Raw genomic sequence first — 144,179 nt, 5'->3', positions numbered from 1 at the left:
GGCTGTCTGTGGTTTTTTTGCACAACGACGACTGGCTCATTACCTTAACTGAGAATGAAGAGAGAGGACTAACATCAGGGTAATTTTCTTTGAGCTTATTTGCTCTTCATCTTTTATACATCAGCAGGTCCCCATGTCCCGCCCTTTTGATGGGGGTTACTTGGATTTATTTCAGGCACCTTTATGGTTAGGGGGAGGCGAGGCCAAATTCTCAGAGAATAAACCTTCCATAGGGGTCATATCTAATAAATGCAAAAAGCTTTAGACAACTCGCTAGCAGCAGCCACAGCAGAAACCTTCTAGTGACTCCTCTGGGTGGAAGGAGGGAGCAAGGCAACGTGCCCACAGTGAATTTTAATATATTCATCAGTGCCAGACAGCTTCTGATTAACAGCAGTTGTCTCTTTCACTGAAGCATGACGATCGGGGCCCATCCATCCTCTCTCTCTCTGTGTGCTGCCTTCCAAACAAACCTCACCAGTCACTTATTCTCCCATTAGTCCTTTATCAGACGGTGTTTAAACCGCCACTTGAAATCAGCCACGTTGAGCCTATTATTGGCATATCCACTCCTATTCCCAGTTCTCAGCTTCTCCAGTCGATGCACTTCTGTTACCATGTGTATTCTTCAGTGCCCTCAATGCCATCAGCCAATTCTCTCCGCACTGGCACGTAAATCCGTTAACACCTTGTTGTTCTCTCTCTCCCTCCCCTTTTGTTCAAGGCTCCGTTTTGCCTCTCGAGGGAGCAGGCAGCGCTGTGTGGGCAGACACCCCCAGCCGCAGAGGCCGAGCTCTCCAGGCAGAAGTACCTGGAGGCACGGCTCCATCCCAGCGCTGCTGCGGGTGAACGTCCGCAGACGCCGCTGCACCGCGTGTGCAAGGGAAGCGCCACCGGCTCTGCCTCTCAGGCTGTTTTGGAAGGGGCAGAGCAAAGGCTGTGGCTGCCTGGGCACGTTGAACACCCTTTAGTGAGGAAGGTCATTAATTTGGTATGAAATAACGTATAATCGGTCTACCGTGACAAGATATGTTTTGTATTAAGTGCAGCTGGCACCTTTATGTAATACAGAAGTTGTTTGTCTGAAAGGATGCTTTGGGGTTGGAATCGGTACAAAATTTTGAGAGGGTGGGAGGCAGGGTCTTCTCTATAAAGGTCCTGTGTTTTTGTAATGTTCTCTGTTACACATCAATACCCCTTCTCCTAATAGATACTAAAGTGTTTAAATAGCTATATGAACTGTACTTGAGCCACAGCTGAAACTTTGCCGTTTCTGAGGTTAAATTCAGTTGTCCCTCAGCAATAATATATGACAGTTCACAACAGGCAATGAAATATAATTTCAGTAGAATTGCAAGGAGGACTTTTACATTAAATGAAATGTACTGGAGTTGTGGTTAAATTGCAGGAAAGGCTTTTTACTTGTGAAGATTTGCCACAGACAAGGTTACCACAAAAAAAATATGAAGCGTTCAGAATTTCTCTCCTGTGCCGCCTCTGCTAGACAGTGTACCGAAGCCCTTGTTTCCTCTACATCTTGTTGATCAGCTAAATATTAGCTTAAAAGGAAGGATGTCATGTATGAATTACAACCTCTGTTTTCTTCAGCACATGGGTATTTTTAGAGGTCTCTGAGTCAATCATTCAGCTCTGTCCAACCTGAATGAATCATACTGGTGACACCCTTTGATGGAAGGATTCAATTCCTTTCTCTGCTGTAAACTCCCCATGATGGGAAAAAGAAGGGTTTGGGTGATTCGGCACACCGTTGTGCCCGTGGATGCGTTCTGCTGTACTGAAGGTCACGCTGCTTGTATGTGTTTAGCAACCTGTCTGAAGAGATGTCTTAAATTCTGGCTAAGACTCTAGAGACCATGCATAACTGTCTGCTCAGGAGGTATTATAAGAGTGAAAACATCTCAAGAACTTTAAGGCAGAGTTGTTTGTGCAGTTCACAGGATCGTTCAAAATATCTGTGTGGATCCGGACTGTCCTGGCAGGGTTAAGTTAAACCATCTATTTTAGTTATTGAGTTAGTTTAGTTTATCATTGCCGTGATAGATAGGGTAGCAAAATCTGTTTGGGTCACTTCCACGGTTTGCTGGGTACTGTACGGCTCCTAGGAGTGGTCAGTAACCACCCCTGTGTCAGTCCTTTGCCCTTGCAACTGGTTCACTCTGAAGACAGTGGAAAATTTGTCTATTCTGTTTTGGTTTTGTAGCCAGGGAAGAAGGTGCCTGCTATTTTATAAAGGTATGCAGAGCATATACTGGCGAGCTGCCAAGAGGAAAATTTCTGATTGCTGTAGAAGGACGGTGAGGCTGTGGATTGTAAAACACAGTGCTTCAGAGTCTATTTAGACTGTGGTATAAAAAACAAATTGTAAAATAATGCTTTAAGTCCATCACTTAGAAAAGTAGAGACTTGTTTAGAGTTGTTATAAATCAGGTTTTGTATTGCATAGGCTATTTCCAAGTTTAGGGTAGTGGTTTCCCTCTTGATGCAATAAACATTTTCATAGATAGTTCACTTGGGTCCTTCTTAGCTTTTGATCCTAAATCTTCCACCTCTTGCCTGCTATTTCCTGTAGTTGCCCATGGGCATCCTTCATACTATCCCTTTATGTATTTCTCCACTACTATCCTGATGCTTCGCTGATAAGATATCTTTATTTTTCTGTTTGAGAAGATGGGATTGTTGGCAAATGCAAGGACAACCCACAGATGCAAATACAGATGAACGTGCAGATAGCTAAATAACATCCAGGCAGATATGAATGCACAAATATTTGTCTTGTACACACAGCAAGTTCTTGAGGATTAAACTCTTGAACAATGGGGACATGTTAATAGTTCCAGTAGTGACAAAGTGCAAAGGACAAGATGTGAGAAGTTTATTTCCAAGAGAACTGAACAGCTCTGCATTTCTGATTGTAATTACTTGAACACTATAAATGAAATCTGATGGCCTGTGTAACATGTATTGCGAGAGAATAATGGCACAAAGTTGGAAAGGAGCCTGGTGTAGTCATCCTGAGAACTAGAAGTGACTAGAGGCATCCTTAACGCTTGGAGGACATTGTCCAGAATCTGATCAGATGCTGAATGGCATTAAGCATGATTATGACCTGCCTCTTAATAATTTATAGCTCTTGGACCATAATACCTATATTGCCTTGAAGCCTCAAAATTGCCTTTTTCATCTCCAAGACCATGGTGTTCGGTGTAGCATCCATAAAGAATGGGCCTCCAGCAGAAGCCTGTGCAGGGGACACAAGTACCGTTCTGCAGAGGAAATTTCCTCCAACTCTCACTGGAAACGTGGAAAGTTCTGCTATCAAAACTGTTTGGTTTTTTTTCAGCAGTACCTCCTGAAATATCTGGAAGGGGATTCATGATGATGGAGTCTTAATTTTCCTCTTCTGGCATGGGGCAAGAATCAGGTTATAATTCAGGAGGTTATGACCTTGTCCTTGAGCTCTTTGAATGAAATGGAAGAGAAGAACCCCTGAGGTGAATGCAAACATAAAGACCTTGTGGCAGGAGTAAGGAAAGCATGATTTGTCTGCTGGAACAACTGAATCAGGAGATGAGACAAAGATGTAAAAAGAAGTTGATGCCATGGGGATGGTTGAATCTAAAACACACATAAGGGAGAAATAGAAATCAACATTACACCAGATTTTTCATAAAATGAAAGTTTAATTTGTTGAGTCCTCATTATCAGTGAAGATAGAATAAATTAGCCACATTAAAATAGCTCCTCAAGGCCCTAGTTTAAATGCAGCTGTATTTTGCAGAAGACCAGGTAGCTGGAAAAGTGTGCTGAACCCTTTCTGTACAGGCTTGATTTAAGAATCAACAAATAGAGGTGGTGGAAAATGGCAGAAAGGTACATGACTCTTCATCTAAAACCGTACATGTCTTAACAACCAAAAGCTCTGCTAGAAATAGTCATTCTGAAATGAGAATGTACTTATTCGCATCAGGTATTTGCTAATGGGTATGCTAACATGTATCTCATGCAAATACTTGTTGATCTGATTCCTACTTAAATGCATGAATTTTGAAAGTATGACCAGTTTAAATAGACAATAGCAGGGACAGGAGATGAGGGAACAAAAATAAGGAAAGCTGCATGATGCTTTTCTGGCAGGTCTTTGTATACTGTAGCAAAAAGTAATTGTAAAAGCTTAATTTAAAATTGAGGAAGGAATCATATCCAACTATATGCTGGGGTGGATACTAAATGTCAAATCTCCAGGTAGTGCTATTGTATTAGGTTGTCATGTACTCGGACCAGTATGGGATTGACTATCACCACGTTTATTTTAGATTAAGAAGATCTTTTAAAAGCCATAAGCTTTCCCCCCACCCGAGTGCTGCTCATTTATGCATACCATTGTTGTGGGATCACTCAATTCTACAGATTGAGATGGAAAAAATTCCACACATTTCCTCATTCAACTTTCTCAAAGCATATGGAGGGAAGCTGTGGCAAGACCCAGACCACCAAATGAGAAGTCAAAAGGCAAAATACAAAAATCATATTTAGTTCTCAAATAGAAAATACTGAGAAACACTATTTCACAAAAATACTTAAAAATAAAATTGAAGCTTCACAAACATGAAAATATATTTCTTTAATTCACCTCGTGCTGCTTCTGTAGCTGTTGATGATTGCTCTTAAGCTGTTTTCCCCTATCTAAGGGAAAAATGTGTTTAAATTATTGACTAGAAACTTGTCTAAACTAAACTTGAGGTTTTGACATGAAGAATAAATTTATGGAGTTGGCTTTTTGTTCAAAAGCAATCACTTCATACTGCAAAAACTGGTAACAGCAGTCGCCAGCTGCACCTTTCAAGCCCCATCACAAGGAAGAGGGGAAAAAAGACAGTCTGCAGTAAATAGCAGCCAGCTATGTGGCTCGTCTTCTGGAAGGATGAAGCTTGAACTAGCTCTGCACTTCACAGGTTCCTGCAGACTGATTTTTGTAACCTGTAGGGTGGAGGATGCAATCTGAGAGAGGTGGAGCTGCTCCGCTGACTGGTGACAGCTGTGGGATTGAGGGACTGTCACTGGGGAGCAATGAAACATCCATCTCTTAAGAAGGGAACCCTGGGGGTATCAGAATTGGGAAAGAGGATGAGAGTTAAATGTGAGATGCTGTCAGCAAAAGTGCCTACAAATTTAACAAGGATTTGGTTTCTGTTTCCCAGAACAGCCATGCACCTACAGAAAAAAGCATCCTCAGAAAGTCTGAGTGCGACGCGGTCTTGCATGTCACGCAGAGTGCCACACTGTCCTTGGCACAGACCAAGCTTGATGTTGGCCTGATCTATGTACCAGAAAGCGCTTCCCTAGCCCGCAGCATTCTAAATAGCAGCATATCTATGTGCAGATTTACAGGCAGTGCAGCTGCTGGTTTCAAGATTCATGTATGCTTTTTCTCTCCCTCCCCACCTGCGAGTTTTATCTTCTAACAGCGTTCCCGTGAGCGCTGCCTTGCAACCCAATGACAAGATTACACTGAGGACTAACTGCACAAGTGGGAATGCCACCTTTATATTCTTCCTCTGCTTCCTAGGGCCAGCTGGGGATGTGTTCAGCCTCTGAGCTAATTAATTATGCTGGTTTGAAATAACCCTGCAGCCATTTATTACCGTTTGGTATATTCCTTCTTTGGGATGCAGGAGTGTGTCTGGAACTGGCATAATTGCCCATCTGTGGAGAAATGAGCTGATGTCTCTTTTAGAAAAGTTTTATGGCTCCTTTTCGCTAGGAGACATGACAAAGAGTCCTTGTGGGCAACGATCTGCCGTTTACTTGTCACATGGTAACGTGCTGATGGGAGATACCGGTGCATAACTAGGCACCGGTCCAACTCACATAAGAATGCAGATACGATGCAATCATTTTGTTATGTTATATTAAGTATTTTTAAATTATATTATGCTTATGAGAATAACATTAATATTTTAACTAAATAGAAAACAATTTATTAATTTCAAAAATATTTTCGAGATACGCAGATTTGAACTGTTGCATATCAGCTTTCTGTAACAAGCAATATTGGCTGATGCTATACTTCCAAGCGCCAGTAACCGCACAAGATGTTTGTTTGTTTGTTTGTTTTTAAATAGTCTGTTTGAGACAAAAGCTTCTCAGCTCTGCACTTCCATGGTAGTGGTTTCTTCTTTTATTCTGGAAATGTTTAGTATTTTCTTGTTGGCAGTAATGTCTCTCTATTGGAATAAAGTGCATCTTCCAGCATCTTCAGAGTGGTCACTCACTCTAGGATACTCTGAAATTATTTTCTACATGTTACAGAGCAGCTATGTGCAAAGCATTATCTGGCAGAGTAACATCTTCGCCAGCAGAGTGGGTGCTCTGAATGCCACCACCATTCCTTAGCAGTGAAAGATGCTCTGGTGTGGTAAGGCAAAACCAAGAGCCACTTCTTCAGCTCAGCTAACAAAACAAATGCATTTTTGTTTTCATGTGGATCTAAGGACATCTCTCTGACTGTGCACCTGCCTAGAAAATGTTAAAAATGATAGCTTTCAACTTAGCAGCTGTTTAATGTCTAGATATAACTGTAAGGTTTGAATTTTCTCAAGGTCAAGGGGCTGATAGAGGGGACTGGGTCAAAAAAAAGCTTGCTGTGTCCCTGATGAAGCTGCTCATGTTGTATGAGTTTCGGTTTGGTGATTGGTAAGCCAGAGCCGTGGCCCAGAGCTATAGAACCATTTAAGTGAATATGCAGAAATGTGTTACCTGATTTTTAAATGATCCGTTAAAGGTGATTGTTACTGGTTTTCATTATTAGATTCTAGTCTTTACTAATAACACCTACCATCGAATAATGATGATTTAAATTATAAAGATTACTTAAACCCTGGACAACCTGAACTCTGTTGAAGCAGCTTGGCATATTCAATACTGTACTCACCTGGTGTGACTGTAAGAATTGCCTGCAGCACAAGGGGTGATGCTCATAATACACCCTAAACTGTGAAGGGCTGATGTGCTTAGCTGAGCTATCAGGGAACTCACATTCAGCAAGCACTAGGAAGCAGACTGGGAGTGGGGAGCATGAAGAAATATGAAAACGTCTGTCATGGACTGTGTAAACTCACCTGGCCGTGGAGGATAGAGACACTTACCAGCTGCCTCACGTTATCCTGAGAGGAAAGTGTTGGCTTCAGAATTGCATTGCCCACTATAGTGTTTCCCAAAGATTGAAAGGCACTGAATGTAGAAGTAAGGTAGATGGTCTTCACAGAAGCTTTGCTACTGGGTGGAAGAAGACTGAGTTTTGATGGCTACTTGTGGTATCTTTTGGGACTGGCAGTCAAGGATCAAGCAAGACAGTTTTCGTGGCTTTCGGAGTGCTTGCACCTAACTGTTTCTTGGAAGGAGGTTTCAGGGTGACACAGGAAGCAGGGCTGAGGCAACGTTATCTCCTTTCCTGCTTAAGCCCCCTGTTTGTGAAGTAGTTCGGTTTGTCTCTGAAAGGCAGGAAGCAACACCTGCAAGGCAGCAAATGAAAACACTGTCACAGAAAAGGAATGTATTGCAGATGGGGGAGGGAGGATGTTGTCATCATGTTGATCGGAGCGTAAATGGCTCAGCATAAATATGGTCGTGCATTTCAATGTACTCTACAAGTGGGTATGTGCCACAAAAACATCTGAACTGACAAACCAGGTAGACCAGCCAGCCCAATTACTGCGCAGGGACTTCCTCAGCTAGAGGTGATGCTTTAGATGTGCTGATACTGAATGGATTCTTTCTCGTGAATGTGTTCAGTCACTTTTTGCATCTATGTAAACTTGTGGTGTTCCTAACATCCTTTGATGAGGAGTTCTGCAGTTCAACTATGCCTTACTTACAGAGCTACTATTTTGTTCATTTTTTTTTTTTTAATGTCACCTTTGTTTCTTTGCTTTTGTATTCAAATCATTCCCTATCCACTCTCTTACTATATCACCTGTGATTTTTAGAGGATTTGATGCCCATCTCTAACTTTCACAGTTCTGGTATATGATTCTGGGGATAGGTTTGGGGTGAGGAGACCAGGACATGATGCAGTATTCGAAATCTGGGCACACCGTAAATGAATACAGTTGCATAACGATGACCCACTTTGGTCTCTCTCCCTTTCCTAACTGGTCATGCCATTCCATTGCTTTTTGGCCACTGATGAGCAATGAACTGCCATTTTCATAGTTCTCTCACCATACTAAGACCTTGTTTCAAAGTAGTGATTACCACCTCAAAACTGATCACAGCATATATAAAGTTGCTGTTATCCCCCATGGGTGATGCTTTACCTACACTGTACCCCATCTGCCTTTTTATAACACTTCTGTTCAGTATTTTGGCAACTTTTTGTGGTCAATCTTTGTCTTTGATTAATTTAGGCTTCTCAGTAAAGTTTGTAATCACATGGCATGTTCTTTTTCTAAATAATTTCTGAATTTTGCAGCACAGATTCCTAAGCGACTTCATTGGTCACCTCCTTCTACTACAAACCCCTCTTTTTTCCTATCTTTTACCTGTTACATGATTATTTGGCGACCTTTATCCCATGGTAGGTTAATTTCTTTAAGAATCTTGGATGAAGATCTTGTTGACTGCCTTTGTATTTATAGAGAAGCAAGGCTTGAGATTCCCACAGAGAGTGACTGCTCCAGCTGTGCCATGCCACAACTGGGGAACAACTGGCTGCTATTAAGTAGTTCTTTAGAATAATTTAAGGGAAACTGTGATGAATATCAAATTGCAATCACTATAGCAAATTGCACATAAGCGTAAGTTGCTAAATCTAAGTTTCTTTTCTATTAATAGAACATCAACAATCAAAAAGAATACTTCAATCTTGTTAGTCTGGTGCTGGATCAGCCAAGGAAGACGATTTGGTATTGGAATTTGTAGGACAGTCCTTATGATGTATTTAAATGGGGAGAGGGGGTTGCTTGTCTGTAAATATTAACTGCTAATCTACTTTAACTGATCAGGAATATAGAGTTTACAAGGCGATAATCTTAATTTTACGCTTATTCTGTGAATTCAGAGTGGATTCTGCATTCTAAGGTCTTAAACTTGGAGGAATCTCATTTCCTCACTAATATGATCACTCTGTAATCAAAAAGTCTTGTTGAATCACGAACAGGATGATCAGAGGATAAAACTTGACCTGCTGCTAAATCATATGGTATTGTATTATATTACAACGATGTCATTTCCTCCCCCCTACACGCACAGTATCTGTTAAGCACTCATTTCTTAATACTAAGTGAACCCAGGTGGCATTGCGAGTGACCCAAGTCTCCTCCTTGGGATTCTCTGCTGATGCATATTAAGATCACTTAGATATTTATGTGGTGTGAAATGTGTGACTGGAATAAAACTGCAAGACAAACTGCCAGCCAGAGACACTGACCCCATGGGGGAAAAGTCAAATATATTAAATGAGATTAAAATTAATATTTATCCCCTTGTATATAAATTCGGACTTATCCTCATGCCAGTGTTATCAATAGAGAATTTTGTGCAATTTTGTTAAAGATAAGCAAGTTAATGTGTATTGTTGTCTGACAACAGAACAGTATATTGCAATAAACTTCCACATATTCAGTAATTTAGGACACTGAATCTTCTGGCTTGGCTAGATAAATTACTTGAAGGCCATCTCCTTGCCTAATAAAGGGAAATCATGTAAGTCTTGTCAGTTATGGTACAATTCAGCAAAGTCAGAAAGACTTGAAATGTATTCAGATGGCTGTACGGTCTAAAGAAGAGCCCTGTTTCCGAAAAGTTACCTACAAGTAGTAATATTGATGAAAGTGTAAACTTAAAAAATAAATAAATAGTGCAGCAGTGGGACACATCACTTTCCAACCTGCCTTGGCAATCCATAACAATATGGGAAACAGTGTGTTCAAGTAATTGTTACAGTTTCTCAAGATAAATCAATCTGGCAAAATTAAGTGCCGGTGACATGAAGGCAATAGGAGCAGTTTATCATGCCAGCACTCTTGGTTCTTTCTAAAACAAGGCACTGCAGAAAAAAAGGCTGTTTTCAGTGAATTCTGATGAAGTTGAGAATGACTTAGCACTCCCTGAGATTTTATTACTGAATAATAATAAAAAAAAAGATAAAACAGCTGTATTTAAGATAACTAAATTCTCATTGATTAGAGTGTCTTATTCTAGTGCTAAATGGTCTGTGTTTATAGAGAATGGAGATTTCTCTTCTTGTAACTTAGTTACAGTCAGGAAGACCCTGATGGCTTCATTACATTTGAGACAGGACAGCAGTGTGCAAAGCTTATGTCCAGGAGGACAATGAGGGTCTCTTTGTCAGGAGAGAATTGTAAATATAGTTTAGAAGATAGGAATCTCTTAGCAATTTTATCTAACTCTCAGTAGCTCAGGAAGAATGGTAATAAATAAATGAAACACAACTATAAAACATGAGTGGTAGAACACTTCGGAAAAACATGTTGGTTTTACATTTTGATTGCTGTTTTTTTAATACTTTATAAGTGTTGAAGTTGAATTTATAATCCAGTATCAGTATGCCACTGTCAAGATAGGGAAAACTCTTTATCCATTTGTGATGGCTTAAGATGTTCTCAGACAAGCTTTTTGACAGGATCAGCGGATGGTTCGATGCTAAAAGTTCTTGATCACCAAAACTATGAAAAAGTTTACTTGCAGTGGCAGCTGGCAAAAAAAGAGAAACTTTAACCTAATTCATCAATAGAATAGATGCTTTCCACAGGGCTGACAATTTAGTAACCACATGATAAAAGCCCTTTATGAATCACATTGCCTTAAATTTTATTAGCTGTTGAACCAGTATTGCTGTTATGGTGTTCTGATATAGTGCCTGATTAGCTGGGAAAGCATTTCCTCATGTATCTCCAAAGGAGGTCTAAATCAGCAAAGACCTCAGTATGAGAAAAAATAAGAATAAGCACTTAGATGATGTCAGTTCTTTGGGATTTTATGATCAGTGCTCTAGGAAGTGAGCTGAAGTGATCAAATTATTGCAAATTAATCTGCAGCTTCTAAACACAAGCCTCACATCTCTTCGTGATTCATCATCCTGTGATCTTGTGAAACAAAGAGAGCTAGTCTTGGTCAGACAACAGGGATGACAGCTGATTCAATTATTTATTTTTTTTTTAATTTTATTATTATATCAGAAAGAGAGCAATGAACCTGTCCAGAAATTTCAGGAAAAATGACTTCGTCGTAAAGTTTAGTGGCACCTGTGCCACGTGTTGGTAACTGGCTTAAAGACAGTAGGTCAGCTGAATCCCAGGAGAAGGTGAAAGTCATTGAGAGCTGGGTTTTTTCCCCTGAAAACATTCATGATAAGATTTGTATGCACCCACGAGATCACAGAATATGCTTTATATTATTTCCTAAAGAAAATATTTTCTGCTGCTCCTCTAGACAATAGCCTTGAAACATTTTTTGAGAAAATATTTCAATGTTAAATTCTGACTCATGAGATGAGAGAAAGATATCATGCTTCTCATGTTTGTTCTGTCCTTTGAGAAGGTAATTCCAAGGCCCTCACTGAGAGCATTTGTAAAATAGAACATTTCTTTGTCCATCCACAGTTAGCCCTGAATGTTAGCTGCCATTGCATATGTGGCTTGAGAGAAGTCTGGAAGCAGAACATCCAGAATTAATACAGAAAGTTTCTCGTAGATTTAACGAACCCCTTTATTACTGAAAAAAATGCAAAATACATTTTCTTGCTAATTAATATAACGTACTGTGGAGCGACATGGAAATTTTTTGTTCGTTATCTGGCTGCTCTTAATGCTATCAAATTATAAATGCTTTAATACATCATAATACAGGTGATTTACAGAAACATTTGGCATGAAAACAAATGCCCATCTTAGTTTGAAAATAATGAACTAAAATCAACCAGTAAAATTGATTTTACACAGACTCTTGCAAAGAAGTCATTCTGATGATGATATTGTGGTTCTTAATGGAGTGACTCTCATCAACGTACTAGGTCCCAACCAGAGTATGGAGGATTATGCATTAGCAATGAAGTAAAATGTCAAGATTCAGGATCCTGTTTGTTTATAAACTAAGCCAGAAGTATCAAAGCTCGAAGTAAAAGAAAATGTGTGTGTATGTGTATATATATACAAAATATCCTAAACAGTTCACAGTACCACAGATGCACAGAATGTATTTGAAGCGCGTATGCTGTGAAATCTAATGAGCAATCTTGCTGTTGCTGATGAAGATCTTGTCAAGACTGAACAATTTATTCTTTATCACTGTGGCCGTACCAGTGACAGCACAACTGTTAAAACCACCAAATTAGTTCTATTTTCCCATAAAAAGTAAAACAGTAGAAAACATTCCACCCACTCATCCCACATTGATACGGCATATTCACTGAGCAGCCCTAAAAGTTAGCTGCTGGCACCAAACAGTCTTAAATGTGATCATTAGCAAGCTCAGAGCCATGTGGAGAAGGAAAGGTAAAGAGAGATTTCCAGCCTGCATGGAAAACTCTCCCCAAATAAGAGTCATTGGAAGTTACTTGCATAAAAAGACTAAAGATCCGTATGTATATCCAGAGGCTGCCCCAAGGCATCATCGTGTCACACTGTGGTAGAAAACACAATGTGCAACTGGTGGGTATGCAGAGAAAGTGTGGTAAATTAAAAGTAGGAGCAAATGTACCTACTTGGTATACAAGGGATGTGTGCAAATTTTGTAGGACCTGTGTAAAAATTGAGTAAAATCCATTTTTCCTTCAACTGTGCAACAGAAGGTACCATCTGCAGATCCAAGAGCCATATAGCATATGGTAATTTTTTTTTTTCCCTTCTTTTCTTTAAATGGTAGGAAGAGTCTGTTAACGTGGCTCCCCTCCCTTATTAGTTTCTCTCAGTCATTTTTTTCATGACAGATCTCTGACAGCACGGCTATCCTAACAGGTACCAGTCGCTCGTCATGACTGACGTGCAGCAGACCCCAGTGCAAGGAGTTTCTCAGACCTTCCATCGGCAGCTCTGAGCCTGGTGCGTGCTATTTCAGTGTACGCACAACCGCAACAGCAAAACTGCATCTTCTGTGGTACACTTTGGTTGTGTTCATGGCATGCTCCTGCTACCGAAGCACAAAATGCAAATTTGTGCGTGACTTATAGCTCCATTCAAATTAGGGGCACTTTAGTAGTAAGAGAAAGAGGTTTGTATGGGGACATTGGTCATGTGAGAGATTCCACCAGGTGATCCAGAATTGCAGTTTCTTCTAATAGCTGCAATGTAATTCTGGGCTGCACGAGGGGATGTCATGTGAGTCCCTGCACCTGCGGTTTAGACCGTTTCCTTCTCGACTGCTGATTTACTTTAGCTTCTTGTTGTAGGCATATACTGCGCTGTTCTGCATGCACTGATAACCAGAGCCTCCTTTCAGGAAGTTAGATTTTTTTTTTTTGGTGATTGTCTCTATAAGCAATTTCTCCAGTAGCCTGATATGCCATATCCCATTAAAGATTACAAAGCAGAGTCAGCAAGCATGACAAGAAATTTAAAAAAAAAAAAAAAAAAGTTTAAATTTATCTCTTGATTTGAGAATGTGCAAGTGAAAAAAAAATTTGCCTTCAATAATTACATTGCTGAAAGAAATAGAGCTCAGAGATAATAGAAAGGCCAGTGTAGTAATTGCTTGTAGTACTAGGCGGTTGATACAGTGGGGAATTTAAAGGTAGACACATTGTGTCCTTTGACAATGACTGCATATGTTCTACCAGATACCCACCTGAGATAGGCTTTTAATTCTTCTCTCTTACCCTCTTTCTTCCACCACTTATACAAAGATGAGGCAATAATATCCCTCAACTAATGGAAAGACATGAAATGTCTGTACAAATCTATACATTTTGAAAAAGCTTTAAGCATCTTAAATTTTGGTTAGGTGTTTTTTCACTCAGGACCTTCACGCTACAGCTTCAGCAGAAAACACATCCAAAGGTCTTCCGGTTAGATTCCAATCCGTATACGCTAACTGATGCCTTCTGGCTTTGTCGCACTGGAACCTGGTGCGAAGCTGACGAGTGTAACCTCCAGAAAGCAGAGCTCCAGCTGGGAAATGTCGTAGGTGCAGATCCTTTTCTTCTCCAGTGTTTTGGGCGGCTCTCGTTCCTCACTGGACTCTAGTTCCCATGCTAGTGGTTTATCACCGTAATGTACATGCTGGCCTACGCACCCAAAACTCTCCCACAGATCTGATACCAGGAAATGCTGCTTTTATCGTGTGCTTTCACTTAACTCATCTCCTTCCTCTCTCCCGCTCCATCTTCCTCCTCCTCCCCCCGAACGCACATTTCCTCTGATATCAGAGAACAGCAGAGACAGTTAAGCAGGCAAATATGCTATCAGACAAGCTTCTGCCATTCCAAGAAGCTCTACAAACCTCCTGAAAGAAAAACAGATTGTGTGTGAAGGGCTGGCTGCAGCTTTTGTGGGGGACCCTCCTGAACTTTGTCTTCAAAAAGAGGTGGCAGCTGTCACCTTCTACGCGCAGGCCTGCTGTGAAAATACCAAGGTTATTAAAGATTAAATGCTTTAAAGTTGGGGTGCTAAATTCTTCTGTAGGTTTTCAAGGGACTGCGTAGCTTTCAAGAGCGCTGGTGGTGCTCGAATTCAGCATTTTTGACAAAGCTGAGGCAGGTGGGCTCCACAGTGTAATTGGTAACCCTGCTTTGTGTGCCCAGACCCCTGCCCCAGCTGTGTGTTCGGATGAGAACTAGTGTGCACGGTCCTTTTGTATGCTCAGGGTGTCCTCCGATCTCGACATCCAAGGGAGCAGATCGTGCAGGACAGCGCAGGTTGCAGCAGCCTCACCGCTGGGACGCAGCCCGAGACCCGCACTGCAGAGATGACCATGGCGCGCACACTGCGCCAGTGCTCTCAAAATCAGGGTCCATTTATTCCTGGTTTTGTATAAACATTTAAGCATCTAGTTTTAGGCTCCCAGGGCTGGAGTGGGGACGGAGAGGGGGCACTTGGAGGAGTTTAACTACCGCTCACTTTGTTTTCCTGCAAATCTTCTCAGAAAGAACAAAAGGTGTGTTTTAATCAGCGCACAAAGCTAGAAGTACTAGGGCTTGGTGCATTTGACTTGGGTGATTCAAAACTTGGATAGTAGCTGGGGGAATGGCAGGGTATTCTGCCATTCTTTCTGATGCCCTCTAATCCTGATGTTGTAGTGAGTTAAGACGCTCTGGCCCAGCTACCTGAAACAATTAGGTCGCTTTTCTTTTGCAGCAGCTCAGGGTATGCAATTCTAATCAGAGACTCAATGAAGCAAACCTGTATTAGACTTTAAATGATTGCTGAGCAACAATAGTACTAGGAGTTAAGTGACACTTTAAAATATCCCAAATTGAAAAATGGTACAGTTAAAAGCCTCATCTGAGATTTTTTTTTTTTTTCCTCTGGAATTATGGAAGACGGTTGTAAAGGATTTGAACAGAACTTTGTTGCTGCAAGGAACGGATGCCAGAAAAAGGAAGGCATTCAGAACAGACCTTTATTTTCTGACAATAGCTTGGGTTTGAAGTACTAGATGTATTAAATAGTTTTCTGTTAACTCCAACAGTAAAACTCAGTTATGAAACCACATAACGGAAATTTGAAAGGTATTGCATTTGTTGAAAGATGGAAAGTCTGGGAGGTCCTAGGATTGGTTGCAAATGGTTTGATGAGGCAAACCATGTTTTCGCCTACTTCTTGCTGTCTCCTGATGTCCTTCATGAAAAATTAGGCAGTAACAAAGTTTCAAGGCCAAGAAAAAGATAGCCACTAGGAAACCAAAAATAATGGTTAGAAAGAGAAGAATTTGCCAAACAGAAGTATGGCAGTCCATACAACAGCTTATGGACAATATACTTGAGATGTTGATTTTTATGTGGTTCCCTTTATGAGGGAAGGACCTAGACAGGCTTAAACGTATGTCTATGGAGCACTGGAGCAGAAACTGTTCTGTTACACTCTTTATATATGCAATAGATAGTCATAAAGTTAATGTCTCATTGCTAAGAAAAGATTGGGCATTCCTCTTCTAGACAATTCACAATGCTGTAAGAAAAGATAGCAGAGAGAACGTAAAAGGCAGAGTCCACACAAAAAAACCTCCACATACAAAGCTATTTATGTTGTGAAAAACAAAATAAGCCAAGACAATCCCTTGTATTTAGAACAACAGGCATGGTTCTTACAAATTCCATGGTTTGGCAGGAGTTTAATTTTGGCAAAGTGTACTCAGCATAAACAAAAAAATGTGAGAAGTACTATTATCTCTCTGGGACTCAGTGGACAGTGCTGCAGTGGAAGATTAGCAAGCTATCAGATTGAAGTGTGTTTGTTTTCAGTTAAAGGCAGATGCACAAGCCAGCAAAATGGGGCATTTGAAAACAACCATAGGCAGTGAAAGAAAAAAAAATAAAATTGTGTAGCAATTTTAGATATAGCAGTGAGCATACCCTTTTTAACAGAATGTGGGGTATGTAATAAAGCGGGAGAGAGGTGTATTTTGTGGTATCAGGAAAAAATATCTAATGATCTGAAGATATTCAGGCATTGGTCCTGCAAGCAATTTCCTCTTCTGGGACCAAGCAGCAAATAACTGAGGGAGAACATGAAGTTATTTCAAAGGGATGCAAGAACTACCACCAAAGAAGTATGTTTTGCCCCTCTCATTAGAAAAGGTCTTCAGGAGGAGCTGGGCAGACCCGCTGCTCTGCGAGCCGTGCAGCAAAGGGGTGTGCGAACAGAGCAGGTGCTCTCAGAGCCTCACCGAGCGCGGGCAGCAGGCTCGGGCGCAGTCGCCGCCAGCCTCCCGCGGCACGTGAAGCCTCAGATGCTATTTACAAGTACATTCACGTGCTCCCCACTTGTGAGAAACACAGGTTCATTTGTTTATCACAAGCTGGGAGTGTGAAAGTGCTTGCAAATAGCACTCTGCCACCTTGCCCACGCAGGGCCCTCCTTTCCCTGGGCAAGGACCTCACCAGCGTTGCCTCCTTCCCTCTAACCGCTACGTTGCCATCACCTCCTGCTTCCGCGCTGCTCCCCACGGGGGCCCTGAAGGCAGGCACCACGCTCAAACAGCCCTTGTAGCTGTCGCAGGTACAAACGCTAGCGGGGCTTCAGCGGAGACTCCCGGCTCAGAGGCTTCTGAACCGTTCAGAGTTGCCTGCCTCTGCCTCGACAAACAAAAATATAAACTCTCCGCATTGCAATATAGCTGAAGTTCTTCTGCAATACGCTTTCCGATAACGAAAAGGTCAAAATCATCGTCAATTTGTCTTTACTCACAAACAAGGAGGGAAGGCAAGGCTCCCCGGGTTGCTGAACTAAATAGCTTTCTGCCCGAATCAGCAACCTGACCATGCAAAGCTGTCTGATGGGCAGAGGGTTAGAAAACATAATAAAGAGGCTCCAGTTCTGAGGTAATAAGTTACAAATCAGTTTGTTCGCACCTCCTTGAGCTGAACAGAAGCATAGTCTTTGTAACCAAGTGGTTAATGTTGGAGATCGGTGGTGTGCACATCACAGGCGCTAAAAAAAACTGAATGTCCATGTGTTCAAGTTATTGACTGTAATCCACAGGAGTAGGAAAGGGTCATATATTTTTGCCTGAAAGATGAGCACCAGCTGAAACCAACCACAAAGTGTGGCTGGTATCATGATGGGCAAGAGAAGCCTGCCGTGACCTATCTATCTATGACCAGGAATAAAAGTTACTTTTTATGATACTCATATTATTTGAACATAAAGCTGGATGTCTGCTGGCATAAATTACTGTTTTTCCCACAGGTAATGAAATTAATCTTACCAACAGTATATACTACAAATGTTAGTTCCAGGATACATTTCCTCTTTGTTGATGTTTCTTGTTGTCTAGTTAGTACAGAGATAAAGGTTTGGTGACTTCTTGTCCAGTAATTTATTTAGTCTTTTCAAAACAACTCGAGAATTAACATTGAATTTGAAGGAATTAGTTTCTTCCATTTTCAGCCAGGATCATCCAAGAAATGAAAAATTCCTTTTCCACCCAAGAGGATCTAAACCTATTTTTCTTACTTACTGGACCCATAAGGAAATCCTGGATGTCAGGGAGAGGCTCTATGAGATTGGCACACAAATACATTTCAGAAATTTCCTGTTGTAGCTTTTCTGCTTTGCATGGGACAATTGAAATATTGAGACAAAAACTGGGGACAAATTGCTAGGCACTCCTCTGGGAAGTGGGATACCGGTGTTGTAGGTGTGAACACTTAAGTGTTTAATTCAAAGTGAGCAGCATTAATAGTGATAAAAGAGTTACATCACAATCTTCTTGAAGCAGGTAGTTAAAGAATTCTCTTTAAAAAAACAAAAAAGGCACCTTTTGATGATAGATTTAAAACTACTGCATCTGACATTTTTTGGCAAGCTACTGCTTCACGTGTGTTTGGTAAAGTTCATAGTCGTTCACTTTATTTTTGGTTAAAGATGCCTAAAACAAGGGAAAAAATATTTTGGTTTGGATTGAACATTTTTTAATTTTTATTTTTCTTAAATTGAAAAAACTTGGTTGGGATCAGACAAAGGAAAGTACTTTTGTTCTGTGTGCCAAAACAGCTGGGGGAAATTGTTCATAAAACCCTAATGCCCACATGGTGGGGAAAAAGAGAGGAGAACAGGATTTTTTCCATGTTCAGTGGTCTAAAGCCTCTGTGACTGTAAGATCCTTAAGCTAGCGGTGACTTGGCATGATCCATGGCGTCAAATATGCTTTAGGAGCCAGGCCTGTTCCGATGGCCTGCCATTTGTGTAGCAAAAATTCATTAAAGCAGGGACAGAGATCACAGAGACAAATCTCACTGGTATTTTATTTACCGTTCCAATTGCTTCCTCACACCCCACGCTGCATCAACCAGCTCATATCCAGAAGAGGCAGAGCTGTGCAGAGAAGATTGCACTGAAAAAAGCCGGGCTCTTCAGCCCTGAGACAGCTTTCCATGGATGCGGCGGTGCCGCTTCTGGATCCTAACAACTAGCTCGTCTGCGCAGAGCGGTGCTGGGCTCGGCGAATTTGCCCTGCCCTGGCAGCAGCTCAGGGCTCCCTGCATCGCGCTCGGGTGCGGATACCCAAACGCTCACAGGAAGTCGGCAGGCCAAATGAATGCTTTCTGCAGACCAGATCTGTACATTTAACAGATCCGTAAACACTAAACGAAGGCTTGGCTCAGTCTTCGCACTGTGAAGTATTTCCCAACAGTCATTTTAGACTTTTTTTTTTTTTCTTTTTTTGAAAAAAGACAAACAGGTTAGCAAAAGGGTTATCTGAGGAGAATCTTTCTCAGAGAAGCACAGCGCCGTAGATGTGATCTGAAAATGCATCTTTGGCCCCGACACTGAGGATGGAAGAGTTTGGCTGTTTAGACAAGTCTTTCTCAGTTCTGTCTCTCAAAGGTACCTGGAAATTATTCTAAATGCTTCATAGTGCAAGTTGCAGAGCAGCTCATTGCGCTTACAGTCAGGCAGTTAATGTTTAGAAATCACTTATTTTCTGTTTTCATTGCTGCACCTCAGAAGAAATATATTCTGTTTTATCTAAACAGAAATAGATCTGACTACTTTGCTTGCAAAAACTGCCTGTAATGTAGTTGAAGGGTTTCTTACTCGCCTTTTTTCATTTCCAAAATGAAGTAAAAAAGAATTAATTGCTTAGCTGCTACTCTGACATCAAGGAAAACTAACCCATAGAAATTGTTCTGACATAGCTTAGAAATGGGCTGGATGCCAGTGAGGGAACATAGAGAAGCTAAAAGCAATATAATTTTGCTTTATGCAGTTCTCTTATAGCTGTACTACTGCAGTACAGCTTGCTAGTTAGGACCTGAGTTTCTCAAACTTTTTTTTTTTCTTGCTCCTGAAGCCATGAGCAGCTTTGGTACATCTTGGACAAGGGACAATGAACTTGATACTTACCATCTTAAGAGAGTTCAGCGTGCTTAACGTCTCATGAGCTGGGAAAATGACTTAAGAACAAATTACATAATGAAGTCTCACAGATTGTCCCGACAAAGCCAAAATTTTTAACAAATCCCTGACAACTTTTAAAAGGACAGAACACCAGAGCATAACCATGTCAAGGCAGGGCAGCAGGTTCATTTACACTACAAGTTTCAGTAGCCAAATTTGGTTTAAGCCAGAGAGAGGTGAAGTTGCTCTAGACATCTCAGAGATGAAGAAAAAAAATCTTACTGTCACTGCCTACCTTGAAGAGAACAGCACTTAAGCTTCAAACTTGTCTACTCTTGGAGAAAGCTTGGAAGGCTAGGCCAGTGGTCTGACTATCATAATTTATCTGTGCTAAGTCTGAGCAGAATATTACAGGAAAAGCTGCAGGTCTGACTTGCTCTCACTGGCAGTGGGTAGAAATCCGATACTCAAACACAGAATTGCTTCTTTAGTGTACTGGTACGTGAAAAAAATTGGATCTATAAATGCAGCTGAGAGAACGACTTCTCACTGCAGCGCTATTCCAAAGCCCATGCTTTAAGTCTATTCCTCCCTTCAGAGAGATGCCTACTGGAAAACTCGGGGCTATTTTTACAGAGCAGTCACTGAAGATGCTGGGAAAAAAATTAGAAGCAGGGAAGTCTCCTCTTTAGACATAACTAATAAAAAAAAATGACATCCCTGTACCATGCCTATGGGCTGACACTGGTGCCCACAGTTTTTTTGGGGGGGAGGGCGGGGGGGTGCCAGGGCAGTTTAAAAGGAAGTAAAGTTCAAGTGCTTTGCTATGGCTCTTCTAGTATTAAGGGGAACCTGCATTCTGGAGCACTTTTTGGCCGCAGCTGGTGCCAGCGAAAAGCAAGAGTAAACTGCTAGATCCGTTTCAAAAGTTACTGCGGGGAAATATGATGGTCTCAGTTATAACGCGCCTTCTGTTTCATTAAAGAGGCTAGCCTCGAATTTTACTGCAACGCACTGCAGGTGGCCAAGCCTCCAGCATGGGAAATGTGAACAACAAAATTAGTTTTGTTTTCAAAGAAAAGGAAGATCGAGAAAACAAAATTAAGGTTTCTTAAGTTTCGTATTTCTGTAGTCATACCTCGCTCACAGTGTATCACAAGAGTCAATTAAATGCTGCAGGTTTTTTGGATGCACTCCTGATTCTCAATCATTCTCTCTTTGGGGTTTTAACTGTGGTTTAACTGCCGTAGCTTTATCTAGAGCTAAGCAGCTTGCACCAATTTCAGGTGGCTGCTGCTTATTAAAAATTGAACTATACCTTTTCTCTGTTCTTAAGGGATATAGCTGAGGTTCTGAGCAGCTCTGAAATTGAGTTTGTAAGTAGGAAATACGCATGGCATTTACTAGATTGCGCGAGTAAGACTAGCATTGAGGGCTGCTTTTGCAAAGCTAGAATGACTTTAACTGAGAGCACTACTAGTTTCCCACCATTTTGTCAGCAGGAAAAATTGGACTGAAAAAGAAGTAGTCTTGTTTGTAGTGATCTCGTTCCTAGAAATGAAATTAAGTACTTGCTGGTAAGCTGCAACTCAGGCAGCCACAGACAATTCCGCTGCTTATTAAGCTAATCAAAATTGTGCCACTTGCTCCCTTCCCCCACTTATGATTTGCCTGTTGCCTTCACACAAAACAAAATTAAACTCTTCAAAGACTGTTTTTTAAATTACGGCTCATAGCAAAATGAAGACCTTATAGGAGTCTCTAAGTGCTACCACAGTACAAGTAATTATTTAAAAAAAATGCATTTCCTCATCACTGGCCCTTTTTCTACAGTCCTTGCTCTCCTAATGTAATGGTTATCGTGAACAAACTGTATAGAAAAAAAGGTTTACTCAAGATCAGGGTAGGAAGTCAAGACTGTGCTGCTTTGGGCTAGGATAGAGTTAATTTTCTTCCTAGTAGCTAGTATGGGGCTGTGTTTTGGATTTACGCTGAAAACAGTGTTGATAACATAGAGATGTTTTAGTTGTTGCTGAGCAGTCCTTACACAGGGTCAGGGTCTAATCGAGATTATAGCTAAGTGAACGTGTATCTAGCAGTTAGATACAGAGCTGTTTGCTTTCTAGATGCTGATAATATAACTGGTAATATAGGAGACAGACGATATGTTGTTCAGTTAATACCAAGTGATGACAACATACAGAATTTGGGATGTATGAGAGGTAGCAGAAGTATAATTAATGCAAATGCTCTGTTATTGCTTTGCTTTTTTATTATTTTGTTAGATTATTTTTGTTGAATTTCTTCCTCTGGCTAGATTCTATTCTATGTTTTTCACACACATGGTGAAAGCAAGAATGCATATGTGATACAGTTAAATTGACAATAACTGAGATAAGCAACAATACAGAAAACAGAGTGGCATTTTCTTGCATTAAATTCACTGCATTTTAAGATAGGTGTTTGCTAAGACCATATTAAATTGCTTGTGTCCATTATTCCAAGGTCTGTGGGAGAGATCCTATATTCATAGTACAAGTCTGTCAAATTTATTTGAGGCTATCTAATATGATATAATGATTATTTCTCTCTTCAGGATAAATGCAAGGGGACTGCAGTCCTATGTATAGGTAAGCTTTTTCCATTCTTTTGGCTCTTCAACTGGTTTTTACTGCAGCAGCTTTTGTGGTGACCTATTGCATTAACAGGAGTAAAAATGAACCTTCTTGTCATTGCATTACCACCACCAGCCTCAGTTTTTTCACAGGCTTTTTAGAAAGAAATTTATGGCCTGCTTTATATGCACAAATAATAGTAACACATTCTCTATGTTTTTATAGTCAAAGGCAAGGGATACAATTCAACAGGATTTTATCTTCTGTATACATTTCCTATATGCATACCTAAACACAGTTTTACAGCTTGACTAAGTCTTCAGTTTCATGTCTTCAATTTCATGTCTTCATTATGAATGTAAAGAGTTAGTGAAATCTCATGGAATACATAAAATATCTAAATTCAATTCACTTTCTAATCACTGAGATTTCCTTCATCTGACTCCTCATTTTTCATCTCTAAGGAGACAAGCATTGCCATGAAAATAATCTCTTGGTTTCTTGATAGTTTGCTTGTTCCCACTACTGGTTCTTCTTTCACCCCATGCTTTATATTTACCATCCTAGCCCTCTGCTAGTGACATCAATGGTGACGTTACAGAGGACTCTCATTGGAGGTGCAGGAGACGAGACAGCAGGAGGAAGAGGTGGACTGTCCTCAAAAAAGCTGATTTTAGTCCCAGTGAAATAGAAGGAAGGAAAGCACAGAACATATTGGGGGGAAGTTGAACTGCTCCTACATAAAATGATATTTTAAGCTCATGTCAGCTGTTAGAAATCCATATACAGAAAACTCCGTTTCAGGGACTGCTTCTATTACACTAGCACTATGCAATATGGATCTGAAAAATATTAACAATAACTTTTTCTCAATAAACCTAAGAATTTTGCTTTCAGACTTCCTGGCCTGAAATCCCCTTTCATGTCAGTTGGCTCTGATCCCCATTTCTATTTTACTGCCCTGTCTTCCTCTCTCCCTATACCTATCTGCTTCCCAAAAAATTCCCCTGCTATACATCCTTCCCAAACCACTCTTCAGTACCTTTTGAAAATGCCCCTCTTGCAATGCTGAGTGTCTCTAGAAGCTGAGTTTGGTACTCTACTGTATTGTTCTCTATTTTTTAATATGTAATGTAATGATATGCTTCTGAACATGAAAAGCTGGAAAATGGAAGGATGAAGGATGCCTATGAACAAGCAAAGAGGCTAATAATCTGTATGCAACAGGGCTGATGTGGGACTTTAACATCATGGGGTAGCAATTGCAAGAACAAGGAGTTAACATCTGCAGATGCAAAGTGCATTTGCACTTGTGAACAGTTGCCTGAATCAAACTAAACCTCTTCTGAAATCCCTGTTCATACCATTTCTTCCTGGTGGACTGGACTTTACCCTTAAATATATGTCATAATATATGGTGTAGGACCTGTTTTGCTTTCTGTAGTAACACTTCATTAAGCAGTAACTTTCAAAACAGACTTATTTTAATAAACTTCAGGAAGTTGAAGATCCTGTGTTAACCAGGATATAAGCCCTGTTCAAGCTGTGCACATTTTGAACATCGTACTTTTGCTCTAGGCATCACTGACAGCATTGTGTTAACCACTGGTGGCCATTCATCTGCAGAGCTTCTGGCAAAACAGCATGATGATAAAGTGGCAGTGGAGGGGATCTGCTCATCTTCACTGAACACTATCCAGTCACGATGAAAAAGAAATGCAGACATGATAAATGGAAGAGTGAATGTTCATATACAAGCCACACTGATTGTTATGAGGATGATTTTTTTTCATTCATTTTTAAATTGGAGGAGGAGGAAGAAGGGTGAGGTGGTCACAAATTGCAACCTATTTGACTGATATTGGCGTGTAACGAACCTGCTGGCCCAAGTACCAGTATTTTCTAAATACTTGAGACAGCAGATGACTGCATGTGTAACCATGAGAAATTCAGATAATTAGAAGCAGATATTTAACACAAAAAATAATTAAATCTTTTTCTTTCCTCTGCAACAGGGGTTAGGGAAGAGTAGAATATTTCTCCCACTGCAGGTAGTAATATCACCAGTGCTTCTACTGCAACTAGAGCTGCTCCTCCTCTGTGTTACAGCAAGAAGACAGCACCCTTCAGTGAGCATTTCCAGGCTTCTATGATCACCTTTAAAATAGAGGCCCTGTTTAGTAGACCTGATGTACTAAAGGGCAACTTTCATGCTTAGACCAAACTTTGCTCTAAAAATAAAATAAAATCTTTGTACTGCATTTCCATATCTGTTATTGAAAAAACATGTTTTAGGAAGGGCTCTTTTATCCAGTTGACAGTTTTACTTCTGTTGATAGTGTTGCTAATACTTCGTATTTTATCATATCCTTTGTGTTAAAGCACTTAAGGATTAAATTAAATGACCTGCATGACACTATTGTGTAATAGACTATGAAAGGACTAGACACATCTGGAACAGGAGAAGGCACTGTGCAACCACACCCGCAGCATCCCAAGTACCTAAGGAAGGGAATCTAGCCCTTATTAGGAAATTCATACCTGAGAGCGGCCTTATATCTCTTAACTCTGTCCAAATGGTAGGCCAGGTCTTCATGTGAAATGAGTGAGTATTGCCCAAGTGAAATCAGTCAATTCATGTCTGTTTTCATAAGGTGAAATTCTAGTTGACTTCCCCTTGAAGTTGGTTTGATTTTTTGAGCAGAAATCAGAAAGTGATAACAGGCTTCTCTGCTTGCACACTGGCTGATAATCCACAAAACTACTATCCAAGCATGTAATATTTGAGATTTTTATCTCCCTTTACAGAAAAGGCTTTAAAACTATAGCAGGACACCAGTTGTTTAAATAGGTTGGGTTTATCAGTGTGCTGCTGAAAGCAGTTGAACAGGGAACGAAGGCTTTTTTTCTACACTAGAATAAAAATAATTTGCTTAAAGGAGGATGATGAGAAGAAATACAGTTGAAACAATGCTGAATAACATCCAAGTATGTCAGGACAAGGTCCCTTCCAACCCAAACCATTCTATGATTCTCTTCTGCTAACACCTGTTATTAGCAGAGGATATTTCTGTACTACAGTCATGACGAAAGGCATAAATTCTTAGAGCAGGTTAAAGTGATTCTGCTCTGATAACAGATTGACAGCCACCCTGGGCAGACAGGGTGTAACTGTGATTGACATATGACTGGAAGCAGTAACTGTGAGTGACATAAATGTGTACGATCTTATAGGATTGCAATGTGGGTGGGTTAACAGACATAGTGGAAAGCTGTTGCTTGATGATGCATAGGATGAAAGTTTGAACACAAAGCTCTTCAGGAAGCACCCTGAAATTCATACTTCTCTTGCCTTTGTTTATCTTTCTTCAAGACAATTATAACAACAATAAGGAAAGTAGACCAAAAAAAAGAGAATAGCCCACATCCATGTTTGCTCCTTTTTCTCACAACAAAGAAAGAGCATATCAGAGAAGTTCAAATCCTTTTACGCTGCTCAGAGCTGGAACAACTTTAAAGTCTTGGTAGTTTAATCATGCAAGCATCCAAAAGTTTGCCTGATGTTTGTTTTCCCCTCTCCTCTTAGACTTGAAATCGAGACAAGAATTGGGGGGGGGGGGGGGGAGGAATCCTTTCAGCTTTTCTGTGTTTTGGTTCACATTGAAAAGAAAATAGAGAACTTTGAAAAGAAAAATGACTGGAAAAATTGACGGACCATTCTTGAGTCTCTAAAACTATTTGTTTAGGTTCAATTCCAAATTAAGACAATGGCTGGCTATTTTGTTTTGTTTCTAAATGAGAATCAGGCTCCACTTGATAGACATATTCCAATAGCCATGCCTGATCATGTCAGGATCAGCTGGAAGAAAAAAAAGCCGAAGGAGACTGCAACTTTTCTGAAAGGCTAAAGAAGGTAAATTAACAATGTTTGGGATCTAAATAGCATTGTATTTTAACGTCTGTCTTCATGGAGAGCAGTTGTAGTTAAACCAGTCAAAAGAACTGATGCAATAACAAAGTGATGGATAGTAGATGGTTTTAACTGATATTTTTCCCAATGTCTAAATTTTTCATTTGCTGCATGTTTGTAGTTGCTTAACCCTCTAGATCTTAAATCCAAACTTCTGACCCTTCCCTCTGACCTGGTGACTCCTTACAAGCCAGGAAAAGGATTCTTACAGCTTTTTAAGTATGTAGAAGCTGCAAAGCCAGCTACAAGAGTTAACAATGAAGATCAATAGCAATGCTATTTCCCATGTGTTCAGAAGGACATCTTCCTGCAATTTCAGTTCTCCTTTCCAAGATCTTGTCAAGGAGTGAAACGGTTGTCAAGAGCTGTGGAGTGTACTGTCATCCATTAGGTAGCATTGCCTTCATTTAGACTGATGCATTTGGCAGCGATTGAGCTGCTTGAGTTCAATACTGTAGTTCATTTTGCTTAAACTTGTATATGTCTATTGAAAGTCTCTTTCTGCCTGGTCAATGTTTGCATTTCTGTCTTGTTCCAAAACTTTCCTTGCATTATTTCTTTTCTCCTGCCTGAAGCCTTCCTATTTGTCCGCTACGGCTTATCTCATCCTCTTCAGACTCGAGAAAACAAAGTCCAAGCTCACGTTCCTACATGTATCTGTGCCGCCTCTAAATCTAGGTGGTACACCCATGTCTGTTCTGAGGAGTCTGCTACCACTAAAACAACTATGAGCCTGTAAATGCTATTTCAGCTTATGTGGCAAAATAACCTTTTCTTCTGATCTAGTATTCCAGTTCAGCGTGGAGACCATCTTCAGTCAGAGTTACTAAGGAGATATATTAGAATTTACACAAAACACAAAGGTGAATGAGAGTGCTAGATTCATGTGAGAAAAATTTGAGCACTGGCCCTGATCAACAGAGAGATTCCCAAGCCATTTGCTTTTGAAGCTTCCAGCAAGAAAGCAAAGGCCTTTTCAAGACAGTAAGGAAAAGGGCTGATCTGCTTCAAAATTCAGCATCTGCATGGGTGATGTTAGAGGTCCTGCGCTACGTGGATGAAATGTATTGCTTCAAAACTTAATGTTTCAGCTTAAAGATTTGTTTTGCCCAAGCTTTTTTTTTTTTTTTTCCCCTTTCTCTCTCAACTTGTCTTCCGAGACCTGCATTGTGAGGTGAAGTGGGGGATTTTATGCTAAATCAATGAGCATCTCCAAGATATTTAAAAATGTGTGTTTCATGGCTTTGTATTGGTAGTTTAGGCAACATCATGATTTTGCTCATTCATGTTCTGCATTGCTTGTATATCACTTCTCCAGTGAAATATACTTCGGACTTCTTTTCATGCATTAAGCATCAAGAAAAATTTAAATCTGGTTACAGAACAGCTAATTAGGCACTCTTCCTGGTGCATATATTTAAAGATACAATGTTGTGTAAGCAGTTTGTCCAAAATGTCCTCTGTGTTATTTCTTGTTTTAATAATCTCTTCTCTTGCAACCTTTCCCACCATGATTTCTTTTTCTTCTCTAATCTTCCATCTCTTCCTTTATTCATCATTTTTAGTCCAATCCTAAATAGTCTGGAACGTCAGTCTCCAGTGACCCATGTTGCAATACAAAACTGTATACCTACTATCAAAAAGGGTCATTTACTCCCTCAGATTCCCAAGTCCCCCCCTTTAAAACTGACGAGGATGTGGTTTCCATCTCTGCTTCTAGGCCCTGCAGTCTTAACCACATATTCAAAAATCACTTAGTTGGATCCACGTTTGACTGATCCACCCGATTCAGGTCCAGTGTTCACCCATCCCCTTACCGTTGTGCCACAGCGTGGAAAATCTCCATGTTAGTCTATAGCAACTAAGACTATGTAGGAAGATGACTCGCGAGAAATCAATCCAGCTTACTAGAAAATTACCACATTGTTACTTTTCGCTGAATCTGCTAGAATTGTCACAACCCTCCTCCTTTCAGACCCTAAGTATCTTTATCTTCTCACTGTTCTTTGCCATTCTGTGACGGGGTCTAAATTAGTTATTAGTGCTTGCAAAAGACATCTTACAATTGTCTTGTATAGGTCTATGAAAACATCAGCTCAGTGTTGCACTGAGGTGAAAAAGGCAAAGGGAATGTTAAGAGTTACTGAGAAAAGAATAGAATAAGACAGAAAGCGTCATTGTACTACTGTAAAAATTCCTGGTACATTTTCAACCTTGATTATTGCAAAGAACTAGAAAGATTACAGAGAAGGGGAGCAAGTATGATTTAAGGTATACAGTCATTTATACAGGAGGAAGTACTAAATGGTTTCATTAGCTTCAAAAAAAAAAAAAAAAAAAAGCAGGAGATATTATGCAGATCTATAAAAGACCTGTGGAGCAGAGAAAGTGAATAGGAAATGACTACTTGTTACTTCTCGCAACAGAAGAACTAAAGGGCACCCAGTGAATTTATAAGCTATAATAAATTAGCTTTAATACAAACTGAAAGCAACACCTTTCCCCACAGTATATAATTGTGAAACTCAGCACTACAGGGTTTTGAGGAGGCCAAGAGCAGGAAGGTGTTCAAAAACAGACTGAACAAATTCAGAGGATAAATACATTTGTAGCTACTGCACATGATACTCTACATACACCCTTTATGTCAGTTTCTACAAGCTATTACATGACTTGAAGCTAGAAGGTTGTTTCGGGAAAAGATCACCCAGAATTTATCCTGCTTCTTGTAGTCCTTCCCAACGTAGTACTTATGTTCTCCTATTGCTGAACAGAGGATACTAAACTAGGGGAAGCTTTGGTCTGCTTTTGGACAATTATTCTTATATTCTCTGAATGATGTCATTTTGATAGTAAACACTATTGAAGTGTAGTGAATTATTTATCTCATGGAGATTGATCTTCATCTTCCTTGACACCATTTGATCTCACCAGACCAGACATGTTGGTCGTGAGCAAGGTAGGAGCTGCTGGTCCCAGGAAAAGTCTTGTCTGTGTGAAGTTTTGCGAAAAGATGGTTAGATTTCTAAAAAATAAAATGGAAAGAGAAGTTACACTGAGTAATTTGGGAGATGTCTTTCTAACTGGACTTTATTTCCTGCTGTGGTTATTTACATACATTTATTGAGCATAGCAGAGCTATTTTCCTTGCTCTGGTTTTGCCTTACAAAGCTCCAAAGTATAGAACTGTCACTCGTGCTTGCCAGCGATGAAACGTTGGTGTGAGGTAATTTAACTATAGGCAAGGTAGCTTAATTAACAGTTATGGTTTGTCTTTAATAGGCAGACTTAGGATACGCATTTTTGTTTTGTAGTAACTTTCAATTTTTCTTTTACGTCTTTCCTTTCCCACTGTAGCAGTAATTGTTCATGTGCTCTTCAGTGGTCGTATGATCACACGGCTCCACAGAGGGACAGGGAAGGCTCTGCTGAAAAAGTCAGTGTATTTGGGGCAGGACTTGGCAAACTAAATGGGAGCCCATTTTTCTAAAGGCTGATTTATGCCAACAGGGAGATCCTCATACAGTGTGAAGCAGCACTGTGCTGAGCCCAACAGAGCTACTTCATTTGATGGGGGTTAAAAATCCGGTCCCACGTGCACAACAATCTCTCCTTAAGCTGATGCAATGGTCACCACTGCGCCTAGGGAAGGTTTTGCCATCTCCTCCTCTCCCCTCTTTATGGCCTAGCAACCCTACAAATGCACTGTTTATCCCCTTGCTTTTTGTGAAGGTTATCCATGCTCACGTGGCAGGCCATGTTTGCGGCTGGGGGTCGCTGCTTGTGCGAGCTTTGATGCCACGGCCTTGGCGGCCCTGAAAGCACAGCAGCACTGCCTGCACCGCACCCCACTGCCTGCATCGGGGCCCCAGCACTCACCTGGTTTGTCTGGCTCAACCCAGGCTGCCATCTCACTGCTGGGAGCGTTCCCAAGCCTGGGTTTGCCTCCGTGTACCAAGAGCGTGCTTTCCTCCCCACAGCACAGCATATTGAGGAGGTGGGAGTTACTCTGAGTTGCGTTTCCCTGCCAGCAGTGGCTCATTGTGCTATATTGAACTGGTTCGCTTCTTACATACGGCAGTAGACTAAACTTGTAGCCATGATGCTGCTCCTGCTCAGTTTATCATTTTAAAAGACAGGGTCCACTTAACTACCACTTCAGTCCATTTCAAATCTGTGTTGCAGGTTAGCTGTGAGTCAGCTTTAGGTCTTCAGCTGCAAACGTAGATCAGCTGGCTGACAGGCAGTATGTCCCTTATCCTTAAAAGCACAGCTCTTCATGTGCAGCTTCACAGTACATTGCACTTGTACATTTGCAAGAAAGCTTATTTTGCTAGAATATTTCAGTTGTTCTTGTGACAGTAGCAGTCCTACCAAGGTGGTAGCAAAAAATTTTTCAGCCTAGGTGTTGTAGCCTCATAGTGAGAGCATTTTCTGCTGTTTCACTTGAAGGGTTTCCTTCCATGTTTTTAGTAAGGAGAAATAGATCTCAGCCCCATCAATGAAATTAATTATTTTTGGGTGTAACGGTGCCTATAAATCAAAGTGAGTCCCTCAGCTTTTCTGCTGTGCTCAGGGTCTCTCTCTTCCAATGCTAAACCTAAGATTTGTTCCTTCCGACATCCTAGGGAGCCCATCAGGGGTCTGAAGTGTAGACGTGAAAGGGATTCTCACAGGGAGATAGTTGGGTTCAGTTACACTATTGTAGGACCTGCTTTTTCCTTTATAGTGCACATGTGCTACATTTCTCAAAAAAGGCAGCAAACTGCTTTACATATACACGCTTGCAAACACTAACCTTAGATATTCCACTTAATATGCTCTGAATATTTTTTAACCTAGCTTCCTAAGAAATTGAGACTTAGGCAATCCTTAAGAGAAAGCAAAATCCCTGAAAGATTTCCCAGAAAAGCCAATGGCTTCATGAATCAGAAAATTTATTTTGAGGTAAGTGTAAGACAGAGAAGCTGGGCATTGTGGAGCTCCCTTTCTCAATGGCTGCAAGCACCATCCACCTGCTTGTGGGAGGATGAGAGCCTGGAGACAAGGGCTCTAGGTGTTTCCATATTCCTTGGGTAGATGTCCTTGCAGGAAGTCATGACACTCTCCAGCATGTGGGCAGAGAAGGCAGAAGACAGCAGTGTTATTGTGATCCCACTGTGTCCCTTGACCAACGCTGAGGCTGTAACAGACAGGACAATCAGCAAACAGAATAACCAGCCACCATCGCCCCAGGCAGCTCCTGCCACCCTCCCCAGGGCTCTCCCAGCCTCACACCAAGGCTGTCCATCCCACCTCTCCCTCACAGACAGGAGACACCTGCCCTTCACCCAACGTGTCACTGAGAACATGATGTTTTGGGCCAGGAGCTTGTATGGGGGGACACAGCCCTCGGCCAACTTGCGAGAAAGGGTGCTGAGCTGCCTCTGCCCAGGGCTCTGGGGACCTTCCGCCTCCCCGTGAGACCACGACACAGTGCGTGTATATATAGCTCGGGGCTAGCTTATTTGTCCTGTAGCACGTTGACAGCTCTCCAGCTGAGTGGCCAAGGAAGCAGAGCACAGCAATGTGACCTGGTTTGGTCACATGCCTTCATGGTTTCTGGAGAAGCAAGAGATTTACTGCCTCCCTGCTCCGTTCTGCCACCACCACAGGTAGCCCTTGCTGTCCCCTCCATCTCTGCCCTCCCTTCTCAGCCCTTGCTCACTTCTACCTCCTCACTCACCAGATTGGCCTGGTGCAGCCCTTTTTATAACCGTCCTGGACAGACACGTCAATGACTCCTCTGTTCCATGGGCACTGCCAATAATCTGTCTACTGTGACACAGCCATGACATCACCAGGGCTGGTTCCCAGAGTTAGTGTTGCATCACCATGACATGGCTATTATCTCCCACCATTCAAGCAAGAATAAACAATAAAATTTAATAATAACAATAATAATAACAGAAGATAATAATAGAAGATAATGCTTGGAAGGGCAATTAATTAGCTGTAGCAGCCATTTAAAGAACAGCAGCTCAGCAAAGGTTAAAACAGAGTTAAAAGCAGCAGGTCCTAGCTACTGCCCAATTTTATAGTTTGTGCAAAACTTGCTGCTGTGATTTGTGCGTGTGAAGGCTAAATTTTGGAAGAAAAATGCTTGTCAAGTTGACTGAAGGTAATACTTTACAGCTTTGGATTTAAAGACATGTTCAATGCCAAACCCTGCACCCAGGATTGGCTGACAGAGCTGAGGACACTTCACAATGAGCTGCAAGAGTTGCATCTTTCTTTCCCTGAAATGAACCAAAGATTTTGTGAGGGATAGTCCTGTGCTACACACTTCAGTTGGAAACAGGAATGAAATACATGGATCAGCTTCAATCTACTTGGCTCACTGCGGGCTGTTCCATCCCCTTTAACTGATAGGACCAGAGGCAATGGACACAAGCTGAAACACAGTAGGCTCCATCTGAATATCGGGAAACGCTTTTTTACTGTGTGGGTGATCGAGCACTGGCACAGGTTACCCAGAGAGGTTGTGGAGTCTCCCACCTTGGAGGTATTCAAAAGCCATCTGGACATGATCCTGGGCAATCAGCTCTAGGTGGCCCTGCTAGAGCACAGGTTTGGACCAGATGGTCTCCAGAGGTCCCTTCCAATCTCAACCATTCTGTGACAGAGGACCATATAATATTAAGGCTGATAATTCTTTTCCTGTCCTTGTGTCTTTACAATGTGTTGATAACAGTATTTCACACATGCTCTGAGCCCTACCAGGAAGGACTGCCAGGACACATTAGAATAGGCTGTTCTAGGCATGCTCCGCAATCACATCTGAAGTATGCTCGGGCTTCCTTCCAAGAACTTCTGCATTTGAGTCCAGCTGGAGCTCAGGAGCATTCTAACATGCAAGTAGGTTAGGCAACTGGGGAACGTGGCACAGGATGCCAAACCGGGTATGAAACGGCCTGGTAGTATTCAAACACCTAAAAAACTCTTTATGTTGCCTTACAGTAGTGTTCCTGTCAGTAAGAATTAGGCCCCTAATATCAGGAAGAATACCACCTAATGTCATTACTGTTAAAAAGTCAGCATTTCCCTGCTGCTATCATATTGTGAGAAATCACAGCAGTTGAGTATTTTTAGAACAGAAGTGCAAAATATCAGATATCATTGTGCAGTACTATGCCTGAATAACTATTACCTTTTCAGGGGAGTTAGTATCTTACAGTGATATTTAATTAGACAGTGAGTTGAAACAGTAAAGTGCTTTCTAAATGCTAAATATTAGTATTACAAAGCATGAAAAAGTAGGAAAAGGAAAGCCCTGCTTTCCTAAATTCCTGTGGGCTATGCATGGAAATCAGAATGGACTGAAGCAGATTTTATCTCAAACCATTAAAAAAAAAAAAGAGAGAGGTGCAAGCTTTGCCTGTGCTGACTGAGCAACCATAGAGATGAACTCTTTACAAAATCCCCTTTTGTAATCAGATTGCATGTCTTCCTTCAGCACTACAGGTCACGTACAAGCCCTTGCACAGCACGTGTGGGCATCGGTAATAAGATTTACTCTTTATCCATGCCAAGTTTCATCATCCACTGAGAAGGCAGCTTGCTGAGCAGAGGGAAGAGTTGGATCGTGGTGGATGCTGCTGATACTAATAAGAAATTTGGCAAGAATATGGTGGAATATTGCCATAATATAATAATGTTTTTAAAACAAAAATATACATCCTTTCCAAATCTCTTTGAAAAGCAGGGGGCACAATTTATAGGAAATTATTTGTATTCAAGAAGGTGGCAAACCAGTTGCAGCAGATCTTCACAGAGCCCACTGAAATAATCATCACAGGCAGGAAGGAATATGACAGAGATGAGGCTGCCCTCCATTTCTTCATAAGATGTCATAAAATATTTGGGGGCATATTCCTCCCCTCCTGAGTGCACAAAGAATTAGTTGCCTTGGCTGGAGAATATGTCCTCAGAGTCATACAGTGTAGAGTTATAACTGCTTACAATTTGTTTAAAAAGTGCTTCTCTGAGGACAGATAAAATCTTTCAGGTCTGGATTTTCTTCCTTTTTTTATTCCTCTTTTCTCCTGCTGCTCTGCAATTCAATTGCTGAAAATCTCATTTACCCAGCAGCTGAATTCAGATCCAGCCATGGTCTGTATTCTCTACCGTAAACTCTGAGGAATGAGTAGCTGCTTGATAATTTCATAGATTTTTTTTCTCTTTTTTCCAGTTTGCCAGTTTCAATGTAGGTCATACCAGTGCCCTTCCCTATTTCTGATATTAAAGGAAGAGCACAGGCATGTTTGCCTCACCTTGAAGACTACTGGTTCTTCAGTGCTTTGAAATCTGTCAGCACACTGTCATTATGCACATACCTTGAGTAATATGGATGGTATATTTATGTATAAAACAGCTTCCAAATAGAACTTTTTAACTACCAGGTGAAATATGTCTTATACTTGACAGATGTAAGACATTGTTAACCAGATACTAATTAACTACTTTAAAAACAATATTTTTGTGCAGGAACTAGCAGCCAGGTATCTAATGCAGCATTAAGGGGGTAAAGAATTTTGCCCTGGAATACCGACACGATTTTCTAGATATGTATTATTATGCATTTATTCACTATTAATCAATGTAGTCCTGCAAATTACACAGCATTTGACATTCTAGGGGGCTTCATTTCTGCTGACTGGTAGCCAGGTGCCAAACCAATTTATTCAACTAGCCTAATCCCCTGTCTATGTTGCTGAGTCAAATTGTGATATTTTTATTCATATTAGGTAGCACCTGATAGATTTAAACAGAATTACCCATGAGGTAAGACAGTATTAAAGGTGAGTGAGTACATGGCACAATTCAAAACAGGTGTCTCAGTGGGATCTCTCAGAGTGCAGTTTTACAATATGAAATAAAATGAACTCTACCCCAAGATACCACAATGTGCTAGTAAAAACTATCCTGAAGTATTCTGAGCTGCACATTGTTCTTTGCGGATCCAACAGACCAACAGAGGACCCAGAGAAAGCCTTAATGTTCAAACTGCAGAGTTTTCTCTCTAATGTAATTTCTAAATGGCAGTTTGTACATTTGTTGCAATAGGTGTTTGATTCTTGTTAGTGGAAGCCAGGCAAGAAGCTACCATGGCTCTTTGTATTTGGGAATATGGTAGACACTGGGCAAGACATGGTTAAGTCCGTTTTTACTGCATTTATACCAGAGGGAAAAGATGACAGATAAAATCACTACCTTCATTTCAGTTGTTTGGGTCCCACAACTCTGCCACTGAGATAACATCCTCATTTGGAGTATTTGACTGCTAACACCATCTGTTTGCTATTTGTTAGTTACTTTGAAGGTGGGAGAATAGAATGATGATTAAAAATAAATCTGTTAGATATCCATCAACTTTTCCCCTCTAAATACATCACTGTTACCTATAAAATAGGCCTCTGCTAACTTCACATTTTCAAAGAACTTGTCTTTCTTGGGCCACTGCTGCTTGCCTGGGTGCTGGAGAAAGCTGGTTTTGATGTGATATGGATGCTGCCTTGGAAAAATGTTCTGCTGAGAATTTTTTTATTATTATTATTGAGAGGGGGAGGGGGTGATACTTTTTACACAGGTGTTAAATTTCCTGGAGTTAATCAGGTAGAAAAATGCCTCTGAGGCATCATTCAGACCATTAACTGCAATGCCAGCTGCCAATGGCTGGAGTTGAATACTAACAGATTTTATAACTCTTTATGATAATTGACAAAGCCAGACAGATTCACAGTTCAGCGTAGCCCTCCTGTTCTTACCTGCTGCCTTCTGTGTTTATATCCCCAGTGTCTGAAACATGCTTCCTTTTTTAACAGGGGAGATGTGAATATAAGAAGCTGGGTTGTTTTGCTCATTTATGTGAAAATTATACAGATGAGTGAACAGCCAGCAAACCAGGATCAGCGTCCCCTCACCCACTTCTAGTTACTGCATTAAAAGGAACATTATTGCAGCATTATGTCAGACATGTGCCCCGTAACACATGGAGCAAAACAGGAGAGTAGGGAGCAGATGAAAAACTAATTTTTAAGATCACAATTTCCTGAGAGAAATCTTTATTCCTAAGACAAATGTGAAAAAATATAGAAGGAAAACAAAAAGATGTTGCTGTTATTTAGTGTATGTGTGTTACTTTGTTGGCTACTTCAAATTATGCTGTATGAAAGCTTTTAATAGTGGGGTTTTTTTCCATACAGACAGTGTCCTGAATCATAGTGTCTTTCCTAGAGAAGGTAGCAAGCCCTTGTAGACTTCATCGCAGAATCCAGTTCAGCAGAGAGGTGTATAGCAGTGTAGAGCATTCCCTAAACTGACAGAGGTTGTACGTGCACCCACTTTGGATTCTTACCTCCACATTTCACTTAAACAATTACAACCATGCCTTGTTAGTTCTCAGCTAGGAGTCTCCAAGCAGAACTTTGTTGAAATGGGTTATGACAATTTAGTATGCAGAATAGTTCGCTGAGTTTCTATTATACCAACATCCATAGAAGATGCTGACCTTGCAATCAACTATGGATGAGACATAAAACCCCAAATCTTCATTACTTGGAGTGGTTAATTATCCCCAATTACACTTAAAAGAATAGGAGGTTAATTTTAGTGTCCTGATCATATTACATTATACACAACTAAAAGCTCCTCCCTGCAGTTTCTATACAATATATGGTATTTCTCCCATACCTCCCATGGTGGGTGATACAATATGATCATGAAGGGACTATATAGCTAACTATTTAATAGCTTGTTTATCTGTCTGCTATGTGGTATCCCTGCAGCAGTCTTATTTCTTTGTTTGAAGTTTTTTATATACATGCATTTATAAGGCACTTGGGAATGTGAGGATAAAAAGCAGCAAATAAATATGTTTGGAAAGGATATGCTGCACTAAAACAGTAAAGGGTAAAGAGCTCCAAAAGGGAGAAGGGGAGACAATTGGCTCCACCTTAGAAAACTAATGTGAGAGCTGCTGAGTAAAAAAGAACAGTCATCCAGCTGGGATTTATTAAGTGGAAAGCTTTTTGAAAAAAAAAAAGCTGTAGAAGACCAGAAATCAAAGATCACTGTATATTTACTGGCTTTTTTGAAGCATCTGTTCTCTAATATCAGAGTATCTCACAAAGACTAATCAACTGATCTTCAAAATATCGTTATGAGTTTGAGATGTGTTAGCCTCATTTTACCATCGGAGGAATAAAGAGATGATTTGTCCAAGACTACACAGGAAATCTGTGACAGAAATAATAATGTAGGCCTGTATCCAGTGCAACGACTCAACCATAAAACCATCCAAACTTCTATCAGGGTAAGAAGGTAATAAGGGAGGGCTGTTGGTATAATTCATGGCCAAAGGAGGGAAGCTGATGAGAGACCACCTTCAGAACAGATGGATAGGGCTATATCATTCTGGTTACGGTGAAGAAAATCTACCTTTATTCTTGGGATCTGGTTAAAGGCATACAGAATGCTATAAAGGCATTTTCAGCTAACCCTTGCTGGGCATCTCTCATGGTGGGTCAGTTTAAAAAAGCCAGGACCCTTGTAATAAAATCTGACACTGTGTTTTGAGCTTTGTCCACACATGGTCATTTTATGAAAAGTTAGGCAATTTGTGTGCCAGTGAAGATAACACCTATGTTACAGGAGGTTAAAGCCTTTTAGGTTGATAAAATAGATATTATAGCTGACATACAAAAGGATAAAATGTCCTTTTTACTGCTCCAAGGGGAGTTTAAACTGGAATTTCTAATATTTAAAAACAACAACAAAAAATTATGTTATTTAATAAAATTTTCACACTTTGTGTTTTCCTTCAGCTTTTAACCATACATTGCTAAGATTGTATAACTAAAAGCATTATCTCTGTTAAAACTTTTTCTCATTATATTGCTGCCAGTGAGAATGTCTTTATAACCACTCAATCTGGTTAAGTGAGCTTTCTTAAGCTAGGACTTGCACATCCATATTGTAACTGCTGTAGAACACTGAAGAAAGCTGACGCAATTTTTATTAGCCATATTAACTGATTTGTAATAAAGGGTTCTCAGGCTTTCATCCAAATTTTCAAGGTACATCTACCAATTGCATCAACTTCTTCTAAGGAATCCAAGAGCTCAGAAAAGTAAGACTATTGTCACTATGCTTACTTTTTCTGTGCAGAAGACTGCAACTTAACTGTACAATCTTTAGGGCTCCACTGATCAAAAAAGTTTAAATTCACTGCCTTCTAGGACTTCTCAGTAAATAGAATAAAATTGCCCTTATTCAGCACATTTTCCATAGAGACAGTTGATCAAAGGAAGCTACAGGTAACTGAATTCAACAGTGCATGTATTTGGTCTACTTTTTATTTGCACTATAGTTTTTCACATAGTAATGGCAATGTAAAATGTTCTTAGAGTGGATGCAAATGCAGTGCAATTTACATACACTTTAAAGTGTCTCGTCATTGCCAGAGTTGTGTAAAAGGGTGTGATTTCATACATCCAATGATTGGCAGTTGTTGGAGTGGGCAATCTCACAATTTCCCTTCTCCTCTCCTCTTCCCCAACGTGGATTCCTGCCCACTTTTCCCTAGAGCTTCAACCATGAGATTAAGGGAGCTACACTGCAAAAAAAAAAAAAAAAAAAATTCATCCTTCTAAAAGTTATTAGGTTCTCCACCGGGGTTATACGAGTACAACTTCCTGCACAAGTGCATAGCTGGAGCTGAGAGGAAGGATTTGGATGATTCCCTTTGGAAATTTGAATATATATTTGGATTATTGCACATAGTCATAGCAATCATAATGAAAAAAACCAAAACTTCCTTTGCTCTGTTGTGAAGAGCTTACATAGGTGTATCTTTCAGCATCAGTTTGCTTTGAAAAGAAAAAGTTATGGGGCTATGAGTCAGAGATACATATTCTTTAAGGCATTGTGGAGTACACACTGGAGGCACCTTCATTCTTTAGTTTCTTAGTTTTGGTATGATTATTATTTTTCTCCAGTTAACTGTAAACAGAATTTAGTGGGGAAAAAAAATTAATCATATCAAAGATTCTGGTGATTCCCAAGCAAGTCTGTTTGAAGCTATCATTGCAATATGGAACTATTGGAATGAAAAAAAAGAAAAGGCAAAAAATCCCCAAAAACAAACAACAACAACCCCAAAAAAAGAACATAAGTTGTTAGGAATTTCTTTTATATCAGGATGATTTAATCTCCCATAGAGAATTCTTTTCTGAAGTATCTTCTCTTAGAAGCTACATAGTGTTCCAAATATTTCAGAAACAGATCAGTTAAAACTATTTGTCTGAAAATATTTACAATTTCTGGAAGAAGGAGAAGGCTACGGCTCCTGTCTGGTGAGAAGCAGAAAGCAAGCTTGAGAGATAGAAAGCAGAAAAGCTGCAGATTATAGTGGCTTTCTCTGTCTTGGTTTAAAAAAACCCAACTACTAGTAACATATAGCATTTTGAGTGTTAGCTGATTTGTTATCAGCCAACAAATAAATTGTGCTGAAACACTAGACTCTACTCCCATGGTGATTAGGTATTACAGTACATATGGTATGGAAACATTAAGCCGTGTTTGAAGACCTCACAACGCCTAAACACAGCATGCCTGCCAACTGTTGACCATACGCTATAGCTGACATAAACACGGAGTTGCCTCCTGCTATCCTGCACCTGGATTTGCTACACAGATAAATCTTAGATGCTATTGCAGAGGAAGGCCTAGCAAGGACTCTATATACTTTCTCTCCACAACAGCTGCAGCAAGTAGACCATACACCCCCACCAATAAAAACAGATATAATCTTCTGTCTGTTTGAAATGAGTCTGTCACATCATACGAGATTTGTTGTCACCCTGTCCAAAAATTGCAGCACTTCTGTTTTTTTTCTTGATGAAACGAGACAACATGATATCCTTTATGTTATACTGACTGCATCTAAAATGCAAAAATGTTTAGGACTGATGGGTCAGGGCAAAAGGTGCAGCAACAAACTAAAAGCTGTACACAGTGACTTTGGTTGGTTTGGACGGTATGTCAACTTGAATAGTCATGTCCTGTAACTTTGTATTCAATATCTGGCATTTAAGCCTTAGAAAAACAAGCCAAAAATTCTGACTAGATTTTTTTCTGATATTAAACACTGGTTTCTTTAGTGAAGTTTCCTACTGCGACTTCAGCTCAAATGAAATTTACAGCATTTTAGAGGATTATCTGAACAAAATTAACTCCTGGCAATATTAATTATTCACAAGTTTCCACTTTTTTCATTTTATAGTTTAAATGTTATGTACAATTATTTACTCATGAATAAATAGCCTTGATGGTTTGTAGATGTCTGTAATATCTGATATATGTAAAAGCTGTACAAAAATAACTGAAAATATGCTACCAGTGGGCAATCTCTCTTTGTTTTGTGGCACAGAGCCATTCTGACTTAGTTAACGCTAGCGTTCAGTCATCTTATCCCCATATTATTTCACAGTGAATACGATCTCACATTTTATTCTGAAAGTAGTGATCCACCTGGAAAGTGGAGGACTTTTCTGAATTCTGCCTAAACCACAAAGAATTAATTTCTCCTTTTACCTATATATCCTATACAGTTTGTGTGAATACCAGTAGTATCTAAATTACGCAAGACATCTGTGGCTGGGATGAAGCATAAAGCAAGCTGTATTACAAATCTACTGTAACCACTCTATTGATCTCTAACCACTTCTCCATAGCATTTTTAATCTACAGTTTCTACAGTATGCCTGTTCTTCTAGTATCGGTCTCTGCACTTTTCAGTCCCAATGCTATTGCACAATTTGAACAAGAATCCATTAAACTTATTACTTATTCCCCTATTGATGCTCTTTTCCTAGTTCTGCACAGGTACCTGAGTCCTGACCCAAAGCAATTCTTTGTTTTCCCGGTTGTGGGATCTCAATGCACTTTCTGTCAAGCTATTTTAAGATTAACCATCAGTAGACCCTGCTATTCCAGTTTTGAATAAAACTTTTGGGTCAAACCAAGTTGTACCAAATAGTGACTGAGAAAACAGACAAACAGACTGAAACAGAGAAATGTTTCCTAGATTTAAACACCCACAATAGAACACTATTTGTAACTACACAAGAGAGTACTATAATAGACCTATAACTTTATTTCTGAAGGCTTCCATTTTCCCCTTTTTCTAAAACCATTGACCTACAGTTTTTACTTTTTGCATTTTATGGATTTTTAACATTTAACAGATAGTACTTTTTTTTAGTATGGAAAGCATTTTCATTTTTTATCAACTAGAGTTTTAGCACATATATTCTTAAAATTTAAGCTTGAGCTGTTTAGGTTGAAGTTTGTCTGAACTGGGAAATTCTAGTAGAAGCTGAGAGAAATACAATGTTGGTGAACAGCATTTGATAGGAGCCCTCTTAGGGGACGGCATAGTATAGGAGGTACAACATCCAGTTATGTTTTAGTTATCTTGATGCCTATTTGTCATATTACTTCTTCTGATGCCATCAGGAACCAGAGGAAAGGTAAGATAAGGCACAATTTTCCTGGTTTGGGCATGCTGAGTAGGGACATTAACATGTGCTACAGAATGCCTCAAGAGACAGTTTGCAGACACTGAAAAACCTCTGGCTTCCTCGTCTTTTGGAATTATAAACCTGAAAATTCAGTATTAAGATACCCTTCTCTGTGTATTACTTTTTCTCTTTCATTCCTTGTCTCTATTGTTGACAATTTTTTCAAGCACTGTATCTGATAAAACCCTTAGTCTCCCTGTAGTGTCATGCTGATGAATTCTGGCCTGGGGTGACCTAAATAGACTGACCTGATGGACAAATGAATTGCAGCCGGTAGTTGAGGTGATTACTTCTGGTCATTGATGAGTACAGGGCTTTCAAATTGCTTTTCAGAGGGCTTTGGAAGTTGAGATATTTTACTTCACAAATGAGATGGAGTAATAATGCACGTATTGTCAGTTCTCAAAACTCACGTGAAGTGCAATAGTAGTTAAGACAGTGACACGCCTCTTAGAACTGAGTGACCAAATGTTAGTTGGTTTCCTGACTTGTCTGGAAACCACATTAAACCATATACTACTTTCAAGTTAAGCAGTGACGATATGGAAGCACATGCCATCTTTTGCTGCGAGAGGGAAAAAAAAGGCATTGAAATGCAAATGCTCATGGTACAGTTAGAGTTTTCCTTAGTCTAATCTTACAGCCCCCAGATTTTTGTACAAACATTAAGCAGTCTTGAATTTATCTCATCTATCAGAACAAAATCAAGCAAAATCATTATGCACAGCTGTACTATAGAAGTTTCACAATGCAATTATTTCACTGCACAGAACAGATGCATGCTGTTGGCACCTCAGAGCCAGTAGGAGCTGCATGGAGCTCATATCAGCAGGAATTCAGTTTCACATACATCAGTTGGGGACATGACTGTGCAATGTGACAGGCCCCGTCGCTACCAATAATTCATCTAATTTACTACGGCAAGGCGGATACTTGGTTGTGTCTGAAAGCCAACAGGTCAGTGGCTTCATCTAGCAGCTCATGCTGTTCCCAGCAGTGCTACGTTCCTACTAATAATTTAATCTTGTATTTGAAGTTCAGTTCCTAGCAGTTTACCTCCTCTTTCTCATTTTCTTTCACTTCTACTTAAAAATATAATGGTCCATTTCAGCAGAATTAACTGCAATTTCACGGATCACTACAGCAGGAATAAGTTTTATACATAATACTGTAATCCATCTATTTGTCCCCAGAATGCAAATTGACTTGATGAGCAATTCTGTGTCCTATGTAAATAACCCTTGTTCTAATAAATAGTGCTGTATTTTCAGTGAAAAAGGGGAAGGGAAAAGATGATTGTTTCTCTGGCTTTGACTTTCTGATAATTGTTCCAGTGTATTTAATTTAAATTTTAAAAAGTCTATCATATAGAAAATATAGAGAGCAGCTACCTTGATTTCTTTTTGAATGAAAACTCTGGTGCTCTGCTTATGCTTGATTCTTTCTTTTCCTTAGAAAAAGTAGTTTTAAAAATTTGGATTCTCATATAATATGCCAGATGACAATATCTAAAATACACAATTTCTCGATCTAGTAGATACCAGTTGTCATATGGGCAAGAATAGAACATTACTCTTGTTCTTCCATAAGTGTGTCAGTAATGTGCAAGAAGAAACAGTCTACAATAGGATAAACAGTATGAAGTTCACTTTCCATAGTCCCTCTTGTGTTCAGATTCTCTGCAGGGATTGACAGCAGGTGAAATAATTGATATGACCTGGATAATTGTTTTTGTAGTGTGGATACTTTTCTACTATGAATTGATTGGCATTTCAATTTCTTTTCACTATAAAGATATTAGTAATTATCAAGAACATCTTGCAGGTTCAGAGCTAAAAACAATGTCTAGGGATGATATTGAAAATAAAAATAACAGCTTTTATATGTTGTTACAGGTTTTCTAAACCACAAAGTTTCTCAACCAATTTGATTAATTATGAAATAGAAAAAGTTACTTAAATGTCAATGGTAAAGATGTTTTAGTGGTAAACATTGAGTCTTTACTTTAAATGTAAACTCCATTGGACTACTGACCTTAAGTTTATTAAGTTAGAGTAACTGAACTTCTCCAAGAGTAACAAACCTGTATTATCAAAACTACCAGGTAGTAGTTTTAAATAAAAAGAAGGAAATATTCTTCCATACTTTGTATTAAATAAATTGTGGCATTTATTGCCACAGAGTGCAGTTAAGGGCAAAAATATAAATGGACAAATTTACAGAAAATGACTGGCTCTTAAATATAATTATTCAAATACAATCTTTGGCTCAACAAGTCCCTAGATAGTTTCAGGGAACAATTTCTGGAAGGAATGTCAAGAGAAGGCTCACTTAGTTTCTTCCTGCCCATTTTCTGTAAATATATCTTACCGGCATTCTCAGCTAGAGGACACTCAGCCAGATGGGCTTTTTGCCTGACCCTGTACACTACTGTAGTACTCTTATGTGCATTATGGCATCTTTAGTATGATTTTTTGGCAAAATCACATTTGCTTCAAAACTAACTTGTTTCTACCTTTGGCATTTATCAGAACTGCAGAATGAGCAAACCTGCTGGCTGAAACTGCTTCAGCACTTGCTTCCTAACTGACATACACCTGGGGTACTGCTCAGTAACTTGTCAGGGCTATTACAGCACCAAGCAGCCATGTTAATCACCCTATTCTCATATTAGTACTCTTATAACTAGGAATTTGTATACACAGATTCAGTCTAACTGTCTTCTCCAGTGCAATTCCCTTCATTAATCTAGGAAAATATAGCTATGAGAGAGCAATATAAACCCCAATCTATTTTAATATGTATTTTAGAGCCAGGAAATATTAGTTTGTCTTGCTTATTTTCAAGCCACTAATTTTCAGAAATGCCAAATAGATGCTAATTTCTTTTCAATTTTCGGTATTTCAGCTCATTTGTCTTTATATTCAAAAACATTTCCACTGATATGTAAGCTTAAAGTCAGCAGTGAGGTAATTTTTCCTAAGTTGTTATTTGTAAAGTTGTTGGTAGTTTTAAGTATTTTTTTTTCAGAAAATAACACAGAAAAGTTGGTTTTCCTTCTCTCTTTCTGTTTTCTTTGTGCAGCTCTAATTACTTACTATCTTTCCTTGAGCAATTAGTTTAAATAATCCTCCCTCAACTTCCTAATTTTGATTGACAGTCCTTCTCAAGTCATCCTTGATTCCTTCCAGTGTTATCCATATAATGAAAATTCTTCAATGTCTCAGTGTTGAAGAAGCCCTGTTGACAATGGTGTCTGACTTTCTCTTGATCCATTATTGATAAAATAATCCAGCAGCAAGAGGCACTTACACACATGCCTCCGGTTCCTTCCGCAGACATTCACCCTGTGGCATACCATGTCCATAATCTCAGAAAGAGAAACTGCGCTGTATGTTAGTTCACTGCTCTCTTACATTAGTGAACTCGAGGGGATCGTTAGAGGTTGTTTCTCTGATTTTTACTTTGGCCTCAGAATAATTTTTCATAAAGTTCTTCATGTGCCTCCTGAGTGCTATAGGTAAAAAGTTATTTTGCATCTAGAGTCAGTAAGTGATGCCAGACATTTCTCGTGGTGTTTATTCTGTTCTCCAAATGAGAAAACTCAACACAGATCTGCAAATGTAACAGCTCAAAAATTATATCATTCACTTAAAATTCTGGAGAAAGAAGCAGAGACAGAAATAATTTAATTCTCCATTTCTCATCTGCATAAGGCAGCCAACACTGGGATTCCACGGTAGCAAAATTAAAGAACAGGAAGATAGAAGAGACTGCCTTCTGCAGTAACCTTTTGGTTCCATTCAACTGTCCCTAACCAAAAATACAGATCTAAACCATGACATACCCAAGGAGAAAATACAGAGAATATGCCTAGCCTCTCCTTTTGGAGAGACTACAGTTTGATACCAAACTAGAAGGAAAGTGCCTTGGTTCTACTCAATAATGTATGCCATAATAATTAAGTGCTTTGAAATGTATAGGTTGAAAACACCATATTCAGGTGTCGCACAATGAAAAGTCTACCAAGAACACAGAGAGCACTAGCAAGTAAAAGAATAAATGGATAATTTTATTTTCCAGTAAGCTTGTTTAAATGTAGCCTAACACCTTCTACTATTAAACCACAGCTTCAGTTCACTTATTGTGCTACCATAGCTAGCATTTTGAACACACCTCTAACAAGATCCAAATGCAAATGTCAGATCCAGTGAAAGTTACGTACAGCAAAAGGACTATATCTGCAACTAGGGAGAAGGGAAGGAAATGTCTCATGTCAATCTACTGCAACCTTTCTGTCTACGGAATTGTTGAAGGGCTCTAAACAAGAGCAGCGAGGTGAAGGAATTAAAACAAGAGCTTCCATTTGTCTGTGAATTGCTCTGCTAAACTGTAACAACAGTGTTTCTAGGCTGATCAGCTTGGATCTGTCAGCTCTCACAGCTGGTATACTCAATAGGAGGTGCATTTTAGTCAATGCAGTAATAGCATAAAAAGGGAATGCAGCTTCCAAATGATTTAAATTATGCTTGTGAATTGTCATTTCACAGCTTTATGAGATGTTCCTGTTCCCCTCCCTTCCTTTTATTAGTTAGCATCAGGCTGGGTAGATTTCTGTGCAATTCCCAGCTGAGTCACCAGAGAAAGGTCCGCCTTCATCATGTATCAATTTGATTTCAAGCGTGACAAACACCCAGCCTCAAGAAGAAAGACAATCTGTAATACACATTATGAGCACAAAAGGTAAAAAATATTAAAATTCATAATAAATGTTTGTTTTCCATCTGAGCCCCCTCCTCACAGCCCCACTTACGAGCATGCTTTTCCTGTCTGCTAGCTACCACTGAGGAATATTCCCCAATGCAACGATAGGCGTGAATTTCAAGCAAAAGATCAAAATGGTACCTTTTTAATTTTTTAAAGAATAGAGCTAATTAACCTTTTTATCAAACTATGCACATCTTCAAATGACTTAGATGGGAAATATATTGGTTTAATTAAGATTTCACAGGGAGAGACAGTTGCAAACACTTGGAACTGAGAAAAAGTGGGATCTTTATGAGGAGGGTGCTGTATGTTTTACAACTCCCTGTGTCTCTTTGTTGTTTGCACTTCAAATGGAGTCCATTTTTATCTGTCTCCTGCTGAGAGACACTGATTCATGTGTTTCAATGAAGCTATTAAATAGTTCAATCATGAGATTCCTCTTTTGCCTTTCTATGTTTCTGTGTGTGTCAGAGCTGCACTGTGACACTGGCTATATGGCAGCCAACATATGTTGATTTGCTCTGTTTTACAAGTCGATTAGATAATCCTTCTGCAATCATAACTTGCTTTAACAGAAAACTTAGTACCCATGTTTTCCTTAGCTTGGTCCCCACTTGGTTTAATTTTTGTAGGTCTAGGATTTTGATGAGGTGTGCTCTCAACAAGCAGAGCATGACATGCTTTCTTCTGTATTTATGTTTTTAGTAAATGGTGAAAAGTTCGAGAATAACAGCTTGAAGTTCTATAAACATACGAAAAGAACAACATGAACAATATTAGCACAGACTTCCTCCTCACTTCAGAAGCTCAGGAACATTTCAGACGTGTAAAAGGAATGTACTACGGTGACGTGGCATTACAAGTATTTTTGGGGCAATACCACACAAGACTTCTACATGGACAAATCATATACTTTTAATGCTCAGATGTAGTTATTTATCCAGTACTCTAAGACACTAAAAGGCTAGGATGTGCTCGGGATAAGATATGTCAATATGGTTGAATCATAACTAAAACAAGCTATTAGCCTAAAATGCTATGTCCTCCTCTGACAAAACAACCAACCAACCCAACAAAACAACAAAAATCCCCAACCCTGAAATGTAAAATTTGGTAGAAGTTCACATTTAAATAATACTCAAATTGAGCCATTGAGACTATACAAGGCCTGAAGCCTGGACATAGCCATGCATTAATTTCCCATCTTTTGCTTTTGTTTGTCAGTTAATGTCAGACAAATCATGTCATATGAATGAAGCTGAACACTGCTTAGGTCTTAGTTTAGTAGTCAAGACATCAGCATTTGATTCTTGGCATTCTGTGCCTCTGTTCTTGAGCGAACTCTTGTGTGATTAGTGCTACAATGCTGCATAGATAAAACTAATTTTTAGCTTGTTTCCAAGCTTGAAGTCTCTAAGACAAAACAAAAAATATTTTTGCTGAACAGTTGAGAGTATTTTGTCTTAGGCCAAATGGAAAGTTGTGTTTTGCCCAAAAATATTTTTTTAATGTTTTTACCTTTTTATTCAAAGTAAATTTTGAGATAAAGAGATGTTTTAAGCTGAAAAATCGGAACATTTCATATTGGAAGTATTTAAACCATTAAAAATGGCGAAGTAGTAATGTAATAGAAATTCATAAACCACATTAATCCTTCTCTGTAGCTTTTTGGACAAAAGATATGATTAATAATACTTGTTGTCAATATTAGACATTTCAACATTATCAATAAAATTTTGCCGATTTCTTTTTGTAACACCTGCACACTTTTGAGGGACACAGATTGAACCTGAGCAACCTGGCTGCTTGTTCTTCACTGCCAACAATAATTAGGAGTTAAAACATATTTTTTTTCAGCTGCTTTTGAGCAGCTTGTTGGAAAAAGCACAGATCATTTGGTCAGGCTCCGAACCACTCTCAAGAAAATGGAATCCCACCCAGATCCTCAAACTGGTACAAAGTCAAGAAAAGTGGCTTCAAGAAATCAGGGTGTGTGGATCTCACTGACTCAAGAACTTGATAATTTATAAATCTATTTCAGCTGCAGCAAATGGTCCTTTCCTGGCTTACCATCTACCAGACAGAATTTAGATTATGTTTTTAGGCTATGATTTTAAGTGGTCTTAAAGTTATGACTGCAGGGAGAAATTTCACTTGATGTCAATTCCTTTTTACTTTTCTCTGAAATGCCTGGTGCTAACTGCTGTGGGCACAGCACCAGACAGCCCGTAGGCCAGGCCAAGGGCCACGTTTCCTAAGGGAACTCTCTGCTCTCCAGCAGCAACCAGTTTCCCGATCGCCCATGTCCGCAGCTGGCCCCTTGCAGGAGGAAGGACTGGAGCTCTGAGGGCCGAGAAGATGAGAGGAAAACAGCCTTTTGGGAGGCCAAGCTCCAGCAGGGACAGGAGAAGCATGGATCAGGGGTAACTCTAGCCTCAGTGTAATTAGTGTGGGGGGTTAATTACCAATAGGGTTGACACAGATGAGGACACACAGTCAGGCTCATACCACCAGGACCAGCCGTCTTATTCCTCCTCCCCGTTTCCTCAGGGAGCCTGAACAGCCGTCACTGTTGGGTAACCTTTTCACTAGGAGATCCAAACTCCTGCCAATCACCTGCAAACACGCCCCTCTCCCCTTTATCTCCCAATCCCATCAGAATGCTATCAAACAGCCCTCCCTGCCCCCATAGGGGTCTTGCCTTCAGATGGGCATCAATCACTCCTCAAGCCCCACCCCTCCCTTGCTTCCAAGCATTCCTCATTCCTGAAGAGCTGCTGTCAATCAGCTTTTTAAGCCCACCGCTTCCTTTTATTACCCAATCAACTTTCTCACCAGCCCCTGCGTGGGGGACAGGAGACCCCTGCTATTTTCTGTAGGTGTGGCGGGAAGAGGAACTGACAGAGGTGTGAGAGGGATGGTTTACTGCTGTAACCCGGCAGTGTCTTTTCAGCCTTTATTCACCTGAGGAGAAAGCCTTAATTATAGTTTTATTTTTGTGGCATTTATGTGGTCCATAAATATTTTGCCATCTGAAAGAGCCATAGCACAGGTGTTGCCCACACAAATCATCGCGGCTTTGGGTAGATCAGTTGCCTGGTCCAGGCCAGCAGCCTCCTGTGAGACACCCTTGCTAGTGACTAAACTGAGGAGGCAAATGTGCCTTTTCTGTGTCCTTAATCAGATTTTCATACCTCTTCTCTCATAGCTTGAAGACAGCTTCCTGGTTCACACTAATCACAGAACGTGATGAAATCCAGAACTGTTCTTACATCAACTCCCTGTTAGCCTGTGCCTACACAGGCACAAGATGGTCTTTGTATTTGCCTGTGTTTGCTTCCAGAGATGGAAGCACATCTTCACATATGGGTACAGTGTGTATGCACATGTGGACTCTGTCATGTCAAACGGGGTGTGTGGCACGAGAGGAGCTCCACAAGTTCAAATGCTGATAGCTTGTGACCACCGCTGTCACCCCATATCAGAGAAGAGGGCACATTTTAGGAGACCTTTGATGGCTTGCTCCTGGGGATCACTACTTGTTTCCAAAGGAGCCAGTGCTTTTCAGACAGATTTATTAAATAACAGCGTTGAGCAAGTTATGGGGTGCCCCAGTGTATGACATGCAGCTGAGGCAGCAAACAGCTGTAGCATTCAGTGAAACTGCTCTAGAGCAGCTGTAACCCTTCCAGTAAGAGAGTAAAACCACACTAAGCTGAGTCCCACACCCAGCTCGGTAAGCTACGGTGCCTGTGAGTTCCTGCATGGTCTGTGGTTTGCACCCTGCCGGCTTGATTGGCTGTGCTTCACGAGGGAGAGACAAAGATGCAGTGGCGAAGACTTGCGTGTCCCGCATGGCTCCACAGACTTCAGCCCTTGCTAAGCACTTGCTCTGAAGACAGTAGGCGAGTTGATTATCTTGTTATGAGACTCGTGCCATTCCCCACTGCTTTGGCTCCACACAGATCCTGAAACAGCAGAGTGCATCCACCTGCCTCAAAGGTACAGATCTGCTCAGCTGCTTGCTTCTTTCACTATGAAGTTCTAAGGGTAGATGCATTGCCTAAATTAGCATCACATTTTCTGCAGAGTTAAACAAGTAAGGTCTTAGCTGCAAGGCTCAAGATTTAGTGTGTTTTCATTTCCACTGCAGGTGCATCAAGTTTTTCTCCTTGTCAGTGGGGGATCAGGACTGTGCTCAGAAGGAGCGTATTTATTGAAACAGTGCAAAGAAAATAATGAATGGGTAATTTTTATTTTTATTTTTTTCAGTCAGAAGCACAAAACAAAGAGATATTCAGATTTCCCCAAAGCTTTAAGGTTGCTCTGACAGACATCAGACTATTGTGTGTCTGAGACACCCAGTGTGATCATACCAACTGGGGCAAGATGGCTAAAAAGAAAAATGCTTCTGGCAACTGTAGATCTGGCATCATTGACCCTCCTTTTGGTGTCTGCAGTGGAATGTGGTGGGGTCTCAAGGGGCTAGGCATGAATGTCATTTCTCCTCAATTGCTTTTTAATGTTCTTATAAAGCTTTTTGATGCATTGTAAGCATAATATGCAGTATTGTTATGAGACATTTCTTTAGAATGGTGTGCTATAGAGCTGTATGGCAAGATCTGTGTGTGTTTCATGTGTGTTTATGTGTATAGAGAAAGCTCATAATGGTTGATTTGCCTTGCAGTTAAGCTGTGAGCAAAAGGGCATCAGTATCCAAGACATGATATAATAACACCCTATGAGCACAAAATTTTCTTAGAAAAAATAATAATCTAAACTCTTCACCACCACCAGCAGCAGAAGCTGTCACATCTATATTTGTCTGGAGAAAAAAGATTTTATCATGACTGAATTTTTAGTAAATGGGCATGGCAGGAGGAGCTGGGTTTTGGGATGAGAAAGAGTTGCCCACCAGTTATGTTTTGGCATAGAAGACTGTAGGTGATGCAGCTAGCAATGCCAGTCATCCACTTGTAAGTGGAGGGAGAGAGATGCCCATGCTTTAGCCTCTGCTCCCAGGTTTCTGAATAGGACATAAACCATGGCTATGATGTGACGGTGAAATGAGTTGGTGAAGAGACATGGAGAAAATATGTTCCCTTAATAGTGGCTCACTGAAAAATGCTGTTGGTGTCCCAGTGAAGCAATTCCCCTTACTTTCCTATGTAGTGACATTTACTTACGTTTCTTTGTTCCATCCAAACTTGACAATCCCACAGCTAAGAGATTAAACACAAAATAGCGCTGTGTGTCATCCCCATTTTTATCAAGAAAGCAGAATAAACTGGAGATGGATGGGTAGGCAATGTGAAATGTACACGCTAAACTTAACTTAGTGTAGTTTAGATGGGTTTTGAAGTTATTTTCATCTCTACCACTCCCTTCCGCACACATCTCCTAAAATTGTTAAGATTGGGGGATCTGCCTGGGCAAAACAAAAATTGGTCTTTCACAAGATATAATTTTGTATGATTCCCAGAGAATGAGGGCTTTGCTGCTCAAGTTAGCTGTCTGTCCCAATCTCTTACAACTTTTTACATAAATTTGCAGAAAGTATAGCGTGTCTGCAAGCTTGTCTGGTTTTTAGAAGTTATAGCCATTACTCTAATAAAAGACATCACTTTTGTCTTCAAACTATGTCTTCCTTTACATAATCACACAGAATTTCTTTTTTTCCCCCACTTTTACCTTCTACTCTTGCAACCATACACCAGTGCCCTCAGTTTTTGCTGATTCAAGGGCAACAGCAGTGAGGATGTAATGCCTTCTGTACAACGATATACTTTGCCTTCTCCATCAATTTGCAGCTTGACAGCAGCTTTCTGTGGCCACAAGCAGTATCTAGAAGTTCGGCAGGCAAAAGGTTGCTATTAAGCCACAGGTCTGGAACTACTGCTGTAAGCAGTCTCTTTTGGTTTATTTTTACTGCCCGACATAATGAAAATGATCTTAGTTCCCTTCACTATGTTTCTTCCCTTAACAGTATTTTCACTTAAAATTCTCCTGTTAGTGGAGCTGTAAGATATATACCATAAAATACACTCACTGGCAAGTTCAGTCTCTGATATTAGTCAGAAGGGCCTACCCACTGTGGCTGAGAAAATGCCATATGTTTTACCAGTAATGAAGTATTGCTATCAACACTTGATATGCCTATGTCTTTGGGGGTCATTTTAGTTCCTTTACTTTTTACAATATAATAAGACCCCATCTTCCTCTACCTTTCTCCCTTCTCTCCAGATTCTGGTCTTGGTTTAAGAGAAACATAGCTATTCTGTCTTCTTTCAGTTCCTCAAATTGCTATACACAATATAATGATTGTCACATACTTGATCAGAAGCTTAGGGCTGGCTGCAAGCCATATTCCAGTCAGCACAAATGGTATCCATAAATCCCTTGATATCTTTCAAAAATCTTTATTTTGCAGCTCCCTTGAAGGGGACGTCTTAGTTCAGCTTAGTTTTCCACCATTCCTTGTACGTTTGGGCAGCAGCAAAGGAACTATATTACCGTCAGGGGTTATATGGCAGTAACTTTGCCTTTCCTCTATAAGCCTTTCGTCTTAATGTCTACGCACATTTTTGCCTATTGATGGGCATTTTACCCATTTGCCCTTAAGACAGGTGTGTCTGAATGCTCTCACTTTATCACTATAATCAGGCCCAGGTACATGAATGTAATGACATTGAGATGACAGAGGCACTAAAGCCATACTAGCTTAACTAATTTGACAATCTGCAAAAATTAACTGGCCTCCTGAGAATCCAGCTTTATGGCTTTTGGTACCCTATTCCATTTAAATATCTCCACATATGGCCACACTGTACTTTTTAGATGTGTCCTACAGCAGAGAGGTGAAATGACTTGCCCAGAGATGCACAGCTGAGCTGGGCTTGGAAACTGGATTCTTGATCTTCTTTCTTCATCATTAGACAATGCTGCCTTGTTTCCGCAATTTATAGTGACAGTTTAATTTTAAATATGATTTCAAATAAGCACTTTTTTAAAAGAGGGAGGAAAGAGAGAGAGAGACTTGCACAAACATGATTAGAACTGGTAGTGATATTAACTAGGGTAACAAGTGTATGTACTATAGTCTTCATGCTTCAAGGTACAAACTGATTCCCATGATATAGCCATTCTAGTGGGTTGATGCTTTTATTCAGATGCTTCCGATGTGTGGTCACTACTGTCCCACAGCTGTTAAGCTTACCCAACTGGGTAATCCAGGTGAGAGGAAGGGCATCTTATTTTTCTGGGCTTTAGCCCAGAACGCTGTCTCTGAAGCATAATTGCTGTAAATACTGTTTCTAGAAGGATTTAAAATAGATGAGAAGAATGAAAAAAAGTGATTTTGGAAAGGTCTGAGTTCTTCCTGTAGCTTTACATTTTTTTAATTGTTCTGCTGATTAGAGAACCATGCTAAAGTACCATTTAAATAACATCTAAGCAGAGGAGACTAACCTTTGAGGAATAAGCTTGCTAAGAATGGACACATTATCCTGGCACTAAGATCACAGGTCAGTACTGCAAAATATTATGAGATCAAAGAAAATGACTGTGATGCCTAAATGAACAATATGCACCAATATATGATGAAACCCTTTTTTTCTCTCTCTCGAAGGTCCAAGATCCATCCTTCCTCCTCCCCAACTTTATAACCTTTTTTACATATGACTTTATCTTTTTGGAGCAGTGTACAGTACTAATTACATGCCATTCATTTCCCCAAGGCACTGCATGCCTCACGTTCTCTAGACTTTCCTTTCTAGATCCCCAGTATTTATTTATTATCTCATCATGACAAATCCACCAGTAACCCTTAGAGAACAAACTTGAACCCTCAGAGCTCTGGCATTCCTTTTTTATTTTTAAAATTAGCTACATAAATAACATCATGTTTCCAGGTCATAGCCACTCCAAGCTACAGCTGAGTTCTGGCACAGGAGAAATACTCCATAACTCTGCAATCTCAGGGATTATTTTAGGATGTGGACAAACTTCTAAAATTGTCTCCGTGCATGAATGTGCCCTGGTAACTGTTTTTCATGCAGAAGTGTATAGCATATAAAGATAGGATACTGGAGGCATTCTGTTTGTACATGGGATTTGCTGTGCTAGATCAGACTATCCATCTGTCTCCAGTATGTTACCCAAATAGTGGTCAAAACATAAAGATTCCGAGAAAGGTGACCGAACACTCTATCAACCAAATGTGCGGAGCTCTACACCGGGATAGAACAAACACTTTCTAACTTTAACGGGGTGATTAGTTTACAGTTTCAAGTTGTATTATCAAGTTCCAAGCTGTATTACCATTACACCAACAGAAATAATGTCATTGTTGAACCATTATGTGCTTGGATTCTCCTTTCTTGATAATCCTAATAGAGTAACACATCTCTGAGATTAAATCCATCAAAACAAACAAAAATTCTCCGTATTTACTCTATTTCAGAGAACTGAATCTAGTCTGAAAATACTTTCCTGTCTTGAACAGAAGGTGAATCTTAATTTACTGAAGTCATCAAGTGCTTCGACATTCTCAGTAGAAGAGAATGAATAGACATGCAATATTACATTGCTGAAAATTATATAGGCGTTGTCATAATCATGTCATTAACTTCAGCAGGGGCCATGTACGGCACTTGCATCCTTTGCCTACTGATTTGAAATAGCGTATATTACTATCTATCTCCTGTATCCCGAGTAATTACACCTGTACTACACGCCTAAATGGTTTAATGCTATCTTCTCCTTTTGCTGTAATGAGCCCATTCAATAATCAAAGCCTCTAAATGTTTGTGTTGTCAGATTAGCTTTAAATGATGTTCAAGAAAATATTTTTCCTTTCCCACAACATCACAACAAGGCAGTTCTCAGTGGGGCTGATACCACCGCTCAGAGTTTGAGTTTCATCATTCAGAGCAGCATCTGCTTCCCTCTGCTTCTAACAGAAGTGAAGCCAAGTGTCTCTGTTGAAAGATGGTGGAGGCTCTGCTGTCTATCGAGAACCCCAGTGTGAAATGATGAACATTTTGAAAGGGCCATTCTAGCTGTGCGCAGCTCAGGTATCTCGAAAGCACCATTTGCAGCATCAGCTAAAGGAATAAATTAAACACCGAGGTTTTTTCGAAGAGGAATTTTTTTATAAGAAGTATCATAGAGGTAAAAAAAAAAATCTTGGAAAAATCTTCATATGTTGTCAATGCAAGTTTTTTGTGATCTTTAAGGAGAATGAAAATCTGGATTAATCCATTATCGAAGCTATAGAAACAAAAGATCGAACCCAAAGTGTCAAGTTTCTTTAAGAACCCATATTTAAGAATAATTTTACTCAATAAATTAGTTAATAGGTTTGTATTGTAACTTCTCAGGAAATTTATTATGTGCCCTTACAGTTAGTGCTGTAATTCTTAATGTAATGCTGTGTTTCTCATACATAGCAGAACCACTGAATCCTTATTTTAAATGCAAAACTCAGATCAGCTGTAAGTACACAGACATGACAAGTACCTCCATAGTATATACTAATTAATTATATATTTTTTTAAACTGTTTTTCAACACTCTTCTGATTTGCTCCCCTTGACTGTTGAGGTCACTGTGGGAAATGGGGTTGAAGCAACCACAGGATGATGTCTGTAGAAATTAATCATTCATTAATAACTGCAACTGCAGAATGGGTTTAGAAATATTTTCTTAAATCTCCAGGGCTTCTGAGGGTCAGCTCTTTAAGCATCCTGAGCTCTATTATTAATTAGTTTTTACAACAAGTCTTCAACTGACTTTCAGACGCTGTTGACACCGGATGCTCTGCACTGAGAGAGGTTATGTCTTTGCTGCCAAAAATGACAAGTGCTTTAATATTCAAGTAGTTTACTCCAGGTATATTCCCCAGTGTAGAGTCTCAGGGAAGAGAAAGCACAGGTGATTTTATGGCAATGTGGCTAGCTGTGGTCAATACAATACACCTGTCTGCAAGGTACCTCAAACAGCTACAGCAAGGTAATAATTCCATTAGGAATTTACTATGTAGTAGCTGTCTTGATAAAAAAAACCACCAACAACAAAAAAAATCAGTTCTTGGGGTAAAGGCAAAGTCATAGCAGAAGAAAACCCAGGCCTCAGCAAGCTTTTATTATAAAGAGAAGATAATTGAAGAGTGGGAAGTAGAAGAGAGGAAAGATGAAGGGCTTGTTTGAATGAGGAGCTCTCCCATGTCGTACCAGGGCAGTTGTTTTATGACAGTTCTTCAAGTAGCGTTTGGTACTCCAGAATTAGAGTTCCTGTTTCTGGCCCGATTTCTATCTCTTTGGTAGTGCCTCAAAGCTGCCCACACCTGCTTTTACCTTTATTATTACTGTCTCACTGTAACAAATCATCAGGGCTATCACTCTCAACTGAAGGACTGCTTTCCTCTCCATGGCCAGCTAAAGAACTTTTACCATTCTTTGTATACCATAACTTCCAGAGACACTGGCAAAGGTAGCACACTTGTAGGCACTGCTTTGAGTCTTCTAAGTACTTTGTGATTTCAGCTGGTAATTTAGGGGAGATTTCTAAGGAAACCCTCAGCCCTTCAGGAGATGGTGTTAGTGACTCAAAAAGAATCACACCCTTTCCTCTGAGTCAATACTGAATGATATGCCCTAGCACATTTCTTACACAACTGTAGGCTGATTCCCTGTGGTCATCAATTATCCTTCAGCTAATTGCATAAGTCTAAAGGTGTTTGCCCTGATAGCCCAGGCAGATTTCAGTTTGCCTTCTGCATGTCTGACACTTGGATTTTAATTGGGCAGTTGTTGCTTCTGCTCCTAACCTGCTGTGCACTGCTGAAAAGCACTGGAGGATGGATTTCACCGTTAGGTGAAGGGATAGATAGAGAAAGCAGCTGCCAAACTGGAGGTTTCCTCCAGGGTAAAGCTGAGGTCAAAGGACACAGTTGTCATAGTTTAACATTCAGGCTTACCAGCTCAGCAAACCCATTCCAGAGGTGTCCAGAGAAGTGTTATTCTCAGTGAGACTGTGGCAAAAAAAGACTTCATAATAGGGCTTCTTAATTAAAGTGCTGGGTAGTTTTAGCAAGAGAAGCTAAAAGAGCAGCTGTAATCCTTTAAAACACACCAGGGAGAAACTGCAGCAGTGTGTGGCCTCTGCCCAGTGCTGCTGCAGTCCTCTCCTATGAAGCCTATCAGGATACCAGAAATACAAAGTGAGTCTGAATTTAATTCATGATTTGTGAAATGCGTTGGGAATCTCTTGGGGCGACCAGTGGTTATTTTCTTTGAATTTCTATGAATTACTGCTGTTTTGAACAGCTTCTGTTCAGTATGTTTAGTTTTACTTTTTTGTTTGAAATGTTTTTTTACCTTTTGAGCAGGCTGTTCTTTTGAAATGTTCTCCTGTTCAGTCCAAACAATCCTGGCATGACATTTTTTAAGGAGGTGGTTTTGAATGCATTAACTTCTGCTATGCAATCTCAGATGCCTAATTGACTTGAGCTTTAGAAGGGCTGAGCATCTACCTCTTCCCTTGACCAGCTACAGAGATGAGCAAAGTACAACCACTTTCAGGCAGAGCAACCAGGAAAATAGTATCCCAAAATTCAGTGAATCCTTTGGGGATATTTGGGGATTAGCTTCTTCAAGGGTGAGACCTGAACAGTTCCTACACTTTGCAGCTCTCAAAACTTTCTTTTGCAGACGTTCTAAGTTATGTAAAAGAGGAGTACCCTCTTGAAGGCTGTATGAGGTACATGACATACAGCATTTAGCCAAGCTTTTTGGGTTTTTTTCCATTCTGGAATTTTCTTGCTCTTTCCTCTTTTGCCTTTTTTCCTGAATTCTATCTACAAATAAACATTTTTTTTAAAGTTACATAATGAGAGTGTTAAGCACACAGAAGTCAGGAAGTAATGATTGTAATGCTAGCCTCATTTTAGTGTGTGTTTTGATAATATGCAGCTGTATAATTGGAGTCTAGCACTGAAATCATTATCATCTTATGAATTTTTTTTTTTTTACATTCTTGTAGGATGCATATTGAAAAGAAATCTCATATCATTTAATGCGGATCTTCTACCTAAATGATTTTCCATATGTCTTTGATCTAGACATGCACATAATTTATATCATTGCCTGAATGAGGCTGGTGTTCTATTAGAGTAGTCACTGTAGAAAAATCAGGTTACATTCTCATCGTGTATAATCTCTAAGTTAACCCTGCCGTGAGCAGGAGCTTGAACTGGATGATCTCCACAGATCCCTTTTAATCTAATTATTGTATGATTCTATAAACAGTTCTAACCCATTGGTTTTTAAGTTGCACCATATAGAAGAATACCATATGCTTCAAATAGTTTGCCTTATGAATAGGAAAGATGGTGAAGGGGTATGGAAAAGAGATCTAACACAGAAACACAATAACCAATACAATAGACTGTCAATATCTTACCAATTCCCTGATTTTATTTTTTTTCTTTCAACTGTTTTTCATGAGATGATTCTTAGATGACAACACTGCTGTCAGCAGTGTATTCTGGAGCATAACTGTAGGAACAACTGTGCATGATGTTTTGTTGTGTTATGGAAGAAATAGCATGTTGTCCTCCCCTCATAAACCATAATGTAGAGTGTAACAGCTGGCTTCTTTAAATGTGTACACACCCATTTCTCAGCCCAACAACAAAGGTGAGGTAAAACAATCGTGCTGTCATGGTTAAGTGAGCTGGTGGGACCAAAGCCAATTCTCAGGGAACTTGGGAACTTGTTTGTAGCTGTTGTAGATCATGTTGTGCCTCTGCCCTGATTACCTATGTGACAGTATCCTCAGCACATCAAGTTGCCTCCTCTGTGTATCTTCCCACTGCTATTGAAGACCTCATGGGTTATATAGACCTTTTGTGTGGAGTCTCCCCTCATTTCATCACCAGTTCCAATGGCTACTAGACCTTTATATACCTCGATAAGTGTGCCTTGGAGTGGACTCACTAATAAAAACTGCATTTCTGTCTCATTCCTTTTTATCATCTGTACAAAGCCAATACAAGCACAGTGGGTAAGTTGGAATTGCAATAATATGCCTGCAGTTGCCACCCAAAGAAATGTAAGAATACATTTTCTTTAAACTTTTTGAATCAGAATTGCACTCACTTCTTTAATAGGACAGAATCTGCGCAGATTAGGCCCAATGTTTAGGCTTTCAGATAATGAAGCATATGAGACTTAATAATATGAATACAAATGTCATGAATGTGCACTTTTGTTTCCATTAAAGCAATTTTACTTGGAGATTTAAGTACCACCATTCAGTGGTTTGTATGCAAACTGTGGCACTGAGCAAAAATGACTGAAACTGAGAGAGACAATGTCCATCCTATATTGTCTCACCAAGGTTAATTGAGTGTGGTATCAATAACTTGCAGAATAGAAGGGGGGGGGGAGGATCTGCAGTGCTTTATGCAGTAATAAAATCTTAATAATTTAAAGGACACAATAATTTGGACATTACAAGAAAAAAAAATAACAACGCAGATCTTGGCAGTGCTTTTTACCTATGCGACACACTGGAAGTCTGTTGCTCTGGATGCAAATACATTGTTAGCTCTGTGCAAAACCAAACCTGACTGTTCTTAGCTTGAGGCAAGATACCAGAGCTCTGCTTGCCCCACCCAACTGATATTTCATCTCCTCCAGAATTAGTTCGTGTGTGGCCCGCTGATTCCGTATTCACAGCAAGATTCTCCATCTTCTGTTTAAAGCACTGAGTCCTTGTGACATAGCTCAGAGTATCTCATGAAGTATCTTTTATGTTTGCCCCTTCAGCCTTGGAAAATAATTCCTGTGAGGCATTTCGCCAGGATCTTCATCTTCATACTGATAGCTATTTTGTTTCTTAAATGACAGCTAACTTAGTGTCTTTGTCCAGAATTTCAAACCCAAGTGCTTGAATTGAGGCTCCTAAGCCTCACAGGTGAGCATGTCCTTAAAAACGGCTTAATGCTTGAAGTTGCTAAATATGGATGGATCAAACAGACTGGAAGTATGACCAGGAGTGAAGAAGCATAATGTTACCAGATCAAACTTTAAGAGGTTGCCATGTGTTCTTTCCACGGAAATCTTTAAGTAGGTGTCTCATTGCTGATGATGTTTGACTAACGTATAAATTACAGCTTCAGCTGACACCTGCTCGTGCTTCTTGTCACCCACATGCACAAAACACACATACCTACCCTCCAGTTGTACACAAACCAGCTCATTCACAGTTGCTCGGATTTGTCTTTGCCAAAGAAAACACAACACTCACGTCACCTGAAGTATGCTCATGGGACCTCTGTTCCTCCTACTGCAAGTGAACATCATTCATTTATAATCAAATCCCTAGAGATACACATGTTCAAACATACTTTTGCTCAGATGTGTTCAGGCTTGCATGCAGAATGCCTACTCCTGTAGGAGGGTAGAAAAGGCACTTCATGTGATGCTGCGATCACCCAGCCAGCCATGCGTGTAATTCCACATTCTTACACACATGTAGTGTCTGCTGTTTTCCCCGTGTGTATTGTAGCAAATAATTTAAATCTTTTTCTTCCCATCCTGCTTAACATGCAAATGTGGATAGCACATCAAGATTAGAAATAAATGTAGCAGAATGACTTGTCAACCTGAAATGTCGAATGACTCATTCACACCCTTTGCGCAGTGTTCCCTTTTTGCCACATGCAATCTATTGAATAGTCTGAAGGCTGTACAGTTCCCTGCTGCAGAGCAGCAATCGATCACTTGCTCACTGAAGGAGTGGGACCATGATTATTTTTGCAGGATGTGCAGGGGTTACACAGTGAGGTTCCAGTTAGCCTCATTGCCACGAAGGTGCCCATGCTGTAGGAATGGGAAATGTAGGATGTCAGGACAGATCTACCTATAGGAACTTCATGTGTTTAATTAAATCTTAGTCTGCACATCAGTTCAGTAACCAATATCCTATATCAGGGTATGACCTGGGTATTTTTATTCCAGATGGAAACCTATTCCAATTTGATAAAACTTAATTCTGGATTAAGATAAACAAGACCAAGTTGTTCCTACTTCAGAATAAAAATGTCTACATGTTAAATCATTCAGGAACTGCCGCTGCACTTTAATTTCAAAGGTATCATAATCCAAGTGAACTAAAAAATGCATAGACAAACATGAAATATGTTCCACACTTCTACTTAAAATGGTACGATTGCTGTGCAGAGACAAACCCCAGGAATAGTAACAAGCTGGCATTCACATTTACCTTATAATGAGAAGAAAAGTTGGATTGACTGTTGGAGTTGCATCTTTAAATGTATGAATTCTTGTAATTGATTGCTTTTCAAACCCTTTCAGAAGCATTCCCAAATGCAGATGCACATGGGCTGACTTTATAGAAAAGCTGTTTTGTAGCACTTAGGCTTCATAAAAGGGGTTCTGTGTGGAAGTTGAGCCATGAAGATCCATTAAGCAGAAAAAACATAGTTAATATAACACAGAGACTCAGAAGGTAAATATGTGAGTGGTGACATTACGCAATGAAGGTACCACAGCACTGCTCGTTATACCACATGGCGGATACTGCTAGTAGCATTTCCATTTCTCTGTCCTTACTTAAATGTGAAGATTTGTATATAAAGTATATCAGATCATCTTCTCAGAAGAAAGATGGCTGAAGTTACGTATAACACATCCAAGATAAGAGGGCTCTGAGAACCTAATTATCAGATTTCCTATGTTAGTGTTTAGATTATCATAGCTAAATGTAAGTTGAACTAGACTTCTATATTTCATTCTTTCATAAAAACACAAGAGGAGAGGAAAAATAGATAAGGGAGAAGAAGTGAGTCAAACTTTTCAGTAAAAAAATAAAACTTGTGCAGTCAGATGCAATTTTGTACAAAAATAGATTTATGGTTAAAAGGACAAAGAAACATTACCTTTTCTTACTAACTGTAGTTCTGCTTTTGTGCAAAATCATATTTGTTGGCACACAATGTAATTTTAGTACTAGAGTTCCAGATTTTGCACAATTATCTGTGCTGCTAGGATTAATCTTGCACAAAAAATACAGGAAAATAACAGTTTCATCACTGATTTTGCTCTTCTTCCCATTTTGCACAAAATTTTATCAGCTGGCCTGATCAAAGAAACATGCAGTAGCTGATTTGAAATATAATATTATGTACCCAGCAGTATATACTAGCAGATTTTCATACCATTTTCTTCACATATCCCACTCAAATGTATTGCTATACAGTAGAGTCCAATATAAGATTAAAACCTATTTTTACCAGATGGGATTAATGCCTTAATGTAATGAATTCTCCAGGTTGTGCTATGCCCAGAAATAAAGAAATTATAGCCTTCTGTTGCATCTTTCATCTTTTATATATGAAAAGAGGGGTTTCTTAACTGCTGTGGAAATGACCCAAAGATATAAGGTAAACTTACTCCTACTATAGCACAAATATTTACAGGGTTTTTTTTCTAGATTTCCATTTCACGTTGCAAAATGCGTGATCACGCACAGACAAAGGGAATTTACCATTCACATGTACATCCAGTGTGTATTTATATGCTGACCTGCATGAACACCAGAATTGCTCAGCTCTTAGTTTACAGTACAAGAGCTCAGATTTACAGAACTGTACGTTTTTTGGACATCTCTCTCTGACGATCAAATCCAGAGATAATGTATCTTGAGTAATCTTTCCCATATTTAGATACTCAGATACAAGGAAAGCACCTTGGAATATCTGGATCTAATTGTAGGAGAGTTTTATTGTCATTGGTTGGTTGGTTGTTTTTAATCAAGTCTCATAGTACCAGATTCTTCATTCTGTTTTGACTCCTTTGTTTTGGAAGTGACTTTTGGAAAGTCCTTCCTGATAGGAAACATGTCTGGAATATAACATCACTCCTCATCCCAGTCTCTTGTATGATCAATTTTAGAAGTATAATTCTCTATGCATCTTGCTGCTAGCAGAATGGTTCCCTGGAGCTGTTCGCAGCTGGTGTGATTCAGAGAGGCTTTGAAGGTACTTGTAATTATAGTACAAAGACCAGTTTTAGGATAAGTTGTCCCAGGATTTCACAGAGTCCAAACATGGTCTGACGCCCCCTTGATCTCTTCAACTGCAATCTTTTACTACGAGTAGATCTTCTCAGAGGATAAAGATCACGAGGGCTACACCTGGATGAAAGCAGATGTATGTACACACGCATAGATCCCAGAACAAATTCAGAGGTGTGCATTCTTGCACTTGTTCTGATCTATGTCCACTTATCCTCCAATGAACCTCCAGTATTAGTGCAAATATGCTAGAGATACATGATATGTTGATATATTGATATAATGGTCTGTCGCAGCCCTAAATTCTGTGAATCCACAAAGCGCAAGCTCCACCTGTACACAAAAGCAGATCCCTTGCATACATATGTACGTGCACAGTGGGAACAGGATTGTTATTCTGATAACCACACACTTGCAGTACAACACATATCAGCCAGTGCTGAAGCTTACCAAGAAAAGATGAGAAAAATTGAGAGGCAGTTAGCTAGATAAGGTATGAGGAGATTTTAAAAAATATAGCATAGAAGGAAGTGGCTACATTTTTCATACTTTAGTTGTTTGTCTGGAGGGCTTGAGAAAGAGCTGCTTGACAATTGTGCAAAAAGAGACCGTTGGAAGCAACTTCCCATCAGGCGGCATTCCTCAAGTGTCTGCTCTTTAGGAGCAGTCAGGGAAAATTCATTCTGTGGGAAGCAGTTAATGGAGCGGCATTACCGACCCCTTATTGCTCTGTCTGATAGAGAGACAGCAGGTTCACTTTGGCAGCTCCAGAGCCCTGATCAGTTCAGATTAGGGGTGCATTGTCTGTCTGGCTTAATCAGCCATGTTTAGATATATTTGTCATGATTAGAGGGGTGTAGCACAGGGAGGGGGAAGAAATAAAGAGCAAGATTACTTTTCAAATGGAAGCTTAGCAAATCTCACTGAGTCACTGAGCGCTAGGTGCTCATCAAAGGAAGAGTTTAAATCCTGGAAAGGAATGTTTTGTTGAACACTCCAGCACTGGATTCAAATCACTGAAGAAGAGTCTCTTTCTTTTTCTCACTTCCTTTCTCCCTCTACCACTTGCATGCAGCAAAGAAGAAAATCAACAGCTTGTGCAGCCCATGTTGATTTTGGTTTGATAGGCATGCAGCCCCTGCTTAGATAATCTGTAGTTCAAATTCTAATAATGTGGTGACAAAATTAGCTATCATCATAATGGCCTAGATGTCTGACTCCTGTATTTTTGTCATGTTTATCTTTCAGGTACACACAGGGTACCATTGCAACAGCCTCTAGGACTTACTTTGCTATTTGTTAGTGTTCAGAAAGGATGATAATAAACAAATTGTAAAGACTGGGAAGAGGCTCCTTTTTCTGTCAGTAGCAGCATTTCTCTCTCTGTCTTCACCTGGCTGGTTTTTTGGATTTGAACACTGTAAAGAAGAATTAGGGATATGTATTAGGAAATCAGATGTGCCGAATTTGCTGATGGTGTAACTTGGTGTAGTTCATAGATGATGGTGGACATCAACTGATTAACTCTTAAGAGTCTCTGAAAGAGGTAGTGTTATCTCCCAAGAAAGCAGTAAGGAGGAGAAAGGTTTCTTAGATCTGTCTCAGTGCTGAGGGTGATCAGAAACTAGTCCTGCAGGGGGAAGGCTCCAGAGTAGAGGTCAGGCTGCAGGATCCATGGTTTCTTGCCCTGACTAACTGGCCCTCTTTAGCTCTTAGATGAGATGAATATAGGAAAGACTTGGAAAACATGCTGTTATGAGGATTATATTCTGTTCAATTTTTCCTGTGGTCTACAACCTTCTTTGGGCTTGCAGAGTCATCCAGATTACCCAGTGAAGGCACAAATTGCTGTGTGGTGAACAGAGGCCTCCTTGACAGTGAGATGGATCTTCTTTGGTCTCATCTGCCAATCCTTAAAAAGTAGTTTATGGGCCCAAGCTGAAAGCCTGTGACACAGAACACTACACAACACAGCAGGCATGCTTTGGCTATGTGTCCTCAGAGCAGCTGGTAACGCAGAAGCTGTAAGGCAGTTGCTTCTATCTGGAGTCTTGGGCAGCAGTGCAGCAGTTAAAGGAGAACTCTATGGAAATCCAGGAGGATTATTTGGTGGTAAAGTAAAAGAAGTAAAAACTTCCCTTTCTCTGTTGTAATTTGCTCCTTCCTCATCTGCTAATCCAGTCAGTTCTGTGACAGTTCAGTTCTTGTGATCTTGTAATTGCTGTCAAGGTGATAATCTGGGATGTCAGGAGCATGGCTCAGTATAATCACCCTACAAATGCAGAAGGTGGAAAACCTAATTGATTAGACACAAAAAGCTGCTAGTGAGACACTAATAATTCAGTAATCAGGAGTTATGGGGTGGGGAACGTAGAAGAGAAAGTTGGCAGGTTTGGAGGAATTTGAAGAAAATATTTAATATCATCAAGTTTGCCAGTACTTCTTTAGAATAGGACACTAGAGGATCATAGCAATATATTCCAAAAAAAAAAAATCTCTCAGAAGTGCAGAGATGCTCATCAGCTGGAATGGTAGGGAGTGTCTTTAGAGATGAATTAGAATGATGGAAAGGGTTGCATTAATCAAATAGCAAAGACTGTTGTTTGGGATTAAAGCCATACCTCCTTGCCATAAATGCTGCTACATTGATGGTACCAGGCAGTTAAAGTTGTACACTCTCCTAGTGCATGCACAACTGTAGAATTAGAACAGTACTCTTACAGTTAAAGTTTATTCCAGTAAGAGAAATGGCTTCACACCTTTAATTGAAATAGTTGTACCACATGTGCAAACACAGTAGGTTGTAGTCATACCAGCTAAACTGAATGTGGTTTATGAGGGTGATGGTGACAACACCAGCACTAGAATAGCAATAGCTGTGCAGCTGATGCTGTTGACTGAGCTGTTTGAAAATCCTAGGACATGATCAAACAGGACCGCTGCAGGTGCACAGCAAGGTGCAGAGCTTTCAAGACAATCTTTGCTAACAGGAAGCATAGCAAATTGGGACAGAGCTCCGCCCAGATCAGTTCATGGAGCTCTGCAGAGAAGCTTTTCTAGCGCTGCCACTCCTGTGCACTCAGTCCTGAAAAAAATAACTGCCCACTAATGACCTGTCACTGTGGACAGCCTGAGCAACTGTTTGCAGAAAGCAAAGTGTCGAGAGAGGATGAATTGCTGTATGTGGAGCATATCTGAATGTGGGGACAGGAATAGATGGGAAATCGGGAAAGACCAGACAGCTTCCATTCATAACTTTCCATTCATAACATAATTCATAGCTTTATGTGGATTTACAGCCCTGATGCTCCTGAATCCACAGATGCTGAGTTATTACTTACAACAAAATATAGCAATTGAAATCTGCCTTGTTTCCACACTTTGACTTCTGTTTCCCTTGTTGGCAATGTGACTTTCTGGAGGCAAACTAATTAAGAACATGGGGAAGTAGTTTACATTGACGACAAACAAAACCTAGCCACTTAAGCTTTCATATATTATCAACCCAAACAATTCAGAGTAGGCACAATATTTTATTAATTTGTTCTATTGGAAATAACCTTTTCTTTTCTTTTTCTTTTCTTTTTCTTTTCTTTTCCTTTTCTTTTCTTTTCTTTTCTTTTCTTTTCTTTTCTTTTCTTTTCTTTTCTTTTCTTTTCTTTTCTTTTCTTTTCTTTTCTTTTCTTTTCTTTTCTTTTCTTTTCTTTTCTTTTCTTTTCTTTTCTTTTCTTTTCTTTTCTTTTCTTTTCTTTTTTTCTTTTTCCTTTTCTTTTCTTTCTGGCTGCTCCCATGGTTCCCAGATAAAAACTAAAGTGGATAAAATGCCTTGGAAAAAGTTTTTCTCTCTTGAAAATTCCAGCCCAGCAAGAAATTACTAAAATTTTTGTGAGACAGTGTATTCTTAGGCAGTTTTCAGACATGTTTGCAGACACATCTATTTTGGGTCATTCACCTAAGTGTAAAAGCGGGTGTAAGTTCTATCTGCATCAAGCTTTTTAAATCCAGGTCTTTCCAGATTGTGTCATAGCCATGGTTCAGCTATCCCATCTGGATTGTGTCAGTAGTAGATGATAACATAAGGCTGCAGCAGGTAGTTGTGGAATAATCTGTCTGCCTGGGTTGGGCTTTATCCAGTTGTCTAATAGAGAGTGGCTAAAACATGGAAGCATGGAGCCTAACACCCATCCCATAAGGTTTGTTTCCTTAATTATGGCTGAAGTATCTGGATGTTTCTTCATATTTTTCAACGTAGCTGTGATGCATGTATTCCACATGGTCAAGAGGTTAACACGCTACCATAACTGTGACAGCAGAGGAGTACATAGAAATGGAAAAGAAAGAAAAGAGAATTATTTTCTATCTGATCCTATTTCCTATCTTTTCTTGTTGTTGGGGGCTTGCCACTATTGAGTGGGTTTTTTTATGGTATAGAAAGCCACATCTTTTATGGCTTGATGTTAAATAGATTTAACATTATCATGGAATAGTTCTGGATACCTAACAAGAATCCAGACAGTGTGTTGTGACATTGTCAGGCAGCAAGCATGAGTGACAGCTCACAGCAGCGCTCTTGCTGGGGGGGCCCATTAGATCACATCACGGTAGAAACAGAAAAAATAGGTCGTTCTAATGTGTAATGTAATGCAATCTGTCAGGCCATTCACAGAGCATGAGAATGAACATAGCTTAAACCCAAGAAGACTGTGAGGTTTGGTGTCCTACCTGCCTGTACAGAAGTTTATATGCCTCATGTGTACGGTGATAGTCATATGTAAAACTTTTCAAAACATGACAAGAGCTAACTGCTGTACTCTTCTTATGGCCTCCTGCTTTCTGCACCTGTATATTTTTTCAGCAAAATATATTGGGGATTATCCTCTTCAGAGGCAATTGTCATTGTTTCTACCCCTCACTGGTTTGAGTGCTTCATAATTTACAGCCTACCTCTGTTTTAATTAACAGGTATTCCATGGAGGTTATTGCCCTCTCAAAGGGTGGTTTGTGGGGGGACTGCCACTGCCTGCTGCTGGACCGACTGTCTTAGACTAGCATGTTGTTGTGTTTTTTGAGCAGTACGATGGCTCATGAGAAAGGATGAATCGGCTCAGGTTACAATTCCACACAGCCCATGATGCTGTGCCCAGCAACAGCAGTTTGGGGAAGGAGGGTAAGAACAGGGCAAGTACATGGCGAAGCTTCTTTCACTAGGGCCTCCCAGATCCCAACAGTCTTGAGAATGAGTTCCTAGTGCTTATGTTATGAGAAATTATGAATAAAAATTTCCTGTTTTCCTCTTCCATGATTCTCAGTATTTTCTACATTGCTTTTGCATTTATCCCTCTGTCAACTATTTTTCTAGGGTGAAGGATCCTAGTCTGTTTAATTTGGTCCTTCCTGGTTCAGGAACTTTCTATTCATTTGGTCATCCTTAATTACTTTCTCTCTACTATTTCTAATGCTACTGTCTTCGTTTTTGAGATGAAGGGGTGAGAACTAGCTGCCATATTCAAATTACAAATATTCAAACAGGTGCCCCAGGGATTTGTACAGTGACGTGATGTTGCTTTCTGTTTTGTTCTCTATCGCTTTCCTGACATTTCCTAACCTGCCTTTTTGACTTCCACTGAGCTGACTCTTTGATAGAACTATCCACAGCAACTCAAAAGTATCTTTCCCGAGTGGCAATTGCAATTTTCAGTTCATTGCTGTGTTCGTATAGTTACAGTTGTTTATTCCCATGCCCATTACTTTACAGTCATCAGCACTGAGATTCATCTTGCATTTCAACAGTATTTTGAAAACCATCTGCAAGTCTTTGTGATCAGATTTAATTTGTATTACCCCGAATTTTTTTTCTCATCTGTAAGCTTTGTCACTTCATTTTTTCCAGATCATTTATGAATATGTTGAACAGCTCATTCAAGTTGTTTCCTAACTTTTAATCAGTTGTTAATCCTCTATAGGACCTTCCCTCTTATTCTTTGAGAGCTTAGGAGGTTTTTAAAGAGTCTTTGGTGAGAGATTTCATCAAAAATTATTTAGAAATGCAAGTTTTATATCAAGTGATCACCCATATCCACATGCTTATCAGCTCCTTCAAAGGACTCCATCAGATTTGTGCAGTATGACTTCCCTCTACAAAAGCTATGTGAGGGGCAATGTCATTTCTCTCTTACGCCCCATAATTCTTTTCTTCATTATTGTTTCTACCAATTTCAGGCATACAGAAGTTAGACCTCCTGCCCCTTGCATCCCCTCAAAATGCTTTTCAAACATTGGCATTGTGTTTGCTGCTTTTTCTCCTAGTACTGAGGCTGGGTTAGGTCTTACATTGTGTGCCACAATTTAATTGCTCAGCCTTTATTATTTCATGTTCAGTTTGAACTTCAGTCAATATTTCTAAACTATCGAATCCTTGGATTTACTCTTGTTCATTTACTGATTTGTCCTAAAACCTTTTCTTCCAATTCTTCAGCTTGAGACAGTTCCCCTGACTCTTCTCTGCAAAGAAAACCCCAGTGTGGGAAACTCCTTACATCCCTACAGAAGATGCATGGATGCAGAGGATTCATTTAGCTTTTGTGCTTCATCCTTATCTTCTTTGAGCACTCTCTTTACATCTCAATCATCTGTCAGCCCTACAGACACTCTGGCAGGCTTCCTGCTTCAGTTGTCTTTGAAAATAATTTTATTACATGTTTTTATGTCTTCAGCTACTTGTTCCTCAAGATATGCTTTTCAACAGACCTATTATGGTTTCTCATTTAACTTACCAGATCTGTGCTCTTTTCTGTTTTCTTTATTTGGGTAGAACTTGCACTTTTTGAGGGACAGTACCCTCCTTTATTCAGCTGTTAAACTAGCCTGGGCTGAGGCAGCAGCAAAGGGCAGGTCCTTTTGAACTGACACCACCATTTTAAATATGCAGTGTACCAAATATTTCCAACATTAGAGACTGATAATTGTCCATGCCCTGCTCTGTCCTTTGATAGACACTATTCTGTGCCCCTGTCCCCCATGCCCACTCCTGACTGTCCTCATCCACACACGTGGACCTGTTACTGATGTGGCACACTGTCACTGCAGGGAGGAGCCTGATACAGGCTGAGCTCTCCTTCTCTTCCTTCTCTTAGATGGTAACACGCCTCTTGCTTTCTAGCAAAGTGCCAGAAGAGAGGAGAGCTGCTACAAGGTATGGGCGAGCGTGGCTCTGAGACTTGAGTGGGGGGAGCTGTGTGGGAAAGGTACTAAGGAGGAAAGAGGGGGTTTGGAAGGAAAGGTAAAGTACTGCGCAGTAGGGGAAGATCATGGGATCCCAGTGCCATCTTGTTCATCAGCTTCCACAACAGGGCAGTGCTTTTGCAGGACAAATCCCTGTGCCTCAGTCAAATCTGACCAGCTGGAAACTGATGGGGGGAGGTGGGCAAGTAGAAGGAGGTGTTCCTCCCTACCGTAGTTCTCTTCACCAGCCCTTCCAGCACAGCGAAGATTCATGATTTTATACTCTCACAATATTGCGCGGTATTGTGCTACTCTTTGGGGCTGCTGTTGCACACGCTTCCCATGGTATTGCACAGCTCTACTCCATCATGACTGGAAGCAGCACAGAAGACCCAGGTTCCCCAGGGAGATTAAGTGCCATCCTAGCCTGGGGCATTTCTTATGAAGTGCTGTTGGTTATAGAGTCCTGAAAGTTTATTTGTTCTGTGAATCCGATTCCTGGGAAGTTTATTTTGAGAACAGAGGCTCAGCCCAACTGCTATGCATTGCTCTGGATGGCAGGATAGTCAAGACTTAAATGCAACAGTGCTGAGTGTTTTAATGACTTCTTCTCCCTTATAAATGTTACCCTCTTATCACTGACAGTCAGTGGAGCTGCACCATTAACTCCGTAGCAAAAGGTTTGTGTTTTTGGAACAAAATATTCCCGCGCCACTTGTATGTGGCTTAGCTGGTGAAAACAACACTTTTATCTGTCACAGCTCTTCTAGATAACGGGTCCCTTCTCCATTGTTTCTGCTGAAATGTCATCTGGAGTTTCTGTACAGATGTTCAGGGTTGAATTTTGTCCGTGGTTGCTCATCAGTCCGATAGGTTGTTCTTGCGGAGCCGAACAAAGACACAGTAGCTTGCACTCTATAGCGCAGTGCAAAACCTCACTGGATGGAGCTGCAGGCTGGAGAAGTGCCTGCTGCAGGCATAAAAATAAAAAATTTTGTTCTTAGGGCTCCTTTAAGCGGGCACGTTGTTGCAACTATGCCCTCCTGTGATGTTAATATGTGAGATTGAGCAGGGCTGAGCCTGGGCAGTCCCTGAGTGGTAAACTCTTCATAGGTGGTGACCTTCCCTGGCATTGTTATTACTGAATTTTGACCCAACTTGGTGTAGGGTAATGGTGTTAAACTCTTTGGGATGCTGCTGTCAGACTATGTTGCTTGCTGACATGATTTAGGCCTTGGCTGTTTTCATCAACAGAGAGATTCTTGCTCAGGCAGTGGCATTCTGCCAAACTAAAATAGCTACCTAGTGCTCTCAAAGCCATGCTGCTTTTCTCTTCTTTTATGAATCTTCTGCTGCACCAGTCCCATAGAATTGCAGTAGCCTTATGCCCCTTGGATCCACCTCGTTACAATGGGGAACCACAGAGAAAATTCACCTCCATGCAGAGAGCCAGCACAAAATGGAGGGTACTGGTCAATTCACACTCAGAACTGAAAAATCTTCCTTTGAACATTGCATAGACTTCATGCTAAACTCTGTACAGAGGTGATTTGCACACAGAACATTATGCACAGTCTAAAATTGTCCTTGGTTACTCGAAAGCTTAAAGGAATTGCACCAGACAGTTAAAAGCAGAATCTGGCAGGCTCAGTCTGCAAAGCGTAGTGCTGTCCTTTGGGATAAAAGGTGCTTGAGAAATATAAGTTATGACAATAACAAAAACATTCCTGTCTCTCTCTGTCGTGGGGTGGTACTCAAAGTCACGCACATGCAGAGAGGGAAAGAATGGGCCCCTGGCGGGGGAGTTTTCATGAGGGCCCAGCACTGACCCATGTGGAGTGAGGATTCTCGAGTTACAGATGGAGGGAGGAACAGGATCAGAAAACCAGAACTGGTTTGAAGTTCAGGTGATGAAAAGTGGTAGGCTGGAGTTCAAAGACAGGATTATTGGCTAGTGTTGCTTTAGTAGTTGGTAGGGGAAGAGCTTAAGGCCACAGCATTACGGCATTGCTGATTTATCAACAGAGCCAACACTGTGTATGGTATTTGACTCACTTCTAAATCCAGCCGCTGGCAATGAAAAGCACATTTAATCCATGTGTTAGATTGTTTGAAGAGGTATCTGTCTCCTGGTCTCTCCCCGAGGTTGGGATTGCTGAAATTGAAAAGGAGGGGAGAGAGGAGATTTTAACCGTTTCACAAACCATTCTCCTTTTGAGGGGGTCACATCTCCAATAGCATCTTTAACGTTTGGAATTTGGAAAAATGCAAGGCTCTCTCCCCTCTTGTCCCCTGCAGAGAGAACCCCCAGTGTCTCTTGTGTGACTAAGGGGCAAAAATCAAAGACAGGATTTGTATTTAAACAGTTTATTGTTTTTAAGTGTGTTTTTTTTCTCAAGCTGGGATTAATGCTCTGCACTTAGGAGTTCCAGGATTCATCTGCACTGTTGGCTCTGATCTCTCCACAGCAGCCCACTGCTGCAAGATAAAACACTGAAAACCATCCCTTATTAAAGTAATTCTCCTTCAGTCTTTTTCTTCAGTTCTCTTCCATAAAAGAGTATGATTGTTTAACTAGTTCCCTTGGTGGTTAAGTGCCCTCTGATTTAATACCCATACGCTCTCTTAGCACACAAGGGGCTCACACTGGCTGTGAGAGGTTATAGACTGAAGCTCCAAGACTGTCAGTGCAAGAATAAAGGACAGTTCTCAGATCAGGCCTGAGTTGCATCTGCATCTGGAATAAGAGTGGGGCAATCAGAGGGTGAACCTAAGCTATATTTGCAAATCTGCAAAGGGTATCCAAAGTAAGAATTAAGACACATCAGTATGTTGACAGAGAGAGAAGAGAGTGAAAATGTTTTGACTAGCTGGAAAGCTGAAGACTGAGAATAAAGCACATTGGTAAAACATAGGGCGTTATAGTTCAGTATGGATATGTATTGACAAAACCCTACGGCAGCGAGCTGCAATAGCAGGCGTATGAGCTATGTACTCCAACCTACGTGGGAGACCCCAACACTGAAAAAACCCAGTTGCTGTAGGACAGGTTCATGCTGAACGAGCAGTGCTGTCTGTGGACTGCTAAAAAATTTGCCTTGGTGCTGCGTAGCTCACATCAGTCACATGAATACAAATTCACCTATAAGCAGCAAAAAAGAGGGTGCTAACAGAATCCAATAGGAAGCATGTGAAGATCTTTTTATAGTTAGAAATGAGATGTAACAAAGCTCAGAACTGATCTCCAGTGATGTTACAGCCCCTCTTGTGGATCGCTTTATCCAGGCATCTTTAGTCAAGTGCAAAGGGACCGTGCAAGCAGGAAATACTCGACTTAGCCGATAAATAACTGCTTTATATAGTTAACACACACAAAAGCTAGCTAGACCTTAATGAAATACTAGGCTAAGTATTAGCATACTCCTCACCTGTGTAAAGGCACCCAAAGAGTCTTTGCTGGTGAGGCAGGCATCAATCAGGAGGAAGTGTCGGCCTCCATGATTGCCACCTGCCACCAGCTAGGTCAGACTGATGGCACTGACAGCTCAACTCAGTGACCCCCATGATTCATGACTGGTCCTCAGCTAGACTGACTATCCCAGCTAAGTCTCTGCTGGTTTTGTTTTTCCTCTGAGATTTTATATCTTTTCATGTTGGTGTTTTTCCTCTTGAATCCCTGAGCTACTGCTGGCGCTGTCTCACCAGCCCTACCTCTGTCTATAATTTTTGCCCTGCAGACCTTCTCCCAGCTCATTCTCTCAATTTAATTCAAGTTGCGCTGTATCAGAGCTGGACCCTGGATCCTTGGTACACAGGTAGTTAAATCCCTGGGTTGTGTGTCAAAGCGGGAAGCTTTCAGCAGATACTGCAGATGATGGTTACAGTAGCCTGCTGATTTTAAAGTGGCATAATTTTGGACCTTGCTCAGTATCAGCGCTTTATATTTTGGGGATCTTGTCTAGTTCTAACAGGAGACAAGAAATAGCCCCCCCTAACTAGGGTTGTTCGTACAGTTTCTTTCTAGGGCTTTCTGGTTAAGAATGTTTTGGATCAGGCAAGTTGGCACTTCTCAAACTGTAAAGTCTGGGTGTTTTTCTGAGAGATAAAGTTCAGTAATGGAGCCTTTGGCTTCAGGATCGTTGTTCCCAGACAAACCTACCTTATTAACTGTAAAAGTTACTTCTGTATTGGAGCTATCTGATGGTCTTCACAAGCTGTGCTGCGAGAGCATCTACCAGCAATGCACTTGCTTAATGTGGCACTGCCTAGCTATTTCTTGTCTTGGCACTGGCAGCCTCACCGCTGGGCTGCAGGGTACACGAGCCAGCCATGGGAAATGAGTAACTCTCTTGATGATAGAAGTGGTCCTGCTGGGGTACATCTGAGTTACATGAGCAGGAAGTGGTGAAGAAGTGACACTCATGTGAAGAAGTGACACTTCCCCTGCCACATCTGCTCCCCTGATGAAAAGCGGGCTTTGGCTTGTAGGCTGGCTGGTAGATTTCAGGCTCCTAAGTTAGCAACACTGAGAGGTAGGGTAAATGCATGCCTTAAACTTGTCAGTGCTACAGTTCCATACTCTGCCTGCTCCAAAATAGGGAATACAGCCTTTCTGCAAACAGTTTTTCCTAGCTGAAAGTTGTGGTCGCCCATACTAAGCCATCACAGAGAAAAGTCTCTTTCAACCTTCAGTATTGTGGCCCTTGTCCAAGAAAAAATTGTATTTATTGCTGGCTGTTCATTTTGTCCGCAATTTGTCTCTCTTTTGAGAGAAGGAGTAAGTCACTGCAGAGGGCAAATGCATTCTTTTATTGCATGACAGAGTCACTTGCTTTATTGGGAACTGTGACAGAGTGGTGGTTGGTCTATACAGAATGTTTTTCCCTGCTACCAGCTTATTTTGGTGATGTGTGCAAGCTTCTCCGTGAGATTGCTGCAGAGAAGAGATCTGTTGGAATGAGCATACACAATGGGTTGTTTAAACTACTGACTTGAGCTAATTATAGCCTCTTGGCCATGCCATCTCTGGTACCTGCTCTCTTTCGATGTCTAGTAACTAGTATCTACCAACGGTTGGTGCATGCTCATCCATGTACAAATCACAGCATTGCCTGTAAGGTTTCTAGAGGACTCAGCAGTCCCAGCAGCTCAAAGATGTTGACAAGTATGTATTTATTCCAGCTTTGCTTTTCCACCAAGACACAGTATGGAGGCCATCGCCAAGTTTGATTTCAGTGCTTCAGGAGAGGATGAGTTGAGCTTCCAAGCAGGGGATATGCTGAAGGTAAGTGCAGCCCCAGGCTTGACTAAACAGCATTTCTGAGAGTGCTGCCAGATATTTCTGTGCTCCCACTTGCTTTGACAAAATAGATGAACACAGATATCTATAAACTGGGATACAAATGCAGAATACTCATCTCCCATAGGGCTTGCTGTATGTCAACCAACAATTCCTGCGTCGCTTGAGTCTGTGTCCGCTCCACTTGATTTTATGTCCTTAAACTATGAATTTAGTTGCCCTACAGTCCTCCAGTAGTCAGCAGGGAAAGAAAGTTAAGTATCTTTGCTGGGACAGAGATCCAGTTCTTTGGTAGACAGATTTTGAGGGTCCTGTCTGTTTTCATTGACTATATAGGTAGTCTAGGGTGACTACATTTAGGATGACTATGTTTAAAGGCAGGCAGGATGAGTGTGGTCCAGAGAGATTGCTGTTGGGTTTATTTCCAACTCTTAAACTGTCTAAAAGATAGTTACCATGCATTATAGAACTTATATCTAATTTTTCACAGTAAGTAATTACTGTTAGTTGCCACGGGGGTGTTGTTAGGCAATTGAAAATATAAAAGGAAAAGTCCATGAGACAGTGTTACACACATAATGAAAGAGTTTAAGAGGTCCTGGGCTAATAAGGTTATATACACCCTTGCAGGAATCTAGCAGTGCGGGAATGGCAAAAGTAGAGTTGATCATATACAATGGAGACCATGTGAGAATTTCTTTAAAGTTGATTTGCATGTGTTATGGTAGAACAGTTCTTGTTCTCCCACAGATGAAGTCACATGCTGCTCCACCCTAATTATTTATCCAGTTCTCAGCCTCCAGCGTAGCAGTTCTGTTTCAGTTGAAAATGCCTGAGTATAACTCCTCTCTAAGGCCTTAACTCCTCCACTGTCCAAAGGGATGTTGTACAAAATAGGATCTAAACCCTTGTTCAGTCAGGGAGCCTTCACTGTCTCCCTGTACAGTCCCAGCTATTCCAGTTAATATCCAGATACTGGGTCTCAGCCTTGCCTCTTCCATCACCACCATTGTTTATGTTACTGCACTTTGAATTCTTGAAGCTTAGGCAAAGCTGATGGTATCCAGAACTCATTAAGGTCAAAGACCAAGTTTTTCCAGACAGCTATAAGAAGTGTTTCGGAGAAATCACTGCCTCTCTTCAACATAGATGAAAAATCTCATTCCTAATTCTTTCTTAGCTCAAGAGTAGTCCCGAGGTCCCTACTGTCTTGTGATCTTTACCTGACATTTTCTTCCTCAGGAGAACATGGGTTTATCAAGTTGCTGGCTGGGGTGATGCTGTTGGCCAGATCGTTTTTCCTTCTGTTGCTCCATTTCCCTTCCTGTAAAATCATTATAAGCTAGAACTTCCTTTCAAAGTACATCGGAAGCTACTGATGAAAAGTGTCAAATAACACTACACATCAATATTATTATCATTAGTTATCACAGAGACTTTATTACCAGAAAAGTCAGACTGCCTCTTGCTTTAACATCCTTGAGGTAAACAAAATAACACCTTAGCTGCTCAAGCAGTAGTAACAGTAAATTAGCCTGAGTAACTTCTCTCCTTCTGGCATATGCACACATACCCCATCATGAGCCCCCTCCTGCTGCCTGCACAACCTGCTGGCTGTCTTTTCTGATTTATAAAGGAGATAAGATGAACAGTATTGATGTAGAGATTAGAAAACAGGAAACATGAGGCCCTCAACCAGCAGTGACAGGAGGAAATCCACCCTCTCACCCCCCCCACATCCTTCTCTGAGAGGATGACACACTGAGAGAAACCTGCCAGCCCTGCACCAAGAACCAGCAGGTGGGTCTTTCTGGAAGCCTTGCTGCCAACAGAGCAGGGCCTGAGCATAAGAAGGGAGCAGCTATCATCCCCTTTGGTTGGCCACAGCAGCAAAAAAGAGCCTTCATCCAGCACCCAGGGATGGGGGAAGCAGTGACTATACAAGCAGGGAACTCCACAGCTTTCTATTCCCCTACCTTTCTGTATCCAAATGCATTAAAAAGGCGTATGTGGCAGGCAAGGAAATGGAGAATTGGCCCCAGAGACAGTAACATCCTGTTGGCAACACCAAGCATTTAGAATGTGCGTCAGGCTCCCAAAAACATGAGATTGGCCTACAAAACAAGTATTATTATTGTTAACAATAGATTTTAAATTGTCTTTTCTACTTGCTTTCTCCTTTTAAAACTGTCATGGCTCATGCTTTCAGGCTTCTCTCCAAAATGAGAGAGAACAGAAACATGTTCTACTTCATGAAGTGGATTTCTGTCCCAGGAGTTGGAATGTCAAACAAAACACCGAAGACCGCAACACTTGCAGTAAAATCACAATGTGATTGCATCCCTGTCCTCTCTCCTCTAGCTTAGGGCTATATCAGGGGCCATCAGCCAGGGAGCAGTGAATTTGGGCAGTTCCTGGTCAGCAGTGCAGTCCCTGAGGACCATTACAGTCAATATTAATGTGAGCACACTTGAAGCTGCTCCAGTGTGTGCTGTGGGCTGGGTTCCTGCTATCCTACAATCTCTTAAGTGTATTAGTGGCTTTAAAATACTTTTTGCCTCCTCCTGTTATGTACCTTGGCAAAGCTCAGGGTAGCTGAAGACTTAACCCGCTAAATAATCTCTTGCGAAATGACATGTGAGAGCACATGGTAACATCTGTGTAGTCATAACGCACACACACACAGAGATACAGCTATATATCCCTCCATACCCATACATGTCAGAGGAGTTTTCACAGATTTTTTTTTTCCCTCCCTTATGACACTGAGATGTTCCAGTACCAACTATTAAAAGGAGCACAGAGAACTCCTTAAACCCCTATTAAGTCCTTCAGAGTTGAATTTCTCCATTTCACAGACAACAGAGACATGCAGACGACATCCCCAGCCACCTCGACAAGCATTCAGATGAAGGGATAAAGTTAACAAGCAATCCCTCTAATTCTGCTTGGCCTTTTTTATTGCTTTGTTTGCTCTGAAGTGGTCATCAGCCACTAACCTTGCTGCGTGGTGGGTGGGAAGTAGAGCATATGTGGAGTTCTATTCTTACAAGAAATTCTAGGTTTCTGCCAGAAGCTTGGTAACTTTTGCCTTTCTCAGGAGACACGTTTATTACATCCATCTCTCCATTGCAGGTTTTGAGCTCCCAGGAAGAATGGTACAAGGCTGAGCTCAGAAGTCAAGAGGGCTACGTTCCTAAGAACTTCATTGATTTTCACGTTCCCCCGTAAGTGTCACAGAAACTGTGTGCGCCACCATTGCACGTTTCCACAGAGTGCTGTCAAGAGCACGTGTGTGTGCGTGCACAAAGGAAGACTTAACAGAGGAAGCACTGGTTATAACATACTACAATTTAAGGCCAGCAAGGATTGCCATAATGCTGTACACAGTTCTGCCAGAGCACCTTATTTCTACCTGGAAGCATCCTCTGTTCTTTCAGAGCTGAATGGTTCTCAATGCTCTCTATCACTCCCAAGTGACTCCTTTGTTACTGTTGCTCAGAGGGATGTCACTGGGATGTGGCAGGAACTGCATTTAGATCTCGGACGGAAGGAGAATAGTCATGATGTGAAGTCTTGCCAACAGAAACAGGGGCTGAGCAGAAAAGGAAGAGCAAGAGATCTCTGAAAATGAATAATAAAAATGTAATTCCCCTCCACCCCCGACTCTTAACTACATGTTAAGTTACCCTTTTCCCCACCCTGCCATCCGCTTTCCCTCCCCCCCCTGCAAAGTGTGTGTGCCTTTCTCTCACTACACTAGAGGTCAGTGCGATGCTACATGAAATGTGACAGCTGGTGTTACTCATGGATTGACAGAGATGATAGACCAGACATGCCACCCTGCTCCCACACGCACACATACACACACCCCCCCTTCTCCACGTTTCGTGACTGCACACTCAAACATAGATCTGTCAGAGGACAATCATACCTTCATTTCTCTCTTCCCACTGAGTAGATGGCACTGCACTTTCAGAAAGGACTGATAGGTCTTTAAATCCATGTTTAAATGGGCTGTCCAACCCCGTGCTATAAATACAATGCATGACAACGCGTGGCATTTTTACAACCTTTTCCTTTCAGTTGGCAGAAAAGCTCCCTGAAGCCCCTCTAATTCTCCTCTTCTGAAAAAGTGCTGCAGCATTTCAGGAGAGAACAGGCAGAGCATGCACCAAGCCCAGTACTGCTAGCTGTAACACACTGGTTCTCTGAGCAGGCAAACTGGAAGTGTACACTGATTTTGTGGGTACAAATAAGTGCCACTGTCCCCTTTGGAGATGGCACTTACAAGCCTTTTTGGACATAAGCCAGCCTGCTTGGCTGAGCTGAAGGACATTATTAGTTTGCTGTACAAATATGGGCTTGTACTTTTGTGCCTCAGGGGGACAAGATCTCCCAGTCGGTTGTTCTTGTTTGCTCTTTCACAGGGCTGTGGCATCATGCAGGGACACTAGCAGCTTCTTTTTTCACACACATTTTTCTCATGATGCTTTCTCTGTGCAAGAGCTATGAAGAAATATTTCCACTTTGATGCTTTTCTAAGAGTAGCAGGTCTGCACTTTGAAGCAATTCAGGCCAGATGTTAGAACCAGATGTAGGAAAGAAAGCCATCTCCTATTTTTGATGGCTGTTTTTCCCCATCTTTGTCTTGTCAAGTCATCACTGAGACCGGTTGTCAATGCTGATTTAAGTCTGATTTCCCTTTGCTAATGATACATAAGTAAACTGTGAGGATAGTAAGACTCAAAAGTGGAAATGACAGAGCTTATGAAACTATCAGTCCTTAATTTTAATGCAATACAGGCAATTAAGCATTACGTAAAAGCAGAATACTGCAGATTGTATATCTTATTAGCTGTGGAGTGGACACATATGAGTGTACATGACGATTTTTTTCTCTACTGAAAAATTCCTATTCACACTGTATTATTTTATTATTTATGGTGACTTTCTCATTATTAGTCCGGTGCCTTATACTATTGTTTTTTATGCCTGGATAAATTTACATAAGTGTGTTTATATATTCTGTGTTTCTTCAATTTTGTGGTATTATAACTCTTGCAGGAACCAATTTGTTAGTATTAAAACTTTCATAGCTTGCTTCTGCTAAAAATTTATGTTTCCGCCCTTGCAATATATCCATCACAGTCCAGTAATTTTCAATCAGTTTACCAAAAGCAATTTGATGTATATGGCTGAGAATTATGTGTATATATATGTATACATACACATTTGTAATTTAAAATTTCCTTGACTAACACCTTTACTGTACTGTGCCTGTAATTACAGTTTCAGCTGAGTGTTGCTTCTTAGCAGGCCAAAGCTTACATTGTTCTCTTTGCATCTACGTGCTTTTACTGCTCAAAGAAAATGGTCTGCACCCATCAAAACCGTGTACCTTAGCATGTACATGGCCACTGGGAGCAGTCATGTGGGCTCCTCTGATCCTTTTGTTTTGTCTTTCCTCCACCCTGCTTATTCACATTCTCCCTATCCTCAACTTTTTTGTTCCTTACCTTAACTCAACTTCCTTATTCATGTGTTCATGATTTTTTCCCACTTCACAGCTGGTTTGATGAGAGGATATCCCGTCACGAAGCAGAGAACATCCTCATGAGCAAAGGAGTTGGCTCCTTCATCGTCCGAGCGAGTCAGAACTCTCACGGTGACTTCTCCATCTCTGTCAGGTATCTGCTTCTCACAGCATTTTCCTGCTTCTTTTCCTGTTTAATGGTGTCCCTAACCTCCTCTTGACAGGATTCCTAATGTGACATAGTCTCTTGAGAAGTTTGCATGCTGCCAGTCACTGGCAGTGCTGCTGTGTTGTGAATGAGAATAAATTAGGCATCTGATTCCCAAATGTTTCTGCCTCTTTTCAAGTGACACAGTGAATGCCCCATTCCAAAGCTGCATCCCTTGGTGACCTGCTTCTCTGACAGAGCTACAGCAAAGCAGAGTGGTACATGGGACGTCTCCACAGTGCAAAACATGTGCCTTCCATTTGTTTTATTTCCCTGACAGCTCTGGTTACTGAATCCAAGAATTCCACTACTACTCATTAAGAGATGATTATTACATTGTTAACTTATTTCCCACAGGTCACTAAACAGCCATTGGACAGGAATGGCTTTTAGTTGCTTGCAGCCCAGCTGCATTTCAGCAACTTATTGTAGCCCATCCTTTCTCAGAGCATTTGCTTCAAAGCAGAACTCTTAAATGGTGATTGCTTTCCCAATTTTGAGTCAAACAGTTGATAAACAATTTTAAATTAGAGTAGTGGTTAGCAATGTCTTTTTCAAGCAGTGTACTTTCTGATTCTGAGGGAGCTCAAAAAGTATCTGGGAGGAATTCAGGAAAACATTATGGCTACATCTATACCAATAAACTAAGTAAAGTCAGGCTCTTTCTCTGGCCCCAAGGTCAAACAATGTGGCAGAGCTCAGGTCCATATGGCCAAACACTCTTCACCCCACAGAACAGAACCGCTGTATTCAAGCAACTCACTGCAAACAGTTCCTGGTCCACTCTGTCCCCCTAACCGTGGCCCAGCACTATCTAGGGGAGGGCTTTTTGGTTTAGACCAAACCCATGCTAAAACTTTAACAGCTTGTGTGACTGTAGCACCCCAGGATAGCACTCAGTCCCTGCCTGATCCACATTTAGTTTATTTGTGCAGATGTAGCCTCTGAGACCAGTGTTTTGAGTTCCTGGAGTTGCACAGAGCAAGAAGGGGGGTACCAAAACCAGATCACATCCGGTGCAAAGAGGAATTGTTCAAATCAGACAAGCGGTAACAGGAGGGGAGTCGTAGGGGGGAAGCAGAGGCAGAAGGCTGAGTCTGTTAATTTGGCTTGTAACAGCAACTAATAATTCCTTTTTTTAATTATTTTGGGTAGGGAGAATGACCAGTGGTAACGATATTACACTAGATACTACACAATTATAAAACTCAGTGTATGGCTTCATGTGACTATGTCTGCAAGTAGTGGTGATGCCTGTGAAAAGGTATAGTCAATGCAGTCACTCTTACAGTCAACGCAGACTGGATGTTAACAGGAACCTGCAGAGGCTAGTGGGTAAACTACAACTGCATTTTTGTTTGTCATACAAAGTACAGAATAAAGTTATTAGCTATTTGTGGCCCTGGAAGTTCTTCTGTCCTCTATTTCAAAGGAGAGGCTTTAAAACCCTGCACTTTATTCTGATAGTGCTTTGTGACTGGGCAGCCCTGCAGCACTCCATGTTTGTAAGTTGATGAGTCTTTTGAAATATAGAGCCACATCTAGGTTCAGTACATACAAGGACTGCCATTGCTTTACTTTCCAGAAGTCTAGATTTGGCCAAGCAAGAAGCTTTCATACCCTTCTGGAATATACTTTTTCAAAAAAGATAAAAGTGTGATCTGGTTGATGATGTCTTACTTTTCCAATTGGATCCAGGCATGAAGATGATGTGCAACACTTCAAAGTGATGAGGGATTCAAAGGGTAACTATTACTTGTGGACAGAGAAATTCCACTCGCTAAACAAGCTGGTGGACTACTACAAGACAACTTCCATCTCCAGGCAGAAGCAGATCTTCCTGAGGGACAACAGCCGAGATGAGAAGGTAAACACAACTCCTTAGGAGTTTCTCAGTAAGAAACCTTTCTGTGGAAGGAATTCAGCCCATAAGAATATCTCAGGGTAGGGGGGACGGTCTGTCCTTGGAAACCCAGTCACATCACTACAGTGGTGGGTCCTGCAACATAGATTTTTAGTGGATTTAGTGGTATGTACTGTTATATAATGGAGCAGAATTTTCTGATTCTGTTTCAGATGATAGCAATAGGCAGTACTGTAAATCTGCACAGAGGTGCTTTGCTAAAGCTGTCCTAAGGCCCCAGAGCTGAAATTCTAAGATGCCTTACACATCCAATGGAAGCAGGACTTACCTTATTGAAATGCCTAGATTTCATAAGGGCAGGTACACCGCTGACTGGTAGGTTGTGTCTGAGAAGAATTTGAGTCTGGTTTCCCAGTGTCCTTGAACATACTCAGAGTGCAGCTGTTATTACAGTTGAAAGTTTGTCTGCTCAGAAGAATCATCCATCTTCTGTTACTGAGCAGACACAGTAAGGAGTATGGAGGAACCAAGGGCAGAACCTGGAGCAGTGTCTGGTAGGAACCGAAAAGTACTGCTGAGAAGAACATAGCAGGTATGGGAACAAGCTGTGCATTCAGGGAAGATGTAGTAGATGTTTGAAAAGGCAGGGAAATCCTAGTCCAATGAATGCCTGATTTTGTGCCGGGGGAACAAGCAAATGACATAATAGAGGCTGCTATGTGCTGCACACACAGTACTGGGAGAGAACATGCCTGGTAACTGCAGTAACCAAAGTCCTGCTTTACTGGGAAACGAATTCTGGTTTTAAATTACCAGGATGTGCAGGTAGAGGCAAAGCAGAAAGTACGTGACTTGCTCATGGCAGCAGTAAAGTTTTATAGGCTGCATGTGGGTCATTCTTGCTGCCTCTAAAAGAGATGATTTATTTTTCAGTCTGAAGAAGGGGCTTGTGTCGTTGTCTCCTTCTAGACCACTTACGCAGAGCTTTAAAAATGCACTAGTACGGTATAAAATAGAGGCTTTGGGACCTATGAGAGAGAGAACACAGCGAAGAATTGTTTGGGGAAGGAGAAAGGAAAACTGTATGCATGTATATCAGTAAAACAACCTGTTTGGGCTGACTATGAGCAGGAAGGGGAAGAGAACAGCATTTGCTCCAAGATGCAGACAGGCAAATGAAAGAACAGGAGTCAAGTTTGCTTTGGCAAACACTCTATATATTTGTTATGGTGATGGGCTCAGCAGGGTATGTTTAGCACTCATCACAGTGGGGTTTCTGTTCACAATTCAAATTTCTAGATGCTACAGCCATATGATAGAATGATAGTAATATAGAGATTTCAATGCAGAAACAAATGAAATCTAAGGGCAGTATTTCAAAAAAGAGCTTGGCTCCCGTGCTGGTCCTCACATCAGTGGCCACATTCTCAGCACAGCACCTCCCATTACTACCCACTGTTCAGATGGGGAATGGCTATGACAAAGATCTAAAATACAGGATTCCTGATTTGTCTTTCTGATCAGAGTGGCAGGAGATTTCCTTTGGAAGAGCCTCCAAGGTAAAGGGTAGAGGTAGCAATCAGTGTGCAACGATTGCTAAGCTTCAGTCAAGGATGACCTCGCTTTTGTGATCTTTCTTGCATCAGGAGAGGCGTGTTGGGAGCCTGGAACGGATGAGCCGGGAAGGATTCCACCTGGGTGGAGCAGCTGGAGAAGATCATTCTTCTGTAGCCAAGAGATACGTAGAGCATCCTACCCCCATACTGCAGCAGCAACAGGTACTACCAGGAACGAGGGGCTGGGACATCAAGTCCAGGCACATGAAACATTAGCCTTAATTGCTTGGTAGTGAATGAACAGTCACTTTTTGTCAAAAATCTGCCACCCTGAACCTGCTTTAGGAGGTAGAGTCAGTTAGGTCTTCATATGGGAGTAGCAGCGATAATGGTGTTGCCCTGGGGAGCTCTTTTGATGTGTAATAAATATGTGGGCTTTTATTTAGTTCTGTGATCCTTGACTGATTGACAAGCCAGCAAAAAATAGAAGTCAAAGTACAGTGGCCCTTGCACTGGGAACCTGGGAGTTCTCCTAGGGAGTTTTTGGTGCTCCATCCCAAAAACTGGAAAACAAGGAATGTGTCATGTTCTTGGTTTGCTTAGGAAAGGACATAAAGTCTCATCTAGCGAGAGCACAGAAAAACACTCCCAAATCTTGCATGCGCGCGCACACACATATATGGCTTCAGGAACTCCTCTCTAGTCTGTAGGACAAATGAAACCTTGTTGCGTGTTCGTTTTTCTGAATGTCTACTGACATTCAGCACCACAAAACATAACACAGGGATGAAAAATGACTATGGTATCCCTAGGAGACTTTGGTTTTCTTCAGAACATTCCTACTCCTTCCTACTCTGGGCCCTCTCTGCACTCTTTCATCATGTTGCATCCCTGATATGTGACTTTTTTTTACTCCTTTGCTTGCATAGGAATGGAGAGGACAACAGCAGTACCTGGTGCTATCTTCAGAGTTCTTCCTGATTAATTTGGGTGGGAGATAGTTTTCCTGGTGTTGGCTCGTCTCTAGCTAGACAGTGTACCATCATCCAAGAAGAGGACTTGCCCTGCTACGGGAAGAAATCCAAAGCCATGTGTCTTAAGGCATGAGAGCTCCCGTATAGCAAGGCCAGGGACAATCCTGAAAAGGCTGTTCTCTCATCAACCAGTGTTGCTTGTCAGTGGACTGCTGATGGAATAATACAGCTTCTGACAAAGATGAGGGCCTGCACTCTTTGGAGCACAGTCTATGCATGAGTCACATTTGATATGGAGCAGAAACATTCATAGGAGTAAAGCATCCATGTAGTAAATCTTGCAGCTGCAAAGCCAGATTGAGTTCACTCACTTTCTGGCAGGGACAGGTGAGATGCAAATTGTGCTCCAGTCTCAGGCAGCCTCAGCAACCTTTTAGGTTGACAAAGACACGAGACCAAGGGAGCTTTTGGAAGAGTAAGGTGCGAGAAAGGAAGCAGCAAGAGGGCAAGGATGAAAGCTATTTACAAGCAACAGCAAGCACAAGCTGTTGTTCTTCCTCCCCTCTGTTGACGCAGCTGATCAGACCCTGTGTCACTGAAGCACTGCTGCAACCTGAGCTAACATGATAACAGATTCTGTCACACCGTTATAAAAAAAAGCTTAGTGCATGCACTAAGGGCCTGGAGGGATGAAGACACTCAGCACCTCTCAGCTATGCAGACAAAAGAGAACTTGCCTCCTAGATATTGCCTAGTTCCTTTCTCCGTCTGTCTGGGCTGATTTGTGTTGATATGACTTCAGATGTGTGGTCATATGGCTTCTTTTCTTTGAACCTGATTTTGTCTCTTTCCTTTTTGGCCAGTTGGGCTACTGGATCCTCAGGCTTGCTCCCTGCCCTTTACGGCATGGAGCAGCCCAAAGAAAAAGTAGCGAGTCCTCCTGATATACAGTCAGCTGCATCAGCATTGTTGCCATTCCACCAGCATATGGGACAGAGCAAGAGCAAGGAGTGGGCAGGAGTGGGGCATAATAACTCCAGATTGACAAAAGTCCCCTTGGCAAGCATGGCTTTTCACCTGTGAGTTAGATCAGACTTAGTTTTTCTCCAAAAGTCCCAGAGGCCAAAAAAGCCCCTCATTGATGACTTTTCCAAGCAGCTGTGGAACACAGCTGAGGACAGTTGACTTTCAACTTCTAAGAAGAAAAATAAAAAATAGAACAGCCTAAGGTGACCGCTTCCATGAGGGGCATTGCTTGCAGGACTTCAGCACAGGGACTGTATTGGAAGCAGACATCTAAGATGATTTACATGAGGGTTGAACCCTGACTCCCTGGCCACCAATAACTCTCAAAGCCCCTCATTTATTCATCTCAGCATGTTCATGACACTTCTCTTGCTATTGTCTTTGTAGGATAGATATGGTGGTAGTCTGGACAGGAAAGATGGGCTACATGGACTAAGGGATCACAGCCAAGGAAGTGCAGCGGCTATGCAACGGAGACATACAGACCCACTGCACCAGCAGACACCGGTAGGTGATGTACCTGGAAGTCCCCATCTGCCCAACTCACGGGGTCCCTTAGCAATGGCCAAGCAGTCTGGGCAATGTCACCTGCACAGAGGTTGCATGAGGAACAGTGTATTAAGCCCATTGGGACATATCTTAGAAGATGTTTCTGAATCTCAAGGCTCTATCCCAGCCACTTGAATCTGCTTCTGGGGTACTCTGAGGGTAGGACTACAGTGTTATATGAGCATAGTTCTAGGACTGTTCTCAAGGCCAGTCTTAGTTAACATGTAGACTTAGTAGAAGAGGGAACTTAACGTGAGCTCAACACAATAGGCATCTGGGGTATTGTGAATGAGCCCAAGCTCACCCGTGGATTCGGATCAAGCATGGGTCCTGTCCAGCAGAAGACGTTTCTGAAAACCTATTGATCTTTCCTAGAAGGGCTTCATGTCCACCGATGCAAGGGACTAGCAAGTATCTTTCCCACCACAGCCAGGCCTTCCTAAGCAGAGTAGCTAGATGTACAGTACTCATTTTTAACCCCTATGGAGAGTTGCCTCATGATACTATGCCATTCTACAGTGCTCCTTCTGTCTTGCAATGCACTTGCAGTCACACTGTCTCTTCCACTACCTTTTGCTTCAATCCTGAGGAGGCCTGTCATCACTCAGTTCTACTTGTCTGAACCTGGCACATCCTCTCAGACCTACTGTGCCATTAAAGTGGGACTCACCTACCTGTCACCTTTATCTGTCAGAGCCTCTTAGCACTGTGTTTGTGGGCAGGATCCCAGATATATCTCCGCAGACATCTCAGACTGCTCCCCTACCTGGATCCATACCTGGCAATTGGCCTTAAGTAACCACCTGCTCTGCAAATTCCCACTGTGTGAATGCCTGCATAGAGCACAGTGTCTTTCTCTGCTTCAGCCCGTGATTCCAGTGCCAACTCCAAAGTATTTCTCCTTCAGCTCTTAGGAGTGTGATCAAAGGCACACTCTTCCTTGAGGAAATGTACAGCTCAGCCCAGAACCACCACAGAACCTACATCCAAGGAGAGAAGGGAAACACAGTAGAACTTTCTCAAGTGTAAGAGAAAGAGAACAGATTGGATTAGGAAATTGGGAAGAAACTGGGAAACAGGAACATGTCTCTTTTGGGCAAAAGCACCAAATCTTTATTATAATCCAGCTCAAAATACAATCGCTTTTATCCCTCAGAGGCTGTGGCAATGAATAACAACATGTCCTTGCCTGCCACACCCCATCAGTGATCTAGAAGCCACCAAATCCAATTATAGGAAGGTCTGTATGTCCAGCCAAATAACTAGGAGCCATGTCTAAGCAGGAACCTGAATGGAAGATTTAGCAAAAGTTAGTCTGTCTTCACACAGATCTCTCCATCTGTGCCTGCAAAATATACCTCCTGAATTGTACATGCCCCATTGTGTAGGTGCCAACAATTTCCCAGAAAAGAAGCCCATGTTATGTCCTTTAAAATCTGATTTCCAGTCAAAATGGGAGATTGACTGCAAACTCTCTTATAATGAAGTTCTCATAAGAAAAAAATCTGACCATAGTGCTCATTAAAGCACAAACCCAAAATAAACTGATATAGCTAAACAGTTCCTAAATCCTTTTGATCTCAGGGGCCTGACCTTAGAGAAAGTCCAAAGAAGATTTAAGACCCTCCCCTATGTCCCAGAACTGTCTGAAAGAGCAAGGATCACTCTTTACAACATTCACTAGACTCATCTGTGTGCTGGCTCTCTTGATGTCTTGATCCCTCACAGTCCTCTGCTGGCCAAAGACACATTTCTATATGCCTACCAACACCAGCCCACCTCCCTAGAGCCATTCGCTTATGTGTACAGCCTAGCAAGAACTCAGGCAGGAGCTCTTCTCTGTATTCCTGTAATTGCCTTCAAACATGCCTACCATGGCTTACAGAGCGGGGGAGACAGTCGTGTGAACACTATTTCATAAGGACCTGCTCTCAGTCTGACTTTTCACCTTTTGATGCAAATACCCATGAATATACTGAGGCTGCCGAGAACCCAAGCACCATTCCTTGGGTGTCCCAGTAAATTGGCCACTCCTTCCTGGCATCTTGGCCACTTCCTGGTTTAATTGCAAGATGGACTCAATTTCAGCATTGCTTGTCCTCTCTTAATGAACATATGTGCTGGGGCGTAAGAGGCGTGAGACGAGGAGGATTTTTAAGAGTTGCGGCTCATTGTTCCCTGCCTGTCTCTATCTCCTTTCCAGCGAACGCTATGGGTCCGTGCCTTGTATGACTTCGATGCTGTGGAGCATGACGAGCTGGGCTTCCGCAGCGGAGACATCTTAGAGGTCCTGGACAGCTCCAACCCATCATGGTGGAAAGGACGTCTGCGTGGGGAACTGGGTCTCTTCCCTGCTAACTATGTCACACCAGTGCCCCTGTGAGGGCAGAGTATGCCCCAGAGGGCCATACCAGAGCTGCTCTTCTGACATGACAGGGACAGAGAGGGAGTGCATCTTCCCTTGCCCCCAGGACATACAATGTTTTTGGTTTTGTCTTAATTTATTGGCAGTTGATCTTTTGAAATGTTGGTATGAAAAGGGAACCCTTTGAAGAGGATAGGACATTTTTCCCATATTTTTCACATCCATCAAGGGGAGGGAGCAAAAATCCTGGACTGTTCATTGAGACCTTGCTGGATCCTCCCTGCCCTGTCACTCCTTTGGCTAAGTATTGATAACTTCCTGCAATTAGGTTTTTTCTGTGGAAATGCACCTCGGACAAGTCAGGCTTCAGTATTCAGGTAGCCCTACACCTTCCTGTTGGATCTGGCAGCACTCATAGGCTCTTCAGGCTCCACTTCACTGTTCTTTCAGAAGCAGAGGAACACCCAGGTGAATTAAATGATCATTGAAATTAAACATTAATCCTTCAGGTAGAGAAGGAAAGTGAGGGAGCCTTAGGCTGAGGTGCAAGGCAACCTTGACTTTTCTAAATAGTTTGTGGGTTACCCCTCTAGTACTTTCTGTGGGTATGGACTGTATGGATATACCAGATGAAGGGAAAGGATCCTGTAAGCTTTTGTACCACTTTTAAGCAAACCACTGGTGAAGGCATGGGAGGGTGAGAAGCGACTTTCTTTGCTTCTTCGGATAGTCCTGCTCTTCTTTCTGCACCCCATAACAACAACTTGTCCCATTTTCAAGCTGCTCTCTGAGATACCTACATTTCTGTTAGACATCCTGGTTACAGCAGGTTAGGCCCTTCAGCTAAATTAATACCCACTGGATCAGATAACAATGAATAAATATCCCTCACTGGTTCCTTTTGTAAAACTGAATTGGGGAGGGGTTGGAGGGAAGAGGTTTTTCTGGTTTGGTGGCAGAAGTTCTTTCCCTGAGAACGTGGAGTGTTCAGGATCAATGTGTACACAACTATGACTTGGTAGTGGAACGCCTCATCCAACAGGTTAAACTGTTACTTTACAGTATGCAGAGAATAAAATCGTGGCCATTAAATAGTCTGTTCTCTGTTCCAGTTTCTTTTGGATGAAGTAAGGTAAATGAATAGATTTTCAAATCATTGATGAGTGAATGCCCAGATGTGATACAAATATACTGCAAATGCACTTTAAAAATTATCCGAACCCTGTGAAAGAGATGCTGCTGCATAACCGCTGCTCAGACAAGTTGATATTAAACAAGCTGCCTGAATTTTTCAGAACGTGTGGGACCTCGGCAGTCAGCAAGGAAGTGAGGATTTATCATTCCTGGAAAGAAAGAAAAGGCAAGCGAAAAACTCTAAAAACAAATCAGACCCAGCAAGAAAAATTTTCTTATCTTTTGTTAGTCCCAGTGGGAGAAAAATAATCCAGGAAACAGGTTCTTGGTAAAGTCCAATTCAATGCAGCTGGCCTAAATAAAGCTGCCAGCTAGACAGAGTATTAGCAGAAAGAACCCATTGTCAAATTTTTGAGAGAACTCCACCAAAAGCGGATTATTAATGGGTGAAGTAAAATGAGAATAATTAACAAGGCATATAAGCTCTAAATAGAATAGAAAACTTTGAAAGACATGTTAAGAACTTATCTCCATTGGCTACCAGGGTGGTTCAGGAAACTGAGAGATACCACATGACCTCCTGGGCTGCACTTGGCCCTGTTCTCTTGCAGGAGCTCTGTTCTGGGCCTTTAGCATCTCCTTTTGAAGTGAAGTCCATGAGGCTTCTTCTGGAACAAGCTACCTTATTATTGGGTTGGTGTGAGGGTGTAGCCTCAGTGACTCCATAGTTTGAAGAGTGTTTTGTTGTGATTTGCTCTTTTTTAACTTTTTTTTTTTTTTTTGGCTAAGGTAATATCAAATTTGGAAGAGAGAGAGTTAATATTCAGTGAGAGAGAGGATTAAGACCAGGGGAAGATGGAAGCAAAGAAACCACAGACCAGAAAATGCAGAGGAGGGATATGAATGATGAATCTTTCATATTCAGGTCTGGCTGAAACAGAAGAAATGGTTTGTTCACCCATATTCCCACCATGTCAAATCATCTTTCAATTAATTCTTTTTTTTTTTTTATTAGTTACATTTAAAATTAGAAGCAATGTCTCCTTTTCCTTTCCTCAGCAATCTAAAGACCCTCTTGGTAGTGAAGACGTAGTTGCACAAAATTAATTGAAGATAATGCACTTAGCAGTTTGATAGCTCTTCACACATTTGAAACCCCTTTACAGAGATTAACTAATTAAGCAAGTCTAAGTAGTACATTGTAAGTACCCCCATGTTAACTCATGATTCGTTTGAGGAAGAGGTAAATTTACACGTGATTTTTTTAATTGATGTTTAAGGAATTAATACTTAAGGTAATAAGCATTAAAGGACTGCACACTAATTATGGGCAACATACCAGAACCACAGTAAAATGATGATTTCCCATTATGAGCAGCACCTAATGACACCGAAATTGCTAGGAGGCAAAGGTATCGTGGCATCTGTGATAACTATACTACTGCCATGTCTTGCACTGCCTTGTGCAGCTAGCCAAGGTTTGGTCTGCAAGACCCAGTCTCGCTTGCCTCTGCTTTTTGTCCTTGCCAGCTCCCCAGAGTAGAGGCAGTGCTACCTGCATTTACTGCACATGCCAACAGCTGGGAGGCACAGGCGTCAGACTACATTTTTGTACCCTCCCACAGTAGAAGTTGTTTTCCTCCCAGCAAAACAACAGCCCAGAAAAGAACCATGGCCCTTCCCAAGGCAATGGAGTCTCTGGATACAAGGAGAGGTGTGGGCAAAGGGGGGAGTTTTGCTGGGGTAGAAGGTACTGTAGCCACAAGATGGAGGCGTTTGCCATGCCTCGTGCCATTTTCTGCTGTAGTCTGCCCATTAAATGATCTCTCATGTAGATCAAGTCACTTAATAAGGAAAAAGAGAGAGACACTCCTCTCCTCCACCCACATACCCTGCCAACCTTCCTGCTCCTTCTTCCAACAAGTTTTAATTGTAACACAATCCTTGCTAATATTGTGGTGCTTCACTTCAAGCCCGTGCTTTACCTGACATTTGTCAATGTTTCCTAAAGAAATAACCTTCCAGAACACATTCTGAGAGAGCCCACTGTGAAACCAAAATGGGAAGGAATAAACAGGAATCCAGAGAAGTATTTTGTTTGGTATTTTTCTTAAGACAGACAGACAGTTCATGAGAAAAGAGATTGTAAACAGAGATAAAAGCAGGAAAACTATGTGGGAAAGCAAACATTATTATAACAAATGAAACAGAGGAAGCTGGACTGCACATGGAAAAATAAGTTTGATGAGCACAGCTGAGCCTACATTCTGCTGCAGATCCATATTTTGTTTATAAATGTCTGTGTGATTAATAAGGCTGAGAGAAAAACAGTAAATGGAAATCTCCTTTCATGCAAAAGCTGTGCAGGCGGTTTTCTGTGCCACAAAATAGAGATGTCTCTGTCTTGGCATACATGCTTACTATAATGGCTGCACTCACTGGAGCGCACTGCAGAAACAATGGGAACAGGGCTGGTTCCCCTCTGACTACTGACAGCATAAGAGCACAAGGGAGACGATCCTCAGTGCTGTCACACAGGCAGCACCTGATCAGGCTGCCAGGCCAGTCCCCCTGTACCAGGGATATATCAAGTTCCTCGGTTGTTGTTTTGTTGTGTTTTGGTTTTTTTAATTGAAAGTAGTTCTCAATTTCAGTGGGCTGTGCAGAAAATTTGGAGCTTTTCACAACAGGCACCTGTTCACCATCTTTTGTATTCAGCAGCACCCCTCATCCTTCCTCCCCAATGGGATCATGATGCTGCAGGCTCTTGGAAGGCCATTTTGTCTTCAGTCTGTGTGGAGAGCAACCAAGGATGGCAGAAGCAAAAGATCCAGCAGCCAGGATCACATGTTCAGGAGAAATCAGCCTTGCACAGCAATGCGGTATCAGCTGGGATATTTTGCACTGCAGGAGCAATGCCCCAGCAGCTGTAGTCCAGCAGTAAGGTGAAGGATGAGCTCTACCCTGAATGGGGAAGCAGTAGGTCTTTAATTATATCAATGCCACATCATAGGGACAGCAACGATGTCTGGTGGGACAGAGATGTGGCCATCTGGGCTGTGTTCAGACTCTTGCTCTGCTTCTGCAGCTCTCTGCCAAGGAGCCTGGGTTACACCAGACTAGGCGTGAGAGGTATTTGGCAATGCCGTTCCTGCCAATGCTGCCCGCCCCTGCCCAAAGCGGCCAAGAAGCCTACCCGCACCTCCCTGCAGCTGCAGCCCATCACGTCGCTGTCCTTGGATGCACTAGAAAGCCCATCGCCCAGCTTTTTTTGCCTCTGTGCTGATATAAGAAAGTCCTCTGCAGACATCTCATTTCAAATACTTGTTCAAAGCAATTGGCTTAGCTGCTTTTATATGAAACCCTATAGAGATCAGTTGAAACCATTAGCGTTCCCTAGATGATCCAGGCAGTAACATTTACTGGTTAAAACATACGCATTGAGTAAAGAGCTTCTGACACCCAGCCACTCCTTGCTGCTGAAAGCTTTGCGTTTCGGTGGGGAACCATGAACTGAGTGTTTGATAAAGCCTTTAATAGCACTGAGGAAGAGGGCAGAGCATTGCCAATTTCTCCAATTTTTAGAGGCAGCTTTCATGTGACCCAATTCAGGAGCCTTAATTTGCATCAAACGCAAAAAAAAGTTTCTTACATAAGCAAAACTGACTAGAAAACAGCGGAGGACTTATCTGCAAGCTACAGGACAGCAGGGGAGCAGGCAAGTGAGTAGGAAAAAAGTTCACTGACCTTTGTGCAGAGGGAAAATTCAAAGCACATTGTCTGCTGTCATTGTGCAAGTGAGAGCCGCTTGGCGGATGTCCAGCCTGCTAACATGAAAATGCAAAATTTCACAAATGGCAGGCATGCAGGGATCCTTGTAGACATGCAGAAACAAAATTAGCTTGGGCAACAAAGGGAGGAAGACGAAACAAACAAATTAAAAGATCTCTAGATATCTTGCGGCTTCTCCCCACTAGTCCAAGCAGGCTCATTTCCACCAGGATTTATGAAGGATATAGCCATGGCAAGTTTGTTTGTCACAAATAAAAATGAAAGCAAATCTGTGGCAAAAGCTGCAGTTTAGGACATGAGTCTATTAAGGTGCACTTAAAGCTCTAAAATGGTGACAGTGTCCTGATATCATGACTGCAGTTCAATTCCGTTTGCATTGTATCTTTTATGCCTGTACTGAGTCTGTCTGACTCAGACTGTAGCTTCCTTGTGGTACTGGCCAGTCCCTCTGTCTTGTCAAATTCCAAGAATGGTGCTATTGCAGCGCCAACAGATAAACAGCAGGAACCAGTCCACAATGACCTTTCTCATGACTGAATGTTTTCTGCAAGGTGCAGCATGCCAACAGTTTGTTTCCAAAATGCTGAATTAGGAGACTGCATCAGCCCTTTTTTTTTTTTTGTCTCATCAAAATTTGGGGGGGGGGGGAAATCAACTACAAGTTTGCTACCAGCACTAAGGAGAAGGGGAAACTGCCCTTTGATCTGCCCCTTCTAGAATCGTTTCCATCAGAGCTGAATGCATGTGTACCACCAACAGCTCATTCTGAACTAGCAGCTTTTTACACTCACTTGATGGAGGTGACAATAAGAGGGGTATGTATGTGGCAGCAGAGAACCACCTCTCTGCAGTTGTATATCTGTACATCTGAGCTTGCCATTGTGATGGCAGCTATTTGCCTGTTATCAGATGCAGATGATCTGCTAATAACAATGGCCATGATTCCATCAGAGCAGGTGAGTCAATCTAACAGCTCACTGCTACCCTGCAGAAAACGATTCACTTGTTTTTTGCCGAGTTGACAAGTTTGAGTCAGCTCATCGAGGACAGCGTAAGGAGGCCCAGAGCCAGCGCAGGGTGAGCAGTGGGAATGCACAGCCAGGAGGGGAAAGGGGAAGACAAAACCTCCCAGTTCTGGCAGCAGGAGATATTAGATCACCTCATCCTGGGCTGCAGACTCAGCAAAATGCAAACTTACTTGGCTTTGAGGTTGCTATAATGCCTTTACATGAGTAGGGAATCCTTTCTTTAAAGCTTGTTTGGGAGAGCGGGGTAGGGGTGAGAAAGGGAGAAAGAACTGAGATCTGCTACAAATAGTGCATCCTATATCCCCTCTGTGGAAGCTCACAGAAAGTCTCTTCGTTTAAACAGCAAAGCTGTAAGAGTTTGTTATTTGTTTAACTAAATTAAAGCAGGAAGAAACTAATTCCGAACATGGTCACAACAGTAAAACTCTCAGTCATTCAAGCTATTATCAACATTACCTCTGAGAGGAATAGACCATGCACAACAGTTTTCAGGAGAAAAAAAAATAATAGCAAGAGGCACCTTGCTACCCTATGAAATAGCTAAATTAGTGCCACTTGTTGCTGATGCTTTCTTTCTGGGTGGGGTGCAGCTATCAGTCGTGTTTATCAGGTTGGAGAGCACACCAGTGCTTACAAGTTTCAATCTTCAGCATCAGCTGACCAAAATGATAGCTGCATATTCTCATTTAAAATGTGCATAACTTGAAGAGCACAGACATTTCACAAGCACTTACACAGCAGAATGCACTCTGGAACACCAGGTGTAAACATCCTGAATTTAGGACTCAAAAAAATAAGAGGTGAGGCTTCAAGATACACAAATGGGTGGTTTGCACTAATTTTAGACAAATTCTGACTGAAAATAAAGCATGCGTATTTAAGAGAAGGTTCATAACCACTTGAACGGTGTAACAAGCTTGTTGTGATCTCTACCGCAGAGTCTCCAGCTCAAGGCTGGCAAGAGGGCTGGATACAAGATTTATGAGGTGAAAGACTCTGCCTTTGGTCACGGGAAGCTGGAGAACGTGGTCACGACTGTCCCTTCAGTCTTCTGACGCCTTTGGCTCTGTCGGTGAATTGAAGGCCAACCACTATAATGAGAGATACCATTACTAACAAAAGACTGGTGGTGTTTATAGTCCTTACAATAAACATTTAAATATGAAGCCTATTTTTCTGAAGTGCTGGCTTTCCTGGATCTAGAGAAAGCTGTCTCTGAACAGCAGGCTCTTTTAGCCTGAATGTGCAGCTGTGGCACACACAGGCTTGAGTGTGACTCTGGGAGGAAGGGGGACACCTGAGAAGACATCTGAGCAGGCAGTGGGACGGAGCTTTGGCTGAGTAAGTCACTGTTGTATGTTTTGAGTCTATGGAGCTATTCTGAGTTTTACCAGCTGAGGTTCTACCTCATTATTCCAGAAAGAGATTGTAATTTAATTTGATAAGATCTTCATGTAGGGAGCCAAAGGGTGTGGGTAGTGATTTACTGCTCTTTGAAATTATAATTTTCATTTATCTATTTAAAAAATCTTTATACTTAACTCTGTAAGACAGTCTAATATGGTCAAAGCCTCATGGTTTTCTTTTCTCATGACTCAAAGCTGACCACAGCTCCAAAGCTCTTCTCAAAATACTTTTCATATTATGCTTTATTGTTTCTACCTTCCTTATTTCTGTGGCCTCCAGTTTATTGAAAAAGCTGCTACAAAAGTGGAGGTTTTTTTCCCCAACCATGTCTGTACAGGGAAAATGTGTCACTTAGGAAAAACAGCTGGTTAACTTAGAGCTAGTTTAGCTCAGTAAATAACTCAAGCTGGTGACTGTGGCATGACTGTTTCACAGTACGTGGTCAAGCCAAGCGTCCTGCATGGATGCACGCAATCCACACAATGGAAGTGGAGGACACCGTGTTTGGTGGAGGCCCGTCCAGTGTAGAATAACAGACCTTACAGGGGAGTCAGTGAAGAATGACTGTATTGTAAATGTACATAAATGACTATCCCATGTAAAGGAGAGCTAACATTTTGAGGAATACAGTGCCCAAGGAGGCTGAAGTGTAGTGTATACAAGACACATGTTGTGTTCAGAGAGCATTAACCAAGACTGACTAAACCATTTTTAATGCAGCTGTCTTTTGTTCATGCAAAATTCATATTTATGTTGAGCATCCTGTTACTTAGAGCGTGGGTGCAAAACTCTTTCTAATAGGATGTGTACTGCTAGTATAGACAAGGCTTGGCTGGCTCAGCACTGCAATCACATCAACCTCCTATTTGCATCCCGCCACTGTCTCCCTTTGCATTCCCACATTAGCTGGAAGCTCTTGTCTTCATCATCATAGCTTCTAATTCCTTCGTCCTTCATCCCCAGCTCAAATGCTTCATTATGGTCCTGGAATTCATTCTACAGTGTTCCTAAAGTTCACCGGCCCCATCACGTTCTCTCTCAAGGATGTATAGATTTGCTTTCCATTTCATTACACCTATCATGGACATTAGCGTGCTGCTTTTTTTTTTTGTGTGTGTGTGTGTGCGTGTATGGTGTTTTTAAGGTTTGCTAGTATTATTTTAATATTTATTCTTACTACTCCTAAGTTGCTGTAAGCACTTGGGAATGTTGAATCCAGACCAAGATCAAGGCCCTCTAGTACTGGCACTATGGCTGTGCCCCAGAGCTCTTGGCTTCCAGCCAGTGGTAAGAGGTGGGTACAGGCAAGCAGACAGGATTAGCACAAGGAAGCAATGAGGTAGGATAGATCACTGTGATGGCCAAAGCAGCAGGTATTTTTGACTCATCGGAACATTTCAGTGCATGTTATATGAGTTAAGTATTTCCCTCCCTGACTTGAAATCCCTTTTAACACTTGTTTGTGCTACAGGACCCTCAGCAGCACCACTATCCAAGTAGTAACTCCGCTGTCAGTGCTCCCCGGTGCTTCTCCCCTCCCCTCTTGCAGCTTCGCTCCCAGTGAAGCCATGGGGTTTCCCCACATCCAGTGGATGGGGAAATCAGGTGCTCTGCTGGTAGTCTGATCCTCTACCTATGGATAAAGAGCACCAAGGAAAGGAGAGTCCTTAAAGCAAAGACCACCTATCTATGTAGGACCACAATTTTTACCTGGAACAATCATTTTGCCTCTCCTTGTCAACTTGTGGTTTGTAAGACAGGGCTGGCCTTCCGTCCCCGTCTGCACAGCACACAGGCACTTGGGTCATGAACGAGTCTGGAAGTTTGGGTCACTCCTGTGGTATGAATGATTGATTGTAATTAATAAGGAATGAAGCTGAGAGGACCCCTGTGATGCGGGAATCCGGAGTCAGCAGGTTTGGCAGAACTCTGAAGTTTCAGCCTTGGCATCAATGTCTGTGTTTTAGGAAGCAGCAGCCTGTGCTGGCTCAGTGGCAGAGCTCAAACAGCAATTAGAAATAAAAAAAGTAACATGTGCCAACTAAGGGAAAGAAAAAAAAAAAAAGAGACCACAATTGTTCTGAAACAGAAATTATGAAATATAGAAAACTGACATGGAAAACCAAATGCATCGAGGACATAACCCTGGCTGGAAAAGCTAAAAAACAGTAAAGGATTTTAAGAAAATCTGGAATAGGAAGAATTCAAGCAATGACACAGTCTTAACATTTTTATTGGTACAGAGAAGACATGGGGCCTTGTGTCAGTTTTTATGGAACAAGCAATGTATAGTCATCTTGGCAAGCTCTGTCCTATAGCTTTGTCCCCAGTCCCACTCAAAACACAAGAGGTGAAAGGAAGACAATATTGAAATCATTTGCCTGGACACACCTGTGCTGAGAGAGGATGCGACAGATTCAGAAAATAAGACAGGACAGACAAAGGGGGAAAAGGATAGTTTTCATTGAACCATGACTCCCAAGTCCATGAGAGTCTCAGCGTCATGCTGAATGGAGGACAATGAAATGGAAAGTCACAAAGGCCCAAATCCTTACAGAGGTCTTTATTTTCACATCATATTTCTTTATATTAATGGCATCTAATGCCCACTAGTTGCAGCGGAGCTCCTCTGCATAAGTAGGAATTCAATGCCTAACTACACTTGAGGGTCTGACCCTCCAAAACGGAACCCGACAGACCCTACAGAGTCCCTGGAGCCTCTGCGGTGCAAGGGCTGCTGCGAGGGAGTACCACGTGGGACGGGAACGGAGCATCCTGCCCTGCGGTGGAGGGGAGTTGCTGCACACAGGATACTCTGGCAGAGGCCACTGACATCCTGGATCAAAGTTAATTACTCATGTCTTCATTTTCATTCTCCGGCTTTCCCACTAATGTTTCTTCCATATTTCTATGGTTTGGTGTGTGCAGCTGCCTGCAGTCCAGAAGGTCTATTATCTTCCCATCCTGACATCTTGATAGGCAGTAGAACGAGTTGGATAGAGCACTAAGAGGTAATTAGCATTCAAATAGGTCAGGAGCTCACTTGGGGGTTGTGCATGACTGGGTTTTCCCAACTTCTTGTCAGAAACAAGTGTTGATAGAGTGAGGGCGGTCACCAGTGGTGAAACTGCAAATATGAAATGAAACCTCGGTGGTGCTTCAGGAAAAGTACATGGGGGCAAGGAGTTGTTCACCTTGCACATTTGCCCATCTGCAGGAAAGGGAGGTCATGAAATGCTGCCCCGAAACTAGAGAGCATGCTCCAGAGAGCTCGTTGTTTGCTTCCTGCACCTCTCCTCTGCTGTCCAGGGCAATTTCGTGTTTCTTTTTGGTGGATGTAATGTGTCGAGTGCCTCTCTCCTGTCCTACAGCAAGCTTGCTAATCCCTTATTTTTGGCGTACGCTAATATATATGTAGAGTACTGTGTGTATGTGTGCATTTGTAGAAGTTATAGTTAGTACCTGTTTAGATTTGTGGGTATGTGTGCTTGTTAGGAGTTTCATAATTTCTCCTGGAGTTTCCTTATGTGTAAAATGTAGATAATAACACGTAATTACCTATCTTGCAGGGCTGTTGTAAGGACAAATTAACCAATGCTTGTGTGGGTGTTTGCAGATGAAAAGCATGATATTAAGACTAAATATAATGATTGAATGTTACAGAAGAGAGTTTGTATTTATTATGGTGATTGAATATAAGATGAGAGTGCTTTGTGGGTGTTTATTTCTTGTGCAGTACCAAGTGTTTGTGGAAGGTGGGAAATTGAGGGAGCTGAGTTTGGGGTAGGTGTCAAAGAGATGGTTAATCTTTAACCTTACAGCCTACTGACTTTCTTCTTCTCTCAACTAAAGCTGATGCTGAAGAAGGAACGAGAGAACAGGAATGAAAACAGGGCCAAGCTATAGAGGAAGGGAATGAAAATAAAATACAATTGAAGATCATGATTTCAAAGAACAAAAACATAAAAACTGAATGGGAAAACAAAAGCTGGGGGAAACAAGGACAAGGGAGAGAAAAGGATTCATGGTGTTACATTATCTCAGTACATGGAATTACGAGAAAGTAAACACCAATTTAAAAGAGGCCTCAGAAACAATTGATGGAAAGCATGTGCAGGGAAAGAAGAGTGGAATGGAAAGGAAGCAAGAGATGTGCTTAATTATTTTTTGTTTTCGTTTCATTAAGAGTAATGGCATCATTCTTTTATTTCCTATGCATTGTTGAGAGGCACTTCTTTGCAAACCTTAAAGATGGCGTCAAGTATTTCAGATGCTTTTTCCATGTGTTCCATGGGCAGGCTGGTGAGAGTTAAGGTGTGGATGATTTTGTCAGCCTGAGAATAGCCCTGTCTGGTTTCATTTGGCTTTCACGCTGTCTCTGGAGAATTAATGGAACAAATTCGTTTCCATCGACTCCAGTGAAGCTGTACCAGGAGTGAATCAGACCCATTCTCCCTGCTAAATGCAGCTGTTGCCCTGTGAAACCCTGATCCAAAGTCTATTTCAGGTTAAACCTGGAATGTTTTGTGATTAAACACACCAAAAAATAAAAACAAAGCTAAATTGTTATGATCTCTCAGTGAGTATGGTGTGTTGGTGTGCAAGCTGCCTGAAGGAGCAGCAAGGGGAGGTGGACCATGAGGAGGAGTAAGGGGTAAATAACCACTGCGTTGCAGAGTTCAGGGAGAATGCCTTTCTTTGAAAATTGTCCTGGGTTGGAATGAAAATCATCGGCAAGCATCCTTGCAGGGTCCTGTGGCCTGTTTGTCTTTGCTGCCACTTGTTCGCCCACTCTCATCCCCACCCTCCCTTCTCAAACGTCTCTCCAAATCCAGGATGGCTCCAGTTCTTCACCGGGTCCTTGTTTCACATCTCTCCCTTGCACCCCAAAACTTATTTTGGGCTGACTCACCCTCACCTCAACTCACTGACCTAAACTAATCCTTTGTGTAATCCAACTGACTAAAATTGACGTAAATGGAGTTACATCAGAGCTGAAATTAGCCCAGTCTGACTAAAATAGCACCTGCCTTTTCTACCGAACCATTGCTTGTCTCTTCCCCACCTCCACCCACATATCAAGATTTTAACATTTCGTTCTCTTCATTGCTCTTTCTCTTATCCTCCTGCCATGAGCAAGCTGCGTTCTTGGTGGCCGGTGTTGCCCCCTTCTGTCCAGCATCCTGTTCTCCTTCATCCCCACAGCACGGGCTGTCGGTCCCTGTTACCAGACGTGCCTTGCTTGTGTCCAAGTCTATGCAGCAGCTTTTGATCTTCCATTGGATTTTGTTGTCCTTCATGACAGAGTTGCACTGGCTGAGTTTAGACCATGGTTGCAGTGGGCACTTCTCATGCCTGTAGTAATGACAGTCTTACTCCAAAGCATTTGCAAGTCAGAGTGTCAAGACGTACAAAGCAGAGGAAGGAAGTGAGGTGAAGGTGAAGTGACTTGCCAAAGGTGGCAAGTGTAGCAGGACAATGGCAGAGCCATGGATGTCAGACTTAAAACTCCTCTTCCTTTTCCATGACTATCTTTATGCCATGGATACATAGCATTTCTCATAATCTCTTGCAATCCCTATCTTTGGGCCCTCACTCTTGTGCAGTGGTTAAACATCTCTCTCACTTTCTTTTTCATCCTCTCTGGCTTTCTGACTTCTTTCAGCTTGCCTTTGGAGCCTGTTCATGTTGACTAGGCTTTCTTCCCCCCTCTTACAAAAACCCTGGCTGTTTGCAGCACACTCCTCTCTGGTTGAGCCGTACTTTATGTTTGGCAGCGTACTTCACCATTCACATCTGGGTATCTCTTTGGGGCAAGGATTTATTCTGTAATTACCCTAGCTTATTTATTATCGTGGCGTATATATCTGCAGTGTTATGCAAACTGTAAAGGCTTCTAGTTCTAAAGGTCACCATGGGCGTACCTTGTGTTTACCTTCCAAATGCAGATGAGCTCAGAACAAAAGGGACCGGCAGGCCACTGAGTAGATGAAGGCAGGGAATCACCCTGATCTAATTAATTTGCCAGGGCAGTGTTCATAAAAGTAGGTTACCTAGTGCTGCAGACAAACAACCCAAACCAAACTCGCCCTCTTCCAGCTGACTGAATGAATTCCCCAGCATTGCTGTATATAGCTGCATGTCCTAGACACCCAGAGCAGGAGCCTATCCGTTTCCCATCCCAAATGTCAGGCCTACCCATTCTCCCATGCTGGGACTCACACACGGTGCTACTTTTTCTCCTGTGGGTATCGTGACTGCTTCTCATTCTGCAATGTTGAGTGTCAGCCAGAGCTTCCTGGAGGTGATGGACAGAGGCTGTGACGTTGCTTTGCCATGGTGGATTTGGCCCCACACTCAAAAGAGCCTTGCTGCAGCTTCAGATGAAGCCTAGCTGGAAAGTCGTTGTGCTACCTGGTGACCAAGGCCACCAGTACATCCCTCACGTTGCTTCTCACAGTGTTACCCCAAGCATTGGCATGAGTGATATTTGAGCTGTAATTTGCTATTCACATTGGTCTGCAGTGTTGAAAGAGGATCAAAAGGCAATTACCTTACATGAGGGGATTAAATGACCCCACTATGTCGTATACGCAACTTGCAGGAAGAGTAGAAGGATAAATTAAATGTTTGTGAGAAATGCAAAATGCTAAGCAATTAGTTGCAGTCCTTCCCAAGATCATCCGCTGTCTAATTGCATTTCCTGCCTTACTGTGGCTTAGGTCAATTGTCAGCATGGGGGGGGGGGGGGGGGGGGGGGGGGGGGGGGGGGGGGGGGGGAATCCAATCATTGCTTCCTCTACTAATTGGCAGCCTCAACAAAGTGGAAGTAGAGCCATGAAGACTGGACTCTCTCATCCTGCTTGTCAGAGCCGAGATACTCTGGTGGGGATCTACCACAGGCTGCACTTTTCCTCAGGGGATGCAGCTGCTTCTCCAACAGAAGAAAATAAATACGGGAGGGTGGGGAAGAAGGTGTCGGGGTCTGACAAGCAGAAACATGTTACTGAGCCAGCCTTGCTGGATGAGTACAAGGAAAAAATGCCCATGGTCACTCTCAAGGGAAGAGTTTTAAAAGATCCCACAAAAGGATGGCAGGGTAAATAGAAAAGAGCAGGTGAGGAGGATAGGCTAAACACAAGGAGAGATCTATGGATTCTCCATCATCAGGAGAAGAGGGGAAAAAGGCACATGGGTAAACTCAGAGCCATGGCTTATTTCTGCGGCAGCTCCTCCTCCCTCTCCCTTCCTCCTATGTGTTTTGCATGAGGGTGCAGCATGGTAACCTACTGCAGCCTCAAAATAAATAGTAGTGGGGGGCAATCTGTCTGAAAAATACCCCTCAGGAGAAAAGAATCTCTTAAATATGACAATCAAAGTGTTCAGATATTAACAGATAAGAATGGTTTATGAATCCGGATTAGCTCAGAATCCATTTGATTATTTTTAAACCTCTAAGACTGAAAGCTCTAAACCTCCGTAAGAGAAATGCCACTTATTTTAAAATGAGCAGCGAGATCTTGATTAATTGAGTTGCAAAAGAAATGGGTCTAAAAACAGGCACTGAAGGAACATAAGTGCATTATGCATTTGGGTTTTGCTTTTGGAAAAATTCAAAACCAGATCATTCTTCCAATGCTGATCTGAAAATACGCTATTCTAAGCCTGAATTCAGTTGTCCGAGGACCCAGGGAGGGACAGCCTGAGTCACTGTCCCTGTGACTCTGCCTCAGGACCAAGACCATGCTTCAGGCTGGCTGGCTTAGAAGCTTTTCCCTACTGTAGCCCCAGGAAGGAGTGTCTCCTGTATCAAAACATAGGCACTATGCTAGTTTCTCCTTGTGTAGCTTTGGGGTGGCCAGAGTGCACCCCTACTTGGAGCAATGGGATAAGTGGTGCTGAAGGGTGATTTGTCCACAGAAAGAGCAGCCTGAACAGTGGCAGGGGATGTTACCTGCTATGTTTTTATGGCCTTAGTTCTGGATTTGTAAGGCAAAAAATTAAACAGCAGATTTCAAGCATAACATCCTGTAAAGTTTTGCTTTCACACCTACAACACGTCTCTTTGGAAACAGCCTTTCAGAAGGGAGGTCTGGTTGGCTCCTTGTATTTGTTTTTTCTGACTCACAGGAGTCAGTTGCACCCACTTCATCTGCCTTCACTGTGGCATTGCTGGACACAAACACCGGTGAGGGAAAGGCAGGGATCATCTGGAGCTAGTGGTGCTTCTGATAAGGTCTTGAGCAGCTGGCTTCTCCTTTACATTGCCTCTCTGGATATTTTTAAGCTAAATACACACCAGAGGCCAATGTATGCTGATCAGTAACGGGCATCTTCCAAAAACAATAAACACACTTCTAGCACATCTTAAAATCTACCTGTATCTTTCTTTACATTCATGAATCACAAATCTCCTTGTTCCATCTCCAGATCTAAGCCTACACTTAAGCCTTCTGCATCTCCTCTCAGAGGGTTCCCTTTTTCTTTCCTATGCTGCTCCCTTCACACTGTTTTGCATTTATTATGGTGACCAAACTGCTTTCTACCTGTTCATTTTTGTAGTTTAGAGCCCACTTCTATCTTCTCCTCATAACCAAGCTTCACAGTTCTATTCTTTGTCCCCCCGTATAAAAAACAGGGGTTCCTTTTCTGCCATGGCTTTTTTTAGCCATCTTCCAGGATGCTTAAAACTCTGTGTGCGCCAGAACGTCATCTCGGCTTCCCACTGCTCTCCTTTCCTCCAGGGATTATGCAGCTTTTCAAATTATTTTGTTCACTCTCGGACGTATCACGTCTCTTGCATTCCCTCCACTGACTCCCTCTTGTCCACCACATAGCACAGGGATGTCTCGTCCCTGTCATCAGCACATAACTCCATCGCCCACCTCATCTTGCCACACTGGCTGGTGGCCTGTTCCACCATATCGTGATTGTCCCATTAATTGCTTCCTGCCAGTCTGCTCCCCATCCCTCCCGCCTCTCCCTGGGACGCCCACCCCAGCCTTCCCTCTGTGCTCCACTCCTCCCCCCCTAAGCATTTTCTTCTCCAAAGAGTCAGTAGCAATGCACACGGACAGGTGGCCAGTACACAGGTAAGATCACCACGCTGTAGACTTGTTGCTGCCTTAACTTTTCAGTACCCTCATTCCTGGTGTTCCTTTGTCTATAAAGCACACTGTGATTTGAGAGCTATGTAATTATAGCTGCAATTAAGCATCCTATTCAGAGACTGCATTGCTTATTCCTCACTGTTTTCTTTAGCGAGAGCTTCCATTCAGGGTTTGGCTCATGTGCAAAGGGACTCTACAGCTGTCTTTTTTTCTCCCCGCCTTGCAGGAGAAACCAAAGTAAATGTCGGTAATGTTGGTTTGGGTTTTTTATTTTCTAAGATCTTCCCTGTAGCAGTTCTGGGAAGTAGAGCAGTATTTTCCTCATTTTACAGATAGGGAACTGAGGCACAGCAGACTACTTGGCCAAGGTCGTGCAGGGTAGCTCAGGTGATTTCTGAATTGCAACCAATTTTAAGTCCTTGCTTACATGGGCGTTGAAAGATTAAGCAAGAGACCTGGGTCAGCACTGTTTCTTACAGGAAACTGCCTCAAACTGTTGCCCTGTGAATGGGAGCAGCCGGGGAAAACAGCTAAAGGCCTTTCTGTGCGTGCTCAGTCAGCGAATACTTTGCTGCAAGAAATGAGCCCGCAAACGCAGTTGTTCCTTTCTGCTCTCTTCAGAGGACTCTCTTACCTATTTACTCTCACATGGAAACAACAGCTGAAAAACTGAGTGGGAGGCCAGAAGCACTTGACTCAGTTGCGGCAATTCTCCAATTCAGCAGCTAGGTTTTCTCCCTGAGGCAGTGTAATATGACAGAAAGGAAGCATCTGAAAGCATTTCTTCATCCTCTGGATTGCAGCCTGTCACTGCTGCTGCAGCAGTGACACACCTACCTTCCACCGCCTGCAGCTCTTTGGGTTGCTGGAGGGAGAACGGTGAAGGCAAACGCTTCTTCCTCTCCACCCTGAAATCACCTTGTTTCAGGCTTTTTAGCTCTACCAATACTTGACGTGACTAATGCACCCATTCCTGCACTGGGTTGGCAGCCCTCGCAAATGAAATTTCAGACTCGGGACGAGCAGAGCGCGGCTTGTGACGCACGTAGCAGTCTTCCCACAAACTCCTGGATCCTGGCTGCAGAGAAGAGAGTTGAGAAGATGCAATCTCCACCAAGCCTTTGCGAGTTTTTCTGTGGTGCCAGCCGGCACAGGGAGGGAGTGTAGTGTTTAATAACAATCCTGGCACAGGCACCTATTTATTTACCCTTCCATTTCAGATGGCAAAGCCCCATCACCTCAGGCTAAGCTGCAGCTGGGACTCTGAGAAGTGGAAAACATTCTCTTGTATCCTCCAGCACTTAAGCCATCCTGTTTTCTTTGCAAAACTCATTTTTAACCAGTTGCTGCTTTTGTGGAGAAAAAAACCAACCAAACAAACGTACAAGAAAGAAATGTAGTATGGTTGATCACAGACATTTGGGTAAATCATGTTGTTCTGTTTTTGGACGATACCTCTCCTTAAAAAAACGCTTCTACCACTATCACAAAATTATCCTTTCTTTTTAATACCTTCCCCTGTTTTCGCTCCTATTTTGCATGTAGATGCTGACTGCTCTTGGGAGAAATTAGATGTAAAGAAAAGGTGAGGGGGAAGGCATCGGAATTTTATTCCTAGAGAGCTGAGCACCCAAAGGTTTATAACAAGAGCTTGTAGCAGTTTATGTCACAACAAAAACACTGCTGGGAAATTTATCAAAGAATATATCATGAGGTGGGCTATTTAGGGACTGAAATTACACAGGAAGCACTGGCAAGAGAGATGTATGCTCAGGACAAGCGCAGTTAAAATTAATGTAAATATAAGGTGTCGTATCTTTATCTAGTACACAACCTGCACTGCCTTGCAAAGGAAAGTGAAGCAATTAGGCCCAAGTAACCAGAATACATGTGGGAGCTGTATGAAGGCAGAAGATTTAACACACTGTAATGGGGTTGGGGGAGGGTTACAATAAGAGGTAATATTTCCTGATAGGTTAATTTACATCCTTTGGAAAATGTTTTGGAACTAGACCAGAAAAGTAAGCAAGACGTTAACCAGGACTTGGCTGGGACGACACCTAAATAGAGGCAAAAAGCAAAGAGACCCAACCGTGCCCAGGCACACGCAGCCCCTCCAGCAAGTAATCCCCAGGAACAAAATAAATCAAAGGACTGACAGTGTAGTTCTGGAGCTGCCTCAGCCCAATTCAAAAGCAGGTTTCCCTTTTCTTCTTCCTCTTAAGCCAGCGCTAAGGGCAGAGAGGAAAACCTGAGCTGAAACAATAATGGCTCACTCTCTTCTAGAGTGAAAACTGCAGTTCAGCCCTTGATCTCAGAGGGGCAGGACCAGGCACAAGTTTTTCCCCCCACCCTGCCCGCCACGTTTCTTCTCCTCCAGTCCCGAAGGATTGGGTTACCTCTGTGATTGTTTGCACGGCCCTTTTTACCAGTCTTTGAGGTGAGGCTGTCAGGACAACAACCCGAGGGTCAGGCTATATGAAAAGGCACTGAATCATCAGACCTTATAAAACTCCATATAGGAAATATGCTTGGTTGGAACATATTGCTGTGAGAATGGGGAGGGGGTCAGGAGGGACACATGCATGCATTGGGAAAGGGTGTCTCTCGGCTTTGGCGCAGCTCCTTGCCCCTATTTATCGTATCAACACACAGACAACGCTTTGTCTTTTAGAGTGAGAGACGGGGGCTAAACATTTCATCACAACAAACTGAAAAATCTCTGCTGTTTTTACTTGGATGTGGGAATTGTTTGGTTGCTTTTAAATATAAAACATATATTTGTAGACCTTCTGTTGCTTTCATGTGGGAGCCTTAGCTGAACACAAAGGATTACATTGTGCAGCTACAAATGAATAGAGCACCTAGGATTAAAGAGATTTTATTTAGCCACACATGAAATAACAGAGCTGATGGCAGCCTCTGGTACAGAAAAAATAAAACCAACCCAACAAGTAGTTTAGTGAGCACTGGAACTAACAAAGCCACATCTCCTGTGTATTTGTACAGTGTAGTTGATTGACGAGGGTGTCTAAGATGGCATAAACTTCATTTGAAGCTTTTCATACAGATCAGGCACTTATTAGATTTCAGATATTCCATAAAAGTGAAAACACCAATAAGGTGTGAACCCATGTTGTAACTTTCCCTGTCAGGGACTGTGATAGGGTCTCTTTTTGCTGTCAGGCCATTTATTTTCACAAAATCTGTAGGGATGTAATTTTGCTTCTGCCAAACTTGTTCGAAATCAGCCAGTGGGTTCAAAAGTTATTAGAGAGATGGACAGACAGGCAGACAGACGCAGACATCATGACCACGTAAGCCTCATTTCCATCGGACATCAGGCTAAAAGAACCTGTATTGAAATTAATTTTTAAAGGGGACCTGATAGGCAGAGAAGTAGACCTCTGCAAAGTGCAATTTCATTTTAAGTGAATTTTATGCTAGGAAAAGCTATTGATGACAGTCTGGAAGATTAAAAGTCTCCCTTCTACCTAAAGGAGAGGAACAGCACAGGATGAGCTCCACCTCATAGTTGGATTTTTAAGCTAACTCACTTGGAGCACAGGTGATCACTTATAAGGAAGAGACAAAGAGCAGCTGAAGCAGCTCTGTCTCTACAGCTTTTTGTGCATGTGAGCACTTAGGGCTAATGACGCATGTAAAGCACTGCAACTGCCTCTGAATGTTGGTATTTCACCACTGCCTTGCCTTTATCCCCATTTCCTTGCTCATCTCTGCCAGCTCCATCCCTGGGCTGCAAGGGGAAGCACTGCTTTTTATCCTTTGTGTACGCACTGCAAACCGCAGTGGGGCCTTAATCTTCATTAGGGCCCCCAGCAACTATTGCGTACCACGCAAAAATAATAATTTAACATTACAGCCCCTAGTCTCTCAGCTGAGACGTGTGTGTTGAGCCGGGGGTGTTTGTTCATGCTCCCATTCAGAGACTGGGAGCAGGGCGGTTTTATTCCCAGCTCTGACACCAGCCTGCTGGGCGGCCCCGGGCAAATCGCACTGGCATCTTCCCATCTGTAAACAGGATACCCACCTCCTGCTTTTTGGGAGTCGCTGAGCTGCTGCTCTATAAGTGGATTTGGAGAGGGCCAGCTAGCAGCCAGCTGCAGCTGATGGACCAAGGCTTGTGGCCACCGTGGTGCTCTGCCAGTGTCCCTGGCCACACTCGTGTCCCCCCTTTCCCCATGAGCACCCCTCAGGTGGCTGCTGTGTTGGAAAAAGGGGGGAAAAGCCCCTTAAACAGACTTTCGCATTTGCACCCCAAAATCTGCCCGTAGCCCAGGCCGGGCTCTCCTCCAAGCGCTGTGGTCAGGGACCCTGGCCCTGGCCATGCTGAGGGGACGGCCACCCCTGTCCCCTGGGGGCCAGGGACGCGTGTGAGTCTGGGAGAAGAGCAGAAGAGAGGGGACAGCCGTGTCCCCAGGGATCCAGGGGAGCGTGAGGGGCCGGCGTAGGGCGGTGCGGCCGCTCCACCCGTCGGGGCGGGCTCGGGCAGGCCAGGTGAGGCGGGCCCGGCTCTGCCTTTCCCTCCTTCCGCAGCCTCCCGGCCGGCCGGCGCTGCGGGTGCCGGCAGCATGGCGGAGTCCCAGGTGCTCCTGCTGGACGAGTCGCATGTCAACGAGAAGGTAACGGAGGCCCAGCCCCGCTTCTACTACAGCGAGGAGCAGCGCCGGGCCCTGGAGGCGCTGGTGACCCGGGGCGAGGCGGCCTACCGGGAGGCGCTGAGGAAGGAGCAGCTCCGTGACTTTCTCTCCAGCCGGGAGCTGCAGGCCCTGCGGGGCAGCTGGCGGGGATACGACGACCCCCGGGAGGGCGGCAAGGTGGCACGGGGTCCCGGCGGTGAGACCCTCTCGCTGGCCTATTGGCCCGAGTGCTCGGACACGGAGGTGCCCCCGCTGGACTTGGGCTGGACCGATAAGACATTCTACCGGGGCATCAGCCGGGTGGCCCTCTTCACGCACCCCCGCAAGGAGGAGAGCGCGCCCCACCTGAAGGAGGTGGTGCGGGAGATGATCCAGCAGGCGCAGAAGGTAGGGCCCAGCCGCCACATGAAGCGGGCGCCCTCGATGGGCCACCCCTGCCCGCCTTCACGCCTGGGCAGAGGGCCTGGCTGGGGGGCCCGTGGGGTGGAAGGGGGGGCAAGAGCTTGCTGCGGCCAGGCTTTGCTCGCTGGCTCCCTCCGAACCGGGAGGAGCGTGTTGGCCCTCTGGTTGGTCATCATCCATCAGGCAGGGCTTTCCCTGCAGTTAGTTACCGGTCGTGTTATGTTTTGCCAAAGCTGACGCCCAGGATGCGGTTGAACCCCTGCACCCCTTCTCCCCCCAAATTGGGGTTTTATACCTGTGTTTTGCTTTTTGTGATTCACTGGCTCAGGGGAAGACAGGTTGTGATGCTGTGCCAGCCACCTGTACGTGCAGGTATCCCTAGTTAAACATGGGGCAGAGAGTTTGTTTATGGGGTGGTGGTTTTGGGGTTTATTTTTTGTGGTCTCAACAACATCCAGCCTGGACTGCAAGCAGCCGGAGTCCAGACAATATGCAGCTGCTCCTCTTGTTTACCTTTGGCTGGAAAGGACTGTTAGTGGTGACAGGGCACCTCTGGCAAGAAAACAAACCAGCCATGACGCTACAAGAGCTTTGTTGAATAGGTGGGGGGCAATGATGAGTTTTTTCTAGGCTGGATGAAGTTTCCAGGGAAGACCACTCAGGAAATGATCCTCTTCAGAGCTGACATCCCCTCTGGGGAAAGGGCATAACAGCATAAGACACTTCATTCCTGCTCTTAGTTTTACTGCTGTTTTTTCTGCTTTCTAATTCAGCAGTCATTTCCTCCTCCACCCACTCCCCTCTCCCAGCACACACTATACGCACAACCTTTGCAGACTTGTTAAAACGAAATCTGCTGGGAAACACAGAAAACTTGCCAGAGAGGCATTAATCCAGCGGGTGATCTCCTCAGCTCCCTGCTCACAGAAATACGTGCACACCCCATAATCCTGCTCAGCAACTGGTGTGATCAGTCGTTCAGAAGAGCCAGAAGCTGTAAAATGTTTACCCTCCAATTTAGTGCAACTTGCCATCCTCTTTCCGCTGCTGCAAATGCCTCCACTGACTGTGTAAGGACTGGGAAACTTTGTTCTTTTCGATAGCTGTGCCTGGCACCTAAAAGTAATTAATACCTTTGTAGATTTTTTTTTTTAACTGACTGGACGAACTGTGCCCCTCCCAGCTCAAAGGTGGTTTCATGTTTAACAGCCATTTAAGTGTTTAATGGTCCTTTTCGTAGATAATTCTGCCTACTGTGTTCAGCTGAGCTGGCCCTGGCAAAAAAAATCTCCAGGTAGCTGCTTTTCATTCAGCAGATGAGAGTAGGTTCTGGTTGTTTTGGGTTATTTTTGGGGTGAGGGGTCTAAACAGATACGAGTAATATGTGGCACATGGCTGTGGGTGGCTTATCATCAGTGTTTTACAAACATATGCTAATTAAGCTCCCTTGCCGCAATGAGATTGGCAAGTTAGTGCTTGCCAATCTGTAAATACCTATGAAGAGCTAGGAACACCTATGGGCCCTGTAGATAAGTTGTTATCCATAGAATAGGCAGAGGAATGGGGAAAACCTCTTGCAGGGGTAGACATTCATGCTCTGACTTGCCGTATTTGGGAACGCTCCTAGGTAATATTGATAGATCACCAGCTGTGGCAGGGGTTTGAGAAGACTGCCATAAACCCCGCGCACGTTTTGCTGGCTTGGAAGTGCCACCTGCAAGGCAGCTCATCTGCTTTTCGTACAGGACTGCAGTTTTCTTGGGTTTAATCCACAGTCTTGTAAAGAAGCCTGAACTCACCCAGGGCCCCAAAGCCTGGAGGGAACCATCCCTTCATATTGCAAGGCCAGTACTAACAACTAATGGTCTGTCCAGGACATGGAGTAATCTCTGCAGTTGTTGGACTCATTGCAAATGGAGATGGAAAGAAAACAAATCACACTTCTGCTATCTGTTCTTGATCCATTCCCTATGTGGATGTTCTTACTTCAAATGAGTATTATCTGGCATCCTTGCTCCTAAATAACTACATCCATACCACAGTGTGTGGAGGGGAGAGGGAGCATAACAGGCCTGAATTAATGCATGAACTCTTTGTGCTTTTAATTATAATCTACCTGTGTATGAAGTTGTTCAGGAATAAAGTGGCACAAGTTCACCATATTTTAATTTTCAGAGGTTCTAATAACATTCCCTGCAACTCGCTGCTTTGTGCAGGGAAGTAAGAACCCAGGCAGGACCTGAAATCCGGTTCTGCTGAGCAGGAGTTATCAAGGGACTTACTACTAGTTTATAATGTAGCTCCACCATAGTTCACCTGTATCAGGAACCTACATGTTAATGATGAGCATAAACACAATGTCAGCTCTTTTTTTCCTTTTCTAACAAAGAAAAGCTTGTGTAAGCACTGTTGACAGAAGGAGCCTGATGGAGCAGATGTGTTGGTTGTTGTTGGCCGTACAAGCAGAGACTCAGCAAACACAGTAGGGGACATTTACTGTGGCATCACTTTCCCAAAAGCAATTTATTCAAGGGCATTTTTTTAAAGGAAAAAGGTCTCTGGTGAGAACTATTTCCCCTTCTGTAGAGGACTCCTGCAAACTGAGCTGCACCTCTTCCAAACTTCAAGTGAAGAAAATCCTACTGTTGGATCCAGTCTTCAACTCCATTCACACCTGTATGTGCCATCCCCAGCACAGCTTGGCTTGTCGCTGTGACCCCAGTGCCTGGGAAATTAAAATTCAGGCAACTCTATTCCTAGCATACTGTCAGCGTGAGAGCTCTGACCCGGCAAGTTGATGTTTCCCAGTGGGACTAGGAAAACAGTAGTTTCCTTCATTCATAGCCTTTCGAATGTTGGGGAGAATAACTCTCTCAGGCAGAAAAGTGAATTGATATTTCTAATGGTGTAAAAGATACAGAAAGGGAGAGAAAGACAAAACATGTAAGATCAGCATTAAAGTTGCCCATAACCTTCTTGGTTTTGTTGTTACTCATCCTATGAATGTTCAGGCTTGTCTGTCACGTCAGTGCAACCTTTTGTTTTTATGTAAAATCTGTGCCTGGAAAGAGGGATTAGTTTTATACCAGAAAAAATGTACATGTGAAGAAAGGGAACAATCATTTTTGCCTCCAAATCTTGAAAAAAAAAAAAAATCACACACAGAGTCTCTCTCTCTCTCTCTCTCTCTCCCCCCCTCTCCCTCCCCAGTCCCTTCCTGACAAATATGAGGTGTATATGTTTGAGTTCCATAAGACATTCCTCATGAAGCCAGCCCTGAGAGCAGGCTTCTCACAGGGAGTTGGGGAAAAAAGGGAAAAAAAAAATAATTCTTGTTGTCTGCATTACACACCATGGCTGAGGATTAAGGCCCTGATTCCTCTGCATATTCGTTCTTCCGTTACCTTCTGATTAAGTTAGAGCTGTGTTTTTCGCTCTTCTTTTTCAATCTATTTTCAGTGGTGGTCTTTGTTTAAGTGGATCTTCATGGAGGCGATGAAAGTTTCACAACACAGAGGAAAACTAGGTGTTTGGCTTTGGCATTCCTCAGGCTGCTGAAATAAGCCATCTTCCCCTAGAAGAAGGAGAACTCTCCAAGACATTTATTAAGCTCCTTCCAAAGTGCAGCAGGAGCCAAGCCAGAAAATGACAAGATTATTGGTAGTGCTCGGGCATGTACATCCCTGTACTTTTGTCTCCCCTGTATCCTCTTCCATATTTTGGTATCAGTGCTGTCCTTTATTTTGCACCAGTGTGATGGGAATCCCTTTCAGTTCCTAATATTTTATTCAGTTGTCTGTCTACTGTCTTCTTGTTTCCAGATTATTGCAGTGGTCATGGATGTATTTACAGACCGGGACATATTCCGCGATATTGTTGATGCAGCATATAAACGCTGGATCCCAGTCTATATAATCCTAGATGAGGAGGGTGTGAAGCTCTTCTTGGAAATGTGCAGATGCCTTGACCTCAGTGACTTGCAAATACGGGTAAGATATTCAGTACTCAGCCATTATCTCCTGCAGGTCAGTGGCCATTTTTAGTTGTAATGGATCTTGGAACTCATTTGGACAGGCAAACACATGTCTTCCTCCCTATGAGTCACATCACAGCACTTAGACAGGGGTTGATGGAACATAGAGGGATGAGAGAGTGGCTTGCTAATACAGAAAGAAAGAAGGAAAAGATTTGGGTTTTTTGTCTTTCACCTGAGACAGGGATCTATGTAGTTTCTTGGCTCTTGTGACCTAAAAATTCCTGTTTGGGAAGAAAATTGTCTGAGGAAATTCCTGTGGGTCTCCTATGCAAGGATTCAAAGTGGAGTCCAGAGTATCTCTTGGAGTTGTTGTCTGCATGGATCCCAGTTCTAGGACACATACAGTCTGTGAAACCAGTACTCTTCTATCCAGCAGTGATCACCTGGGAGTGAACGAGCTTGTAGTCCTCCTTTGCCTGAGAACATAGGGATTGAGGAGCATAGCTGCTCCCCAGTTCCATATCAGAATATGCCTTCATATAGTGCATGCAGCACAGTAGTCAGCCCAGCTTGGCTGGCAGAAGCAGCCTCAGTAGGATCTCATTCCATTACATACAGACTGAAATCCTTTGTGTGTTTACAGTTAGTATTGTATTCCTTGCTTTTTTCATGGTTTTTAATCACTGTCACTACTACAGACTTGTTCCGAATAGAGAAAAAGTTGCTAGGTTGGAAACAACCTATGGGATGCCAGACTCGCCCCTTTTGTGATCCAACTGTTCTTCTGAGCAGCGGGGATAAAAAAAGTGCCTTTTTGCCTGGAGGAAGGGCAGAGCTTCCATAAACACTCGATTAATGGTTTAAGAAAAAACAAAACCCACACAACCAAAACTAAAAAAGCTCTGATAGTTATAGAGGCTCATATTAACCATTTTAGGAGAACCATCTTAAATCTGGATGAAAATGACTTGCATATATCTGAACAGTGCTCCCGTGAACTATCACTCTGCTCTGACTTTCTGGACTTCATCAAAAAAAGACATCCAGCCGAGCAGCTTTCTCATCTTTCTCCAAAACAGAGATGGAAGTATCTTTCCTCTGGTGTCTTTGAAAGCAAGACACAGACGACATCATAATAGACCCACTTCAAGCTTCAGGGGTATTCTGTGGCCTAGGCTCGAGTCTCTTTGGTACAAAAGTGTGAAATCACAGCAGTAGTTCCATTTGTTCCGGTGCCTGTTTCCCAGTACTTTTCTCACCGTGTCATCATGTGCAGGAACGATGCCTTCAGTACTGCGTATTTTAACTCCTGGGTAGAGTGAATGAAAAGATGCCCTGGCATTTTAGAGAAAGTTGCAATGCTATTAGAGGTGTGAGTTCCTTTTTGTCTGCCTTCTCTGTCTTTAAACAGTAAGCAGTCCCCTTCTGCTCTTCCTCTTACCTCTTTCTCCATAGGTATCTACACAGACTTTGCACTCCAAAACCAATCATCATAGTGACGTGCTACAGCAGTGACTAGGTCCTGCAGCATAAACACTAGTTGCGTTACCCTTTCCAAAGAAGCAGAGTTTGAACCGATGCCATCAAAAGCAGAGAAAACTCTTCTGTGCCCTTTCTGTGCTTCCCTTCTCTCACAGCAGCCCTTGCTATGTTTTTCATTAGACTCCTTCAGCAAAAAAAAAAAGTGCAAATACAAGCTGAGCTGAAGGAGAAGAGTCCACTGAGAAGAACTTTTTAACATCCTTTGACCTAGCTGTTCACTCTTCTGCAGAGCTCCAGCCCACAGAGTGCTGTCCTTCATTTTTTCCCAGCTATCTCATGCTGTATCTTAAATTCCCCTTAAGGTGGTTGTATTCCTTTTCCAGTATGGCTAAGGCTTTAGTTAATCTTGTTAAGGGCAATGCAGTTTGTTCCTGTCTATGGTACTATGGAAGGACTGGGAAGAGTCTTCCTGTAAGGGGAAACAGGTCATTTACCTCTCAAGGAAGATGGCCTCTTAGTATCCTGCCCAAGACTGCCTTGGATGTATCTATGGTACTGCTTGGGTCAGAATGGCAGAAATCATCGTATAGTGATTCTCCTAACACCAGGCTTTAGGTACCCAAGGAATCTCAAGCAAGGTTAAGGCTTCCCCTTGAGGACTCTCCCCACTCCCACCTCATTGATGTAATGTGTCGAGGGTTGTTTTGAAAAGCAAGAAGGCAAGCTGGGCCTCCGGGCTTGTTCAGGCAGAATCATTTTGTCCCACATTGCTTGATCACAGAGGGGAATTGCTGAGTGGCGTGGTTTAACCCAGAAGGCAGCTGAAACAACCACACGGCCGTTTGCTCACACACACCCTGCCTCTGTGGGATGGGGGAGAGAATTGAAAAGAAAAAAGGTAAAACTCATGGGTTGAGATAAAGACAGTTTAATAGGACAGAAAAGGAAGAGAACGATAATAATAATAATGATAAAATAATATACAAAACAAGTGATGCACAGCACAATTGCTCACCACCCAGAATTCATGCTCAGCTAGTTCGGGAGCTGTGTGCCTCCTGGCCAACTCTCCCAGTTGTTTACTGAGCATGACGTCATATGGTATGGAATATCCCTCTGGCCAGTCTGGGTCAGCTGTCCTGGCTGTGCCCCCTCCCAGCTTCTTGGGGGCTCCCCACCTTCTCATTGGCAGGGCGGTAGGAGAAGCTGAAAAGTCCTTGACTGCTTGGCAACAACTAAAACATCAGTGTGTTATCAACATTATTCTCATCCTAAATCCAAAACACAGGGCTATACCAGCTGCTAGGAAGAAAATTTAACTCTCTGCCAGCCAAAACCAGGACACTGAGGAAGAACAAGAAACTCTAGTGTAGTTAACTTTATCATTCACGCATTTCTTCTTAGAGATATGTCTTTCTCCTGACTTCTGCTTTGATGTCTGAGTTTTTTCTACAAAGTTTCAGCAACAGGGAACACATTCTCTCCTTACACTGTCTTTTTGTGTAACCCTTTTGCTTTCTTCTAAAAGTGGGCCACAGTTTGTCAACAAAGGAATTGCATTTTTCCTTCTTCCTCTTCTTCCCACCTTTCCTTTGGAATGCTTGTGCAAGATTTACAGGATGGCTTTTTCTCAGAAAGTTGCAGCAATGTGGGGTGTAACTTAAGGTTTAGAGGCACGTTCTGATCCCAAGGAAAGAGAGATGACACACTACCATGGGCTGTCATTGCTGCAGGGTCAGGATGCTTATTCTGTCTTTCATAATCACCAGATGCTCAGATTGCTCTGTGATTCCTGCCCTTTTGTTTCCATTGCCTTGTTCATCCAATGCAGAGTGAATACTTCAACAGTCCTAATACAGCGAGATTTACTGTTAACACTGGATTTTGCCCTTTGTCTACATACAGTGCTGGGCGTTTTTGCAAAATTCCTGGCTATTGTATTGCTTTGAGATGGCAAGGTATCATGATCTGCTGACAGTCTTGGAGGAGGGAAACTGCTGTAGGAAGACAAGACAGTACCTCATTCTGCAAAGACAGAAAGTTCTTTACTGACTCCAAGCATGAAATGAGAAAATCGCAATTTTTGTCTGAAGGCCAGAGATCACTAGAAATGCATTTAAATTCAATCAACACATTCATCCTGGGATGTTAGTAAGAGCATGTCTTGTGTGTATGAGTCATATGGCTTCCTGAGTCGACATGACATGGTTTGCCAGACTTCTGTTATGTTTGACACAAGAGTGTTCTTCAGATATCACGATGAATCAAAGTTCTCATAGACAGAAAATTCATAGCCTTGCAAAAAGTTCTCTTTTTGTTGACCGGAGGGTGAGTGTTCTCACCAGTTTTTAGATGCGTTCTCTTTCTCCACATGCTTCTGCTAACCAAGACCCCAGTAACAGACACTCCTGCTCAAAGACTGGGAGTTCACCTAGAGCTCCAAGCAAGCCCAGGGAATGAGTTACCTGCAGGAAGTTCACCTTCATGTTAATTTTTACATTAATTTTCCCTAACATGTAAGGAGTTCCTCCCCTCACTCCAGGAATTCTTAAAAGTTTCTGCCTAAGAAATTTTTGGAATTTCATTTCAGTATTTCATATCTTTCCTCATCAATTCCTAACTCAAGTGAGAGGGAAGCTGAATGTAATGTGATGCAGTGCTGCTGGTTTTTTAATTATCTGTTAGACAATTCTTCTGGGCTGCTTGTGCCCTTTTGAAAATGGGGGCTTACAAGGCTCTCTTTTTGCAGAGACCCAAATAAATAATACCTCGTACTGACCTTGGCAGGCCAGGTCCAGCTAGCTGCATTCCGTCCTATTCTACTTGATTACCTGCAAGTTTTACTATTTTGTCAACAAGCATGCCTTTTCCAAAACTGTTCAGGGCAAACACATAGGATATGTCCACAGTATTTCCCAGCATTTCTTGGTGGCTGCTTCCAGATTGTAGCTGCTTTTGTGTCCCTGTGTAATATGAGCACCAACCACCCATCTCTCTGACCTGGAGGTCTGATCACCAGAAATTAGAATCTTGCAGACCATGAGTAAGAAAAATTCCTTTACTATTGTTACAGTGGTCCTGTCCCCATGAATCTCCTGTCTCTCTTCCTCTCTCCCCGTTCTGTGGTACTTCCATCTAGGATTTTAGAGTGGGAAATAACAGGCATCTGAGGCCTCCCCCTCAGCTCTGTGCTCAGGTGAAGCATAGTACAAGAAAACAAAGGGCAGGAGCTACCCCAACAGATTCTCTTGACTGAAGGGATCTGATTTTTCCAGGGACAACAGAAAGGGGCTCTCCACATTTTGAGAAACACAGTCAATATAAGGGACTGTTGTGTCACTGTCATCTGTCAGCTACTGCTTTTGTCTGTTGCCTGTCCTTAATCTCTTTTACATCTGTTAGTTTATAGAGGTCGTTCATGCTGTCTGTCCCAACTTGAAATAAAGATATCCCTGCTTGCTTTGCAACATTTATATCAACGGTTGTTCTAAGAGGGAAGGTACACACAGGATTCCCTGGTGGAAGTACTTACAACGCTTCCCTTTAGGGTCCGTCTCGTGTATCCCCCCCTGCTCAACCCCAGCTTGTGAGCACTACTGCCCAGGTCTGTCAAATGACAACTTAGTATCAGTCACAACACAACCTATTACTGACTTTCTAAACTGGGTCTAATTTAACTTCCTGTGGATTCAGGCTAAGGTTTAAAAGTGCATCACAATAAAGCAAGAAAAACTGATTTCTTCACTGTTTGTATTCGGATGCTCTGTCAGGCTTGAGAGTTACCAGTCGGTATTAAGTTGCTGCCAGGGAGATGTTAGTCACTGCTTGTGATGAGGAGTGGTGCGAGCCTGTGTAAAGGAAATGTGGAAATTTAATGCAGACTGCAGCTTCCATAAGCCAGGATATGACAAACCTTAGGCAGGCTTCTCTAAGGATACAGATCTGGAGGGGTCATTTTTATCCAGTGAACTAACTGGTCCTCTTCTCAAAATATTTGTTATTACTGTAACACTAGTGCCCCAAAAAATGGCTACAATCGCACCTCATTTATATTTGTCTTTCCTCTTTTGTTGTTGTATAGTCTTCAGTACATGAATTCAGGCTTGTTTCTCCTCTGTACAGCTTGATATATCAGTCTACAAATGCTCCAAGATCCTTCAAGGCAGAAAACATTATACAAATAACCTGTTAAGTGACTCGATGTTTATATGACTTTGTGCTTGTTTTCTGCAATTCAAGATGTATTTATGCACTCCTGTGCCTACTTTGTTCAAGGAGGTTTATGTGTTCAGCTGTTTGGTTCTGTCCCCTCTGTGCCTTTCTAAGCGTTATGTGTAGCTCAGTTACTGCAGAAATTCAAATGTGCTTTCTTTCCACCAAAAGAAGGTGATACAACATACAAACACAATAAAATCCACACTTGTTACATGCTAAGAAACTTTCTGCTCACAGAGGCTGATATTTCTTGATTCACAAAGGTACGTGACATGTCAGAGCTGTTGATGGATTTGAAGAACAGAGGTCCTTCTTGACACTTGCAGTCAATATTCCATGATTTGGCAAATCCCACATCCAGCTTTAGTCAGCCGGGAAAAAAATATTTCAGGTGATCAGCCAGCCAACTACAAATGTTGTTCTAAATACTGGAAAGGGCACCCTTTCTCCTGAGCTCTACCCAACCTGCATTCAGCATCCCACACATGTGACTCACTGCTAGGCCTCGGGCAAGTCACTTCATCTTTTTCTCTCTCAGGCTCCTCGTCTTTAAAACAGGGTAATAATACTTTCAGCAGTGTTGGGAGCATTAATTAGCTAATGCCCACACAGGACTCCAGACGGATCAAGCAATAGATGAATGCAAAATAGTAGTATCATCAGTTACTGTTAGTCAGAATTTGTACTGCCACTGCTGTATTTTAGTGGGGAAAATAGGAGCAGATTCAAAAGGTAAGAGTTATAGTCAGAAAACTTTTTTTTTTTTTTAGATAAATCTGCATTCTTATAATCACTCGTTCCTGCATGCAGATTTTTATAGCCTATCAATATTTAAGCTGTCAGTGAGGTTTATAATAATAGGACTTAGCTCTTTGTGGGATCTGAGGCTGTGCGAGCATTAGCCAAATCCTCATGATTCTCCTGCTCTGCAGATGGGGGAAGAATGAGGCAAAGGTGAATTGACTTTCCCAGAACATCACAGGGAGTGGTTTTAGGACTGTGATTACCCTTGGGACTATCTGACTCCCAACCCTGCATTTATTACTCCAGACCTTTTAGCTTTCATTGTTAAAAGAATTCTTACAGAAACAGATGGTGGAATGAAGCAAATGGTCTAAATTTGTGTGTCAGAGTGACAAGATAATTTGCTCTAAACTTACACTGACAATCAGTGGTTTTGGGGGAGGGGGTGTTTCATGTTAGACAGTTTGGCAGTTCAGCCTCATGCAGCCAGGACCCATGAGCAGAATAACACTCAGTCCAGTGTGCAGATATATTCCCTGGAAGTGTTCAAGGCCAGGTTGGATGGGGCTTTGGGCAACCTGGTCTAGTGGAGGGTGTCCCTGCCCATGGCAGGGGGTTGGAACTAGATGATCTTTAAGGTTTCTTCCAACCCAAACCATTCTGTGATTCTTATAGTAAGGGCAGGCACACATCTGTTGTTGAAAATCATGTAACCTTAAATCTGTGTTATCTCTGTGTCTGGTAGTGCATTGGTTCATTACTTGTAGGTTTGCTGGCCAAAGAGTGTGAGACAGGAAGTTTGGTGAGAGGTATTACCTGTTTCTAACTACTTCCATTCATTTAATGAAAAGTTTTTCCTTCATCTTCTTCAGAAATAATTCTTTGCTGATATATTCAGGACATCAGTACAGACACTTATCCTACTCTTTTTGTTCAAAAAAAGTTCTGTCTTTTTCCATTCTCCATCGAACAGTCAGAAATCTGGGTGGACACTGTAACTATTTGTGGTCCTTAGCAAAATTATAAAGGTCAGAGTTCTCTTTTTGTTGTAACAGACAGGAAACATCTATCTTTTGAGCCATAGAATTGTTTCCTCCTCTCTTCTGTAATAATTAAATTGTCCAATCTTCTAATTTGCCCAGTTTTGTCCAGCCATGTGTTGTTGGGAATCGGAACACAAGCACAAAAAGAACCTAATATAGACCTGTCTCATACATTACTCTCCAAGTAATTGTGCCCTTTGCACTGCACAGGTGTTGCAAAGTTCCTTGGTTTTGTGGTCCTGCTAACGTAGTTTGGAGAAGAGCTCACGAGTGCCGTGGAACAGGGATCAGGATTCAGAGAATGCTGACGTGACTCAGAGCTTCCTCTGATTCATTCCCCTGAACTGGGCTGGGCCTTCTGAGCTACAGCACAGAACTGGAGTTGGAGGATTATTTGATTTTGAAAGCATTGTCTTGCCAGTGGGCTGAGATGAATAGCTGAAGACAGCAGGCAGGGTTACAAAGCTGCTGACCCATTGGACGGGGCTATAAACTGATGGAGGCGAGCGACTTGCATAGATAGGGGATGACGAGAGGTCTTACGGCACTATGCTTTCCTTTCTGCGGCCCTTCTGATTTCTGGTGGCTGATACAAAATAGTCCCAGAAGTAGTGAGATAATGTGAGTGACATGTTAAGACTTGGAGCTGGCAATTATCTAATTCTCTGCCCTATTTATTGTGACATTTTGTCTTTCCACCTCCCTCTTAGAATATCCGCATACGTTCTGTGACAGGAGTTGGGTTCTACATGCCAGCAGGGAAGATCAGAGGCACACTGGCATCCCGATTCCTGATGGTGGATGGTGAAAAGGTGGCCACGGGATCATACAGGTGGGTCGCTCTTGCTTAAGGCAAAGCTACATTCTTTGTGTAAAGAATGGCTTGTGGCTTTGCTCGAGAGACTTCTTCCCATGTCATTCCCTTTATCCCACCCTCTGTAATCTCTGTGGCATCTGTAGAAATTGGGGTGGGACGACAGAGAAGGTGGCATAGAGCACAGCTGATCCTGGGAGAATGGAACATGCCCATGCTAGCAGACCGTTTCAGTGGGCTAGAGAGAGTTCCACACTGCATCAGGTGGTGGTCTGCAAGGGCTCCCTGTCAGCCACTGTGCTGTGTTTTCTTCAGTGAGGTTTTTAGTCTGGAGACTCCTCCTCTTGGTGCAATGTTGCTTTTTTAAGAGGGTAAACTATCTTTCAGAGCTTTACAGCCTTTCTTCCAGATCTGGTCTGCATGCCTAATGAAGAACAATAATAAAGAGCTTCGCGTATCTATCCTGGCCCATCTTGGCAAGGACATACGGGCAAATGGCATAATGCTACTGATTCCCATGTAGTGTCTTAGATATTGTTAGGTGGGCTGGGTCAAGTATGCACCCAAAAATCTAATGTCAGTTCTGTCTCCTACTCTTAGCTTCACATGGAGTTCATCCCACATTGACAGAAACATCCTGCTAGTCTTGACAGGACAGCACGTGGAGATGTTTGACGTTGAGTTTCGTGAGCTCTATGCCATCTCAGAGGAAGTTAATTTCTACAAGGAACTGGGTATTGCTAACCCATTCCTTCTGGGAATTGGGAAGCCAGGCCTTCATTCTTCCACCGTGGCTCGGAAGTTCATTAACCCCAAGTACGGTTTAGTGGCGGGGGCAACCCGTGGTGATATGATGCTCTGGGCTTCACGACACAGGCAGGATAATCAGGGAAACATGGAAAAGGAGGAAACAAGTGAGTCAAAGAAACGGTTAAATCAGTTTCTGAATGACTTAATCACATTGGAGCAAGAGTTCCCAGAAATTGATCCACCTCTGGAAAACGTGAACAAGCTGAATCGGAGCCCTCAGAAACTGTTCTCCCGGCTCCACATGGACCTGAAAAATAAATCCAAATCCAGAGAGTCTATTCGAGATGTGAAGAAGGAAGATGCACAAGTCAATTCAAAGCAAGGAAAACGGTTTGCCAGTGGGCTTTTCAGTCGCAAGGCCAAACGGTCTCCAGGCTCAAGCATTGAGGCCAATTCTTTTGCCAGTGAAGGACATTCAGGAGAAGACCTTGGGAACATGAAACTGGAATATGAGCGGCTCAGCATTGGCCATGCCAGTGTTCGGAGCACTGGAGACATCTCAGGTAAAACCTCACCATATTCTGCTTCGGTGTCCCTTGTTCCAAGTTCGGGTGATTGGTGCAAACATATTCAGTATAGGCACTTGTGAGTAGATCTTGTTATTTCCTCTACATTAAAATGAGTGGGATCAAAGAAGAGTAGAAGGTGTATCAAATGATAGAGGCAATTTAAGTTGAAGGCAATTTAATGGCAGTCTTATTGGTACTTCTCATGTAAATGTTTTCTCATACTTCTCAGCAAGCAGGTATGGGACAAAGGGAGAGAAAGGTTGAACATCTCGTTGTGTAAAACAGGTTGTGTGTACAGTTCATGAAGTGCACTGCCCTAATAAACAGCAGCAGTATGCTTAGTGTTGTAGTGGTTAGCAGGGTGCAGACAGATTTCTAGTGTGACTCCTTCTTTCCTCATTTAGCTTTGGTCAGGTGTGTTTTCCATGACAAGTTACCAGTGGAGAAGAGAGGAAAATGTGTTTATATTGAGGTGAAGGGGCAAGGAGTGGAGGAGAGGCTGGAAGTCTTTTTAATTTGCGCTGTTACCACCTTCTGAAATGGGGGAGAAGGTCGTGAAAATAGAAGCTATGGAAAAGCACTAGATCTCAACCTTTCTTTCTTTCTTTGCTAACACGATTGATATTTTCACTCAGTCCTTCCAAGTTTTCATCCAGTTGAAGGCACAAATGATAAAGATTTCTCCCAATTTATGAGTTCCTAGCCAACTTCCCAACATTTTAGATGTTTTGATTGAAGATCGAAGTAAATCTATGGACTACAGCCTGGTTGTCTTCCTCTCTGTGAACTGTGCTGGGTGTCAATACATCCTGCACCAGCGGGAAAATAAACTAGTTCTGCAGAGAAAATCTCTCCTTGACTTGTCCAGCCTTACTTGTCCATTCTGTGCTCTGATGAATGCGAAATGCAGGTGCAGAGAGACTTAATTGCCTTGAGACTGCCATGATAGGAAATGGAAAGACATTCTCCTGAGACCAAAAAGAAAAGCACAGTACTGGAAAGGTCAACAATAGCGATTGATTAGGTTCTTGGAAATATTTGTTGCTGAATGGAGAGACTCAAAAATGCCAAATGAACATCAGAGAAGGCATGGATGGTTTATTTAGGACTATAGTAGACCCATTTTAGGATGTGTATTTGGCATTTGAGGAGGCAGAAGTAAACCCTGGTCTAAAGAGGTTCTCTCTCCAAGTCACTTTATGTCTTGAGCACAGACAGTATGTGCTGCTGGGCCCCATTCCTCAGAGACAGGAACAACAAAATCTGTGAAGATCTATAGGGAGATGTATGGGCATATCCTCTCAGAGGAACGGACCTGAGGGCTTGCACTACCCTCTAGTGACACAAGTAGAGAATTGTGTAATCTCTGATTTGTCAGCACTTCACAATATCAGAGATTCCCTACATTCTCGCTGTCAGCTGTTTTAAAGCAGACAGCCTGTCATTCCCACAATGCCATGATGAAATTAGGCCCAGATTAAGGCACGAAAGAGATTGATGCCTCTAGCTGATCAGTGGGGCACTGCGCCCTTCTGGAGCATTGCACAGTCAGGGCAGCAGGGATGTCCCTCTTCCTTTTAACACAGTGGATCTGTGCCAGACAGTCTGATGCTTGGTCTGGACCGTTTCCACAAAGACACTATCATGCTATTACGTTCAGGTTTTATTTATTGCCACTGCTACTTCTGAGGGCTGGCACCTCTTTCAATAGAGGAGAAGGAAGAACTGAGAACAGGTGCGGGGAAGGCGCAGAGGTCCAGCACACCAGCCTTCCCGCTGTGCTCTTCCTGACCTGATAAGTCTTTCCAAGGAGGCCATGCAAGTATTTTTTGTTTGTTTCTTTTATGCAAATTGAGAATGCCTGTTCTTGGTGGCAATGGGAGACTCCATGTTTTTTGAGGTATGGCGTGAATAGACTTAGGTCATCTGGTGTTGTAAAAGGCTGCAGGATGATCATTGCTTGTGTGTTCCTTTTGAACTGAATCACTGTTCTTGAGAGAAAGCTTCTCTAGTGGTCCCAAAGTGGCATGTGAACAGAGATGATAGAGGGCACATTAGAAAGATGGAGAGTCATGAGAAAGAGGAAAAAAATGAGTTAGCACAGAGGATCCTGCAGCTACTCAATCAGTAGCATGTGCTTCATTAGGATTTAATAAAAAATTATTGAACATGGACATGGAATAGCGTTCCAGCTTCAAGATAAAAATAGGAGGCACTTTGTTCTTGGGTAACTGTAGGACTGACTTAGTTTTAAAAGTTTAAGTGATCTTTGAGCAGGCCTCAAAAAACTGATGCTGTGATACTCTGGGTGACAGAAGGGAGGTAAGAAGTGGAAATGAAGGAGGGAGAAGGTGCTTGGTATGCAGTCAGATTAGGATGCAATTATTCAGAGCTTCACAGTTTGAAATAGCTGCCCTTACCTTTTGTAAAGATTAAACAGCACACTTAAGCCCTGTGGGCCTGGCTGTGCACACAGCCTCCAAAGTCACTATTAATTCTGTAGTACCACAGAGACACATCCCACCTTGCAAATGCATAGAGAGACCAGATCTATACCCCGAGTAGCTCGCAGAGTAATTGAAAGACATTATTCAAGCAGGCTAAAGGTCAGGTTCAGTCTTGTAAGAGCAAATGGTGATGAAGAGAATCCGAACTGGGAAGGGAGGTGATGAAAGTGCATTGTGCGACAGTCTGAAAATCTGACTGGGTGTTTGCGTGCTAGGAAACGTTACCTACAAGTCAGAATTGGAAGTCTGGAAAATACGAGGGCTGCAGACAGTAATGTCCCAAACTAAGTGTCCAAATTAACATCCTGAGACGTTGTCGTAACACACTGCACGGAGACCATGGTTTGTCTTACAAGGCTTTCTTAAACCGCATAATCAAATTGAAACAACCCTTGAATTTCACTGTTGCCTCTTAGGAACACAACAGCAGCAGCTCTGAACCTGACCAGAATCTTATTCGTTTTAAGCTGCTGCTGGGCAGACTGTGATCAGCAAAGACACTGATGTCTGTGTGCAGTTTCTGGGAAATACTGCAAGGGTTTGAAAGCTGTTTGCCTTTGAAAAGCGCTTGGCTTTTTGTTTTGTTTTCTCCCTTGCAAGAAGCAAAGTGGGCTCATTCAGGAGGGTCTGCCATCCTGAGTTTCTCCATATATTGGCCTTTGCTCCTCATGAGTGTTGGTTGCAGAGCACATATACTTAATAGCAGGATTTCATGTTTCATTTTTGGGTACTTCTTGCAACAAGAAATGATATTTACACTGGACACTGCAATACTGCAGAAATAGCTGCTTAGTCGTCACCGGTATTTTTTAGCCAAAGTGGGATCATGAACAGGCGGTAACTGGAATTTTCAGGCTCTTTTCTAAAGAGAAAGAGGAGAACATTGTTGGCTACATTTAAGGAGGGTGTTTGCTCTAACTGTAGCAGGATCTGTAGAAAAAAGTCAGATGACAAGAGTAGAAAGTGAGAAGAATAAAGGAGTTGGGAGTTGAGATTAAGCAGAGGAGAACAGACACTTTCGAAAATAAAGATGAGGGCCGTGAATGTGATACAGACAGGGAGGGGAACAGGGGTGGTGAGGAATGGGTCAAAGGGGGACAGGAGGTAGAATGAAATGCCATGGGGAGACGTGGGGAGGAGGCAGTAGCATACAGAGCAGCCACAAAAGTGAGGGCAGGTTTCAGTGCAGCCTCCCACGTGGATAGCAAGAAGTTGCAGTGTGGAAGAAGGTGGAGAGAAGGAGGAGGAGAGGAGAGGGATCTTCTCTTCCCCATCACCTACAGGTGAGGAAAACACTATACAAAAAAGATGTGGGCAGTCTGGGGAGGGTCCAGAGGAGGGCCACTAGGATGATCATAGGACTGGGAAGCCTGCCATATGATGAAAGGCTGAGAGAATCGGGTTTGATCAGTCTTGAGAAAAGAACACTTAGGGGAGACCTCATCACCATGTTCCAGTACATAAATGGTGGCTACAAAGAAGATTGAGACTCCTTTTTTTACAGGGAGTCACATGGAAAAGACAAGGGCCAATGGGTGCAAATTACTCCTGGAGAGATTCTGATTAGACACGAGGAAAATTTTTCACAATGAGAACAATCAGCCATTGGAATAATCTCCCCAGGGAAGTGGTGGATTCCCCAACATTGGACACTTTTAAGATTCAGCATCCAAACTAACAGCTAGCTGTAATGAAGGAGATCAGACAGCAGTGCAAGCATTGCAAAGTACAGATACCGGGGAGCAGAAGGAATCCATACAGTGAGCAATGAAAAAAAAAAAAAAACCCTAAGATGATAAAAAATTGAGGCAGCATACTATGCCACTTAAGTGGGAGACCCTGAGGCCTTAGGATTTCTCTTGCAAAGGAAATGGTGGAAATACCAGCACTTGAGATGTTTAAAACTGGACATGAAAAAACGTCTCCTGAGAATGTGTGTGGGGATCAGATGGATGAGATGACCTTAATTATATTTTTTTTTTCCCATCCCTCACTCTTTGGAAAACCTCCCACCCAAGTCATAGCCAGACTGTTTTTCAGTGCCAGCTGGGACCTAAGAATACCACTGAAGCTGGCCTGGGTACGGGCCAAAGCCTGGAAATACTCCTCCAGTGGTTTCCTCCACAGTGAGGAAAACTCTGAATGTGCTCTTATTTTAGTGACTCTTCATTTCACAATAGGAGGAAATAAAATCATGAGGGAGTCCAGAATAATGTAGGTCCAATACAAGGTGTATGGTAAATAATAATAGAGGATTGACGTGTGAGTCCAAACTTTATACAGGTCTTACTTTCTTAACATTACTTTTAACTTCTTTTCATTCCAGGTAACCTGGGTCCAAACTCCGCTACAAGTGATAAAAACAAACAATCTACCTGTGTGTTATCTTGATTGTGAAGGATTGCCTGGAGAACTGAAGACTGAACAAGCTGGAACAGTAACTTCTTGATTGATTTTGAACTTACAGCCAAGTCCTCACGCCGTGGTTTGTCAGGCCACTGCACGGTCCTGGATGCACCTGGCACCCCCAGTTAAAGCACGTTTACTGGGTGAAGCGTAGACTGTGGATGGTCAGTCCCTTAAATGAGGGTTAGTGATGAATGTATTAGTCCATATGTCTGTGTGCGCACTTATTTTATATATAAAAACAACTGTGATGACTGGTCTCAGAGCTTGCTCTGTGTCCAGATAAATGCAGGAGATTTTTTTGACCTACTTGTGCTGCTACTTCAGTCTGTCTAGCTACAGACTCAGAATCACTGTGTTGCATTGTTTACTCTACTGCACTGCAGAACTGTATTGGTCTGACCGGCTGGAAGGCTAAATCCAATCAAAGTGGCAAATTCTGGGTGAAATAAGGAAGTTTACAGACAGCGTAGCAATCCTTTGTCCACAAGGAGTCTTCTTGTAGATTCCTGTTGTCACTTATCCATGCAGAAGTGAGTGGTCCAAGAGAAGGGCTTAGCTAGCAGAGGCCAACAGATTAGTATCTTAACTGTTTCATGTCATAAATATAGCAGTCGAACAAAGTGATTTTGCAAGAATATAATAAAGAGGAAAAAATGGAATATGGGGGGATGTTTAACCTGCATTTGAGACTGGGTCAGGAGAAATACCTAATAAGGGGGACTGGGCAGGACCTGGGAGCAATAATGCAGCCTTCAGTGGCTGTTACAAAATCCTATTTGTTGCTAAAATTCAGCAATACTTTACCATTCATGGAAACTGAATGATTAAGGAGCACATCTTTGAGGGTTGAAAGAGGAAGCAGAGGAAGCATACAAGCTTTTCAATGCTCCTTTTTTTCTTTTTTCTTTTTTTTTTGAAGTTAACCTTTCCAAACTCTAAATCATGCCAAAATCGAGAGCTTTGATCCATAAGAAGCACTGCATGCAATCAGACCAAAGGCCATCTATCTGCTATCCTGTCTCTGAGGATAGCCAGTAACAGGTGATCACAGAAACATAAAATATAAAGCTTGTACACAGAGGTCTTTCTCTGACACCATTCCAAAAGTGTATGGACTTTCTGAACTGGCAGTTCCTCCTGGACCTGGCCTGAATGAATGAACTTAGTCCCTTTCTAAAAATCCTTTTCTACTTTTGGCCTCCACAGTGTTCTGTGGCAGTGAACCCTGAGTTCATTGTGTGGTATGAAAAAGAACTGCTTTCAGGCTGTTTTAGTGGTTTTCTTGATGACTTCATCAAGTGGCTCTAATTCTTCCACTGTCAGATACAGCGATGACCACCCCTATTCCTTGTCTCCTTGCCACTTGTGATTTTACAGACCTATATCATATATGTCCTCAGTCATCACTTTTTCTGAGTTGTAGGTTCATGGTATATGTAACTATTCATTACACAGGACCTCTATCCTCTTGATCACTGGCCCTTTTCCAGTTCTACCCACTAACAGAGTGGAGAAGTGGGTTGTTTTTGTTTCTTCAGCGTGTGGATTGATGTTTCACTCGGCTTTCTTGCCATCTAAATTACATACTCTGCTGTCATAAATAAGCCCTCTTGTGATACCTAAGAAAAAATAATTCTAATTGTAAGTAGGCACCTGAAAACTAACATACCTACTTGCCAAAAACCTATTCAGACATTAGAAAAACACAGGTTTAGTTTTCTTTTTGCTTAGAGAAACCATTTGAGTTTTTCACTGCACAAGGAATTCACCACAAAAGCAACTGCTGCACTCCCAACACAAACAAGCTGTTCCAAAGACTCTTCTAAGTGCTGGGTTGCAGCAATGGTGGTTACACTGAAACAGCTGTCTGTAGTCGATGATAAAGTGTAATTGACTGATTAATTGATTAACTGCCTTTCCTGGAAGTGTATTTAATTTGAATGGCAAGCAGTTTGTTTTACTCTGAGTTTACCCTGTGGAACATCTTGAGACCCTAAAATACCAAAGGTATTGTGCCTTCTGTTAAACTTACTCATCCTCACTCAGTGCGTTAAATGCTTGCTAGTCTATATAGCTATTCTATATAGCCTTCTGGGAACAAGCTGTGGTTTTACAGCTGGGTCTCTCAGCTCCTATCATAAGCAGTGTTTTATCAAATTGTTCCTGTTAATGGGAGAAAAGAGTTGTTGGAAGTGACACCATCATTTGGACATAGAAGTAACTTAATACATGAGTTGCCCTTGTTGGCTTCAGGTGTATGGCTCATGTGCCGAAAGCTATTCACTGTATGCTTGTAGGATTGTCTAAAATGGCTTGATTTTGCCATACTTCTGTTATTCTCTAGTCATTTGGGAGATTTTTTTTTTTTGTCTCCTTGTATTTATTTCACGTTGTTAGCAGAGATCAGAGATAAACTTATCAGGCCAACCTTGTTCCACTTTTTGTTCTGGTAAGAACATTGTCATCTGGTGCTTCCTTGTTCTCCCAGACTTTAAAAATATTTATTTATTTTTTAATTGTGCAATAGGTTAATTAACTAATTAGTACCATGTTGATATATATGGTCAGGTTTTCCAGTAAGTCCTCTATCTCTTTGGTTTTGTCTTGCTTCATCGTGGGTGGAGTGACTTCAAAGATAGGCCGAGGCTGATTTCACTTGTCCTTCCTTTCCTTCTGTGCTTGCTTATTAACATGCTTTACTTTCTCTTTCCTATGACAGATGTGAGAGCACTTTTCTTTAACCTTGTCAGCTAACAGGATCTCCTTTCCAGAGAGTGTCTCTCACCTGTTTGTCCTATTTTGTTGCCACACCAGTTCCTGAAAAGCAATGTTCACTTGTTTTTAAATTCCTTCCTCTGTCACAGAAGTCGAGTCTCATGCCTTGACTCCAGGGGCTAGTAGAATTCCTTAGGCTTATCACACACTGTTTAATTACTTAATTTGAGAGAGCAAACTTGCTTTCTTGCATGATATGAATCTGCTCCTTAAACTCAGCGTGACTCTTTGGGGACGCATGCAGCCTTGCTGATCCACAATGGATATTTCAGACTCTGGTGGAACTTGTTCTTCCCTGAAGATAACATCAGCTGAACTTGGACTATTTGGCTGCTCCTATGGCAACCAATCTGAGTCTGGGTGAGGTGACCGCATTTATTTTGACTAGTTTTGCTAATTGTGGTTCTTGATGAGTGCTACAAACCTGAGGCTGTGATCTGTAAAATGAATATCACTCTCCAGATAAAATGTGGTTGGTGGTGCTGGGGGGCAGAGGGGCGAGGAGCAGTGGTTATGGATCCTGTTGGAAGTCTGCCAGCGGAGGCTGAAGGTACAGCAGTACCTACGGCAGTCTTCAGATAAGCTATCATTTGGTCCTTGCCCAAGATGCCGCCTCTTGCAACCAAGCCGCTAACCTCCCAAGGGGGGCAGGAAAGACGGGAGACATTTGTTTTTCTGTTGCTATTTTAAAGAACAAGATTAGCTCTCTTTGGCATCTGTGGCCTGACCCTGGACAATCCCAAGAGGGCGCCTGTTCTCCGGATCTTGTTGACTCTTTGGCTTGTCAGCCCGGGTTTGCTGATCTGCATGGCATACCATGGGGTCTACACTTGCGGTGCTGGTTTTGGACAGAGTAACGAAGCTGGGGCTGGCAGCTCGCTCTTTCTTTCTGGCGTGAAATGGTGGGTGGTTCTGAATGAGCCTCTGGGCTGAACGTGTGCCTTCTGGGTTTGTTTTGTTATGCATTTGTATATGTAATGTACGTGTATCCAGAGAATTATGCCAGAGACCTTTTCTAAGTCAAACAAATAAACTCTTTACTATGTTACATTTGGATAGTTTGTTCGTTGGTGTCGCTTTTAATTTCTCAGCTGCAGTTCCTGGGTTTTGGGGATTTTTCTGTTTATTTGTCAGGAGCCTGCACTATCTGGATTACACAGAAACCTGCTCTAACACATGAACATCTTTGGCCAATGTTTGGCGGTGCACGTTAAAAGATGTGTGGGCAGGTAAATTCCCCACAAGTACAGTGTCCTGTGACTCTGAGTACCTTGAGAAGAGACTAAGTCATTCCTGCTTTCTCATTGCTGAAGTAGGGCTGTAGCAGATGCTTATTTCAGTTTTTATTTTCTTTATTTTTCACTACTGCTCTCTTTGCAGCTGAACTGTACCTTGCTGCAGCTATAAATGCTTCTGACAAAGTGCCACCTCTGTTTTCCTTTCCATCTTTCTTATATAATTTGTACCCATCAGCAATGACATTTCATTTATGAAACTGAGTCCCTCTACTACATTGCAGTTTTACCTGGTACATTGTAATCCTTGACATTTAAGTAACTCCCAAGCTCTTGTTTCCCATGCTCCCTTTGTTTGTGTATACAAAAGCCTGTTTTAAAATTCCTGACCATGTTTCAGAATAAGTCCAGCCTCTATTTTACTTTTGGGCATTAAGGTACATGAAAAAGTATTTGCAGTAAACAAAATCTTCATCTTTCTTTCAGTGTTTAAAGTCCATATAGCAATTGCATTTGTCCTGTTTAAGAGGAGTCTGTCTAATCCAAGCTGGTTTCAGAGTATGTCAGGGCTCCATGGATCCTGAACCACTTTCTTTAAAGTATTAGTGCCACCATCACTTTGTACCTTTTTCTGCACTTGTTTTAGGGAGGTTCTCCAAGAAAGTAAAATAAACTTGTCCTTCCCATCGCTTCACTGCTGCTTTAATACTACACTTTTCTCTTCTTTCTTGACACTTTTGTCTGTGCTCTGTCAAAATCAGGGAGCAGTTCAGGAATGAATGACCTCTTTGTCCCCAGACCTTATGTCCCCTGTCCTTGGCCTGCTGAAGAAATGCAAATTTGGGAATCCTCGTTAATAGCAAGTCTTAGGATAAGCACAGTCAGTGACTGTAGGAACCATCTTGGAAGAGAAACCTATGGATGTAGATGAAATGGTAAGGCCTTTATGCACGCAGCAAGGCTGGCAGATGTTTACCTAAGTCTTTGCACACCACCCGTTTCTGATCTTACTTGCAAGCCTGGGCACGTGTACTTGGGGAGTTAGGGTACAGAAAACCACAGCGTAACAGACTAGCTGCTCCATCCTCACTCCTAGTGCGGGCAAACTTGCTGTGCTTTTCAGCAAGATAGGGAAGCAAGGGACAGTAGCTGAGAAGTGTCTGCACAAGGACTTTGCGGCAGAGTAACTGGTGTAATCCTAAATTTGTAACACAATGTGTCAATGTCTCAAGTTTTGGAGATGTTTCTGATCCTGCTTCTCTCTCCTTTCCAGCCTGTCTGTCTGCAGTATCAGCTTCTGCCTTGTCATCTGACTTGTTAGGTTTTGTTTTCTTTTTCTAAAACATTAGATATGTCACTTGTAGGGGAACTGTAGCCATAAAACAGCTCTTCTGCCTGTCTCAGGTAGAAAACAGCAACTTCTAGATGACAGAAGAGTGCTGAAAGCCATGATTTTATACACACTGGATGTGTGAAATTGCACATAACCAGGAAAACACAAACAACCAAACTTGTGCAGAAAGCAGAGAGGCAACCTACAACATTTGAATAATGAGGATTGTAGCTATTATAGAGGGCCTGAAACCTAGAACATGAAAATAAGAGCTGATTTTAATGCATATACATACAGTAGCATAGGGAAGGATCAGGGATGTCAGGTTAAGGATATTTGCCATGTGTGAGTATTGACTGTATTCAGGGGGCACTTTGCCTTTTTAATTTATTTAAAGCAAAACCAGCTTTTGAGTAGCAAATTTCCAATGTGCAAGAAAGAAAAGTATGTTGCACCAGCGGGCTGTGGACTGATCAGCATTTTGCATGGGCTCGGGGGAGGATTTGGCACACACCTGCTGTGGGCTGAATGAACACCCATGTTTCTTCAGCTATTTGACTTACCTAACCGGAGCGGCTGTTAGAGGAAGGATTTTGCTTTCTGCAATCAGACTGATAGCCAACAGATTGTGGGATGGAGCAGTAATATCAGGGCTCTCCAGCCTTTGTCCTGTGGCAGGTGTTGTGCCCCTTTATTTAAAAGCACCCAAAGCAGTACTGCCAAGCCAAGAGCTAAGACATTATGAGCTAAATGAACGTGAGAACGTGGGGTGACAAAGGAATAGGAACACTTCTGTGAGATCAGCATCCTTGTGGTGCGGCTGGTGGAACACATTGGTCTGTGCTTCCCCTGAACTGGCTACAGGTTAGTGGTAGGATGGAGAATGGGGGGAAAAAATTAAGCACGCAAGAGAGTGGGCTGCTTGCTCTGGAGCTGGATCCCACACCAAGCAGAAAAAACAAAGGCAATGTCTTGCATGCCAACAGGGTGTGTGGGATAGGAATGTCAGCTGTCTGTATCTGCAGAGCTGCAGCAGCCCAGGTCTGGGGTTTTGCACACTTGGGTTTGTGAAGAATATAAGTGTTATACCTGCGTGTTTATGCAGGCAGACCCTTGCGTCTGAGGTTCACCTCAAGTGTTGCTGCTTGGTTATAAAGGGCAGAACCATACTTGCCCCTTCTTGCATTGTTCAGTGGGTGTTGTGCTTAAGAAATGCAAGGATATCTTAGTAGTAGTAGTATGCTCTGGCTTTTCTGAAACTTCAGTACTAGAAGCAGCAATAAGGAACATTCAGGTAGCTGGGGTCTAGCTTCTGTGGAGGGGACGCTTCCACAAAGAAAGATAATTAAAAGGAAAAGCTAGCTCCCTGAGAAATTACAGTATATTTGGTGAAACTATACAAAATCTCAAGGCTAGACAACCTTGGGAAAAGGGCATTTACCTCAAGTGTTTGAAAAGAAAAGCTATTTAAACTTTGAAAGAGCTATTGGTTTTATTGTTGCAATATTTATGATCCTCTCTTTATAGGTCATGCAACCATTTCCTTAGTTATCCTTAATCTCCTACCAGAAATTCTTTCCCTTGGCTGGCAGTCCCCTTGTGCTGAGCACTTGCACTGCAGAAACAGAAAATAGCAAATCTAAACAAAGTGGGATCATTTATAGCCATCTTGCTAAGTGCACAACACATCTGCAGAAGGATCAGTTGCTCTGATTTAGCATGGCCATTAGTGACATTTTGCTGCCACTGAAAGGAAGAAAATGGCTCTGGTGAGTGTCCTGAGATATAACTGCAATAATCATAGACATTAGAAATGGAAAAGGCCACCAGGTCGTCTGGTCCGTTGCCCCAGTACAATGCAAGGCAATTCACCGATGTACCTTTTCTAGGACTTGGTAAATTATTCTACCACTTGTTTGAGATTCTCCTTCACAGTCTAATAAATCTTATAGGAAGGAAGTTAAAAAATAACTTTTTGGAGAGGTACAGTAGGTAGAAGTTCTGACAGGCATTGCACTGAAATAATGACCTGTCTCCTGGTTTATCAAAGCGTCTGCCGTTGCCCTTTCACAACGCGGACACTGTAATATATTCACTTCCTTTGTTCTGTATTTATGACTGCAGCATTTCAATAAATCAAAAGTTTTCTGAAAGGAAAAGTTGGAGCGGTCTCTACTGGTTTCTCACCAATTTCCAAACCACTTTTAAAGATGTTAATTCAGCTACAGAGCTAAAGTTATGTTTCTGCAAATCCAGATTAATTTCCCTGCACCCAATGGGGTTACGCTGGAGTTACTGACAGCAGAGTATGACCAACAGCTTCCTTTTTGCATCCGAGGAGACAGACTCACGAGAACAAAGAGAGAGACAGACAAGCACAGGCGCCAGCTACAGATGCTGTACCCTGCAGCCAAAAGGAGGGTGTTGTTCCAAGCAGGCTCCATCTTGTTTCAAAATCTTGCACGTAAGTAGGGCTTGGCATAAGTCATTGGGAATTCACCCATGCACAGCAGCGTTGTTAACACGAGGACACTCTTGGAAACGCTGTAGGGTCTTTGCATTGAATATTGCTGCAAAAGCAATTGCTGCAACAGAAGGTCACCTGGAGGAATTGGGATCCCTTGATAAACACAGCCTCCTTGTCGTCTTGAAGACAGCCCTGGTCTGGAATGTCTTGGAAGAGTAGCTTAAAAGTGTACTGCCTTGCTCTTTGTGCATCAGCACTCCCCTGCGGAAGCAGGACCATAGGTTACAACAGATACCAGGGCTGGCTTAGGCCCTATAGGATCCTAAATGACAAGAAGCAATCCAGCAGCAGAAATCAAGTGTGGCCCAAGCAGTTGAAGCAAACAGACTAAAACTGAGCTGCTCAGGGCTCTTGAGAGGAAACACGCTTTCTTTTTAGCAAGGTCCTTAAATCCAGAAGAGCAGTCATAAAAGAAAGAACATTTTGCTCTCTTTCAGAAAAGCAAGCAAGCCCCAACAAACTGATGACTTTCCTCTAGCAATCCAGGAGTTGCTTTAGGGCAGGATTAGGAAGAAAGCCTTGGAGTTTTTGCTTGCCTTTTCCCCAAGTGAGGAAGAAAGAACCTGGTGTTTTGAGAAGGGTCGTTTGTGCATGATGAAATCCACTGGAATCTTGATTACCTCCTCCTCTCCCGGTACCAAGAAGTCTTATAGTTGCCCCCAGGAGTCAGCCTAAGGACTTTGCCCACACAGTCCCACCTCAAACTCCCAGCAGCGGATCCTGTGGTGGCCACAGCGAAGCTGCTGGCAGATTTCCATCGAGGAGGTGACACAGAAAGCTATACTCACAATCCTGGGTTGACTTTGCTGCCAACTGTTGCAGAAGCAGAGCTGGGACAGCAAGTGAGTCACGGGGTTTGCAAGTAGTCAGGTTTGAGTAGTTAAGAAAAAAGAGCTTGGCCCACCCAGCTTTGCTGTTCTTTGTTCCCACAGCTGCTGGAGGCAAAGTCATGGGAACGGTTGCTGCCGCCTTCCTTGGGGTTCACCCCACCTTACACAGGGTGACCCAGGACCATTTTCCCCTGCAGCTCTTCCTCCTGGTACTCGTAGCCCACTGTCGCCATCCATCTCCCTTCTGCCTCTCCACACAGCAGACCGCAGGGTCTTTGCCAGGGAGTCCCTGCAGCTGATCGGGGATGACGCAAGGGTGAGGAGGAGATTGCAGCTGAGGAGAGCTCTGTGTGAGGGACAAAATTCGCCCTTTAGTGTGCAACACCGGCCCTAGATCCAAGAAACCTCCCATATAGCTTCCCACTTCTTGGCACATAACATCTTCCCCACGTTTTTCCCACCATCATCCTCATTCTGCCTTGCATCGAGGTTTTCAGTAACCACATTGTTTTACCAATCCCAGTTTTATGCTGTCGTTCAGCTGGTTTTCTCCTCTGTCTTTCTTACTTATGATGCTCCCTTCTGGAATTATTCTCACATTCTGTCCTCGGGTCCTGGCACAATTGACTTTGGCCCCTTTGTAAGTGTCAGGTAGCAGTCCAGTTAAACACTTGGGGATGGGGGGTTTTGGTGTTATTTTTTGTGTATCCGTTTTTGTTTGGTTGGGGTTTTTTAATAAAAATGTAACTGTTATGCTTCCCTATCAAACACCAGTTTTGGAAACCCTGGGAAGAAAAGGAAGCCTGTGAAGGGGGAATAATATAGCCACCATCCAAAGTGTGGGACAGGTTAAACAGTAAAATTGTACCTCTAAATCCCTAATCAAAACTGACAGCAACTTTTATTTTTTCTTTTTCACCTGGGCTGCCTGAAGGAGGCACAATTTTCCACATACTAGAGAAGGAAACTGCTTTCCTCCCCCTTTCCCCTCCGCCCCTCGATTTTCTGCCCTGCCTTCTGCACACTCCACTGCCCCATCCTCCAGTAACTCTTTGGTCCATCCCCTGTTCTCCTGGCCCCACTCCTTGTTTTCTCTTATGTTTTTTTCTCTCAGAGCATTATTCCTGTTCACTGTCTGTGTCCAGCTCTCTGGACTAAAGAAGGGCAGCCTCTTTGCCGATGGTATTGCTTTCGGTCCTGCTGACAAGTGCGGACAGTGCTGTGCTTTTTTACTACGGACAGTCTTGCTTCCACAGACTAAGGAGAAATGGCAGCCATTCTGCTTGCTTTGATCTCATTAATAATAAAGGACAACAGGAGCCCTTTTGAATATGAGCAAAAAGCTTGAGTTAAAATAAAAAATTAAACAGCATACCCAATTAATTAGAACCACAGCAAAGCCTTGGAAAGCTGCCATCTTAAATTGCTATACAGCTACAACTCCCAGAAAATAATAATATTTAAAAAAATTCCAACCATATGTTCTTGCTGTCCTAATAAGAGTTTGGGATAGAAGAACAGGTGGGAGCTTCAGTATTGATCGTACATGTGTAATATTATCAGATGTGGGTTCCTTATTTCCCTCTTGCAAGTGCACGGGCATGTACATATCCACAACTCCTGTGGCGCAGGGAAGGAGCTGGCAGGAATGTGCCCAGCCCTCTTCTTTCTTCCAAACCTGATTCTTCTGCTGTGATGGGGCTGGGTGACATAAATTGGTACGTAAATGAGTATCACACATGAAACTGGCTAACTTGGGAGAAATAAAAACTCCAACGTAGATCTGAACCTTAGAAAATGGAGGGAGAAAGTGCCTGTAGCAGTTACCCTATGTCTAACTGTAAAATTCTAATGCTGTACTGATGATGAAGGTGGACCTGTGACTATAATTGCTTTCACCTGCCTATACTTCAGTTTTCATTTAGGTTCAGCTAAAGGTGACTCAAAACAGTTTTGCACAGGCTGCTACCGGTGTTATCATAGCTCTAACCAAGTTGGTGGAATGGCGAGGTTAAAAGGTAAATAAAATCTCATCTGAAGAGCCGCATGACCTCTAGCCTCAGCAAACTGCTCCAGTCCTAGCCAATAATTCCTATATGCACAGTGGTTCACTTTCAGCACCGAAAGCACAAAGCACGCATCTTCCTCTGCCAACATAGTGAAAAAATGGGCAAAAAAACCTGTTCGGCTAAAATAATACAGTATTATTCAAAACATTTTTCTAATTGCCTTTTTTCCATTAAAACCCCCACATGTTAACATTGTTTTGCTGAAAATGGGAATATTTAAAATAGCTTCAAATAATGTTAATGAAGCATTGTTTTAATTTTGCCTCCAGGAAAAAACCCAAACCAAAATACTATTATAAATTGTTCTCCATTTAAGAACACTGCCATCATATTAGTAATTTTTTCCCTTTCACTGTGGGCTGACAACCTTCTCTTTTCCCCTTTTCCTTGCAACAGTATTATGTGAGCACAAAAGCACAACAAATTGAAACTTCTGCTAAGCATTTTGCCAAAGACACGCATAAACTGCTCTTGTTTCTATTGCAACTGCATGTCTTTCCTGGGTATGACACATAAAAACAGGTAATGTCAAAATAAGCCTATTATTTTAAGAACAGTTATAGATGTGGAGATGTCTGACTGGGACTTAAAGCTCAGATCCTGAACACTAACAATCATTAAAGATATTTTTTTACATTTTATTGTAAAACAGGAATGTTAGCACTAATCACCTGACCAACAAATTTGAAAATTACATTTGACATTATCTCCCTAATTTCCTCCTGCTATTTTATTTAATTCTAGTATTCATTACTTCTTTTTTTCCTTAAATTGCTCTTTTGTGTTTGTTCTCTGCTGTTATAGGTGACCTAGAAAGGAAAAAATAATTGGGTTGACATCTGCTCTTCTCTATTTTAAATACAAATTCCTTTTTCCTATCCACATTTTTACAGCTCCTGGGCATACGAAGTATTACTTCCTCTCTTGCTTGTTCCCTGAAAAGCTGTGTGAAGGATGCAGGAGAATGGTTGAGAAATCATCTCACCACTCAACTGAAGGAACAGGAAATGCTGAATCCTTAGCAGATATCTTTTCTGAAAGTAATTATTAGGATAAATTATTTTAAACAAGGATAATTGGTATTTTAAACAGTATCAAAATGTTTCCAAATATTCATGTTTTATTCCTTTGGTACTTTGATGTCATATGCCTGCTGAAACTTCACTGAAGTCTTCTAGGAAAAGGATAGATAAAAAAGCATCTTCCAGGGGAAAGAAATAAGGAAGAGAATAACCTAATCAGCCTGTCTTTATATACAACAAGAGAACATAAATTCCTTTTTTACAAGACATCTTTTTAACAACAGCCATCTTCTTTTCCAGTCCTGCCTGCATTTCGGTCACAAAGTACTGCATTATATCATATGTTAAACACCGTATTTCATACCAAAACACTTAAACATAATGCATCATAAAAAGCATCAGCACACACTTTACTGTGGCTTTCCAAACAGTAACCTATCTCTTAATCTCAATGCAGGTAACTAACTGGTTACTCTCTGTGCTCACCAGATAGCTGCCGCTGAAAGCATGTGGAGCAGCAAAAAGGCAGGGTTACAAAGACTGTTTTTCAGTATCAGTAGCTTTTAGTGACTGACTATCCAGAGTTCATTGAAGTACGTTAATTTAAAAAACCTAGCAGGCCTATAAAAAGATGTTACGGCACTGTTGGAAATAATAAACCGGTGTCAGATTTAAACTCCCCTGACTTTCAACTCCAAATATCAAAGCAGCTTCTAGTGTTTTGTCCCCTCCGATTCCTGTGTTCAGAATTGTCCCAAGCTGGCAGCAGTCCTTGTTTGTTTAGTTCCTTCACGTGGCCTTTTCCTGTACTGTATCCACACTGTCAGGTGCAGCATTATCTGTCTCTCTGCTATCACAAGTAAGCTTAATTGAAAAAGAAAGGCAGCCATGTATTTTCATGGCATAAGGAGGCGAGGTTGGAATAGTCAAAAGGTTGTGGAATTGCCCCCAACACGGAAGTGTCTGTCCCTGTGAGGTTTGATACTTTCAGATGTTTGGAGGCAGGGTCCCAGCCTGCTTCTGCAGAAGTCAAAGGCAGCATATTCATACCGCAGTGAACCTGTTCCCCCCGAGCTTCAATGGTCTTTCACATCACTTGTCCACCACAGAGGACAGATCTTCCAAAAGTCCTTACCCCAAAGCAGCCCAACCTTTCCCAGCATCTGGAAATGCACCACAGCGGTAGTGTAACACTGACATCCAGTGGATGAAAAAATGCAATTTCACTAGCCAACTTGGTCCCATTTTTGGACAGAAGTGGCAATGGGGGGAGGTATGAAAAAAATAGGAAGAACTATTTTACTCATAAGCATTTGGATTTGATGAGAGCCAGAAACTAGCCTGGGAGCTATGATCCCCCCCAAATCCACAGGTGGGAATTTCTGAGTCATCCGTTATCATTTCAGACAAACCAACAGAATCTGCTTGCTTTCTACAGTTCAAATTTGTTCTGTAGCGTGAAACTACAGGGACAATGGAGTATGGTATCTTTAGCTCCTCTGAAATGAAAATGTCTGGTTTCCTAGGCTTAGGCAAAATAAATCCTATTGTTTCACCTTGCTTTCCATGTCCTGCTACAAGTGCACAAAAACCCTGAGCAAAACATATGAAGGAAAACCTGCAAAAGAACACCA

At 42.1% G+C, this 144,179-nt stretch overlaps 2 protein-coding genes across 3 annotated transcripts; both read left to right on the top strand.

The window, feature by feature from the left end:
- Positions 1–50,840: 50,840 nt before the first annotated feature.
- On the top strand, positions 50,841–91,803 carry GRAP2 (GRB2 related adaptor protein 2). Of its 2 annotated transcripts, none has more exons than XM_075752185.1 (8): positions 50,841–51,013; positions 76,516–76,618; positions 79,769–79,860; positions 82,204–82,323; positions 84,076–84,244; positions 85,888–86,019; positions 88,185–88,304; positions 90,550–91,803. In XM_075752185.1, exons 2-8 carry the CDS (start codon positions 76,541–76,543, stop codon positions 90,727–90,729), a joined length of 891 nt encoding a protein of 296 aa, XP_075608300.1. In that variant the 5' UTR covers positions 50,841–51,013; positions 76,516–76,540; the 3' UTR covers positions 90,730–91,803. The 2 variants fall into 2 exon arrangements, with proteins under 2 accessions (XP_075608300.1, XP_010308889.1); XM_010310587.2 differs by lacking the exon at positions 50,841–51,013 and adding an exon at positions 71,257–71,305.
- A 19,971-nt stretch (positions 91,804–111,774) lies between these two features.
- Positions 111,775–134,560, top strand: FAM83F (family with sequence similarity 83 member F). Its single transcript, XM_075752165.1, has 5 exons — positions 111,775–112,230; positions 116,067–116,234; positions 124,416–124,537; positions 125,120–125,832; positions 130,672–134,560. The coding sequence occupies exons 1-5, from the start codon at positions 111,775–111,777 to the stop codon at positions 130,734–130,736; spliced, it is 1,524 nt and encodes a 507-aa protein (XP_075608280.1). The 3' UTR covers positions 130,737–134,560.
- The last annotated feature ends 9,619 nt before the right edge of the window (positions 134,561–144,179 follow it).

Source organism: Balearica regulorum, chromosome 1 (assembly GCF_011004875.1).
Source record: "Balearica regulorum gibbericeps isolate bBalReg1 chromosome 1, bBalReg1.pri, whole genome shotgun sequence".
NCBI classification, from domain to species: domain Eukaryota; kingdom Metazoa; phylum Chordata; class Aves; order Gruiformes; family Gruidae; genus Balearica; species Balearica regulorum.
Note: the sequence above shows the minus strand (reverse complement) of the source record. Positions and strands in the feature narration are given on the sequence as shown.

Coding starts and splice junctions, on each gene's coding strand:
- GRAP2 (XM_075752185.1), top strand. CDS start 76,541: ATGGAGGCCATCGCCAAGTTTGATTTCAGTGCTTCAGGAGAGGATGAG. Junction 86,020..88,184: donor CCATACTGCAGCAGCAACAG/GTACTACCAGGA, acceptor TTGTCTTTGTAG/GATAGATATGGTGGTAGTCT. Junction 88,305..90,549: donor CACTGCACCAGCAGACACCG/GTAGGTGATGTA, acceptor TCTCCTTTCCAG/CGAACGCTATGGGTCCGTGC.
- FAM83F (XM_075752165.1), top strand. CDS start 111,775: ATGGCGGAGTCCCAGGTGCTCCTGCTGGACGAGTCGCATGTCAACGAG. Junction 116,235..124,415: donor TCAGTGACTTGCAAATACGG/GTAAGATATTCA, acceptor CCTCCCTCTTAG/AATATCCGCATACGTTCTGT. Junction 125,833..130,671: donor GAGCACTGGAGACATCTCAG/GTAAAACCTCAC, acceptor TTTTCATTCCAG/GTAACCTGGGTCCAAACTCC.